The sequence below is a fragment of the Microtus oregoni genome, unplaced genomic scaffold (assembly GCF_018167655.1).
Source record: "Microtus oregoni isolate MIOR12 unplaced genomic scaffold, Mior012 000012F_ref0000307, whole genome shotgun sequence".
NCBI lineage: Eukaryota > Metazoa > Chordata > Mammalia > Rodentia > Cricetidae > Microtus > Microtus oregoni.
Window position 1 is genome coordinate 20,247,808 of NW_024543071.1, and position 110,736 is coordinate 20,358,543.

A 110,736-nucleotide genomic window follows, 5' to 3' on the forward strand; every position below is an offset into this window, starting at 1 on the left:
AGTCCTGCCCACAAGAAACGTATTCAAACACCGGCAACCAAACTGCAAAGTCACCACTGAGACTTTGCTGCAATTCAGAATTGCTTAAGAGAAAATCTCAATGTGATCTGCCGGGTAGGAAACTGTGGAGGAGAGACAGACACTAGGGACTACAACTTCTCAACGTCTGTTGCAGCTGGGAAGCAGAGAGAGGAAGAGGCCAGGGGTCCCAACGTCCCCTTCAAGGGCACACAATGACCTTAACTTCCTTCCACAGGTTCCATCTCATAAGAGTTCCATCACCTCTTGGTAGCATCAGCAGCAAGGAATCAAGACTTTAACAGGACCTTGGGGAGACGTTTGTGATTGGAATTACAAGAAGGAAAAACTAACAAAATCTTGGGGTGGGGCTTAATCAGTGAAATACTTGCTGTGCAAGCATGCAGAGCTGAGTTCAGTCCCTCAGCACAAATGCTAATAAAGGAGAGAGAGAGAGAGAGAGAGAGAGAGAGAGAGAGAGACTGTGAGATGGCTGAGTGGATAAAGGGCTAGTTGTGTGATTCTGGATCCGCAGCATCACTGATGGTAGCCTGACGACAGTCCCAACACTCTCGGAGACATAGCATCACTGATGGTAGCCTGACGACAGTCCCAGCACTCTCGGAGACATACAGGATCCTTGGTTCACGGTGGTTAGCTAACTGAATTGGCGAGCACATGTTCCTGTAGAAACCCTTCTTCTGTAAAGTGTACAGTGATTGAGCAAGACAGTTGATGTCAACTTCTGGTCTATACATGCATGCATACACATGTGCCCCCCTCACCACATATTAATTTATAAAAAAAAAAGAAAGGAAGAATGGAAGGAAGAAAGGTAGGAAGGAAGGCAGGCAGGCAGGCAAGCTGGACACAACAAAGCAAGCCTATAATCCCAGCACTAGAGGTTAGGGACAGAATTCTTGGAGCTGCTAGCTAGCTGGTCTAGTCAATGAGCTAAAGAAAATGGAACAGAACAGTTGAAGAAGACACCTGACATAAGCCTCTGGCCTCCACACATAGATACACATGAACATGTGAACATGTACACATAAAATCTGACTAAAGACTTCCGATAACGTGCCACTTGGTTCATTGTGAGAAAAGTAACATACAATGTAAAATGAGTAAGAGGAGAAACTGGGTGTGGGATACAAGGGACTCCTGTTAGGCTATTAAACAGGAAAAGGAGCACATCCTACTAGAGGAAGGTTAGCAAGTCAACCAGATGCACACAGCACTGTGGGATATCTTTAAACCACATCTCTCTGAAGACAAAACTCTAGGGAGAGGATATCGTCTCTAAACTGCAAACCGAGCCAGAGGCCCATGACTCAAGGTTAAGAACTCCTTGAATTTAGGGTGGCAATGAGGATCTGGCAGTGTCTCCAGATAGCTGGGGATGAGGGCAGCACATACCCGCCCCCAGAGGCATGACTTCTGTCTCCACGCTATCACCTGACTGTACTTGCTACTTTTAGAACAGGAAACGAGGACTTTCAGAATGAATGTACAGTGATTCCTAAACCACCACAATTATTAAACAAGAGTCCCAGATTCTACATCTAATTGTTTCTAGTGTGCCAGCCATATTTATGGAGGCAGATGTGAGCCGCTTGTGGGTGGTGGGTGGTGTCTTAACCACCTGCTTCCAAAGCAGCTGTTCAGCTGGGTTAGAGTCAGAGGGCAAAGCTTAGGCCCTGTTCAGAACACTTGCTGCTTTTTCCTGCTTCCTAAATTCAGCCCTAAAGAACCACATACTAAGTCTTGGGAGAGCGGGTGCTAATGCTGCATCAAAACATGCTAAGGCTTCAGCTGAATTCAGTGACAAATGGCATTTACACTTGGTGAACACAGGCTTACTCCTGGTTGACACTCAGGTGACTGGTGTTTTTCGAGACAGGGTTTTGCTGTAGTTTAAGAGCCTGTCCTGGCTCGTGTAGACCAGGCTGGCCTCGAACTCACAGATGCGTGTGCCTCTGCCTCCTGAGTGCTGGGATTAAAGGCTTGCACCACCACCACCTGGCTGTTCTGATTTGTCTTAAGAGCTCAGACTGCAGGTTTCCTGAAGCACCAGCTTCTAAGATACTACTAGAATTCACAGCTACGCATGACTGGATTTAAGGCCTACTCCAGGAGATGGAGTCCACACCCAGCACTCAGGCTAAGAACCCGGGGCTAGAGAGGCCATGGATCTACGGGGAACCAAATACTATTGTTCTGCTAAAGAAATGTACCAATGCCAGGTGGCGGTGGTGGCGCACGCCTTTAATCCCAGCACGCAGGCGACAGAGGCAGGTGGATCTTTGTGAGTCAGAGGCCAGCTTGGTCTAAATGAGCTTAGGACAGGCTCTGAAGCCACAGAGAAACCTGTCTTGGGGGGGGGAGGGGAAGCAAGAAATATAGCAACAAAATGAATCCTAGTAACATTCTGCTAACCAATAGATCAGTGTCTTGCTCAGCTATCATCAGAGAAGTTCCCACCTGTAGTAGATGGAAACAGACTAACAGACAATGGCAGTGAGAGCTGGAAATGCTCAGTCTTCAATGGGCTATCTCCATCAAACCTCTCCTCTCAGGACTCAGGGAACCTTGCAGGAGGTAGAAAGATTCTAAGAGCCAGTGGGGATGGAAGAGGCCAAGGAAACAAGGGCTTCCAGACACACCAGGACTGATGAAGGTATGAACGCAGAGTAGGTAGCAGCATGCATAGGGGCTACACAGGCCCAAGTCAGATTGGGTCCCAGAACTGAGTGGGGAAGTAGACACACCCTCCATCTCTAAACAAGAAACTGCTTCTAATAGACAACAGCTCACAGAGGAAAATTTACTTCAATGGAGTTTCACTGAGTATACAAGCCACATTGAAGAGCAGGGCTGACTCACAATGAACTCAATGATTCTCTGGGAATATTTTTCTCTCATGCTCTGTCTGGGCATTTTCCCCCCTTATTGGCCTTTGCTTATGTATTTTGGCTTCTAATTTTGTGTTTACGGTTTGTGTGTGCACACATATCTCTGCATGTCAAGTGCTTCTTTTTTTTCCGGCTTTGTTCTGCCCTCTCTCATTTCTTTTCTAAAGACTGAGAGAAAGAGGCATAGAATGGAATGAGTGGGAAAGATCTGGAAGACGAGGGAGGGACACTGATCAAAACGTATTGTAAGCAAAAAAAATATCTTCAGTAAAAAAATTTACAGTTACTAACACACAAGACATTTTAAGGTTAAAAGGCACAGTGGTCTGATATACTCTAATGGGTTTTAATGCTCAGGATGTAATACATAAAGGGACAAATGTTTCCTGTCACTGTGATAATGTTCTCTATCTGGAAGCCTCTTAGTAAATCCGTTTGTGACTGCAAGTCTGACATGCATGTCAACATGGCTCAGAGGTCACACTTGACAAGCCTGTACTTAAAACAAAACCAGCAAGACCATTTTCATGAAAACTACTTTTATTTAAAATCAAGTGCATAGCACTCATCTAACCCTGCTGTGTAGACTTAGCACCATACTCCTGTTTGTGGTCAGTCAGAGCACAGATATTTTGGTTTGCAGTTTGTACGCGAATAGTGTTTATTTAAGGACTCTCGTTAAGTCCTTTGTACACATCATTAATCTTTTCACAGTAGACATTTAATGATGGTCCAGTAATCTCAAAACAAAACAACTTTTAAGACTAATTAATAAATTAAACAAAACAAAACCCCCACAGCCCCCACCCCCAAGCTAACTGCTGTTGCGTTCCATTTATATCGAATTCTAAGGTTTTAAAATAGTCATGATTTTCCGGCCTCCCGCACTGGGTATACAGCAATAGTCATCAATTACTTGACTACCCCCAAAAGGATTAATCCAGTGTTCTTCAGCTTTTTAAATATAAACTGGAAAAAGTGTTAATAAGCTTTTTAAAAAGGCAAATAGTCTTCGACAATAAGAATGACACAGAACCAATCACTAAAAGCATTTGACAAGACATTAAATTACCACAGGCACTGGCTGTTGTTTCAAGTTAGGATTTCTATCCCAATAGCTTACATTCATAGCATTACTGAGGTAGTTACAATACTGAAAACTGGACTCCATGTTGCTGGGCTCTGTCTGTGAATGTGAAAGACACATTATCATCTTTTGAACCTACTTTCTCCTAATAATTCAAGTTTTCCTAAGGTAAGAATTGTAAAACCCAATGAGCAGCCTTTTCAAAGAGGAAAGGGGGTAACCGTTTTCATGCTTGAGAGCTGCCATGCGTGCTCCTCTGCGTGCTCTTCAGCACCAGACTAGTAAGTCCACACTACGCGTTCTGCATTCTAAATACAAAAGTTAGCTTCATTTAAGGAAAGGACATTTCCCTAAAACTTCCTGCTGGCAGCAGCCACCCACTGGCACTCACCCACCGGAGCTGCCTCTACCAATCCATCACGCTGCGGAGCCCTTCCCTTCCCAACAGACGCCACCGGCTAGTTACTAGACTCCTGCCACACACCCCATCTTTAGACCGAGTCCTCATCAACACACACTGCTGGTCTCACTCACATCTGCCAGTTTCCCTTTTACTCAAGTGCTATCTTATAAAAACACAGACACGCCTTACTCATTTTAAACCACAAAGTTTCCCTCCACCAATTCTTCCTTCTTCCATGGATAAAGAGCACAATGTATACAGTTTATCAGTAATTTTTTACTTTTTAAGTTTATCTGCCCCCTCCCCCAATATTTTATGGCCAGGTTGCCCTTGCTGTGATGACTATTATTGCTGTTTTTACTCACTACCAACATAATGAATTGTCCCAGGGCAGCTGCACAGCCAATCTAATGAAAATAGTTACTGAAATTTTAAATCAGTACCCCTGCTTGCTTAGCTTGGCTTGCTGGATTCCAAGTTTGCTTACAGAACTGCCCTCCCCATAACAAAGTGCCGCATTAGCCCAACCTGAGTACTACCCTGGCCACCCTCAACTCCAGACTCTAGTACTGACACCATTCAGTATTCCTTTTCCTGAAAACTGGACGACAGAACTGATTATCAACCTCTGATTGCATGGGGGTGACGCACAACCTGTCCCCGCGTGAGCACCAAAGGACCCACTTTAGATTCTCATCCCAGCAGGAGCATTGTAGCCTATGTTACACAGGTAGTTCACACAAACACTGCAAGGCATGTTGGTTACAGCTAAGTGTTTCCAAGTACTACAAGTTCCCTGAGTTAAATGTACTTAATCCTGAAGAATCGGGGCTGATCACTTAGGGGGAAAACTACCAGAGTAAAACAAAAATTATGATCATGATTTCAAAGTATGTATCTGTTTCACCCCTAATTTTAGTATATAAATCCAGACATGTATATTATTTATGATAGGAAGTGATATAAAATCATCTGTGTTTTCTTAACTGCACAGATTAGTATACTGAGCAACTGGTGAGCTTGAAACCCACCACTAGGCCAAAAAGACTGAGCTGAAAGATTAAAACAATTTTTCAAAAATTAATACTGTTAACTTTCCTTCATAAAAGATGGTTTGGCAAATCCACAGACAAACAGTAAGTCTTTGATGTATGTGCCAGCATAAGACCCCAAAGCCTACCACAGCTCAAATCTCAGAATGGCAAATTTTCAGCTGCATTAAACATTTTGAAATGTTTGGACCATCAGCCAAGGCTGGAACATTTCTGTCACAGCCTTACACAGACTGACACTGTTAGTGTCTGCCGAGTCCTCCTAGGTATTCAAGGCAGTGAACAGTCTCCTGGTGCTGGTGCCTGCTGCACTGATACTATCTGTTTTCCTTTCCTTTTGAAGAGGAAAATAAAAAGCTTGCCCCAGAGCTATCCATCTCAGAGCAGTCTGGGTCAGTTATGATCTATGATATATACGTCATCACCTCTCAAAGCAGGGAGTAATACATGGGAAATGTTCATTTATCTGGTAACTCCGGTTATAGGAAACACTGAGACAGGGTTTAACTTCCACTGGTATGGCCAGGGACATCCCAACACCAGTCTGCATGTGGCCCAGGCCCTGAACACTAGTTTGGAAGCCCGCAGGACAAGGCTGCAGGGTGTAAGACGAGGTGTGTGTGGCGGACACGATCTGCTGACGGCCTGGCTGCTCTGACACAGGGTGTCGACACTGCACCGAGGTCTGATGACGATACTGAGGCTGCTGGAAGTGAACTGGTCGCGAGGGCTGAGCTGTCTGGAACACACCCAGCTGTGCTGTCGGAGGAGCTGACTGTCCCCTCTGTTTGTTCGCTTCTTTCACATCATTGTCGTGAGCACTGAGACAAGAGAAAGGAAACAATAACATTACCTGGCAAGAATGCTGCCAAGTCCCACGTCCCACCTGCGCCATAGCTCACGTCATAAGCAGTCACTACTGCTACCTAAGTAGCCGTCACTGTGCCACCATCCTAACAACAGTGATGTCTTGCTGATAGCTTTCTCAAGTGATTCATCTCAGTAGAAACATTGCTGGGAGTTTTGAGGATTTTTTCCAACTGGGAATTTGAAGTCACATCCTGACGACCCTTAAAATCCAGTGGTATGGAGATAGGAGTGGGGTGAGGTCTCCCTGGACTGACCTCAGTGCTGTGGACCTCCACATATGCAACAGCTCCCTTTCCAGCCAACTACGTAGAGTCTTACAGCACGGAGCTTTTACCTGGTTCATAGTCAAAGAACACTCCTTTGCTGCAAGGCACTATTTGTTCTCAGCAGTGAGCAACTAACAGAAGTACCCTCAGAGCCTTAGGCCTTTGAGAAGTAGTTTCTAGGGTACATTATACACAAACGAAAATGTTAACTAGACACTACAAATGCTAGAGCAAAAAGGCTTACACCAATAGTCGTTCAATACACTGTACTAAGAAATCCCAGGAGTAAGCAGTAAGACGATGCAGTCTCGTAGGCCATGTTGGAGAAAGACGAAGGATAATCCTCGAAGAAGCCACACATGCAGCAGCTACTAAAGAAGGTGCATAATTTAGAAAGGCATAATCTGTGGAGACACCAAAAATGAACTTAAGCAACAGAATACATGCGTTATCAGTGCACAGCCACATGAAGGTATTCTAATAACTCACCTTGCAGAGATACTTCCAGGAAGTAATCTGCATATTTGGCCATGTAGAGTTTAGTCTTTTCCAGGCAAATCATTGGCCAGCCGTCATGAAGATCCGTCTCATGCACTGCTTCAGAGAGGTAATACTCAATGAAGTGGGCAGCTGTGGGAAGGCAGAGGTTCCACTGAAAGGTCTCTAATAGCAACAGTTCCATATGCAGCAGATTCTGCTTCGTTAGCACCAGATTCATGTTAGTCATACAGCCCAGGCTGTTGAGCTGCTCCAGCTTAGGCACACTGTCTTCTTTCTCTTCAAATTTACCTTGTAAGAAGGGGGAAGGGGTGGAGAAAATGTTAGAAAAGTGATCTTTGGAGGTCTTACCAGTTAAATGGGACCTCGTGTCTTGCTAGTAGGACACACAAAGATTTAAGGATATTGTCTCCATCTCATCAGAACAATCTTCATGTTTGCACATTGTCTTTCCTAGTACTTCCCCACCCTTTACATTTAACCATTCTCTGAAAAAAATGTGTACAGATTTGAACAGTGTCCTATGGCATAAAGAAAACAGTCATACAGGCTAATGAGGCAGTAACTACCTACTTGATTCTCCACCCCACAAAGTGTCCTTTTTGTGTGCAGTAGCTGGTTAAAGAAAATCATTTTAGAGCATCAAGAATTTAACATCAGAACTTTATTTGGTGAGTGCTTCACACTGAGTCACACTCCCCAGGAATTCCTAACTTTTTCTGGAAACTAGTCAGCATCACATATGTAATTTTGGCAGATTTTCAGCATAATCTCAATAGCAGAGAGAAAGGAAATATGAAAGAAAAACTGAGTAAATAACTAATACAGGCACTGTTATTTCAAAAACAAACACACAAAGAACAAGCCTACCTCTCTCGCTCCCCTTCTGTAAGTTTATTTTTCAAAAAAGGGAAGGGGGGGCTAGGTATGGTAGTGGTGTAGGAGGTTCTATCTATGTGTTGCTTTCCATTGGTTAATTAATAAAGAGAACTGCTTGGCCTGACAGGTCAGAACATAGGTAGGCAGGGTAGACAGAACTGAATTCTGGGAGGAAGAAAGCAGGGTCAGAGATTGCTGCCATAGAGCCATCATCACCATCTTCCCTAAAGATGAAAAATACATAGAGAATCTGGATACTGTATGTTATTATGCTCTCTTTGAATTGTTTGAATGCTGAGGAAGGAGCAACAGCTTATAAATGCTGCAGAATTAATCCAAGGTAGGTATTTTGAAAATACCTCGACTTCAAAATTGTAGTTAAAAAATGTTACTTTGGAGAAGAGATTTTGCTTTTGTTTCCACAGGAAATGAAAGGCTATAGATTCATTCTGAGTTAAGAAAAATCAGGTTTGATCAAGGAAGACCAACTGAGAAATCTCCAGCAGAAACAGATGACCCAGATGTCTGAGTTCTTCATCCAGAACAGGTTCAAAACTGCTGCCTGAGATGACCAAGACTCACAGGATATTCCAATCAGGACTTGATCACAATTCTAAATTTTCTTTAGGTGCCCTTAAGATTATCAGCGCCCCCAACCAGCCAGAAGTAGCCTGGAATACTATGCCCACATTCCCAAAAAATGGACTATGGATATTTTCCTTTGTTTTTTTGTTTGTTTGTTTGTTTTTAAAAAAAGAGGGGGAAATGGTGTGGGAGAATTGTCTGTATCCTGTCAATCATATTTTAAATAAACACTGATTGGCCAGGCAGGAAGTATAAGCAGGTCAACCAGACAGGAAGTAGAGGCGGGGTGATGAGAACAGGTGAATTCTGGGAAGGAAGCCCATTCCTCACAGTCCTGCCCAGACCACCGAAGAAGCAGGATGTGACCTGCCCTGCTGAAAAAGGTACTGAGCCATGTGGCTAACATAGATAAGAATAATGGGTTAATACAAGATATAAGGGATAATAAGAAGCCTGAGCTAATGGGCCAATTAGTTTATAACCTAATATAGACACTCTGTGTGATTTTCTTTGGGACCTAATGACTGTGGGACCTGGTGGGAGGACATAAACCCCAACAAGCCTGACCCTCATGTTACATGGTAGATCATGAAGCATGACAACATGTGCCTGTAATCATTAGGAAGGCAAAGGCAGGACAGTAAGTGCGAGGCTATATACACAGGCCATATTGTGAGAACCTGTCTCAAAAAGCTCAAAAGCTGGGCCAATGAGGTGGCTCAGTAGGTGAAGGTGCTGGAAACCTGAGTGCAATCCCCAGAAGGGTGGAAGAAGAGATCAAACTTCACAAAGTTGTCCTCCTAGCTCCACACAGTATGCACACCTAAGTGCATGTTTCCCTTCCCTCCAAGAATAAAGCTTTAAAGCAATGGGGGTGGTGGGGGAGAGGGGAAGATTCTTATCTTCTTTTAAATCCCCTTACTCAAGGCAGAGCAGGAGCAAAGGTGACATGGTAAAGTTCATAATCTGAAGCATCAACTTCTGAGACGCTTCCAGACTACTCACTGAATGAGATTATCTTTCCACCTAAGAAAACTGTTTCTACAGATTATGAAGCAACTTACATTTAAATTTTCTAACAAGCATTACTACACATAAAGCATGCATTCAGGTATTTCTGTAACCCATGCCTGTCTCTGGGACATTACCATGTCCACGGAAGAACAGAGATTAGGGCTAACGCACTCTACCTCTCAGTACTGTGTTCTACTTTACACTGATGTTTAAGTTATAATTATAGACTTCTCACACGGGAGTTTACATTAGTTCTTTTTTTTGTTTTTTGTTTTTTTTTTCGAGATAGGATTTGTGTCACTTTGTTGCCTGCCCTGGAACTAGCTCTTGCAGACCAGGCTGGCCTCGAACTTACAGAGATCCTCCTGCCTCTGCCTCCCAAATGCTGGGATAAAAGGTGTGCACCACTACTGTTAAAAAGTTATTCCTCAAAAGTACATATTATATATAAAAATTGTTTCAATATCTTTATAATGATTTCAGTATCTATTTTCCTTAGAAATCTAATTTTATTCTACCCATTTATAAACAATTTATAGGGAAAGGTAAGAAAGACTGCCAAAGCAGGGAAACTATATTTCTTGAAGGGGTGGATTTGTAACAGACTAAAGACGGCAAAGGCCAAGGCCAGTCAGCTGACCAGGGTGCTGCAGTGGGTGGTGGGGGGGCGCTTTGCTAACACTGGCTCATCTGAGGGCTGGAAAAAGTACTGCTGCCTACCTAGGAGTTTGCTTAGGAAACAGAATTGGGAGAGAAGGTTTTGTCCTTGATGTCAGGAGACTCTAAACTCCTATCCTTAGGCTACTCCAGCTCTAGAGAGTCTGTGAACTTCTTTAAAACTAACCACTTGTTGACGTACTGGGTCCTGTGAAAGCTTTATACATGCTAGGCAGCTGCTATACAACTGAGCTATACTATCAACCCTTTTCAATTTTAATTTCAAAATGCTGATTTAAGTTGCCCAGACTGGTCGCAGACTTGACATCTTCCTGGTCCAGCCTCCTGAGGATCTGGAATTACAGACGTACCGCATCCCCAGGTTAAAACTGCTCTTTAAAGACTACTGCAGAGAGAAGCAAAACCTGCATAATTTGAGACTGTGAGACTCTAGAGCCTTTCCCAATTCAAGTCATGGAAGAACGGCCTTTATACCACAATGCTCTTCATGACCGTGATCAGCATCGCCACTGAAGAGGAAAACAAGTCATTGTTCTCAGAGTAATGATATGAACTTATGCAGAAGGAAAATGATGCAGGCAATTGTTCAGTCCCTCCAGATGAAATCATCAGGGCTTTCAAGCACCTTGCCATTTATGTACAGCAGTACTAGCTACATACTTCAAAGGAATGTTATAAAAATTAATGAGTTTATTTATACCATGCTTTAAGTTCCTTTGAAGAAATTAATATGCCATAATTCACTGTAATTCAAGGATCAAGGGTATTTCATATTCTCCCCTTGAAACTTTCATCATAAAAAAAATAAAACTGTTTATGGTCAATTTTGCAGTTCAAGAAACCAAGATGTTACATGAGGTCAGCCAGAGCACCCAGGGTCAAAAAGTTGAGTGAACCAAAAATGGGAGCCAGAAGGAAGACATTTATATCCTCCAATCTGCACTTCTAAAGGAAAACACCATGCCAGATTAGATGGGGGCAGCTGTCAGGATGCCAGACTTCTGTAGCTGTGCTTATAAAAATATTTAAGGCCGGGCGGTGGTGGCGCACGCCTTTAATCCCAGCACTCGGGAGGCAGAGGCAGGTGGATCTCTGGGAGTTCGAGGCCAGCCTGGTCTACAAGAGCTAGTTCCGGGACAGGCACCAAAGCTACAGAGAAACCCTATCTCGAAAAACAAAAACAAAAAAAATTAAGTAAATGTCAAGGAATTTGTATTCTGATTTTCTTTCATATGCTGATTTCCAAAGTTAAAAATAAATTGCATGGGGGGCTGGAGAGATGGCTCAGGGGTTAAAAGCATTGCCTGCTCTTCCAAAGGTTCTGAGTTCAATTCCCAGCAACCACATGGTGGCTCACAACCATCTGTAATGAGGTCTGGTGCCCTCTTCTGGCCTGCAGACATACACACAGACAGAATATTGTACACATAATAAATAAATAAAATGTTTTTTAAATAAATAAATAAATAAATCGCATGGGGCTAGAGAGACAGCTCTGCCATTAAGAGCAGTGGCTCTTCCAGAGGACCCAGGCTCAATTCTCTACACCCACATGGTGGCTCACATCTGTCTGCAACTCTAGTTCCAAGGGATCCATTACACAGACATGCATGCAGGCAAACCACCAATGCATATAAAGTAAAAGTAATTCATTTTAAAATATAATGAAATGCATGCCAGGCGTGGTGGCACAGATCTTTAATCCCAGCACTTGGGAAGCAGAGCAGGTGGATCTCTATGTATTCAAGACCAGACTGGTCTACATAAGAAGTTTCAGGCCAGCCAACTACATAGTAAGATCCTGTCTAAAAAAATAAATAAAACAACATGCTGCATAAATCACCACATTTGGGATTCTAATTCAGTTTTCAGTTTTTGAGAACCTTTTTGTCATACATAGTGGTATATACTCAACAAATGGACAAGAACTTCTATAAGTGTGATAACATCATTGAGTTACATGCATTCACATCTATCATTATTGTGTTAACTGCTATGCATAGTTTAAATTTACTTGTTCATACACACAGACCAAAGATCAGGGCTTTTTTTCACTTGAAAGGAAATACCAGAAGCCATATGATTATATTGATAAAGGACCCAAACAGGAAACGAAGATAAAGGCAATTCATACTGCTTCCCAGAAAAATAAAGAATTAGAGGCCAAAAACAAAATACCAGGCCGTCTTTCCCTTATGGGAAATGTACAGACCAGCCATGGAAACCTCTTTCTAAACACAATAGCAAATGGTCACTTTGTGGCAGAGAAGATCGATACAATGATTAGAATGGATGATCCCATCTGGAGCTCAGCCAACATTCTATTCTTTTACTACCAAATAGAAAAGTCATCTATACTAATATACAAAGAATTCTCACAAATAACTAAGACCATAAATTTAATAGAGAAATAGGGAAAGAACAGGAAAGGCAACCAATGGGGACAGGGAGGCTAAACTCATTAAAAATTAAAATGTAAATCAAAACGACTGTGCGATTTAATTTTTCTAATAGACCTAATAAAAAATAAAGTAAAAAAAAAAAGCAACTTAATACTGGGGAGCCAAAAAAAAAAACCAAACACTTGTTACAAATTATAAGCACTAAGAGCCTATATCAGAAGCCTCATCTCCAAGGCTGCTTCCAAATTGCCCGTAAGCCTAATGCTGCTCAAATAAGCTGAAGCAAGCCAGGGAAAACAGCTAAAATATAAGAACAGTTACTTTCATGGACAAACACAGCCATTTTAGAAGAAGCCAGACCCTTTAAGAGAAAAAAAGCGAAGCTAGAAATTCAAGAACAGCATACTGGCAGAATTGGGTTATCCAATGCTCAACTTTCTATACTGCAATTTTCCTATGTTGCCCTACTTGCTCCACACAACAACTTTTATAAGCTAGACATTTTTATTTCCATTTTATAGAGAATTAACTGAGAACCAAGGGTTACTGAAATTTGTAGTTAGTGATTCAAACCTAAAAAAAAAAAAAAAACCCATCACTATAATCTGACTCCTAAATACTACAAAGCACTTTCAAATCAGATAATGTGCAGGCCCTTTCTTCACAATTCCAGTAATGTAGCTACCCAGGTAGGTGGATAAGCATTAGCTCCAAGAACATACAAACTGTGATCTGTCTTTGGCCAAATTATATACAGCATCCAATTATTATATAAATGTAGACTCTGCCAAGTGGTGCTAGCACACACCTTTAATCCCAATACTTGGAAGGCAGAGGTCAGTGAATCTCTGAGTTCAAGACAAGTTCTAGGACAGCCAGGGCTACACAGAGATACCCTGTCTCAGAAAACAAACAAAAACATCAACCAAAAAGAGAGAAAAAGAAAAGAAAAAAAGAATATAAGAAATACTAGATTGTGATGGTAGAGATGGCTCAGTGGTTAAGAGCATTGCCTGCTCTTCCAGAGGACCTGAGTTCAATTCCCAGCCACCACATGGTGGCTCACAACCATCTGTATGTAATGAGATCTGGTGCCCTCTTCTGGCCTGCAGACATACACACAGACAGAATATTGTATACATAATAAAATAAATATTAACAAAAAAAGACTGTAGTAAAAATAGGTGTCTACTTTGGAGAGTAAACAAATAAACTAGATCAAATATACTGACCAATCTATTAAAAAAAATACTAGATTCCACAAGTTTGTAACACATATCAAACACTGAAAACAGACTATCAGTTTATAAACATCCTAAACTTTTTGGATGTATTAGAGATGGAGAGGAGGATAAACTGTTGTAATCTAAGTTCCAATGTCTTCAATTCTGACCAAGCGGAGGGCAGCTGCTCCAACTCTTACCTATCACTTACTTAGGAGGGCTGAGGCTAATTCTGTAACCTAACATTCTAGGGGATAAAAACAGACAAATATATTACTTGTGGATTTTCATACACCTGACATGTCAAGCAGGGGTTTTTCCAATCTTATGCAGATAAAACTCTAAAGGGTTTCATAGCCAGTGATGAAACACATGTAGCATTTTATATATGATTTCCTATGAGCATAAAACTTTAATTAAAGTTAATTACAAATGTGTAAGTACTACTTCTCTGGCTTTAAGATGGGGAGGGGGAACTATGTGTCTGGATCTTAGAGGAAAACAGATTCCAAAGGGAAATAAAGATATTCTGGAAGTAAACAGCATTCTACTAAAAATTTGGCTCAGGAGGCACATACTGGATGATCTGTAAGGATGCTAACTGCTTCATGAAGCAGTTCTCACCCAGACCCACAGGCAGTGGGAGCCATCACTACAGCTGTATTTTATTTACTCATCTGGTTTCACGAAGGATCTGAAATAATTTAAAAAGTCATTTAGGTAGTAGTCTTGGAGCAAGTAAATAAAATTTAAGAGGCTCAGATCTGGAAATGATACTACCTAATAATGCACTGAGTTTTATGGGTTTATTAGTGTCTAAGCAAAAAGGTATTTTAGAAAGATTACTAGCTTCACAGCCTAATGGGAATGTGCTTACCACAGCAGCCATATTGGATGCCAACCTTCCAGTGAGATCAGAGGTCAAGGCCGACAATAACAACTATATACTACTTTGAAATAAGGCTTAATGATATGGATAATACAAAAACAATATCAAATACAACTATCAATTTGACTTATATCAAATGTGATCTTTTTACTTTGTTGAATGAAGAAAAACTCGATTTCCATTCTTTTATATGCCCTCTCTCATCAGTGTAGATACTAGCAAACAAGGTGAGTGAGTTTCAGCACTAAGAGCCTAGCAGCACATTCTGTATGGGTAATAAATAAGAGTCTATCAGATTATATACCAAAGCCACTTAATTTCAGCTGTAGCAAACCCGACTGAGTTCATTTAACTTACACCATGAATGACAAACAGTGCAGCACCTTTAAGACAGTTTTCAACTCCAGCTACACTGATGTTTGAGTCAGAGATGTTTGGTTCTAGGGACTTGTTCTTTGAATCCAGGGGGTTTAGTAGTATCCAAAGCGTCTACACATTAGATACTGTAGTGTTCCCTAAGTTGCTTCTGGCTGTCAATCACTGATCAAGAACAAAGGTTCTCAACCAAAATTACCTTTGGAATTTTTAAAGTGTTAAAAATAAAAACATCCAGTCCCTATTATTCAAATTCTGGCACAGTATATTAGTGACTTCTCTCATATCTGACCACAGTAGGCTAAAGGAGAAGGATTTACTTTGGCTCACAGTCCAGAGGGAGGCAGTCTGTCATGGTGGGAAAGACACAGTGGCAGCAGGGGCTGCATCTGTAGTGCTGACTGGGAAGCAGAGACAAGGGAATGTAAGGGAATGTAAGCTGGCTTTCTCCTTTCCCCTTTTTATTTAGTCTAGGCCCCAACTTATGGGATGGTGCTACCTGCATCTGAGGTAGGTCTCTCCTCAGTTAAACTTCTCTGGAAACTCCACACAGATGAGTAGAGGTATCTCCTAGGTGATTCAAATTGTGTCGACAATGGAGATTAACCAGTATATCTGTGCTGCTTAGAATTTGTATTTGTATCAATCTTCAGGATGTAGGGCTTGGGCATGTATTTTCTAAAAAATGCCAGAACTATTTTTTAATATCTAGCTAATAAGCACAGTATATAATTCCTAAAAGCAATAAATTGAAATGACTGGGATTTGAAAATACTTCACTGGGTTCGCTATAGCTCTATCATATAAACATGTAGATTCTGAGTCATGTAAATCAGATTTATACTCACTTGCTAGAAGCAGACAGGAAAGTGCAACTAAATGCAGCTGCTGAATAGAGATGTCATAGCGGTCCATGAACAGGTCCAGCAAATAGACGGCAAGGTGGCGGGCAGAAGGGCACAGAGTGAAGCGATTGCTCACAATGGCAATCAAATCAGCAAAATATCGCCTGAGACTCAGTTGAGGGGACTGGCCCTTGTAAGAAGGCAACTTCAGCTCCTAAATGAAAAGGAAGAACATTTAATCTATAGAAAGATCTTCATAATGTAGACTTAACGTTGTTTTTCTAAAATATTCTGTTGTAAGAGCTTAAAGACATGCTTGGCTTCAAAGGAATGTAGAAATAAAGTTGAGTGGGAAGAGGGTATATGGCTTTAACAAAAACAAACGCAAAGCCAACCACAACCCAAATACACCCTTCCTAGGTTGAGAGGGAACAGACTGGTGAGTACGCTCCTCAACTGTGTAGACAATACACTTCATACAGAGACCAGGACTTATCCATCACTGTCTTTTAACTTTACTTCCCTCCTGTCATTTAGGATCTTTACCTTGCCACCTTTCATATACACAAAAATTTTTAAATCACCAGTATTCACTCTTAGGACAATGTTATACAATTTGTTTCTAAACTCTGTAGTATTAAGAGATTCTGGGACTGGAAATTTAGCTTAGTGGTACAGCATATTCTTATCATGTGGAATGCCCTGAATTCAGTGTTCAGTTCTCAGCAACATTCAACACCACAAACACACACACACACACACACACACACACACACACACACACACACACGGGGGGGGGGTCCAAATATGTATCAAGATGGGAAGCTTTCAAATTCATTTTATGAATATAAGACCAAGAATAAATTTGACAGGTAATCACAACAGAATAAAGAACCATAAATACCAAAATCACACAGAAGTAAAACTAAAAAAAAAAAAAAAGAGTAAGTACACTGAATTCATAAACAAACTGTATCTTGAAAAATAACATCAAGTGAAAAAAGCAGTCCACAGGATGAGAGAAAACGTTTAAGATCATGTATCTGATAAGAGGTTAGTAGCCAAAATATTTTTTAAGCTTTTTCTTTTTTCTTGTTCTAGAGTGCTAGGAATTGAACCCATGGCCTTGCATAGACTGGACACACTGTTACTTATCTATATCCCTAATCCTTCACAAATTACAAAAAAATTTCCTATAACTCAAAAGTAATAAAACAACCAATTTTAAAGTGGAAAAATAAACAGACATTTTCCTTAAGAAAACAGGCAAGTGGGCTAGGGAGGTGGCTGAAAGGTAGGAGAACTTTCTATGAAAGCATGAAGACCCAAACTCAAATCCCTAGGACTTATATAAAAAGTTGGGTACGGCTGCACAGGTCTCTAACTTCAACATCAGGGAAGGCAAAGGCAGGCAGACTTCCAGGGCTTGCTGGCCAGACAGTCTAGCCAAAACAAGTTCCAGTTTCGTGGGAGATCCTTTCTCAGAGCAATCTGAAAGAATGGTAGAGGACGAAATCCAGAGCATCAATCATAGACATGTACCATACGTACAAAAATAACACAAAGAGACATACAGAGAAAAAACATAAAGTAACCAACAAGTACAGAGATGCTCAATACCATTAATCACTACAAAAAATGCAAACCGAAACCACAAGCTACCATTTCATACTCATCTAGATTGCTATTATCAAAACCCCACCCCCAAAAATGCCTCAAAGAGAAAATAACAAGTATTGACAAGGCTATGAAGAAACTAAACTCCTTACCCATTACTAATGGTAACATAAGTGATGCAACTGCTGTAGAGAAAAGTGGGGCAGCTTTCAAAAACTTAAATATAGAATCACCCCAGGACTCTGCATTTCTACTTTTAATTATATATCCCAAATATTTGAGAGTAGAAAGACAGGTAGGTATTTGTACACTCATGTCCATAATACCATCACCCACAATGAGCAAAATGAGATGGATGAACGAACACACACACACACAATTCAGCTTTAAAAAGGAAATTGCAAAGCCGGATGGTGGCGGCGCACACCTTTAATCCCTGCACTCAGGAGGCAGAGGCAGGCGGATCTCTGTGAGTTTGAGGCGAGCCTGGTCTACAAGAGCTAGTTCCAAGACAGGCTCAACAGCTACTGAAAAATCCCGTATCAAGAAAGAAAAAAGTGACATATGCTGCACGGATGAACCGTAAAGATAATATGCCAAGTCACACAAATGGACAATTATTATATTACTATGATTTCATTTATACCAAGTATTTGGTCAAAGTCACAGAGCAGCGAAGAATAGTGGTTATCAGGGTCAGGTGGCAGAGGAACTGGAAAGAGTACAGAGTTTTAGTTTAGAAAGAGGAAAACTTATAATTTATAGTCCTGGGAATAAACAATGGAAATTGTCTCAAGTCTCTTCCTAGCAGGTGAATTAAAAGGCAGAGATTATTACAATACACTGTTGACATCACAAGGTATTAAAAACACCAAAGATCTAGCTTGGCCCACGGGATAAGGAGTTGGGGGGGGGAGGGCTGAATATTACATTAGAAGACTAGGAATCATACCTGGAAAATATTGGTGGGCTTTATTTTTAACGATATTAGTTTTACCAACATTAGTAAAAACAGCCCAGGACCCTAGGGCCATCAATGAGGTTTTACTCATTCGCTGTTACTACCCTGTGAGCACATGGTGTTTGTGGGCTGACACACATGCCATGCTGGGCATATTGAGACAAGAGGACAGCTTTGTAGAGTTGGTTCTCTCCATCCCTCAAACCACAAGCACCCACTGCACCATCCCATAATATCTCACATAACCTGTTGAGCTACCTGACCTGTCCCAGAGATTTTAATAATATGTCCAATGAAATCCCCTTGCCGTTTTCAGTGGGAAGGACACGAGCGCTGCGGATGACTGCTAGAGCCAGTCCTCTTTACGCAGGACTACAGATGTGCAGGCACGGAAAAAGGACTGTACCTTCCTCAGCCACAGTTTCTTCTGCTATCTTTTCTTAGTCCCTTAGAACAGAACTCTTATCTTGATTTGCTTCTCAGGAACGTAAAGGACCAAAGCACAGGAAAGCCAAATGCACCCCCTTGAGTCTTAAGTCCTCACCAGCTAAGCACTTCAAATGCCATCCCTACCCAGAACGGTGCATCTCTAGCCTACAGGAAACTCCAATATAACTGCAACTCCTGGGGACCAATATTTTCTTAATGTTTCTCACAAGACCGTTGTCTCCATTTGTCTTTATAGCTCCTCAATCACCTTACACCACCAGAGCAGAATGACTCAAGACACGCACTTACGAACAGGCCTGCGAAGTCGGTTTTGGCGGGAAGCTGTTATTTACAAAAGTAGTACAGCTGGCGTTCCACGCACTTCACTTTCCCAGTAAATACAATGCTGGTCACATCAACTACCTCTTTACTGGGACTAAATAGAGACTGTCTTTCACAGCAAATGAATGGCAACTGCCCCAGGGAAGAGCTACCTTCAGATGCCTTTGACTTATAAAACAGATTGGAGTCTACATAGGCAAGGGCCATGCCTGTGGCACTAAGGCACTGCTCAAACACCTTGCATATACTAAGAACTAACATGTTCCATAAACAAATGACTAAATCTCTGGTTAAGAGCTGATATTGACAATTTATGAGGAAAGTTTAACTTCCTTGACTCCAGTGAACTACAAATAGGGACCTCTTCGGTTGTAAAGTTCAAGTCCTACTAATTAGTGCAAATCCTTTATAAAATGTTACCATTCCCTGAAATCAGGACCATGGTCTACACTGAGCTTAAAGGCAAGCCTGAGCAGTTTGCAACAGGTGGCCTGAGACAGGCTTCAGAAGAAATTCTTCACGTTCACCTGTCTTATTCTAGGAAAATTCTACTTCTAAGATCACCTGCAAAAGTAATCCAGATAACTACTCAGGGTTAAAACCACCTACACATAATATATTAGAAGGTAAAGACCATGGGGATCACCATGGGAAAAAAGTCTTTAAACTTCCACATCCACACAAAAAGGTATCATTATACCAACTAACTAGTTTGCTACACACTGGAGAGATCAAGAGACTGACACTTAGAAAATCCATCTCTCTCTCCCACAAATCACAAGTGAATGGGGACAACTTTCCCCTAACATGCCAAAGAATCAGTGCACAGCTGGAACACTTATGTCTCACATGGGTCTGGGGTGGCTGTGGGGGAATTGGAGACTGAATGTCAGGATTAGTAAAGAGCAGTTAGAAATTTCACGCTTTGGGGAGAAGGGTGCAAGTTTAACAACTTAAGCCAGGACTTGATGTCCCAACCTCCTGCATGTGGTCAGACACACAAGATACAGACCCATTAACCTGGGACCCTTCAGCCTCAAGCTACAGGAGCTTCCTAATGAAGAGTCAGCTGTTCTGATTGTTAGTTTTCTACACTTAAGAACCAAGGTGAAACAGAATTAGAGATCTTTCTAATCTCTCCTCTGGCTGTCAGGGAAACAGGGCTATCCTATAAGTCTGACAACACTTACAACAACAAATCGTTCCTGAACAAGCAACAATACAAAGACTTTGGTCCAAAAGAGTGCATTTTTTTTAGTGCTTATTAAGTATACTGCATCTACTTTCTACACATGCTATTACCAAAGAGTAGCTCTTTCCTTCCACCTCAAGGCTTTTCAACAGCCTCAAATCTGAAGGACCAGGTAACAGTAAGTTAAGTTAGCGCATAGCTCTTACTATAGGTTGGGCACTGTTCTAAGTCCCCTTACAGTACAGACATCAGATTTCACAATCAGCTCGTAAGAGGCGCTCCAGCGTTGCTATTTCTCCTCTTACAGAGGAAACAGAGAAACAGAAACAAAGTAGTCTGAAGTCTCACACCAAGTTTGAGGAAAGGCGGTGGAGCTGAGTTATGCCCAACTGTGGCTTAGAACAGCTGCATGCAGCAGCGAGCAAAGACGGCTGTTCACTCGATACAAAGTCAGAGTGTATGTATTTATGTGTGTGTGTGTGTGTGTGTATAAAATCAAATCCATGCTCCACCTGGCAACATGGGAACATCGTTTTCCACCTTCCTTCTCCCAACTACCACGCCCCACTCCTCTCCACAGTTACAGGTTCTTCTGATGCAGCCCAGGGAAGGAAGAGGTTAATTAACCCTGTCAAGTAAGCGCACTCGCCTTCTTTGCCCTGTAGAGTCAAGAACCCAATTTGCCTTTCCAGGGAGCACAAGAGCCGGGATGGGAAGGTCGGGCCTCGGGGTTACCTTGTACCGAAGAGCCTGGTGAATATCCGCAGCCAGCTGTCCTCGCCACCACTGCCCCTCCAGCTCCATGGAAGCCGGCGGCGCGCCCGGCCAGACGCCTCAGCTTCAGTCTGGAAGACACGCCCCAGACGCGGTCACCGCCAGCACCCCCCCCCCCCCACGACCCTCCGCGTCCCCATCACCAGCGCCGTGACCTCAGGTCACCCCGCGCGGCTGCTCATCTTCACCTGGCCCGACCCCAAGCAGCCATCCTCCAAGGCCAGCAAGGCCCGATCTCCCCAGCCAGAGGCGCAGGCTTAGCCTGCGACCGCCAGCCGGAGGAGCCGCGGGAAGGTGCAAGCTTGGGGAGCTCGGGGCGGCACGGCCGGGTTCGGGCTCTCCGAGTCCCGGGTTCGAACGCCGCCGTCCTGCACAGTCCGGACGCGGCAGGAATGAAGGGTGAGCCGCGCTCGGCCAGGTCCGCGCGGGCAGCCCGGGCGCGCTCCACCACCCCGGGGTCTGAGGCACAGCCAGCCGCCGCGCCGCGTCCCCCGAGCGGCGAACAAAAGGCCGACCGGTCGGCCGTGCCAGGCGCCTCGCCTCCCCTCGCGACGCTGCCCACCCGGCCAAGCCTGCCCGGCTCGCGCGGCTTCTTACCGGGACCCGCGGCCCTCACAGCCCCAGCCCGGCCGGTGTTCGCGGGGCGCGGGCAGCGCTCATGCCGCGGACGGTCGGCCGCGGAGCCCCCGTCTCAGCTCGGGCCCAACACCGGGCCGCTCGCGCCGCCCATTGTTAAAGGACCGGCAGGCGGCTAGGCGTACAAAGCCAGCGCGAGGGCACGGGCCGCCCCGCGCTGCCAATCTCGTCTCGCGATACAGCGGGGTCGCCCGGCGCCGGCCAATCGGCGGCCGGGCCGCGCCAGGTGCGACTCCAGCTCTGCGGACCCCGCCCGGCAGGCGCGGAGAGCCCGGGCTGCTCGGCTCTGCGGCCCCTGGCGTCTGGCGGCCCCCGCGGCCACTCACCTGCAGCGAGCCTTCCTCAATGGGTCCCGGGCGCGGGCAAAGAAAGTTGCGTCGCCTCGGCCCTGTGCTTAACCTTGGCAGCGGGGACCTGGCCCGCTGCCTCTCTCTTAGAGGGACTGCTCTCCCGCCCCCCCCCCCGCCCCCTTTCAAATAGACTTTAGCTGTTCCCACAGTCCCTAAGCCGCTTGGCTTGACAAACTCTGCTCCAGTTCCTACTCTCAACCCCGTATTCTTTTAGCGCTCTAATTCAGTTCTTCTCGTTGCTTTTGCTTCGGCGATTCTCAAAGAGTTGTGAGTGGAATTAACATCTTTAGTAACGTGGCTTGTCAAATCCATAATGAATGTAATTGGCCATCTGCGGTGGTCAATGAAGAAACCCCAAACTCTGGAAACACTCCAGCAGCGATTAAGGTGTTGATGGAGCTGGAATGTGAGTAACAGAAACCCCATCAATTGTATTTGGAAGTGTTTGGTGGACCGCCACAAAGTAGGTGGTCAGCTGGGACAGTAGTCCCCCAACTTTCCAAAGCCTATAGAGTGACTTCAGTATTTAAACAGAAGTCATGAGACCGCACCCCTTCCTTTGAATGTTTTGTTTAGAAAGAGGAAGGGTGATAAGGGGCTTCTACAAAATGAGAAGCACGCACGCGTCGCGGGAGCGGGCTTATCGCACGGGCATTTGCATACATCCCGGAGGGACGCAGCGACCGGTGGGTGGCAATGCTAATGCCCGGGGAAAGCAGGGGTTCAGGAACTGCTGGCAAGAAGAGGAAAACAGACAAATGAAAGCTGGCAGGGCCCAGCCTAGCCCAGTGCAGTTCAGGAAGAGGCTACCCGCAGAGGAGAAGAACACATCAGGCTAAAATTTCCATGTATTTATGGTATTTAAATAGTACCCACATTCCCCGTTTCCAGTTCATGACTACTGAGCAGGTTTATGGCGATAATTTGGCTTCCAAATGATTTAGAGTCTAGGCCTTTCTTAACCTTTTCAGAAAAGTGGGCCACAGACGGTAACCGCCTGTGTGATGCTGTAATGAACCGGTTGTCCTGTAGTCTCTACTTTGAAGACGTTGTTTACAGGGAGATATGGTTGGAAATCATGTATTATTTTCTAGACTTCAAGAGCCTGTCATAAGATGGCAATATCCATTCTTGTTAATGCCTGTGTATGTCTCTGGTGGTCTTCCATTCCTAAGAGGCAAATTTCAGTCCTACTATTTCTTTATTCCTTTAGAGTGAGCTGAGTACGAAGCAGTTACTTAACTGAACTCTGTTTTCTCATAGTTTACTCACAATAAATGAATGATAAATCCATACCCCATGGTAACAGGAGCTGTGAGGGAAACAAGGGTAGAAAGGTGGACCTTGTCTTCTGATCCGGGAGCCATGCAAAGGCCTGAGGGGAAGTAAGTGACCGGTATCTGTGTGGATGTGCCCAACAGAGCGGGGACAGCAAATGTGGAAGGGCTCTCGGGAGAAAACACACCTGAAAGGGAAATGGAGGACAAACCTAGGAAGTGACCAGCAAAGGTATAAAACTTAAAAGGGCAAGGGAGAGGGAACTACAGGTGGGTTGCAGCCTAAGGCGCAAAAGGCTGGCTTGGCCGGAGATGAGGGTGAGACCAGATTCTCAGCAGATTTCCTAAGTCTGGGAACTTTGGGCAGTAGGAAGCCGCCATGCTCTGGCAGCATAGACACTAACATCCGAACGCACAGAGATTATTCATGAAGCTTTCTATACTTGATGCTTGTGTTTATCAAATGCTGTCAAATGGTTTCAAGCTGTAGTACCACAAAAACAAAACTTTGTAAATCACATACCTACAGTGTATTTAAAAGTTAAAAAAGTAAATTTAATTGAACAATTAAATTGCTTTTAAAAGAAAAAAACTTTTAAATCAATGCATGCAAAAGACAAAACATTCAACCAATATGAAGTAGTGAGTAAGAACCAGCAGATTCCTTCCTCTGGGGACCCACTTCTTCCCAGAGGCACCGTTACTGCTGTGCCTTTTGTTGTACCTTCCCAGAAACACACAGGCCTTTATAGCAATGCACAGATGTAACCCTTGCCTCATTCTGTGTGTACAATGGTACCTGACTCCATGGTATATTGTGCACCTTGTTTTTGTCTTACATTCTAGTCTACTATGCATTCAGGATTCTTCCGGGCTCTATCAGATTCTTTTGGATACCAAACGCTGGAGGCCAGAAACCCTTGTTTCCTTGGTACAGATTTACACCTGTGTACTATTTAAGTCACTGCGACCACGATTCACACCCAGGATCTTTGCCTACAGCACTATCATCTCCCATTTAGATTTGGGGAAGCTCATTAACTGGACTCAGTGCGTTGACACCTGTCATCCTTCGCTAAATACCTGACCCTCGGCAGTTGGAGAGGTTGAGGAGCGGCAGATCACACCTGCAGTGAACTTGCTATGGAAGATCCCAATGCTATTGCCGAGCCACTATGCTGCAGGGTGTTAGGGAGAGTCTTTGCTCTCAAAAATAGGGCCCAAACATTTGCAGTATTTAGAATATGCAGTTTACCAGTAAGTACTTCAAAATTAAAAATTTACATACATTTTTACCTCTGGTTAGAATGGACATAGACTGATATTATCCATCTGATGGGGCCACAGGATTCCCCCGTGATCAAGCATCCTAGATACACACGTGAAGGCAGCGCTGGATTGGCAAATCTGTGACTTGTTAAACCAAGTAAAGCAGACTGCCTTCCTGAGTGTGGGCAGCCCTCATGCAGCTGGCTGGAGGGTTGAGTAGGATAACAAGATTGCCCTCCCCCAGTCCAGTAAGAGGGATTTCCTCTTGCTTAATTTCTTTAAGCTGGGACATAGGTGTTTTGTGGCTTTTCTTACATCTGGAGCCTGCTGGCTTTCAGACTGGAGCATGACCCCAGGGTTCCCTCTGGGGAATTTCTACCTGGAATTGTTCCAGAATGAGCACCAAATGTGCCCACGTCTTGTTAGTACTGATAACACTCTGCAAGGTCAGGCTTCCACACAACAAGGGATCACAGTAGCCTGGGAGCTTGTTGAAATACTGTTCTCTCAGCGGTTCCGATTTGAGAAGTCCTGGGTGATCGGGGAATCTTCATTCTTAATAAGACTTTCAGGATGGCTCTGATGGAGACGGCGTGACCTCCATGACTGAGCAGGCCAGAACTGCTTCCTTTCCAGAATGAGATCTATCGTAGACTTTGGTACACAAAGTAGCCAGACTGCCCGAGGAGCTCCCAGAAGAGGTGGGTTGATAAGGAGATATCTAAACTTACCCTCAAAGCCTGGAGAAGGGATACTGATGTGGTTTTCCTAGTTCCCAGCTCTATTCAGGAATCCTAATTATGTCCAGCATTGGTGATCTTGAAAATAAACAGCAAAATCTCAAGGTGACAAGACAGCTTGGATCTAGGAACCAAAGTGCTTTGCATTCCCCTTCTTCCCGCTCACTGATAGCGGACTAAGGACGCCAGATAAACCCACACGGATAATATGTTGTTTGGATATGGATGAATGTACACAGCTAAAGCAAATTCCGTCTGGGGAAATTCAGAAGAGTGAATTCCAGTCTGGTAGACGGCATCAATGACTGACTGGACATCTGTGTAGGGCATCTGGATGGGAAATCCTGTGACCTGGATGAGGTTAGAACAACACAATGGCACGTTACAGTCTAGAGGAAGTCAGAATCACCATCTGCAGAGAGATCTCAGAAGCCTTACTGATGTGGCGGTATGAACAATAACTGGCGTTCGTGAGTGCCTCTGACACTGTAGATACCGTGTTAAGTAAGTCACAGATAACGTTAGAAAGTAAGTTCTGTCATCACCCCGCTCTACAGACTGCCTAGAGAACAGCCAGGGCTGTTTGACGCCAGAATCCGTACAGCTGACACAGACCAAATTTGGAACTGCCAACACAGAAATGGGGGTCCTACACAGGAGGATTTAAGTGGAGCTTTTGAGGGGTTTATTCAACAGTCGTGTTTCTATCGAGTCACTACTGTGTGATAGACTATTAAAGGAATGTGGTCTCGGTAATATTACTTAATAGCACACAGGTAACAGCCATGAACCCTTTCTTCAGCCTTGCGTTGCTTCCCTCAGGTGGGTTTTTCTCATCCTTAGATCTGCTCACATCGTGTGCTTTTCCTGTGGGCACTGCCCTTTCTCCAGCTCACCTAACATTTTATCCTTTGTGTTTTCTGGTCTCCTCTAGCCCGTCCCCTCTGTGAAGGCACTCAACTGTATCTTTACTGTTTCCTGCCATAATTCCAATGCTTAGCCTGGGACCTAGCACAGAACGGAAAATGATGTTTAGCATTTTCTAAACACTAGACTTTGAGTGAAATATTAAGTAAAAACTCAATCCTCACCATGACCACAAAACAGACAACTATTTTTACTCCCGTTACCAATGGGACAAAAGGTATGGCTGGGTTAAATGACTTCATCTATGCTGAGACCTGTGGGTGACTGAAATAGGATCTGACTACAGCTGCGGGACTCAGTGCTGACCCAGTTATTGTCAACTATTTATTATTAGTCTGATATTTTCACATAGGAACTCCAAGCTTTAAACCCTAGCTTATATTTAACTGTATTGTATTTATCTCTTTAATCCCAAATTCTATTAAAAACAAAAGAACAACTTCCTCCTTATTCTTGAATGGATGGTACCCTCCCTAACTGCTGAGGTACTCATCTCTCTCTCTCTCTCTCTCTCTCTCTCTCTCTCTCTCTCTCTGAATTCTCCTGGGAAACATCTAGCTAGAGGGGAAGCTTCTCACCCTTGGAAACTGGAGTTTCTAAAGCCCAGTGGACTAGTTCCTAGAGACTAGGTGGGTGTGTGAGGGACCACCACTGCTGGATGAAGGGAAGAAGACTAACAAATGTCCACCTTATCTGTTTATGGACTTGCTGAGCTTGAGATGCCTTCACTCTCCAGGGAGATGTCAGTGCACTGATGATGGTAAAAGGTGAGGCTGGGTGTCAAGGTCCAAGCTGGACATAAAATTGGCAGAAATTTGCATACAGAGGTAACTGAAGTTTCCTGGACTTCTCTTGCCCAGAAACAATGATACAGAACCCAGCAGGTTACTGTAGATCATTTCTCAGTTTCCTAGCTTCAGAGAAGACTTCTTCAGAGTTCACCATTTATGTGTCGTAAAACACACAGTTTGTTCTAAGAAAATGCCATGCATGTAATGTTGAGTTTTGAATTTTTGTTCTCTAAGTAAATAGAATCCAGGCTGAAGTTTTCAGTCTTGACCTAATTATTGTCTGTTATGCATTATTAGTTTGATTTTTTTTTTTTGGTTTTTCGAGACAGGGTTTCTCTGTAGCTTTGGAGCCTGTCCTGGAACTCCCTTTGTAGACCAGGCTGGCCTCGAACTCACAGAGATCCACCTGCCTCTGCCTCCCGAGTGCTGGGATTAAAGGCGTGCGCCACCACCGGAAACGCTAAGCTTTAAACTTTGGTTTAAATTTAACTATATTTTATTAATTTCTTTAATCCCAAATTCTGTTAAAATAGAGAAAAATAAGAACAACTTCCTCCTTATTCCTGAATGGATGGTGCCCTCCCTGACTGCTAAGGTACTCAACTCCCAAGATCCTTCTTTCTCACAGGGAGTTCTCCTGGGAGACATCTAGCCCCCTGGGTACTAGAGGGAGAGATTTATTCTTTGGATTTCCAACTCACCTGTCTTTGGTGAGCAAGAAAAGAGGCATTTCAGTGATAATTCAGATTGCTACTATTTGCCAGTTAACAATAGGATAAAACCAAATGCCATTTACACATTAAATCATATACAAACCCAGTAAAACTGTAGGAGCCTTTCTAACTCGCTGTCTTCAAATGAGGCAAAACTTCCCCTGTAAAACTCTAGTTTAGGAAGGATTTGTCGCAGGACAGACGTGCACTGTCGATTCCAGCGTGTGGGGTGCTTAGGCCGCCATTCCATCATTTTACACTTCAGTGCCCTTTCCAGCCTGCGGTAAGAAGGCAGAGATAACTCCGTGACTAATTGTGACTCATTAATAAGTGTCACAAGAACTTTGTCACTTCATGAATGAGAAGGAAACTTTTGAGATTTACAGGAAGGGGTGCCAGCTATGATTGACACTGATCCATTAGGTAGGGAAAGGCAGGCTCTTGTTGGTTCAGAAAGGCCGGAAGCCTCCATGCATAGCCAGAAATTAAGTCTGCTAAGTGTATCTCTTCCTGAAATCCAAGTATAGCAGTTGCTACTTGATAGCACCTGTCATGTGATTACTGGCTGATATTTTACCTGTCCCTTGCAAAGGGCATAGCGTTTCCAGGAAATAGCCTTTTAAAAAATTAGATATCTGGTATGGGATATTAGCCAGAGTGGAATTATTAGTGCAGTTAATTCAGGGTGTGGACTTGGGAGGAAAGGAGACAAGGGACTAAATATGGCGGTCACATCCACCCACCTACCCTAGAATGTCATTCCACAGGAACAGAGATTTAGACCAGCCCTGTAATAGTACCTGGTGGAACCATGTTAGGAAAAGGGAGAAGGGTGTAAGTTGGTTCACGGGGTCCTGTGAGTGAGATGACCTTGGGGTGTTGAATCTGTAGGTTGTTATAGAGAAGCTACTAAAAGCCTCTTCTCAATTGAGTTTATAGTGCAACTCCCGAGTTTATAGTATGTTGGCTAAAGTGTTAGGTGGGCCTCAATGGGGCTGACATCTGAATGCTTCACCTTCTGATAGTGATGCAAGTGGAGTCTGGGCCCCTAGAGCCTGTAGTGTAAGTAGTTCTGGAAGCAATTCTAATGCACACTAGTTGGGAACCCTTTCCCTACTGCGTTTATCCCTTGTTTTCTTTCCTGGGAAATGGGGGCTGGAGAAATGGCTCAACAGTTAAGAGCACTGGCTGTTCTTCCAGAGGGCCCAGTTTCAATTCCCAGCTCCTGTGTGGCAGCTCACAACCATCTGTAACTCCAGTTTCAGAGGTGCTGAAGTCCTCTTTTGGCCTCTGTAACTCCAGTTTCAGAGGTGCTGAAGTCCTCTTTTGGCCTCTGTGGGCACCACACATGCATGTGGTAAATACCCATACACACTGAACATTAATAATAGTTTTTTTTTTTAATCTCACAAAGGGGATAGTAATGGCTGGGGATGGGAGTGAACTTGTATGCCATCAAGGAAAGGAAGTGATAAGATGATTTGGGTCACACTGTTTTGATTGGCTGACAGTAGGTTACATTCCACCCTGCTGTGTGAGTGTGAGACACTGCAGGAAGTCAGATTCAGAAGCTGCTGATATATGTGGAATAGGAATGGGGCCTACTATAGTCTATGACCCATCTGGGGCTTGATCAAGGCTCTCCAAAAGGCAATGAATGTATATGTTTGGGGACCATCCAGGATCGACAGTGCTGTCGAGTGTTTGCATTGTCCAACTGAGATGTTTTCACCACAACCAGGGTCATGGCCATTCGCCTTCATATCTTTCTAGAAGGTGTTGGCTTTTGCATTGCCTTTACTATAGGCTTATCAACTATATACCCTGAGAATGTTTCAACCATGGCCGATGATGCCCAGAGTTAACATCGACCGTCCTTTCAAGGGATTCTTTAGTTGGTAAAGGGACCATTTATCAAAGCTAACACCAAGAGACTGTGGGTCAACAGGACTAGCCGTTGTCATCTCCCTTTCATGCTTCTGTTGCTGAGTCTAATGAGCGCTTTGAGAGGCTGGGCTAGGAGGTGGCGGACAAGAGATGAGCCGGAGGACACAGTACCTGCTCTTCAGATCTTCCACCATGCTTTTATTAGTGTCAGAATAAACTATTTCTTCAGGCTGAAATGTAGACAGCTCAAAGTTAGGAACATTCTGGAGATCACCTTTAGATTCCAGTCATCCCTGAAGTCCTGGGGCTGGGAAGGCTGGACCCAAACTAGTCTCTCAAGGTAAAAGCAATCTCAAATTCCAACAAAGACCACACATTTTGATTTCCACACTACTTACTCATCATGGGGGCAGGGTTATGAAAGGAAAACTTTTCATCTTTTTTTTGTTGTTGTTGTTGAAAAAATTTCCACCTCTTCCCCGCCTCCCATTTCCCTCCCACTCCTCTCCCCTCATGCTTATTTTATTAAGATTTATTTATTTATTATGCATACAATGTTATGCCTACATGCCAGAAGAGGGCACCAGATCTTGTTATAGATGGTTGTGAGCCACCATGTGGTTGCTGGGAATTGAACTCAGGTCCTCTGGAAGAGTAGCCAGTGCTCTTAACCTCTAAGCCATCTCTCCAGCCCCCTCTGGCATGCTTATTGATACTACCAAATGATCTCATGACACTGGTCTCTTACACTTCTGGAGACTTTGACAAGTACAACTCTGTTTACCTCTCAGTTCCTGCTAGCCCAGCTCTACCTTCCTTGTGAGATTTACAAGAGTTGTTTTAAGGGGCTGGGTTTTGGCAGTTGCTTCTTTGGGTATCCTGAACTGGAAATAGAGGCAGCTGGAGGGATAGAGACAGGTGATCCCCAGAGTGGGATGAAAGTTGTGCAAAAAGGAAACAGCGCTTGTTAGGTCTCTGTGTTCCCAAACTGTCCCCAGAGCCAACCCCAGACAGGACCTTGTTAAAACTGTGAACTCCCAGTTCTGCCTTCATGCCCACTGAATCAGAAACTCTGTGGTTTGACAAGTCTCCCAGATGAATCTGGCGCTTTCTGTGGCTGGACAGCTACTACAGTAAAGAGCAGACTCAGGCCCACTGAACACAGCTGAGCAAGTCCAAGTCTGAACTCCAGAGACACCTTGAGGGGGCTGCAGCTACTCCGCACAGAGCAGGGGGACTGATTCCCTGACCTGAAAACCATTATCTACCCTGGAGCAAGTCCTGTGGATTAGTGAATCCCTTCAGTCTGTTGACTTGGTAAATCGTGGGATAGGGGTTTTGTGGGCCTTCCAGTTTTGCCAAAGGTACCTTTCTTTGCAGGAACTTGTGCTCCTCAGAACTACTAAAAGGTTGCCTGTTTATCTGGGCTCTGGGTGTCTGGATGTGCTTGTATTACACAGAAAGGTGTGTTCTTGATCATGTAAAATAGTGGTCAGAGAGAGGCTTATTCTGGGATGGATGTGGTAGGGCAGGAGACTGACTGGAGAGAGCCACAGCTCAATGGTAGTGCTTGCCTTGCATGCACAAAGCCCTGGGTTCAGTTCCAAGCACCATAAAAATCCACAGATACAAGCCCAACAATCACAGAAGCTTTTGAGAGTCTGCATGGGATCATGGCCTCCTGTGGTGATGTTGGCTTCTGACTTCCCTGAAGATTAAGGCTCAAGTCCCTATCAGCATTTTGCTCATCCCTCAACCCATCTGTTTATGCAGCAACCAAGATGTTCTGGAAGCTCCTGGAAAGATACTTCCTGGCCACTGTGAGCTATCCCTTGGAGGCTATTCTTTTCCCTGAAATCCAAGGAGGCAAGTTCTGCTCGCTTAGCTTGTCAGACACTTTGCTGAAGCCTTGGAACTTTCCTCCCTCCTCCTGCTATGAGCTCCCAAAGAACAAACAAACAAAAACGCTCCCTCATATTCATGCCTTCTGCAGCAGCACTCCCCTATAGCACGGGCTAGTGCTGGGGGCCAGATTAGTTTTTTTTTTTAATTATTTATTATTTTTTATTTTTATTTATTTTTCCTCCTTGAAAATGTAAGGTCAAAGAATAGGGATGTGTTTTTTACCTTGTGGCAGCTACGTGTAAAACAACACCAAGAGAAAACCACTGAATACCTCCTGACTGGACAAGAAATTACTAAACAGACAAAAACAAAACACAAAGCTCTCTCTAGGAGGCAGCAGCGCAGCTAGAGGTTAGTAGAGGAAGCGTGGACTGTACAGGCTGTATGTGTGGTTGCTCAAGAAAGATAAGCACATTTCCTTTTTTAAAAATGGCACTTCAAACAGGAAATACGAAAATACACACATATGCTTGATCTGCGTGGGGAATGTTTAGGAGAACGCACAAGGAGCTGGTGGACAGCGGCTGTTTCTTAGGAGATGGGGAAATACTCTGAAGGTGGGAAAATTCTATACTCCTTGGTATTCTTGACTTTGGCCCCTGGAACTATGCATTCTTTTTGATACTATGAGTTGCCTTGAACTGACAGACACTCATGAAGAATGACATATGAATACATACCCAACATATGGCCACATGGCCATGAATAAACATTAGGTTCCTCTAGATTTGTTTAGATTTTTTCTCAATTTTTTTTTAAATTTATCTATTTATTTTACAGTACTGAAATCTGAACCCAGGGCCTCAAGTTTGATAGGCAAGTGCTCTACCTCTGAGCTCCTTTTCTGGTCCTTACTTTAGATATTTTTTTTAAAGAACAAAGATAAGACAGCACTTTATGAATATACAGTTCTGAGCTATTGCTCCAGTGTCTGCTTGAATATTGCAATACTCCCTGTCATGATGATAATGGACTAAACCTCTGAAAGTGTAAGCCAGCCCCCAATTAAATGCATTCTCTTATAATAGTTGCCTTGGTCATGGTGTCTCTTGAAAGCAATAGAACAGTGACTAAGACAGAAATTGGTACCAGGATAGTGGGTGTTGCTTTGGGAGACCTGACCATGTTGTTTTGGGGAGTTGATTGTGGAAGGACTTTGGAACTTTGGGCTAGACAAGGATTGAGTGTTGAGAGCTCAGTGGGCTGTTCTGTACGAGTTTAGAAGATACAACTGTTGTATGAAAAGACCCTGAGAGGGAAGCAAAGACTACCCGGCCATTTGTGTGAAGACTCTGTGGTGTCTGGTCAGCTGGAGCTGGAGACTGGGAAGAGGCCAGCATCACTGAGGAGATGTCTTCTGGGAAGTGTTTCCCTGTCTTCAGCACACATGTGCACTCTGCTCACTCTCTGTCCTTCTATGTTTACTGCTCTCTGACGTGCTCTTCCCCGCCCCTCCGCCAGTCTAAAGGTGACCTCTAACCTGAATTTGTTATTTAGCATTTCCATCAATGCCTTTCCAAATCTAGTGTACATAAAAGTGTATATCTGGAGACCACTTCCTAAATAGAACCCCAGTAGAGAATCACTGAGAGAATCAATTAATTAATGGGACCTCCTGAAACTGAAAAGCAAAGGACATGGTCAACAAGACAAAATGACAGCCTACAGAATGGGAAAAGATCTTCACCAACCCCACATCAGACAGAGGTCTGATCTCCAAAATATACAAAGAACTCAAGAAATTGGTCATCAAAAGAACAAATAATCCAATAAAAACAATGGAGTACAGACCTAAACCAGAGAACTCTCAACAGAGGAATCTAAAATGGCTGAAAGACACTTAAGGAAATGCTCAACATCATTAGTCATCAGAGAAATGCAAATCAAAACAACACTGAGATTCCATCTTATACCTGTCAGAATGGCCAAGATCAAAAACACTGATGACAACTTATGCTGGAGAGAATGTGGGGTAAAGGGAACACTCCTGCATTGTTGGTGGGAGTTCAAGCTGGTATAGCCCCTTTGGATATCAGTATGGCAATTTCTCAGAAAATTAGGAAACAACCTTCCTCAAGACCCAGCAATACCACTTTTGGGTATATATCCAAAGGATGCTCAATCATGCCACAAGGACATGTGCTCAACTATGTTCATAGCAGCATTGTTTGTCATAGTCAGAACCTGGAAACAACCTAAATGCCCCTCGACTAAAGAATGGATAAGGGAAATGTGGTACATTTACACAAGGGAGTACTACACAGCAGAAAAAAATAATAAAATTTGAAGTTTGCAGGCAAATGGATGGATCTAGAAAGCATCATATTGAGTGAGGTAACCCAGATCCAGAAAGACAATTAGCATATGTACTCACTCATAAGTGTTTTTTAAACATAAAGCAAAGAAAACCAGCCTACAAATCACAATCCCAGATAATCTAGACAATCACGAGGACCTTAAGAGAGACATACATGGATCTAATCTACATGAGAAATAGAAAGTAGAAAAAGATAAGATCTCCTGAGTAAATTGGGAGCATGGGGACCATGGGAGTGGGATGAAGGGGAGGGGAGAGAGGAAAAGAGGGGAGCAGAGAAAAATGTATCGCTCAATAAAATCAATTTAAAAAAAGAAAAAATGGAAGTGTATATATGTACATATGCACACAATGTAGTTTTCAAACTTAAGGAGTTTGTACTTTGTGCCTTATTTCACATTTTTCTTTACATTACACCTGTTCTATCCACTCTGTTGATGAGCATAGTTCTAGGCCAGCATTTCTCAACCTTGGCTGGGAATTGGAATTGGAATTGGGGAGCTAGAAGAGCTACTGATATGCAGATCCACCCTTATACTCTAAGGTAATACACACACTGATGAGAACTTGTGCAAGCTGGTTCAGACATTTCCCAGGGCCATGGGAGAATTCGTTGTATGATATTCCACAATCCACAGACCAGGTTAGAAGTTGTAACTGTTTCTAATTCCTTGCTGTTTCATTCTGTTCATCCATTTGATTCTCTGCTGACCGCTGTGTTTTTCTCCATGTGCAGGTTCTCCAGGACACAGAGCTAGATGGTTAAACTGGCGGATGTTCGACTTTATCATGGCATCAGGCAGCTTGCACTTGCCCTAGTCTCTGCTTTTTAACACTTGGTATGATCACACATCTTTTTTCTTGTCATATTTCCCTGCTTATAAGTGAGGCTGCACATGTGAATTTCTGCTTCTATGATTAATCTTTTGCCTATTATCCTATTTTCTCGCCTTCTCTCCTCCTCACTGTCGTCTCCTTCCCCTTTCTCTTGGCTCACATAGCTCCTAGTTTGTGGACTCTGTAACTGCCTTGACTCTGGCACTCCATAGCCCTCAATCCGGACAGTGCTAGCAATCACAGTGCAGATCTGCTGGCCAAAACATTTAGATCCTGGGTCTGTTCTGAACACCAGGCTTTTTCTTTCCATCTTATTTCAGGAGTAAGGAGAAGGAGCATTCCATCCTCGTCCTTGGTTTCAGGGGGGATGCCTGCTCTAGCTCCTTCTCTTGCTGAAGTGGTCTTAGACCTTGCTGCCATCCTTGCTTCAGCCACACTCACTGGTACTATTTATGTCCTGTTTTCAGTCCACAAGATAACTTCTATGGTTTGGAGTTCAGAGAAGCACTTTTATTTATAAATTTTTTATATTTGATCATCACCAGACATAAAAACCTACTATGCCATGTTGAACATTACAAAGGTTATAAGATCTATATAACACTCAAGATGACATTTTCTTTTCTCAAATTCTTTTTTTCTGCAGATACATAAAAAGGGGTCAAAGTAGAACAAACATAAGCTGGATGGCAGAGGATTCATCTTTGGTGAACATTGCCAAGCAATTCAACACCCATGGGCTGCCACAACTGACAAAGATTAGAAGCACTAGTAACTTTCCTGCAGGTGCACTTGAAAGAGTATTTACCTGTACACTTTGGGCTTTTGTCCCCGGGAAGTCCTTTGGCAGCAACTGTTTCCAGAAGCTTTCTTTTGAGTAGTCAAAATGCACAGCCATCGGTGTATTATTTTGTTGAATATTAAACCAGACCTATAAATAAATACATAAACAAAATGTCGGTGTAAACCCACAGGAACACAAAACCCATGGCGGCTAAGAATGGTGCAGATGTCAGAGCCTGGTACTCAACAAAGTGGAGGAAGCCAAGGGAGGCCTGGGGAGAAGCAGGTTCCAGGGCGCGCTGCAAGGGCAGCATTAGCTTGGTAGTGCCATCCTTGGAAGCTCTACAGACTGGCTTTAAGGGTAAAGGGTGGCCTGATCTCTGACCCCACAGACTTCTGAGAACCACCACTTCTAAGTTCCTGGGTGATTCTATTGCATGCTCAGAATGGTGTGAAGAAATAACTCAAAATATTTCCTTCATACACTTACATTCTTATCATTGAACAAACAATCCACACTTTGCAAGGGACAAAATGGGTCAAACTGCTTATGACACTGCCCTGTTGATGGATTCCAAAGCAAAGACTCTCCAGTTTCTTGGGTTAATACAAAAGCCACATGGCCCTGCATAAGGAAAAAGATTCATCATATTTGCTGTATTTTTTACTACCTTCTATAATTATTATATAATAATTATTCTGAACTTTAAAAGTTTCCTTGGGGGTTTAAAAACCTAGCAGCAAAAACAAAACAAATAAACAAGCAATACCTCTAACAAAACAAAAATACCCAAAACAAGAAAGTTCCAGAAATCCTCAGACCCAGGTAGTATGACGATTTACATTCAGAGAACCTGTGACCCAGTACCACCCTTGGGAGTTCTGTAGAGTACACTGATGGCAATAAAATTTATTACTCTAACAAAATCAATACACTTTGATGACTCTCTAACAGACTACGGTCTAGTAAATTGTCCTACAGCAATCTGTGACGGGATCACTTTTGTCTGATTCACACAAAAGAGCTGTGGGGCCTCACTTTGGTTAGAATATACCAGAGACTCAATACCAGGCAGAGTAAGGGACGATAAACTGGCCTAAGACTAAGAGGGAATCCTTAAAGGAGTTTAAAATGCACTAAACTGAAAGCAAGGCTGGGAACTAGAAGCTAAAGTATACGGGAAGGCAACCTAATGAATTAGAAGCCCAGGGCTGGGGAGCCGGCTCAGCAGGTGAAGACACTTGCCCAGCAAGGCTAGTGATCTGAGTTCCATCCTGGGAGCTCACGTAGATGTTCAGGGACAAGCCCATGGAGTTCTCCTCTGACCTCCACGTGTGCACCTTGGCATGCTGTTCCCCCATAACTACACTAATAATAACAAATATTTATTTAGGAATGATACTAAGAACTAGTTATGGGACCTGTTTGAAGGCGGAAGGAGAAAGCACTCCACAGTTTCCCCACGTGTCCCACGTGTGCTAGGCCGTGCACCTTCTCGATAGTAAATACAATTTGAAAGGTTTTCACAATAGTCATTTTGCTCTACGTGTATCTTTTTAGTGTTGACACTTTCTTAGTGAAAAATAAATACTTCAAGTAATGTTAATAATATTTAACATTTATTGTTTAAGCTAAGATTCACACTGACTTTCCTTTTAATCCGCTCTCAATTCTGGGAGGTAGGAACATTTGTTTTGCCCCTCTTTAGTGGGAAGTCGGAGTTTAAGGAGGAACAGTGGCCGCAAGAGGCAGTATTCCACTTCTGGGCAGAGGTTAGGATCTGAGAGGTGAACAAAGCTGAGCTCTTACCTAAGGGAAGCTACTGGGTGCTAACACTTGTCCTGAACCCAGCCACCCTCAAAACTGCTCTGTGTGCCCTGAAGTCCCCAGTGTCTGACCCAGAGCTCTTGTTCTTCTCTATATCTCTCCATAGTGAGAGGAGGCGTCACCCAAACCACAGAACTCAGGTGAAACTAGCCTCCTATGGTGTTCCTTCCTGAATACAAGTAATTGTATTTCTTGAGATCGAGTGTGTTTACTGCCACCTAGTGGTACTTACAGCTACAGCAGGGGACCAATGGACTGTTAACAAATTTGACAAATGATGAGCCATGGCAAGGGATATTGGGAAGTAAGACACGTGGCAAAACAACAGCAACAAGACATAAGGCAAGACTGGAAATGCTGACATGTGATAGACAGCCATGCAGGAACAGAAGCAGCTACAAAGGACAGCTTCTGGAAGGGTATATATTCTGAATATACAGAAGTATCTAAACTGAGTTGTAGAATGTTTCCCATCGGTAAGGATGTATTTTGATCAGTTCTCGTAAGGTTAAACCCTGGAAGACACTATTGGTGTGTTTGTTCAAGGACGTCCAATGTGGTATCTGAAACCCTGAATGATGGCGGTGGATGAGGGCAGCCGCAGCTCCGTGCAACTGATGCTACATAACCCTCATATGCCATAAACAGCTGCTGTTGAATGATGTAATAGAATAGTGCCAGGGGCCTTATCAAGCAGCACTGTTTCACAAGGAGAAAAAAAAAGACCCTATTCTTTGCCCTGCAGGACTTTTGGTGAACCACCATTATCCCCAAGTCACAAATGTTTGCCCATGAAACTCTCTAGTTCACCCCAATTCTATCGAATACACAGTTTAAATCTGGTTTATTCACATTTTACCATCACTTACTTCTAGGACTGAGGTCCCCAGGAGCACCAACGCCTTCTTTCCGAAGTACAGAAAGAAATTACAGAGAAGTATGGCATGTTCTTCCTTATTTCCAATAGCCAAACTGATGCAGCACTGGGCAAAAGAAAAGGAACAAACATAATGCAATATATTCCGAAAGGAGGAGAGGAGGAGGAAGGAAGAAGGAAGCCAAGTAGAGCAAGGAACACATTTAGAGCCTTACCCTTCCTTCCTTCCATCTAAGTGTCCTGACTTTATCAGCTGCTATTAATATGAAAACAAAACAGTGCTTTGGCTCCAATGAGATGTGAGAAGAGAACAGGAACTTGAAAAACCAGGCTACTCTGATAATAAGACAGTTAATATGAATAGCTAGACAATATACATCTAAAATGGGGCATTTTTGTTGAGAACAAGCACTATACTGCCCTGAGCTCCAAGGAAGCATATCTGACAAGGAATCACACAGGATCTGTGGAAAAGCAATGTTTGGGGCCATGGGGCTACCAACTGTCCTGTACCAATAAAGGATTTGACTCAAAAAAAAAAAAGGAAGAAATATGGGGCTGGAGAGATGACTCAGTGGTTAAGAGTATTGCCTGCTCTTCCAAAGGTCCTGAGTTCAATTCCCAGCAACCACATGGTGGCTCACAACCATCTGTAATGAGGTCTGGTGCCCTCTTCTGGCCTGCAGGCATACATGTAGACAGAATATTGTAGACATAAAAATAAATAAATAAATAAGGAAGAAATATGAGTTAGATAATGCCAAATAAGGAAGCATAATAGAAACATCTTTACCCTAAAGAGCTGAACAGCTGAGCTGGAGGTAAGAGATCAGATGTAGGAGAACAGGTAAGACTGTATAGCAAGAAGCAATGGGGGACAGCGGGAAAGGCAGTCTGGTGGTCTACAACTCACCGTCATAAGTACATTTTGTTTGGTCCCTAGAATCTTTTTGTTTGCTTTAATTTTTTGAGGCAGGGTTTCTTTGTATAGCTCTGGCTGTCCTGGAACTTGCCATGTGGACCAGGCTGGCTTCAAACTCACAGAGATACGGCTACCTCTGCCTCTGGAGTGCTGGGATTAAAGGTATGTGCCACCATGGCCTTAGTCCCTAGAATTATTTTAAAAGGAAAAGTTTGTGTAAAACTCTGGATTTCTACCTTCTGTTGATGTGGCTTAATTGTTCAAACGAGAGCTAGCTGTTGGTCTCTCGGGCTGTCCAAATACAGAGAGCTCAAATTGGACTTCAGGACTTCTGGTGCTTAGATAAAAGCCAGCAGTCTTCAGGCACTTGAGGGACCATTTGCAGAAGGACTCATTTCCCTTACCTCTGGGAAGGGACATATGGCTGCTGTGCTGTCTACCACTATGTCAGAGCACATGCTAGCCTCCAGCTTCCCTCAGTGCCACAGGTGCCTGTTTCACATTACCAGCATCCTAGCCCTTCCCACCTCCTCCCTACCCTAAGCCCCCTCCAGCTTATGGGCTTCCCTCCCCTCAGCTATTCATCTTTCTTATCTGACTAGTCCTACTATTTTCTCTCTTATGTATATATTCTCTCTATATCTCTTGCTATGCTCTTACTCTCTTTCTCTAACTCCCACTAACTCTCTCTTATCTTCACTATTTTCTCTCCTACTCTCTATCTCCTGCTGGCCATTTTCAGTTTACCTCTTTTCCTCTCTGCCCCGAACACCTTCAGATGACTCTGGATGTTCTTTCTCTCATATCTACAACAAAGGCCTTAGCCATATCATGGAGTGATCATGTCAGCAGTTTCTTTACTGTGCACCCTGAGATACAGTAGCAATCTGCAGTTGAGTAGCAGTAACTACATGCTGATGAGACACACAGTCCCCAGGTCATTCCAGCCCCAGAGAGGCCAGGCAGATGGGGTGGGATGAGGATGCCGGCAAGCTCCAGGTATCAACTGTTTATTCAACAGTGTGGGAACATTTTATGGAAGCCGAACAAGAGATGTGTCCCGGCTGCATCTGACACTAGATGACAGGGTTAGGAGAGAGAGAGTAAGGAGAGACACTAGCCAGGAGGAGTCTCAAACACGTAGTAACACCTTAGTTATGGGCACTGATGTGGTCAGGGAGGTCATGCTCAGGGCAGGACTGAATGCTTGTTTTCAGCCAGCTTCTTAAATGTTCAACATGACCATCATGCCCTTGAGCATGTTTTGATTAGATAGTCTCAAAGGAATCTAGATTAAAAAACAGCATTTCTGCCTGGTCTCAATTGTTTGGCTGGAACCTCCAGCTCACTTCTGCTTGATCCAGAAAGCCTCATTCTTCTCTCTCCAAGCCCCACCCTCTCAGAGAATCTCCAACAAAGAAAAGGCACAGAAAGCCCAGTTCTGCATTCTTGGTAGCCACCGTAGCTCTTCTCCAAGACCCTGCCTAAAGTATACCATACTTGGGCACAAACCCAGTTCATGGAGGATACATCATCACCCCTTGTCTACATGATATTTAAGCTTCCTCCTTTAGTTCAGGGACGTGATGTCTTCTGCTCCTTCTCCTGCCTCAATCTCTGGCGCCTGGAGGACTCACCTGGGAGTTACTTTGCTCAAAATAAACCTTGCCAGAGACCAGCTTCGACAAGTATACCACTTACCAGGGTAAGGGCATGGAGATTAGAAAAAAAAGTAAAGAGAATGAAGATGCAAATGAAAATAATAAAACAGAAACAGAATAGTACCTAGAGGGAGTTCCAGTGAACACTGAAATCCCTGTGTTTAATTTTCCATATACTTTTACACCCCAATACAACAGGGGGCAGAAGACAAAAGACTGCTTTAACATGATACAGAAAACAGCTTGAACAATTATTTGTTCCAAAACTTTAGACATCAAGGCATTAATTCTTGAGAAAAGCATTCTGTTGTTTATATAGTGAACCTACCCTAGATCAAGTATCCTGAAGGCAGCCATCCCTAAGTCAAACTTCCTAATTCAAAAGAAGGAGCAGAAGTATGCTAGAATTCTCTGATCAAGGTGGAGTGGACCTACCTGCATGGACCATCCTAATGTCCCAAACACTAAGCAACCACACCCTAGGTCAGGGTGCGTAGCCACACTTCTTGTCAACAACTCTGAGCAAGCTAAAACTCTCTGACCTTCAGACAAGGTGGAAATAGGTTCACATTTTTGGGCCTCCACAAAACCTGTTCTTTTACTTTTTCAACTCAGCTCGATCTGGTTTACTATGTCAGTGGAGATCTACTATCAAAGTACAGAAAACCTATTACCAATCTTTGGATCCTGGAGCAAAACTATCTGCATACATCCACTTCAGTCCCACCTAGTGGAAGGCAGGGAAGTAAACTATTAAGTTAGTTCTATATGTCTTAGTTCATTTTAGCCCAAATCCAAGCCCTTCAGGAAGTCCAAGCAGATGCTAGCAGAGCCGTCAGGTCAGCTCCAGGTCATCCGTTCTCTCCCAGGGCTTTTCTTTTTTGTCAGTCTCACTACATCTCTCCAGCTGTGCTGGAACTCATTCTGTAGACCAGGCTGGCCTTGGACTCACAGAGTTCCGCCTGCCTCTGCCTCCTCAGTGCTGGGATTAAAGGTGTGCACCACCACCACACCAGCTCTCTCTTATATTTGTACTATCCAACTGAAAATACATATTAGATGTTTAACGCTAAATTTAAGTATGAGAGGAAATAAAAAACAAGTGTCCCCCTGCTTCAAAGAGAGTATAACTGAGACATATGTTTATACAGCGTAAGTGCAGGTCAATTTAAAAGCCACTCAATAAAAGCTAAGGTAGGAAGGAAGGTTTCCAGGTTTGGAAAAAATATAGAATCCCAGTTAAATGTAAATTCCAGATAATATTAAGTGTGTGTCAAATATTGCATGGGTCCTGTATTCCACTTGGCAATCTGTCTGCAAAGAACCAAAAATGGATGGTAAGGAAGAGCGCAGCTGCAGGAGCTCTCCATTCAGAGGAGGGGACCAGGGACACATTTGAGAAGTGACATGCTTGCTGTAGACATTAGTCTGACCGTTTCCACAGAGACAATCCACACTGCTCTGGAGGATGTCTTAATTCTGCACTGCTAAAATTCCCACGGAATAAAAATATTCATGAGGAATTACTCTGAATTTTGAAAACAAATCATCTTAATGATTTATTTCCATAAATCATTAGGGAGCTGGAAAGCCTTCACGAGTTATCAAATACTTCCACATCTCACAAGGCAGAAACCGCATAAGAAGTGCTACTTTAAGAGGAAAGGCAAGTGAGGAGCATTTCACATTTTAACTCTACGATGTCATTTCTTACCTCTGATGTCATCCATATGTCAAAACCATCATTCTCATCCAATGTTTCTGTTGTAAAAGGAATCAAAGATACAAATCGAGCGATGAGGTCCTGGAATAATATTAACCGACGTCACTGAGTATGTCCGTTGTCCAGCCCAGTGCTTTACACACGTTCTCCCTCAGAGCACACGGCAGGCCTCTCAGGGGACCAAGGAACAGGCTCAGAGTGATGAAGTAACTTGTTCAGACTCACAAAAGTAATATTCTACATGAGGCTATGGGGATTGGGCCCAGATGGCCTGACCCAGAGAGCACTTGCTAGGCACTACATTATATTGTAATAAATTATTAGAATTTAAAATACTGTAACACTGTATCAACAGGTCAACATTTTTAAAAGGTGCAAAACAGCGGAGGTTTGACTTGCTTTGCTTCAGAATTTTTCTGAGTTTCTTTCCTTATAAACTTACATGGAGCTGCTGCAGCTGAGGAAGGGGATGTGTCCTGCTTCCTCGACAACACAAGCCACACGGAGGAATTCCCCTCCCCACCAGCATTCGGCAGACTGAGACCCAAAGGTAAAAAAGGAGCACACAGAAACCCCTTTAACATTCAGTGATGTGTGACAGATCCCCTTCCTGCACAGCCTTGACTCTGCACTGACGACCTCATGCACGCCCACAGTGCTCCACAGATGCTGGAGAATACCTTAGCTTCATGCAATAAAGTCACATGCCCCCGGTACTCCACGAGCACCCTAGAATACTGTTAGTTCCAGGGCAGTGGGTATTAAGAGGCACCGGCATGAAGAAATCACAATGGAAAAGCAGAGTACTGTAAAAAGCAACCTAAACCCAGGCTTTGATTTTTAGCTCTCAGGATCCTGTGAGGAGAGCTCTGTAACTCACAAATGACAAATTGTCTGAAGAGAACGAATCACCTAGGTTAACCCCCAAATAAAAGATACACCTGATTCTTCACACGTGCGCTATAATCTCCATGAAGCTGCTAAAAACAGTAACTGAAAGAAAAAAAATGTCACTCACAAGGGTAGCATTCGAGTCCTGAAGAAATATATCCAGAAGCTGCTGCGGTGGATTCAGTGCCTTGATGTATCTTGTTACAAAGACCTGCATTCCTTCAGCATTAAACACAGTGGTCACGACTCTTCGGTTGGGAAACATGGCCTTACAGTTCCTGGTAAAAGTCTGTGCTCGCTGCAAAATGTCCATTTGATCTGAAAACTAGAATCAGATTTAAAATAGTTTGACACGGTGCTGCTCCCCCGATCCCCCCAGAAAACAAGAGAAAAACCACTGCTTACTTACAACTTTGAAATTACAACTGGTTTTTAAAAACAGTTTCCACTCTTTTGATGATTTGTCTCAGAACAATTCGGGGTGGAACCTACCTCATCTAGTTTCGGATTGAACATGATATATGATATCTGAGGTTCAATTGTAGCAAAAATATTTAGGAAGGTACATTCTTTTGGATTCTGCCCACTGCAGTCTTCTCTAGGAGGGACGTAAGTGTTACTCCAGGTGTACCCAAGCAAAACGGGCGGGATGTTCACTTGAAATGTCCCGCTAATCTGAAAGAACACGTGATGAGAATCAATATCAGCTAAACCTATATCCCAGATCAGTCTTCTCCCCAGGAGAGACGTGGCTTCCAGGAACATGGGCTCCTGCTGGGGATAACCAGGCTTTCTGGGGTGATCCATGGGCACCCTTGACACTTTGGACCCCTAACCCTAACCCTAACCCTAACCCTAACCCTCTCACCACTTGGATCTCTTTATCGGTAACATGTTCCATTATGGCTTCTATAACATCTAGAACATCTTCCTATCTTCCAGCTATTATCTATGATCTGCTTCTCTAAAAACAAAACGAAAAAGTCAGCAGTTTCGGTTGGTGCCATGACAGAAGGGCTGTGGTCACATAAGCAAAATGTAGGCAGAAATCTGGATGGCTGAGGAACTCCTTCCCTGAAATGGGGACGATCGCCTTGTTCTTTCTCCCTGCCTCTGGTAACAACACAGCTATGAAGCTGGAGTTGAAGGGAAGAGTTTGCCCTTCTGAGAATAAAGGACACATAGTAAGAACAGTGGAGTAGAAGGATAAAGACAGCTTGGGTTCATGACAATCCTTGAGCAGCTGCCCCGGCATCTTTACTAGGGAGGTAAATAGACCCCCAACTTACATAGCCATGCTTGATTTCTTGTTGTACCTGACCTAATCAAGTCCTAACTAATATACACATGATTAATTCTCACTTAAATGCCCTCAAGTACTTGTGAATTTATTGAAATATTTACTTCAATGAGTCAAGTAAGAAAAACTGTGATTGAACTTTTCTTTGGGCTGCCAGCTCACAAATAAAGACATGGACCTATTATTATTTATGAAAGCTTGGCCTTAGCTTAGGCTTGTCCCACTAGCTCTTATAACTTAGATTAACCTGGTTTTATTAATTTATGTTTTACCATGTAGCTTTTTACCTTTCTTTCATTCTGTACGTCCAACTCCTCCTTGTGTCTCCTCAGTGTTTGATTATCTCTTCCTACTTCCTCTCTCTGCCTGGGAGTCCCGCCCATACCTCCTGCCCAGCTATTGGCCATTCAGCTTTTTATTAAACCAATCACAGCAATATATCTTCACACAGTGTACAAACATCCCACAACAACAACAAAACAAACAAGTTACTGAAACATTCTTTTTCTGTTACCCTACACCTCCATTGTCCTAGTGGCCCAGGAAGAGAGAAGTTCTACTGCTACTCTTTACACTCACAGGACCCAATTCCATATACCACCAAAACACCATATACCACCGAAACACTATGGCATACCACACTGCACTAAAATGTTAACCCCGATCCCATATACCACCAAAACACTATGGCCATACCACACTGCACTAAAATGTTAACCCCCCCATCCCATATACCACCAAAACACTATGGCCATACCACACTGCACCAAGATGTTAATCCCCCACCCCATTACATATACCACCGAAATACTATGGCATACCACATTGCACCAAAATGTTAACCCCCCATCCTATCCCATATACCACCGAAATACTATGGCATACCATGACGCACCAAAATGTTAAATCCCCTGCCCACCAGACAATGGCCTTGAGGTAGGAAACTCACTTCTGACTTTTCAAATCCTCCGTGTCTGACATAGCTTCTGGGATTTTAGATACCGTGCTTAAGATCTTTCAATAGGGAAGCAACTGAGCCTAAATTGGAGCCTAGACTGGAGTTTCACACTTGCTGGTCATGCAGGCTCATTGCTGCTATTGAACTTAAACAGTGAAGGCCCCAGGGTCTTGCAGAGGCCAGAGCTCATAATTACCTGACATAGTTGATAAACAAGGCAGGTGAGGCAAAAGTCTTGGCATCCGGGTCTGGCGTTAGAAAGGCCTTTATGCAAATACGAATTTTGCTTTCTAACTTAGGACTAGCTGCTTTATTTCCGGTCTTAATTAACACTTTTAAAATGCAAGAAATAAGTTTACAAGTATCCCCTAGAGATAGTTACACCCTGTAAGTACTCTAAACCTCATGACACTTGGTAATATAGGGTCATTTTAATAACCTTCCAACCTGTCAATCACAGACTCTGACTTGATGACATCAGAAAGTGCTTTTATTAGACAGAAACAAATCTTGGAATAATTAGCAAAGAACTTTTCTGTTACCTCAGACTGTTGTAGAAGAGCTGAGAAGGGGAAGCTGACAGAGCCCAGCCAGTTCTTTTGTATGTAGGAGTGAGCACTGCAGCTATTAAGACAATGGTCCTGTTAAAGCAAATTGAAGTCAAACTCAAAAAATGGCCCCATAAGATGGATACTTTTACAAACTCATAGAGAGCTATAACAATTCATTTTTTGTTTCTCTCTCTGTGTGTCTCTGTCTGTCTGTCTGTCTGTGTGTGTGTGTGTGTGTGTGTGTGTGTGTTTGTGTGGTGTCTTTGGGTGCAGTTTGCATCCCTATCTTATTGGGTATCTTTCTCTCTCTGTCTTATTCCTTTGAGGCAAGGTCTCTCCATGAACTCATGTATGTAGTTGAGACTAATTTTGAACCTATACCTCCCAAGTGCAGCCCTGAACCACACACAGCTAAGAAATTTATTTTCAAGATCACCAGTTTGGGAGCCTCTTGTACCTGCTAGGGCAGTCAGCAGGAGGCAGATCTTCAAAGAGGCAGTTTAACACTTTCAGTGCCGCCATTTCAGCACCTAGGCCTTGCAAATCAAAAGTGACACTTTCCTTTTGTCTTAGGCTGTGACTGACTTCTTTGTAACCTAGCCTGCCTGGCAGGGCCTGCTCGTTTTATTAGCCAATGTTAAAGGGCAGCCCTAGAGTGGGACCAGTGATTCCACAAAACTTGGAAACAAGAAAATAAATGAGAGCTCAGTCCAGTGCTCCTGTGTGGGTCTCTGTCTCTATCTCTATCCATCACCAGATGAAGATTCTATGATGATATGCAAGATATTCGTCAGTATTGCTCTAGGATAGGGTCATTTCAGGTTCCCAATCCTCAGCTGCCCAAGAAACTAACTGGGAACCTCATCTTGGGCACTAGGGAGCCCCTCTGGGGTCAAGTCTCTTGCCCACCCTAAAGTGGCTCCCTTAACTAAGAATTGTGGTTCCATGCTCCCCTATCCACCTTTCCTTTATCCCAATTCTCATGTTTCCCAGGTCCCCCCTCCTTCCCTTCTACCTTTTCTCTCCCCGTCTCCCCTTACCCCCATCCCACCCCCCCCCAAGATCCCATTTTCTCCCCAGAAATTTGGTCTACTTCCCTTAGCCAAGAGGACAACTATATGTTTTTCCTTGGGTTCACCTTCTTCCTTAGCTTCTTTAGGTTCACCTATTGTAGACTCCGTGGTCCTTATTTATGGCTAGAAACCAATTATGAGTGAGTACATCCCATATTCATCTTTTTGGGTCTGGGACACCTCACTCAGGATAGTGTTTTCTATTTCCATCCATTTGCATGCAAAATTCGAGAAGTCATTGTTTTTTACTGCAGCGTAGTACTCCCAAGGTCCCAAGGAGGAGCAGAAGGAGGGAGAACATGAGCAAAGAATTCGGGACCACGAGGCGTGCATCCACCCACTGAGACAGTGGAGCTGATCTACGGGGAGCTCACCAAGGCCAGCTGGACTGTGACCGAAAAAACATGGGATAAAACCGGACTCTCTGAACATGGAGAACAATGAGGGCTGATGAGACACCAAGGACAATGGCAGGGGGTTTTGATCCTACTTAATGTGCTGGCTTTGTGGGAGCCTAGCCAGTTTGGATGTTCACCTTCCTAGATATGGACGGAGGGGGGAGGACCTAGGACTTACCACAGGGCAGGGAACCAGGACTGCTCTGTGGACTGGAGAGGGAGGGGGAGAGGAGTGGGGGGAGGGGGAGAAGGGTGGGAGGAGGGGGAGAAGGGTGGGAGGAGGGGGAGAATTGTGGGAGGAGGGGAAGGGAAATGGGAGGCTGGGAGGAGGTGGAAACTTGTTTTTTGTTTATGTTTTTTTTTCTTCTTTTCGCAATAAAAAAAAAGAAAATAAATGATATGATTGCTCACGCAAGTAAATGATGCAGCTAAAATGTAAAACTGAAAGTTTGCACTAAAATCTCTCAAACATTTGAGAATGTAAACATGTAATATACAAAAATTGTAGACTAAGGAAGAATACATCATAAAACATAGAAAATAATATAAATTAAAAATAGTAGGTAAGTCAGGTAGAAAATATTCAGTCCAAGATAGTTTAAAGATGAGGACAGAGGTTTAGAGGGCTTCTATTATTTAGGATTGAGTCAGAGACCAAACAGACAGATATTGAACACATTTGCCCAAATAAATTCAGAAGTCATGGTCACAAAGACATTAGATGAATGTAATAAAACTCCAAGCAGAAATAAATAAGACGGAAAACACAGAATGAAGTATAAAACTTCAAATAATTTTTTTCAAAAAAGCTGAGAAATCTGGTAGAAGTTCTGTGAAGTTCTAAATTTTAGCACAAGGGCCAGAGGAGGAGGGAAAACAGGGAACATTGATCAGTTAACAAGACACAAGCTGAACAGAACCAAGGCCATTAGCGCCACGTGTTGCACAGCCTGCTGACCAGGGCAACTGAACAGAAGCAAGTCTCTCTAGTTATAGACTCTCCTCCTGTCCCAGCTTTTCCTACCCTTCTTGTGTCCAGCCAGTGTAAGTTCAACGAGAGTGATTTATGCTCTCCTAACCCCCACTTTCACTATTAAAATGTCCTGGCTTTTGGGTCCTTTTGACTTACTTGCAAGTGCTGTTAGGCTTTGTCGCAGGACCTTGCCCAAGGACCCCTTGAGAGGAGGAGCTGTGATAGCTAAATAAGCCCCACCCCCTTTTATTTCAGAAACCCCTGATCTTAAAGAATTTGAGTGTGCTGATGCATACCTGTAACCCCTCCCTTTGGGGGACTAAGGAAGAAGAATCATGAGTTCTAGGCCAATCTGAACAATATTTTAAGATCTTGTCTTAGAAACAGACACAAGGGGCTAGAGAGACAGTTCAGTAGTCAAAAGCACTTGCTGCTCTTCCAAGGGACCTGAGTTGAGTTCCCAGCACCCACATCAGGCTGCTTTCAATCACCAGTAACTAACTCCAGTTCCAGGGGATCTGACATCCCTCTGGCCTGTGCATACACATATACATAAACACACATGGACACATAAATAAATAGTAACATAAATCTTTTTAAGGAACAGACACAAATAGTAAAATCAGAACAAAAGAATAGAAGTACTTGGATAAAGTCAGGAATGATAAGAGGCTAACAGTATATTAAAGATTGGAAGACCACTGATAATGATATGCTAGTGTTGTGAACTCTTTAAAAAGAACCCTTTCTCCTCCTTTGTCGTTTCTTCCCATCCTTCACTCCCCTCCCTCCTCCCCTGTACTTTCTCCATACACACTCCCCGACCACACTTTCCTTTCCTAAGCATTTAAACCATCATCTGAACACTGGGCTCATTTAAGTTCTTTCTGTAGCTATCACGTTGATGTTATCTTTTAGTTAACCCAGGCTCCAAGCCTGGAGTGCTCAGCCCAGCTACAAATGCAGTTCACAACAGCTCTGTCATCTCTAGTGCTGAAAATCTGTGACATATTTATTTATGTGTCCATGTGTGTTTATGTATATATGTATGTAATGAAGGGGAGATCCATGGGTAGTAAAAAAGATTTGATAGTAGGAAGAAAAAACATAGGAGAAAAGAGAAAAAGAGACATTTACAAACAGAATAGTGATCAATAATCAACCCAGACTCTCTCTCAAATGGACGCTGATCTCGTCACTTGTTCTAATTCTTTGTGGGAAAACGGAATGCTTCGTCTATAGTTACCTACAACACAGTCTTGAGGAAAGGCTGATACAGTTTCCTCTTCTAAACAGAGTGCCAATAATGTCGCAAGCACATCTTAACACCTGACGTGTGCAGACTGACCCAGAACAATGCAACACATTATTACAATGGAATTCAATGTCAGTCGGCTTATTCCCATCTGTCAAACCAGCCACTGAGACAGAACCAGAAAAGTATTCACAGTAAATCCTTGGATGCAAGCTGTCAACAAATGGCCATTTAATACCTAACCTTTGGCTTTTACTAAGAATTCATGTACAGTTTTGATGTGAATGTTTGTACATTCTTGGGAAACTGGCTTGAAGGCGCTGCAGCTAAGAGTTTGTCTGACAATCTAATCTTGAGCTCTGCACTGCAGGGTCTCATCCATCCTCTACAACCTAGAGCCTCCACTCCCTCAGAATCATCTGCCTTCAACCAACTGCCATAAGAGGGCCAGTTCTCCAGGGCCTTGTCCCCAGCAGAGCGATTCCACTTTCCCTTCCCTTCCTATTGTCCTTTTCACAAGTTGGTTGCACGCCCCATGTCAATTCTTTGGCAAGGTCTGTCCTTTTCCCTGGCATTCTAAGTCCTAATGTATGAGTGTCTAATTTTTTGATGTCATGTATGATGTCATGTGCAAGTGGGTTGGGGCTCATCATAGCTATTCCAGGAAGCATGTGGCCTGTGGGCCACAGGTTGGACATATCCAGAAGAGAAGGCTCATCTAAATGGCTAAGATATTAAATATTACTTCTTTCAATTTAGATTAACACTGGGTGATGGTGGAGCACACCTTTAATCCCAGCACTCAGGAGGCAGAAGCAGGTGGATCTCTGTGAGTTCAAGGCTGGCCTGGTTCAAAGACCAAGTTCTAGGGCAGCCAGGGCAGCATAGAGAAATTCCGTCTCAAAAAAACAAAAAACAAACTAACAAAAATGGACGTGAGTGCGATCTTTCTACAACATTAGCCACCTCACTGATCACCATGCTGGCTAGGTGGTGTCCCCTTCCTCCCTCGCCAAGAGTAGAACCTTCCAACAAGCTCTCGGTTTAGATTCACATAACCCAGAACATCTGTTGACTTTTTATAACTCCCCTTCCTTCTGTTCATCAGAGAACACACACATGTAAACTGCTGAACATTTAACTTGGGGGGTGTTGGTTAGTAAGACGTCCATCTAAACAGAACTACAGGAGATAACACCAGGTGGCTGAGAACCATGGCAATGTTTCAGAGAAGAAAAAAAGAGATACTTGGGATGACAAAGACATGACAAAGCGTGTAGTCTGACGGTCGTCATTTCACTAAGTATCCTTTCCCTCCTGATAAAGCCCTCCGCACATCCGAGCTCTTCAAGACTGAACTCCGAGCTGAGGAAGGCTCTTGAGTGAGTCTAATTCCTTTCTACCACCTGCCATCTGGAATACTGGCTTGAAGGCAGTGAGCAGGGTGGACCTTACCACTAGTAACTGTTCCAATGGTTTTAAAGCAACGTATACGAAAGTATTTAACTTACTTACCTGGAAACAGCAGCTATTATATTTTTCATGCCACACTAACTGGAAGGAAGCTAACACTTACTACAGAGCTTGCTATGGTACTAGGCATTGGGTTGGGACTTTTCACTAATGTACAGGAAGGCAGTCATTCGTTTTGAAATTAAAGCAAACACAACAAAATTCTGGTCCTAAAATAACTTGGTGTCTTGTGTAGAGTGGTATGCTTTCTTTGATCAGATCATGAAAAATTTGTGAGGTTTTCTGCCTGTCTTTCTGTCTTTACTACTAAAAAGCTCATATTTAAATGTAAAGGTCAGTCTTCAGCATCTGCTTCTCTCACGTTCTGGCTCGTTCACCATCCTATCTCCTTTATAGGTTGCTATGATTTGTTACATTTGGAGTAGATTGTCATGTGTCTGACTTTATTGCACACTGACTCAAACCTTTTTAAGAAAATATTACACATATCACATTAAAGCAAGTTATACGGGACCTGGTGGCATATTCTCATAATAAAAGGGCTAGAAGTTCAAGACCAGCCAGGGCCACACAGTGACTTTAGGCCAACCTGGGCTGCACAGTGAGTTCCTGTCTCAGAAACAGACAACAAAATAAGTTCACAAATATGTTCCAAGATTTCATTCAGTTTGACCTCACAATTATTTCAACATTAACCCGACATTTTCCCTACATTACCTCATGTTTCTCAATTACCACTTCATCAAAAATGTTGATGTGTATATTATCTTTTATTTTCGATAAACTAGAGAAGCTGTAATCATGTCCTGGTGAGCTGAAAACAAGAAAAGGACACTTGAATATTGTAGCTTTTTTTTTTCCAAAATCCACTTATATTTTTAAGCACGTCATTAATAAAGTATAATAAATTACATATGATCTTTTCCTTTGTAAAGTTTAAACTTAGAAAAAGCTGTACATCTTGAAGCCTGGCTTCTACTGTACATTAGAACTAATACTGTGTGTACTGTAATTTACCTTATATTCTTCTTAAGATGAAAATAAAAATAGATAACAACATGGGTTCAGCTGGAGATTATGTTAAACAAAATGAGCCAGGCAGAGAAAGACAATGCTTGGCACAAGAGAAGATGCATCAAAACGACCGAGACTCCAGACATCTTTGGACTTACAGTTCCCAGGCCAGCCGGTGACCACTACATTACATCAGAGTGTGTAACTCTCTTCTTTACTCTTTAGTTCTGTGCAACAACTAATACAAAACATGGACATTGTTGGGGTCTTAATTTGCAGAAAAGTAGCCTCACTGAACAAAATTTAGGAATTACTACCAGGAGGTCAGGTCAACTGAGATGTGCTGGCAGCAGATAAAAAGGAAATGCTTGCCTGGGTCGGTGATGGCTCAGCCCAGCCTGTAGCCTTCCTGCTCTTGGACTCACTCCACTTCTTTCCCTACCATTAAGAGCCCTTTGTGCCCCTGAGTTTCCTAAGATAGAGCTTTGGGAATGGCAGCTCCCTGATCCCAGGATGCCCACAACCCTGAGGTTCCAACTTTTGGCTGCTAAGTGGCAAGCAGCCCAGCCCTTGCCTGGCAATATTTTCACTTTTTACCACACAATTGCTACTGCTACTGATGTTGTTAAAGTTGTTTTTTTTTAAGCAAGTACTACTTCAAGGAATCTCCAATAACCTATACTTTTCTGACAACGGTGCTGGCAGCAACCACCAAAAAACACTCGTTATGTTCCTTGACAATTTTAAATTGAATGTTTTTTATATTTTCAAGAAATAAAACAAGCCAATTCTCCTACTTTGTTCCTCTGGGATTTCATTACATGGTTGGAATGCCCAGGCCAAGACAGGGGAGGCTATGTGTATTTATAGCACTCTGCTAGCACAAGAAAGGACAAGAATCACTTCAAGACACTTCTCAGTTTGTCCATTTGGTATACCTTAACTTACCAAGTCCTCTGCATTATCTCATGTTATATAGTCTATTCAAACTTCCTCAAATTCTGCCACAATTCATCCTCCACACTAGACCTCACTAATTAGTCTTTATTTACTGTAACCATTTTTTACATTTGCATGTAGGCTTTTTCCCCCTCCTTTTCTAGTGCTAGGAATTGAACCCAGAGCCTCATGCATGCTAGAGAAATATCACACCACTCTACAGTCCTGCATATAGTTTTTAATCACTGGAATGTCACAGGGAACAAGGAGTTAGAACAGAATCTTCTATTACAGACAACAAAAAGTAATAGTTGGATCCTTAGGTGACTTTCTGGTTCCCACTGCAGTTTTGGCTTATCTAACTGTTAGAAGCACAAATTATCAGTATTCAATATTAGTAGATTATTCTATTGAGTTTACTTAAAAATTTATATTTCTTACTGATCCTTTTATGTTTTCTTTATCAAATTAATGTAGTGTATCTATCTGGACATACTGGCAAATGACTATAATCCAAGCACCCAGAATGCTCAGGCAGAAGGAACAAGTGTTCTAGGCCAGCCTCATCTGTATAGTAAAGTCTAGGCCAGTTTGGGGACATGGCAAGACCTTATCTTAACAAACAAACCACCCCAAAGAATAAACTCCAAACTATAATATTTAAATTAATAATCTAAGTATTTCCAAACACACATGATCATCTACCTTACTTTACAAACTTTTCCAGCAAATATATTTTCTTTTCATTTTTTTTCTCCCTACTCATCCTGTTCCTTCTCCCTCCCTTCCTCTCCCTCTCTCCCTTTCTCTCAAACATCCTGGTCAGTGTCTGGTAGTTTTCATTTTGAGAGAGGAATCTTGGATAAAAAAAGCCCATACAGTCTGTGCCATGTTACGATAGAGAACATGTGGATAGTTACGTCAGTTCTTCTGTGTTTCCTTAGCATTTGTCGGGAGTGGCTATATGTTAATATGTGAACCAGGTAAAACATAAGAATGAAAACATTATATGCATGGGCAGCCCATCTGTTGAACTTGTCCATACTGGGTTTCATGGTCCAAGTTGAGGAGGACAACTGACCAGGTCTCTGCCTCAAGAGGGCACCAGACCTCATTACAGATGGTTGTGAGCCACCATGTGGTTGCTGGGAATTGAACTCAGGACCTTTGGAAGAGCAGGCAGTGCTCTTAACCGCTGAGCCATCTCTCCAGCCCACAGATATAACATAAGTAATGTCAAATCGCATACAATGATTATGATGCCATATGGACTATGAAATAATGTAAAATATTCACATAAAATGATCTTATATATAGGAATAAAAGTTTAATTTTCCCATTCCTCGAAATAAAATTATATTATTTGAAAAATGTTTAGGTTTTTAGCAGCTATGGATACTTGATCATGAAGTAGACAGTAAATGTGTACCCAGCTGTAAAGCACAGTGACATCGGGGAAAATGATATGGAGTGGCGTGCTTCTAAACACAGTTACGGGGTTAGTCACGCCCATATTTATCTTTCTTTTCTTCTTTGAAGCCAGTGGAAACTTGGAGACATGTTTCTTCTGGAAGATGAAATCCAATTTATTAACTTTCATTAAAATGTCTTTTACATAAAGAAATTTTGTTAGAAATTTGGTTTTGCTCTTTCTTGACAAAATGTAAATAATCTAAAATATTAATATAAGTAGATACAAGTTTTAAGAAAATAAAGCAAAGGAAATACACTGCTGATTAAGCACATATATGTTGTACAATCTTGATCGATGTGGAATCACTGGGTCCGACAGTAAACCTACAAACTTAGAAACTAAGGAGGTAGGTCCATATATCTATGTTTAAGAATCTGTCTAGAGGACTGTGATGTTTGAGAGCCACTAACTTAAAACAATGTGCTTTAGACGACAAGTGCAGGAATGTACAGATCAGCACTGTTTGTGCAGGGGAGTAAGACAAGAAAGGGTTAAGTAATCAGGGTGTTTTCACTCAATAGTGGACTATACAGAAGTTCAGATAAGGGATGAACGTGTCTTAGTCTATTTAATGTTGCAACCACAGAACACCTGAGACAAGGTAACCTGTAAAGAACAGACATTTATTTCTCACAGTTCTGGAAGCTGGGAATACAGAGGTACGCAGTATCTGGTGTGGGTCTCCTTGCTGGCTCTTCACATAGCTCAAGAGAGAAACCCACTCTTGCAAGCCCACCCCCTTTCTCTCACAGTACCAATATATTGATAAAGGCTGGTGAGTACTAGGACAATGAGATACTGTGTGTGCTATAGTGATAGTCTTGGAACTGAGACACTTCTATGCTAGAGGGAGACTGTTTAAGACTCCTGAAGTAAACAACTCACAAATCTCAGGAAGTCCCTGAAACATACTAGATTCACAAGTCCCACCTCTGAGGTTATATAAGCAGTTAGGATTGCTGAGGAGTGCAGACTCTGACCCAGCACCCCAAGACTTTAGTTTTCCTGATGTCACATCCAGGCTGGGGTGGCTTTTCTGGTGATGCAGCTACCTTGAGTCATTCACACTTCTATAAGTAAGCCCTCACCTATACTCATGTCAGTAGCTACAATATACTCATTCTTTTTTTTTTTTTTTTGGTTTTTCAAGACAGGGTTTCTCTGTGGCTTTGGAGCCTGTCCTGGAACTAGCTCTGTAGACCAGGCTGGTCTCGAACTCACAGAGATCCACCTGCCTCTGCCTCCCGAGTGCTGGGATTAAAGGCGTGCGCCACCATCGCCCGGCGACTCATTCTTTTCCAAATTGGATTTTGTAGAATTATATCTTTGGCCCTCCACTGATTCCCTATCTGGGGTGAACAGACATTTGTTTGTACCTCTCTACAAGGAGTCTCACATTAATACCCCCTTCCCAAGAAAAAAGGTGGATGTTACTTACCTTTACATGCACACTCACCCAAGCATACATGAACATGCTCCCTCACTGCAGAATTAATCTGACTAGAGACTGCAGTAAAATGGACTCCAACTTACATAAAATCTACTTTGATTTCTTCATTCCAGCATGGATGAGATCCGCTTGCAGTATTGGTTTGATATACAGTGTGTTGAAAAGAAACTTCTATGAAAGGGTGCACAGTACCCTGAAACGCAGAGTAAACACTGACTGGATTTTTTAAATATCTTACATGACAGAGGAAAACAAAAAGTTACATCACCAGGCATCTTGTTTCCTTAGTTTCTATAGTTCTTCTAATAGCCATTGTTTAGTCATCGGCTTAGCGAACATCTATTGCTCTTATTCTAAGTCAGGCACTCTTCAAAGATCCAAAGACAAATAGAGTTTTTCCTTAAAGGTTTTAAAGTTTTTCATGGAAAACTAAATAGACAAGTTAATAAGTACCATGAAATGGAAGCAACAAAGCAAGAGAACCAGTTTGCACCTGGGGGTTTCAGGAAAGCATAAGGGTGTGTTTTTGAGGCGAGGCCAAGATGAACATCACAGAGGAAATCCTGTTTGAGCTCAGGCATTGAAACACTGCTGTGCTTAGCTGGTTAAGAGCTTGGAGATGGGTGGAGGCCATTTCCAGCAGAGGGAACAACTACAGGAAGCCAAGACAACATAGCTGTGCAGTAGACAGACATGAAAACAGATGGCAGAAAAAGAGCTAGACTATCAAAGATTCTGTGTGTGAGCTTATACCTTGTTCTGTGGGGCCTGAGAGCAGAAAGTGAGATGATGTGAATTATATTAATCAACAATACCTTTCTTTTGTTAAAGGAAAATAACTGAAATCTGAAGATAGATATGAAGAAACCAGTCAGAAGCCAGGTGCAACTGAGAGCAGTCAGCCAATATTGTACATAAGATGTTAGGTACCTCATTTAAGAAGTCATTCGAGACTATAGATTTGATTGCTTCTTGATGTCTATGGCGAGACATGGATGACCTCAAGTAAGTAGACGTACACCAAGTTCTTCAGGAAAAACAACATCGAGACATAGTTTTAACAGTAGGTTGGTAAGCATGAGGATTACCCTGGGTCTTACTGAGGTATCTATCTATCTATCTATCTATCTATCTATCTATCTATCCATTTATTATCATATCACATTGGTGAACATCACTAGTCTGGAATGTGGTTCCTGACCACTGAAGTACAAGATGGATCTAGTGCTAACATGCTCACTGGTTTTCAGCACCAAGAGGAAAATGTGATATTTGGGGAATACAGTCTTCCTACCTTTTTTTTTGGTGTTAGAATAGTTTCTTCTGTAGAATGATGGCTATAGAAAGAGACAGCAATTTTATGTCCTTTCTTCACAAACAGCCATTGAGATGCGCATTGGTTGTAAAAACAGTTAGTTGTGTCAAGAAATAAGGTTGTAGTTTGTAAAACAAAGTCAAAATCTTTAAAAGGCTTTACCTATAAATGAATAGCCAGTAAGAAAAGTGTCTGTTTTTCACAGATAGAATCCATGGATTGTACTAAGCTTATCAAAGCAAGCAGAGCACATATGTGGTAAACATGGAAGAGGAAATGCCTGATGTTCCTGGGGCATTTGGGTAGTAATATTCATATTTATCAATAATCTTTGCCCCTAAATATTCAGGATATGTTTTATGAAATAGGTACTAATATTCACAGGACCTTAATTTGATTAGCCTTTGGTAGGTAAAGTCTATTTTGATCCAAGAAATACAAATAAAACATAATTGGTGCATACAGGAAAGATAGGTGATGCCCCACTTTGGTAGAGTTACCTACGGGTCCTAGGCAGAACAGGCTGTAGTTGCAGGGACGGTGGCCACAATGAGCCTTTCCACACTGGAAGACCTCCTGAAACACAATGCGTGTCCCACCTGCTTTTTTAACTGCTCTGCTTCCGACAGGGAGGGTATACCACCATGACAGTGAATGAAGTGGTTGGCCACAGAAAACCTCAGAAACTCACAGTAGGAAACAGGACCAAGAAGAATTCACTTGGTGACACGGAGGATGCTCATGTGACAAGTACCCCCAAAGAACACACTAAGGCTACTTTGGGAATCCTATACCTCTGCAACATTTTTGCTTGGTTTGGGCAGTTTGTTTTGGAACAGGACTTTGAGCACGCTATGCGAACACTCTATCTCTGAGCTACTCCAGAAACTTTTCAAGCGTGACATCGTGAATAGGTTTGACTAGCCAAATGAGGGATTAAAAGCTTACCTAAGTATGTGTGTGGGTGGACATTCAACTCATAACATTCCATGTGCTGGGCAGGAGCTCTGTCTCTGAGCCACATCTCCAGGCATTATGCATTGAAACATTAATGAAACACAAAGTTTCACAGATGAAGCAGTGAGGATGTTTAGCACCATTAAGAGAGACCTTCTGCAACTTCATACATTGGAGCCCATCACCTTACCTATGAGTTATTTTTTTTCTGGTAGGAATGTTGTAGGCCCTCAGGATCCTGATCAAAATCTTTATATCCCCATCAGAGACAGTCTGTGCTGTGACTTTTCTTCTTTCTTTCCTCTGAGGCTTTAACTTCCTTTGTGGTTCAATGAACTTACAAATTGCATCTGTCAACTGGCTAAAGAGTAAAAACTGATCATCTTCATATACACAAAATAACAGTTTTAAATATGCTAGTGTTTATGATAATTGCTAATAAGGCCATTATTCTGAACCATATTGTGTCCGTTACAGAAGAGCTTTGAAAAGAGGCAGTGCTAGAACCCCTTAGACTGGGAGGGCATATAGTTGCACCAGCTCTTTGGTTACACACTCCAAAGAGAAGCCAAAAGCAGCAAGATAAAGCTATAGAACATTAACCTTTCACCACAATTATTATTTTTCTTAAAGCAAGCACTTTCTCAAAAAATGACAGAATATCCCAGTATTCTCCACTGCTCTGAATCAGTTATTTGCTCATGATAACAACTTAAATCCATAGTCACAGCAGTTTCTGCTCCAGGTCTGAAAATACAAGGCAGTGGATTTCAGTATCACACAGCAGTCAGAACCTTACAGGGGATGCTCAGAATTTGCATGTAGTCTCTAGAGGGGATCAGACCCACTCCTGACTCTCCCCTTGGGCTTCATAATGGGCTCTGGAGAATGGAGATAACCCAGCAAAGGCTCTGGGTTACCCCTGTGCAGCTTAGTGCCCTGGCACCACTGAGATGTTGCAGGATATTTAATTGCACTGTGAAACCCCAAGAAGGTGCTAATACAAAATCAACCTTAGATAAGGGGCTAGTTGACAGAAATTAGCCATAGAGAGTATGGAAGAACCAAGAAGATGGCCAGAGAGACACACAGGAAGAAGAAGGGAAGTGCTTGGAGTTTTGCCTTATCTTTAGTATGGGATAACTGGAAAGAAACTCTCTTGCTTGATCAAAAAGGAGGGCCACCTGGTTGTTTCTTGCCCCTGAGCTAGCAGGTTTTCACCCCAACATCTGACACCTGAGTCTTTATTGGTCAACATAACAATAGGGACTTAATTACTAACTACATTTGGTGGTGCCAGCAGGTAATCCTTTGCCATCAGGAAATGCCCTGAGGGCCTCCCAGAGGCCCCCATATCAAATTTGGTTCAATTGTTCCATCTGAACAGGGGTCAGTATTGGAGAGATTCATCCACAGAGCATTGAAATAACTTCATGTCTGTTGTTAAAAAGCCACACTGCTCTGGATGACAGAACAGCTTCATTAGATAAAACAAAAAATTCAGGAGCAACTATAAAACAAGTATTTTGGCAAACTTCTATAAATGATCAAAGACCAAAACTAAAAATATGAATAAATGGCATTATAACTGAAGGCTTGATAAACACAGGTGCTTTGTAACTATAATTTCACCAAAATTTTGGTGTCCAGATTGGCCTCTTCAGGAGGTAAATAGAGAGTGGAACTTTATCTCGGGTAAAACAAGTACAGAGTGGGTTGAGTGTTTAAAACCAAAAAGAAAGAAATGAAAATTAAAGCCATATGTGGCTAACATAGCAATTAATTTATGGGAACATGATTTGTTACAGCACTGGGAAACACAGATTAACATTCCCCCAACCTCAGAAACAAACCATAAAATAATGATTCTGAAAGAAATATTAAAAGGTATTATCAAGAATAGTCACCAACCATTCGGGTTGTACATATAAACAGGGCACAACAGCTGTTGGTCTTTCAAAGGTACCAACAGACCCACCTTTAAAATGGCTAACTGACAAACCTATGTGGGTGGAACAATGACTTTTGCCATCAGAAAAATTACACTCACTAGAAAAGCTGGTCCAGGAGCATCTAAATGCTCAACATATCAAAGAATCGGCCTGTTCTTGGAATTCTCCTATATCTGCCATTAAAAAAAAATCTGGAAAATGGAGAATGGTAATGGATCTGAGAGCTATAAATAAGGTGATCCAACCAATGGTCTCTTTACAGCCTGGAATTCCCTTGCCTTCCTTATTACATAAGGAATGGTCTATTAGAGTGATTGATTTAAAAGACTGCTTTTTTTGTACACCTATACAAGAACAGGATAGAGAAAAATTTTCCCACTTATAATAATTCTCAACTTGTTAGAAAATACCAATGGAAGATCTTGCCACAAGTAATGTCAAACAGCCCTACATTGTGTCAATATTTTGTACAATAGCTGTTAAAATAATTCACAAACAGGTTCCTCAATCTATAATTTACCATTGCATATATGGTTATCTTACTGGCTGACTCAGACACAGATACCCTAGAAAAAAAGTTCGCTAAAATAAAGAGATTTTTGCCTTGTTGGGGATTACAAATTGTTCCTGAAAATACACAAAGAGGAGAGTCTATTAATTACCCAGGATATAATATAGGTTTACAGAAAGTTTAACCACAGAAAGTACAAATCAGGAGAGATCAATTATGAACTCTTCATTTTCAAAATTTGCTGGGAGATATAAACTGGCTATGGCTCACAATTGGATTAACAACTCAAGATAAGTAATTTATTTCAAAACTTACATGGTGATAAGGACTTAAATAGTCCAAGAAAATTATCAGCTGAGGCTGAGATAGAATAGGCTCTGGTAGAAAAGAAATTACAGGATGCACATATGTCAAAGACCAGCCTTGATGAAATTTATGCATTCATCATGAGGATTAGAATTTTAAAGCAAAAGAAACAGAGATATGAGAGAAATAAGAGGCTGAAACACAGAATAGCATCAGGAGGGACATTCAGTGAATTTTTCCTTTTTGTTTAGTCAATACCTGATAATTGTCCTTATTGCATATAGTTTTATTGTGTTAGAGTTAAAACTTTTCCTTTTTCTTTAAATTGAAAGGGGGAAATGTTGTAGGATATTTGATCCTACTGTGATACTCTGAGACCGTGGAAATAAAGTTAACCGAATCAGGGGGCAGAGACAGCAACTAGCTGACTGGAATGAGCCATAAGGAAGACAGAATATGGGCAGAGAGGATGCACAAGAAGGAGTAGGGAGGGACTTAGAGATTTTGTGGTCTCTGATCTGGGAAGTGCAGAGAGAGAAGGTCAACTGGTGGCCCCTCTGCTGCTCTTTGGATCTGTTAGGTTTTCACCCCTGTATTTGACTTCCAAGTCTTTATTGGTAATAGAACAACTTAGACAAACACATCACTGCAGTTCTGACATGTGACATAATATTTTTAAAATACAGAGAACCCAGAAGGTTATGATGACAGTAGCTTAAGGGTTTACTGGTACATTTTATAATTCTAAAGTACCTTGTAGATACAATTTCTTCATAGTCAGCCACAATATCTGATAAGTTAAATTTGCTGACTTTGATGATTCTTTTCATTATCAACCTTCTCACCTAAAGAAAAATCCATAAGTTAAAAAGAAAGGGAGTGTTTCTGGTTTAAGGCTATGTATTTTCTAGAATATCAAATTCAGGAGGTCAGGACTCATAGCAGATATTCAGTAATGGCCACTGAATAAACACATTGAGGAAATGCACTAGCTTCTTAGATGCTATCATTTCAGCAAAACATTATCTAGTGATCCTTGAGCCAGCTGGGACTGCACACCTTACTCCAGCCTTGGCTACCCATGATGCCAATTCAACAGCAAAAAATCTAGTGTACACAACTTATTCCCATGGCACTGGTATAAAGCTCAACAGCACACAGCAAACACTGACAGACACTCCAGTGAGACCACGGGTTGAGAATCTATAACCTAATAGGTCTCCAGGGTAAACATTTTCCACTATTTGTGATTCTAGTATTATTATGTGAACCTGCCAACCTTGCAGGTCTAGACTAACCTCAGATCACAGTCTTTACACAAGTTTACACAGCTTTCTGAGTGCTCCTTCCTAGGATTTGTTCATGCCTATCAGGCATGCTCAGCAATTACTCCCTTAGCCCTCAGTAGAGCCAGCTCACCTCCTTCTTGGATGTCCCACAAGGTGTAAAATGATATGAGTTCTCTACTTACCCATATGGCAAACTCATTATTAGAGCATATCCTAAGCCTTGCTTTTATAGAGCAGTGTTAATTAGAATGAGGTAAGAGGAAGACACTGTAACTTTCTTGCTTCGACAGAAGCTAGGTCTGTGTTCTCACAGTGAGTCTCTGTGGAGACTATCTACCGTGCACCCAGCAGATGGGCGCTCACCCAAGTAAACCAGCTACATTGACAATACCATGCTCTCATTACCTTTCTCAGGAAATTGACAGAATTAATCCTTTGGGCGGTGATAGAGTTCACATCTGAGATGGGCATATCCTTCTGTGCCTGACTTTCATATTCCTAAAGAGAGAATGAGGTTAGTTTTGCTTGAATGTAATATGGGGATCAAATCTGATGTGTTCCAACAAAAATACTGTAATTTGTTTCTGTCCATGAACAGGGACGGTGGCAAACATTCCTCAGAAGGAACTTCCTCTTTTGATTCTCTTACTGAGAACTGGCCCAAACCAGTTTATAACTATATCCTGTTTTCTTCTGGCGTGAAGTCGATCAATCTTTTACTTGTATTAATGTATTTAGTATAAGCACCTGCACGTGGAGGGCAGTTCGCAGGAGTGGGCTCTCTCAGGGATCGAACTCAGACTGTCAAGCTTGGCAGCAGATGCCTTTATCCTCTGAGTTGACAGGCCCACCGATCTTTTTTTTTTTTTTAATTTTCGAGACAGGGTTTCTCTGTAGCTTTTTGGTTCCTGTCCTGGAACTAGCTCTTGTAGACCAGGCTGGCCTCGAACTCACAAAGATCCGCCTGCCTCTGCCTCCCAAGTGCTGGGATTAAAGGCGTGCGCCACCACCGCCCGGCCCCACCGATCTTCTAAATTGTAGTGATGACCAAGAGAAGTTGTCATTTTGAAAATGAGGAGATGAGGAAAATTCATTGCTTTGCCTCTCTTCTTTCCCTCTGAGCCACGCCTAAGGAACACCCACCACATGCCTGACTGGGCGGGGACATGCTCCCACTACAGCTTAAGTTTTAAATATGATGAGAGGAGCCCTGCATAATGTTGCCTGTGTAGCTTCCAGCTGACCGAGAGGACATCAGAATCTGGCCTTTTTCCTCAAGCTGGCTGTCCTCACCCTGCAGCGGCAATTCCACTGGACAGGAGTTTCCCGGCAGTGGGAAACAGTTGTCTTTGAACTCGCTCTCTGAAAAGCTCCGGTGTGGGGTTATTACAGTGGCTACTTTCCCAGCCGTCCTCTCTTACAGTCCCCTACTCTGAGACTGGTAGGAGCTGGTAAAGTGTTTAAAAGTGGGTCCTTTTACTCCCCCAACTGCTGACTGATGGCAGCCACCAGGAACTCCTGGTCGGTGCGGCCTGGACAGCACAGGTGTAATGGTCCATCCCTGGCTGAACTCAGTGGGCTGCAGCATACAACTCAACGAGACCAGCACTTCTCTTGTCTCTTTTTTGGATTCTAGATCTGAATTGAGATATGTCCTACAACTAATATCTGTATTCACTGTGGTAGTATTCCTTTCCTGACTCCTCCCTGGAACCGCAATAAATTGGTGATATATTTTATGAAAACAAAAATACATCAGTCCCATTAATCTGGATGACAGTGAAAGAATTTGGGCTGTGAAATAGATTGGATAATATTACATTGGAAAGTCAAGCTAAGGCCATGATGGGACTTAGGTGATCTGTACGTTTTTAATATCTAAAGAGAAGGGAAGGGTCTGAGTGTTGATTATTAATTACCAAAATGAATAGAGCTGAAGACAGGTTTAAAGCAGCAGGCTACTGACTCTCATACAATGAGCTGTGTCTGAATGGGCCAGTACCTGGAAGACTATGTCTGGAATCTCCTTGTCGTAGAGAGGCATCTGCTGCAGAAGGAAGAGATCTAGCTGGCCGGCGTTTCTCAGCTGCAGCAGCTGGAAGCGTTTGCTCCTTTTTATTTCTTCCTCAGACACAAAGTTAAATTCATCTTGCAACTGCTCGAGACGGAAATATTTTGGGATTTCCTGCCCTTTATGTCTCAAATACTGTAAAACACAAACACGCAAAAGTCTTTACTTAGGAAATTATTTTTAATTCAAGAATTATTTCAGAATCTATTTTTGCTCTATTAGCAGTGAGGTCTGTTGCAGTCTGATTAGGCGGAGCAATTGGACCTGGGGAGGCATGCGACCTGAGGAAATACAGACTCTGGCTGGCATGCTTTCTAACGTGACAGATCAGGATGCACACAGAAAGAGAAAATGCCGATGTTGTATATGAACAAAAGGCAGAAAGGGGCATGTGGATGAACTAGGAACCAGAGCTGGAGGGTGGATATGATAGCCACTGTCAGTGTGACATGGACGAAGGGAGGTCAAAATAAAGCATGATGGGAACCAGAACAGTTCAACTGCCTGTAGGGATGAGCACAAGTGACCAGATAAGGATGTCTGCGTGCAAGAGAACATTTTTAAGTCCTCTTGATATATCACTTTTAGTATCTAATAATAATAATAATAATAGCATCTGGTGTGTAACAGATGCTAGCCTAAAGGTCAGCCTGCCAACCACCAGGTCTAAAGCAATCATACCAGCTGATGCACTCCAGGACTCAGACTGAAAATCATATGTGCCCCCAATTCTACCTCCACATGCACCCTAAGCGTCTAGAAAAATATACAGCAAATAATGAAAGAGGAAATAAAATATGTTTATAGTATTGACAGTTTCTAAAACTTACCATAATAAGCTCTGTTATATCCGAATACTCTGGATTATTTGGATCGATCCTGATGTCATCTGCCCAGTCAGAAAGCTTTTGTGAGTTCACGGGCCACGGGAGTCCAGGAACACCTCTGGCATTAACGTTCCTCAGCACACTAATGTGGAGAAGATATTCTGTGACTCTACCTACAACATACAGGTTACACATTGCACAGGCTAAAGCCCACCCATGGTGGAAACCTAGAGGCGAACCTACCCACATCCTGTATTTAAGGACAGAAGAGAACCTATCTTTATGAGACATGGACTGGTACTCCTCACTTTCTAGCCTCACTACAGTTTTCTGGTAAATGGTAAGTGACAATAATCTTGCTAAGGACAGAACTCTACAGGTATTTCATCTGTGCTGTCTCCAGTTTGCAGAGGAGCTGGAATGCAGTAGATACTTATGTGGCTAGTACTCTTTGGTTGTATCCTATAAATTCTAAACATAATAATGGGCTAAATATTTCATATGATGCATAATACTAAACTTTAATCCAAATAATTGTTTGTGTAAAATCAAGAAAGCACACAATGGAACAAAATGAACCTAAAGGGCTGGCAGCATGGTTCAGTGGGTCAAGGTGCCTACTACCAACCCTGATAACCTTAGTTCTATCCCTGGAGCCCACACAGTAGAAGGAGAGGACTCTTCTAAGTTGTCCTCTGACCTCCGTGGGCACTGCAGCATGCGTGTGTAAGTAAATGTGAAAATAAAGTAAATACACAAAACAACTGTAAAAAATTTAAAACATTGTCTTTAGGTTGTATTGTCATCGTTGAACTATAACGAAAAATAATGTGACAAAGTAGGCAGTTTAGGCCAGAAGAGTCAAACACTGCGACAGCTAGATTCATTATATATCCCTATTAACTATGGACCAAGAGCAGAAAGAAGGCAACCTTAGAGTATGTAGCTGGAGTTCTCAAGTAACTCGATGTTTTCATAGATATGTTTTTACATCTCTGATGGCTGTTATCAAGCTGTGGCTGACCCACCCCAGGACATGATGACCACAAATGAAGTCACAGCCATGACAGCTGGAGTTCGGGTCAGTCTTTCAGTCTTCCTTTTATTTCCTGTTTCTGAACTTGAATTCTCTTTCTATCTTTGTTACAAAAGATATCTAAGACCTGACATCCTTGATATCTTGCAACACGTTTTCCTTCCTCTTGGGACAGTGTTAGCTCACATGCCCCAGAACACAAGGGTTGAGGCAAAACTTGCATGTTCACAAGTAGGCTGGATAGAGAAACTTACACAAGATACCTTCTAAGGAAATAATGTCCTTGGATTTCCCAGAGTCCCATGACACCTGCCTCATAAACTATCACGAACCTCAGAATCATGTTGCAGTGAGTTCCCTGGATACCCCACTGGCATTCAACTATGGGTTGAGCCAAAATCCCCATCAGCAGTGAACCATTTCTACCAACAAACACCAAGTCGGCTGCACTGCCTCTTGACTCAAGGCTGGTTGGAGAGCTGATGACCGCACTGTGTGGATTAAGATGGAGTACTGCAAGAACATTCTAGAAGTCTAGGACTTTCCTTCCACCACGCGATCCGGAATGACTGGGAAAATGTAAACCCTCAGTAATGAACTCTTTTTGAGTGTCTGAGCCTTTGCAAGTTGAGGACTATGGATGGGAATCCCTCTCTAGCTGTGCATGTGACTGTAAACCTAAGCAGGCAAGAAACACGTCCTCCTACACAGAAAACAGTGCCACAGTGTGAAGAGTCAACCAAGTTAGCAGCCTACTGCTAACTTTGCTGAAAAGCTTCCGTACCCCCAATGAGCCTCTCTGCTGACGCAATAATCCAAATCAGACCAAATCAAACCAAGTTTTTTTTTTTTTTTAAAGCCAAGGTTTAATGGATACAAATGCTCCTGGATGGCTTTCCAGGCCACCCTCACCCTCAGAGGAGATGGGAAAGGAAGACCAGAAAATCATGTGTTTGTTTCCTGGGGGGCATTTTAAATACCCTATAAGAGTGGTCTTGAGCATCTCTGGGGAGGGTTCATTCGTTGGCGGACTTCCTCAGGGGCAGAGTCTGGACTGAGGCAGCTCCAGGGGAGGGGGCTTGGGATGGAGCTTCCATCAGAACATTCCAGACTCTTTGGGTATATGGATACGAGGTGCTGGAGGGAAGCCTTCACCCAAACATTTACACGCACATTTGCTGGGATGTAGAACAATGTTTCAAACATGAAAAGTTTGTTACCTGCTGTATGCAGATCGCAATGACTGCGATACGGGTGTCAAAGGGATTCCATTTTCATCTAAAGCCCATGAGAGGGAATAGCTAAGTTTTCCCGAGGTTAAGAGACAAAGTTCTTCATTCTCACTTCCCTCGAGATTAAAAGGCACATCTGTTTACAAAAGACATTTAGAACACATCACTGGTTTAGAAATCCTCAAGTTGAGGGATGGGGAAGATGATTCGGTGTGCAAAATGCCTCTTGTGGGAGCATAAAGATGAGTTTGGATCCCTAGAACCTATAAGAAAGCTTTCTGTGACCCCAGAGCTGAGAAGGCAGAGACAGGTGGATCCTTGGAGCTCAACTGTTTAGTCAGCTGCTAGCCTCGCCAGAGTGATGGCCATCTGTTTCATGGAGAAACTCAATAAAAAAAAACAAACAAACAAACAAAAAACAGGGTGGAAAGCAATGGTGGAAGTCACCCGTGGCAGCCTCTGGCCTCCATCTTGTATCCTTCGTCTCCCCTCTAAGGTACTACAAGGAGGATTGTCTCAGACTGCAAATGAGAGGAAAATGTTGAGCCAAACACAGAGGTGAGCATCTCTCCATATCTTATGTCTGGGATTCTGTAACCATTTTTCCTGGGACTTCTTCCAGTAAGAAAGGATCATTGGCCAAAAAAAAAAAAATCAGACAGGGTGGGGGGATTGGGAGCCGGGTGGTTCAGTGGTTAAGAGCACTTGCCGCTCAATCATGAGGACCAGAGTTAGGATCCCAGAACACACACTGACCATCTCACAAATGCCAGTGATTCTAGCTCAAGGGACACAGCACCTCCTTCTATGAGTGAGTATGAGGGCACGTGTAGGGGAGACCCAGCCAATCACCTTGCTTGCAGGGGGCTGGGTCCCCTGAGAATATTTTTTACTTATAAAGATTGCGGGTGTACTCCCCGCCTGCCTTTCTGTTTTCCTGTTCTCCGCTGGAACTTTTGGTTCTGTAAGTCTATTTCCCAATTAAAGCTGTATATATTATTACAATTTTTGTCTGTTAAGCCACTACAGGCACATGCACACAGACACACAGACACACACACCTTACACATACACACACCATACACACACACAGCCAGACTTCCCTTTCTTTAGGTCCCTGTATATTCTTTTTTTTTTTTAAGATTTTATTTATGTATACAGTGTTCTGCAGAAGAAGGCACCAGATTTCATTCTAGTCAGTTGTGAGCCACCATGTGGTTGCTGGAACTGAACTCAGAACCTCTGGAAGAGCAACCAGTGCTCTTAACCACTGAACCAACTCTCCAGCCCACGTCCCTGCGTCTTCTATCCCCCACCTCATTTACCACCACCATGTTCAACTATTGCCACGCTCCCTTATGTTTGGTGCCCTTAGTCTTCCCTCCAGGGCTTCTGTAGGAGAAAACAATGTTCTGGGTTCTCTATGGACCCAAGAAAACTGTGCTCTTCAGCCTGTCCTTCCCAGTTTTGTTTGTTTTGGGCTCACATTTTCTTTGGCTTCCTTCTTGCTCATTTGTTCATACCTTTTCTTTTCACCTGATGGGCACAAATAGATGCAAAACCCCTAAAAGATGAAAGAAAGGAATGGGGTGGGGGGAGGCTTTGGTCTGTGTTCTCCGAGATGTGATAACTAATCTACTTGCATGAGAAGAGTGAGGTAATCCAATAACAAGGGGGTAGAAACGATCTCCTTTCCTTCATCCCTTTTCTGAGTCCCTCTTTTCCTCCTTTTTCCCTTACCTTCTCACTGATTCAAGGATAGCAGACACATCCTGTAGCATTGTTACAGTCATTAAAAGAGAGGAAATCAGAAGCAAAGTTCCTGGACTAGGGAGGCCTGTGGCACACCTACGCAGTCCCAGACTGGGAAAACAGGAGTAGACAGATTCTTGGAGCTCACTGGCCAGCCTGACTATGTTCATTCAGCAAGAGACTCTGTCTCAAAATAAGGTAAACAATGACTGACAAAAAGATATCTACCTACACACACAAGCACAAACACACACACCACACAAATACATAACACACACACCTACACAGACACACACCACATAAATAAATACACACCACATAATTACACACATACACACACTTATACCCCCACATCCAACACAAATGCACACATACCCCACACAAAAACACACCCATACAGACAATACCACACGCTTACACCTGCACAGACACACAAACCCCGCACAAACACATGTACACATCCCAGAGCTCACACTCCAGAACCCACACTGCTCCTGCTCTGTAGGACGAGGAAAAACATAGGCATTCTTGGCAATGTTTAAGTTTCCCAAAGACCTGATTCAAGACAAACTCTTAAACAATCTAGTTTGACACCTGGATAATTTTTTTGATAACCAAATATTTGTAATGTAAGTGAGATTTTTTTTTTTTAAAGACTCGCTTTGGATCCCAGGCTGACCTAGACCTCATTATCCTCCTGGGTCTTCTGAGAGCTGGGATCAGGTACTACCATAGCTAGTGTTGTGTAAATTTCCTCCAGACTGAAGCATTCTACTTTGCAGGGAAACAACTCAAAATAGCTTCAGGAAGTCCCCGAAACTGACCAGATTCACTAGTAGCCCCCCCCCCCACTCCCACCCCTGGCAAAAAAATGAGCAATCAAAGTTGAGAAGCCCTCTGAGAGGAAGGGAAGTGTATAGGTGGTGTGTGAGTAGATGTGCACGCTGCATCTCCCCCGGAAAAGCTGTGTCGCAGAACACCCAGCTAAGATTCTTTACTCATGAGTGTGATCCAGGCTCATTTAGGACTTGGTGCCCATGAAGAAAGCCGAGGAGAGGAGATGGTCAACACTCACTGCTCCCTACGCCTCCATCCAGCGGTGCGACCAGTTTATCGGAGCTAAATTCTGTATATTCCAGGGTAGTCTTGTCTTTCAGCTCCGTCTTGTTAGGTAAAGGCAGATAGAGTTTAACCAGTAAACTTGCCCTTTTGCTTATTTCATAAACCTAAATATAAAATAGAGAATTTAGAAATCAACAAAATAAACAGGAGCAACAGAAAAACTCTCAATAACACATCAGTATCATTTTTGAAAAATACTATATAAAAATAGCACTGTTCTATGACATTTTCCTCACACAGTCAAGGTATGAACAGGAAGCTGGCAGGTCACATGGCGACGGGCTCACAAAGCAGCAAGAACAGGAGGTGGGGACAAGCTAGAAAACCTCAGTTTTGTTTTCACATTGACTCACTTCCACCAGCAAGGTTCTGCCCCACAAAGGTCCAACAGCCTTCCCAGACAGTGCCATCAGCTGAGGACTAAGTAGTCAAACACATGCACCCATGAGATCAGGGGCCTGCCGTGTGTTCATCTGCCCGCTTTCCTAAAGGGATCCAAGATAACAACAACAAGGAAGGACGAAAGAAAATAGGAGGAATAACAGGCATGGCAAGAGACTGAAGCCACCGGGCCTGGGCTGGGAAAACGTGCAGCGATTGTTTAACCAGGTCGCTGCACGTGCAGGGCTGAGAGGAGCACTACTGAAACAGAAAGATCTGAGGATCAAAAACAGACAATTCTGTGCTTAAGACATGAAAGACCACAGCAGAGGGAGATTATGAATTTATTACTAGCTATAGACATAAGGCATTCCGTAATATAAAAGAAATAACCTACTATATATACCAGGCATTAACAAGAAAAATGACACATTTGTCATAAAATAAGACACAAACATAAATGAAAATGGCATACCTCCAAGCAAATTGTTTCGGGCCAGTATAACAGTTGAATGTTAAAAATCTGTTGAAACATGACTTTAAAATCAAGCTGTAGGGGAGACACAGAAGTGCAAGAAACCTGCTTATCATTGTAAAATATTTTGATAAAATATTTGAGCTTCTGAATTTTGGCTCTCCTTTTTTGCTCATATCTAAAAAAAAAATCAAACAAGTCATTAGATGACCCACAAAATCTGAAACAATGTAAGATGCTATTTTTTTTCCCCTCAAAATTACCTTAGGAAGTTAAAAAAAAAGAATGACTATTTCAAATGTTAAATACTATCTTTAAGTCAAATGGCACCTGCCTGTGTGTGATAGAAATGTTCTCTTTATAGTCAATCGTTTTTGAAGAAAGATAGATGTATATTCAAAAATAGAAAGGAAGTAAAAGCAAGGTTTGGCTGTTAATTCTGCCAAGCCATATCTCAAAGAAACTATTAACACCCACCAGATGTCTTACAAGAGAGGGAAGGGGAGGCTATGGTGAGGGGTGGAGGAGTTGCATAAACAACAGAAACACACACACACACACACACACACACACACACACACACACACACAAAACTGTAAATCCCTTAGGCTCCAGGCTGTGTGCCCCTTTCCTGCAGGGGCAAACACCATAATAGGAGGGAAATGGGTCACTTTCTCTATGGAAACACTTGTTGGTCATAAAATCACCTAACCCATGAGGTTAGGCCCAGTGAGGAGTAAGGCTTGATTTTAGAACTGTTCTTTGGAGCTAAGCCCTAGACCTAGGCCTGAAACCGCCTGCTCCCCATTGCCATAATCAATTTATGGGCCAGGGTCTCTTCCCATTGTTTGTCTACTCTTGGTACCCCTCTCAGGAGGTCAGGGGACAAATGATGCTTATTGTGTCTCCCTTTCTCTTCCATCTTCCCAGTTACCCCTGAGACAGCCACCCTGTGTGGTGTTCTCAACAACATACACACAGATTGTGCACTAGGAACGTAAGTATAAAACCACTTGGTACAACTCAAAAGTCATATCGTGTGACCTGAAAAACAATGCCTAAGCTCGCCGCCAAAAGAGGTAGGCCTCAGGAGCAAACCCCTTGCAAGCAACCCCACAGCTCAGATACAGCCTAGCCCAGTACAGGCCTTGATATGCTGAGAACGAACCCTAGGGTGGCGATGCTAAGCTGGTGAACCAGTCCCCAGAGGAGAGCCCTGATAGCCCGATAACCGCACAATGGCCTGATACAAGAATTGGACCTCTGGGAATGGTTTCTAGGATCACACTGCTGTGCTTCCAAGACATGGCTTCTCTAGCTTCCATGTTGATACCCCTCAGCAAGGAGTCTTTGAGACTCTGTGTGGCTCTGGCTTCAGCAGCCACTGACCTTCCGGCACCACTGGGTTCACGCAGGCTACTGGCCAGCATCCTTGACAATTTCCTGGACCTCCATCAGTGCCATCCACAGCTGAAGGGCTTCACAACAGATGTGGGCTGAGCCCCCAAAGGTCAGAAGTGATCTCACCAGAGATTTCCCCAGGGAAAACCGACAGCAGCATTTCTGCCCAAATGACTGTTCCCTGCTCAGTGAGACAGCTGCTTTAACTTTTTCTATTAGCCTGACAGTATAAGGAATGCTTGTTTGAATACACTGAGCATATTTGAAAGTCAAGTCTTGTGTGGACATCCTAATTGCTGTGGGCCTTATAGATCACAGACCTTGCTCTCTATGTTATGAAAATTTATCAACTCAAGATTACATTATCTTCAGGAAGCCATGCCTGCTTTCTTCCATTGTGAACCATCTTTAATCCTCCCCAATTCTCTTTGCTCTCATTTCTGGCCTTGGCTCAGCATTTACTTCTTTCTAAAGAATCGATTCTGTTCCATTGTGAACGGCAGCCACCCATACCATCTCACGGCCATGGCTGTATTTCCTTTTGCCTTAACCACGCCAACCCTTTTTTAGGTTCTCTGATATGTAGGTCTTCTTTCCTTTCTCCTCTTTCCTCTTTCAGGTCTCAGGCTCCTCATATGTCTAGAAATGAGCTCGAGCTGAACTACAGAAGGATTTCTGGCAGTTAGACAGAAGCCAGCATTTCTCAGGAACTTATAAAATGGGTTTTTCCATGCCCCCAAAGAGTCCTTCCTCCCAGCTAACCTCCATATAATATAATATAATATAATATAATATAATATAATATAATATAATATAATATAATTAATATAATTTAATACAACACAATACAATCAGCTTCTTATAATCCACATGGTTTGTCCACCCCTGCTCTCTGGTGTGCTCCTCCCCTCTCATGGATAGCCCTGGCCAGGTCCCGGTCTACTCCCCTTTCTCTCTGCTCTGGACTCTTTCATATGTCTTTGGATATTTTCTCTCCCTTATTTACAATAAAACCTTCCCCTAAATGAAGCGGTCATGTTGACCATTCCTTTACTGATTTCTTTTCATGGTTTGTTTCCCTTCCTTCTGCTTTTTTGCTGTACCTCTCTGCTCAGAAAGAGGTTGTGGTGCTAATTGTGCTCTCTGTCTGCTAGTCTTTGTGTTTTCTTTTCAATCCATTTGCTTATAAATGTGCATATTTACTGAAATATTGTCCATGTTCCAGCTCTGGGCTAAATGATACATTCACAATGCTCAACAATGAACTCATCTGCCTCCTCTGGGAGAGAGAAGTAGAAAACTAGATACAGTTCGGTGCCCTAAGCTGCAATATCCTGTTTATGGGAGATGGAATCTGTAAGCTTAGTGGATGGGAGAAATAGTCTATTTATTTACACATAACGTCTTAGGCAAGGACAAGGAAGAAATCTGGGAAAGAATGAAATTTGTACTGTCAAAGAAAGGAACTGTCCAAGGGGCCCTCTTGCTATGAAGCAGTTTTCATAAGTGCTCTATAATAAGGCAGGTGACAATATAATAACAGTGACTTTATATCCCCACTCCTACCTGAATAAAAATTACTACCATGACAAAGTATAAAACTTACTAATATATCGTGCTTGCTAGTAAAAACAGTACAGGCTTCCCTCAGGAATGTATTTGATATGTGGCCTAGAGCAACTTAACCTTCCATTAGAATAAACTCTAAAGAAGATGAGGATAGCATCACACTCCATAGAGCAATGGGGACAACGGAACATAAAAATGCATAAATGCAAATGTAGCAGTGTCAAACAAATGGTACTCAAGAAATCCGACATTGTTATTCGAAACAACAGGCAACTGATGAGAACGAAACAGTTTGCTGAGGTGCTTACAATGAACACTTGGATACGTTGGTTAGCTCTGCTGAGAAAGAAAGCCACGGCACCAGCGTAATTGGCTTCATTCTATCCATTTCCATTCCTTCCAGCTCTGAAGCTGGATGGGGGAATCTCTAGAAACCAAAAGAGGAGGAGAGATAATTTAGCATGGGAGCTGTTTACACTTGGATTTGTCTGCTATGTTGCAAGTTCCAAGAAGCATGTACCAAGCCATGGAAGACTCCAGCAGGTTAAGATGGCCGGTGTCATCACGCACGTTACATACCTCCCGTGTGTCTTCATTCTGAAGTGGCATTTCTTCACTTTCTTCCCCAGACACTCCTGACATTTCTGCTTGGTTCTGCCCATTCCATGTGTTCGTTTTTATCCTAATAAACAATAAATAAAATTCTTTAGAACAGAAGTAATGTAGGTATTTGGGAGTTGTTAGAGAAAATTTTGAAAAAAAAAAAAAACCTTCCTAAGCTTTTCTGCAGTTTTCACGGGTTTCTTCTTCGTGGGTAAATCTGCCACCAGCATTTGCAGGCTTTTCGAAGGCCACCTCTCCTCAGGTGAGAAAAGTAGCCAGAAGAAGGGGGATAATGGAACTGAAGGTCATGCATCTAAAATCCCATTTTTCTCTCTTGTGGTTTAAGGCATGCAAACAAGACCTGGTGTAGAGGTAGAACAAGGTCACCAGAGGGATAGCGCGGGCCTGCTCCACCTGTTCTCTGGGGCTGATGCACTAACAGTAAGAAGGTCACAGTGCTAGGACTGTTTCTGCTACTGTTGGCATTGGCTAGCTCTCAGCACTTACTGAGCACGTGTGCCCTAAGTGCTTGATACACATTGACTTAAGTCTCACAGCTGCGTGCAGTGGGCCCTACTACAATTCAACAATTCACTCATCTGGAACACTTTTTCTTCATTGGGGGGTTTTGTGCTTTTCAGTTCCAAGTTTCAGTTTTTATTTTGATGTTTTCAGAAGAGAGTCGTTTGGGACAATGCATGCTTTGTTCAGAGTGTAAAAGGGCACAGCTACTCTGCAAAGCGGTTGGGAGGGTCCTCAGAGTGCCAACCAGATTACCATGTGATCCAGCAATTCCTCAGCGAGGCGCAGTCACCGAGAAATGAAACCTCTCCAGGCATGCGAGGACTGATTACAAACAGGAAGGTGGTTTCTCTTCCAGGTGATATAATTGCTCTACCACTCCGGAATATATTTAAAAGTCGACAAACTGTCAAGCATATCCTAGTAGAGCTGTTTAAGAGATGATATCCTTTGCCTTTCTGAAACGGAACACAGGGAGGCTATTGTGCGTAATACCTGTACAGGCTTGAGACCAGAGCATGTGTGCTGAAAACCCAGCCTCACCCACAGCCCTGCAGAACGCAGACAAATGACTGCTCGCATCTGAAAGTCAGGCTGATGCGAAGGCCGACTGCAGTCGGTGCTTTATGTGAAGTGCACAGCCAAACATTTGCAGAAAGACCAAGGATAGCCATTATTGCCTTTCTCTGATTCACAGCCGTCAATATGCAATCAGCTGACTTACTGTACTTTAACGTAATCGCCCAAATGTTATGGCATATTAAATCACTTAGGGAGATTCAGTTTTAAGACTCTTGGACTCAGACCATGCGCCACACCAATTAAACAGGAACAGTGGTTGTTACAAGTCCCAGGTGAGTCCAATGGATAGTTATTTGGAGAACAAGTGGTATTAGTAAGTTCTGAGGCTTTTATGTCTAGAATCCCTTTGGGATCGTTACTGAGGTAGAGGCATCTCGGGTTTGTGGACTCCTTTTTATTCTGAACCATTTGGAAATGCCAAGATTTTGGTTAGTCTAGTAAGGGTGGGGTCTCCCCTTGTGTGACCTCCGTTCATCTTCTCACGCCTTCAAATCTTAAGCACTTCTTAGTGATCTGAATCCCCTCTAGGTAGTGGTGGTCAACAGAGAACATAAATGGAGCCAATATCTACGTGAACCTGAGCTCTGTGTATTCATCAGTGGTGTGGTTTGGAGTCAGGAACTGGTAGCAACCGGCTCAGACAGTTTCTCTACCTTTTAAAAAGTGTGTGTGTGTGTGTGTGTGTGTGTGTGTGTGTATGAAATATACATTTATTTCCATCTATTTATTTATTTAGGTAGGGGTGGGTGGCTCATGCATGTCAACACCATGGCACGCATGTAGAAGCCAGAGGACAACTTGGAGGACTCACTTCTCCTCCTACCGTGTGGATCCTGCAGACTGAACTCTGGTTGTCACACTTGGCAGCACATGCTGTCACCCACTGAGCCATCTCGCCAGCCCAGGTCTCTCGAAGCTTAAGGAAGTGGTGCTCACACTTGACAAGGTGAGTTTCCAGCCTGAATGAGATGAGCAGCTTTATCTTCAGCTTCCTGCTAGTTCCCATCAGCCATTGCCACCTTATAAAACATGCATTAGCTGAGACTCCCTTTTCCTCCATGTCAGAGATCCAATCCGTCTCTCAGAAGCATGAAGTGTGGTTAGACATTCTTTCCTGCTGTATATACAGTGCCCCCCCCATGCACACCCCTGCACCTCTGACTGTGGTAAAGTGCCCCCTGGTGCTCCTCTGTCTTCTGTTTGGGTCTCTCCTCCTCTTTGAAGCCACTTAAAGCCATTTCTCAAGTATCTGTTCCTGAACCTCTCCTAATCTCACTGTCTCCCCTTTCCTTAAGGAGTATCATGGACACTGGTGCCATCAGCTGTTAATATAAGCTACCACCTTCCACGTGCGTCTAGCTGTTCACTCTGCTGCCTCACTGAGGGTATTATTAGGGAATGTCAGATTCTGTGCTTCAAGCCAAACATGAGAAGGAGGCAGCATATCGGTGCCAAGCATTCTTGTCACAAGTCCTCTTCTCTGGAGAGATGGCTACAACCTTGTTGAGTTAGGATCGACCAGGACCAGGCTGGTTGGTAGAACAGGAACGGTGAAGTTGTCCAGGACAGAGAGGTCTCAGGAGCATTAAACACGCTGCTTTCCTGGTTCATCTGAAGGGTACTTTAGGATCACTGGGGCTAAGTCCTGCTAGGATCAACCAAGTCACTGACACTCCGGGATTTAGTGCAGGCGTTTCTAAGGGGGAAAAAAAAGCACCATGGCAAATCCCAGCCCAAATCTGTCTAATGCTAGGAAAAGTCAACAGTGAGGACTGCAGTTCAAAGCAGTGGGAATAAGACTTGGGGACACATTCTATGTGCTCAAGGTCTCGATTCTGAATAGCCTCGTGGTGTCTGTGGCTGTCCTCTGGAGCTCATGGCGCATGGGTGTGTTGAGTGGTTTAAAAGATTAGAAGCAAGTTCAAGTTCATATTGAATTGGGAGTTTAAGATGAAATCCCATGCCGGGTTTGGGTTCAGGTACTGTCAGAAATACTTTTGTTAAAAGCTACGGCACAGTAGAGGAATGACAGAAAACATGCCTCCCCCACTTGCCTGAAACGACACTCAGCCTTAGCAGTTTTGAAAAAGATAGATGCAGGACAAAGACTTGTCAGGAGGGAACTTACATGATTGAGAATTCCCATATTATAGTAGATACACTTTTATGACTCAATCTAACTTTTTCAAATGTGTTTCACTAATTTTTATGTATGGAGTATGATTGCCGGATCCATGGTCAACTTTGTGAGAAAGTGCCACGCTGCCTCTGTGCCCATCGGCGATGCGTGGAGACTTTTGCTGCTGGGCATCCTTGGTGGCGTTTGCTTGACTTCCTGTTTTTAGCCATTTGGACAGGTTTGCTAACACTGTGTCACTGTGGCTTTAACTTGCACGTCTCTCTGGCATGCTGCTACTCGTGTGCTCGTGTGTTCGTTTCTCGTCCACTTACCTCCCGGTGTGCATTGGTCCAAACCCTTCGCCCACTTTCCAACCAAGCTGCCTTCCAGATGGTTCGTAAGATTTGTTGAGATCTTCAAGACACAGGACTTTACACATAAAATCACTGTGCTCCTTCGACGTCTTTTCTCAGTGAGTGTGAATTCTCCATGTCCGCAGGCAACTTCCTTGAGGACTAATGAGCACAGAGTGGCCACTTACCTATGGAACTGCAGCTTCACTGGGGTGCTTGTAAATCCTTGCTTTTGCCGGAGTGATTTCATCTGTTTCCAAGTCTGCAAAACACTGTGCAGTAGGGCGTGGTCCTTTTCCCTTTCTGCGTCGTACAGTCGCTTTGTGTCTCTGTGGAAAGAATTGCAGACCGAGAGTGGGCTGCTAGGCTAGAGCTGCGGGTCGCTTGGAGCATCGTAGAAGCACATACTGGACTGAACCTATCTGCTCCCCCTACTTGACGCACATCTGGAACCTCTATCTTAGGATGCTTTTCTTTTGTCCACTGAAAACGCAGTGGAAATGGACTCTGCAAAGGTTTTTTTTTTTTTAAATCATTATTCAAAAGTGCTCTGCTAAAAAGTGAGCTTTCTGGAAAAGGGAAAACCTCCTAACTGAGGAGTCAGAGACATCCCAAAGAAATGGGCAGAAGATGCCGTAAGAAAGGAACCATAAAGAAAGGGGCTGGGAGCCCTGACATTTTGGTGATGTTTCTTGCTATGTGACATTGAGATCATTTGTAGTTGGTACTCTGCTATTTATGACCAAAAGTGTAAACCAGTCAGTGCTTTTATTTGCACTAATACAAACTTAAAATACATAAGTTTTAGGTTCTATTTGGGCAGCCCTGCAGCCACTAATTTAGGAAGAGTTCAGACATGCTCAGGTTTCAGGCTCTCAAGAGATTTCGATGAGAAGTAATGATGAGGATGATCCTGAATATCGGTCACTCTAGGAAGGGGCTGGGGAAAGACTGTGGTTATTTAAAATACGTGGGGGTAGAGAAATACCATTCAATATTCAACCTGTATCTCTTTCTTGATGGGCAGAGCCTGCTCTCCAAAGTCCTTTTATTAAGACATTAAAAACCATTGCCATGACCATGGACCCCTAATTAACTTTAAAGACCCCACCTCCAAATACTGTTATTAACAAACCATTTGGAAACTCCACTGATGATACTGCTGAGTGACTAGATCACGAGGATTCTAACTAACTAAACTAAAATCTGGTTGTACCACTAGTTGGTGGTGGGGCCTCGCTGGAGGAAGCAGGTCACTTGAGCATGACTTTAATGGATGCATCTTGCACCTAGACCTTCTCCTTTCCCTTCCTCTCTTTCTGCTTCCTGTCTGCATGCTATCAGCTCAGTATCCTCCTCTCCTGCCATGGCTTCAAGCCTCCTCAGGCCTGTCACATCCTTTTGGAGCTCCTATGATGAGTGTCAGTCTAGGTAACGGCTCTCAGGCCACCTAGGGTGATTTTCTGTTTCACAGACTTCTCTGTCTGCTCAATCCTGCTTTTAAACCCAGTCAATTACTCTACTTTCTAGCTGCAGACTTTCTCCTCAGGAATTCTGCAAAGATTTTCATCAAGAAATCTTTCATTGGTAGATACTAAACCTACCAGTGTTTTCTCAGGGTAGTTCTATGAAATATTTCTACACAAACACAAGCCTTAAGGAAAGACTGGCGACATCTCTGCAATCTCCTAAAGAGTAGGAAGTTCTTCTTTTTGAATTTTATATATCCCAGAGCCAAGCACAGCTTATCATCCAATCTACTTAATAAATGTTTGATGCATGCAGGACTCACTCAAAACCTACCTTATCTGCCAGTAATAATCTTGAAATGTTTCCCCGGTAAACCGGTTTATTTCTGTGTTTTTGCTAGCACGTTTGGTAGTCTCTGTCAGTGCTTTGAGCTGCAATCAAGAAAAGAGGTTTTTTGCTATATTTCATATACATGTGACTGCTGCTCTAACTCATCTGTAGAAACCTAAATCCAGATGTGTGCAATGGAAGCACACAAAAAAGTGTAAATTTTATCCTACCTTACATAATTTAATAATTGTTTAGTAATAAAAACAAGGTAAGACTAGACCAATACATGAGTAGAAGAGATGGACCTTATGCACATAACAGTACATAAATATATTCATCAGACTACAGTAAAGACAGCTCTTCAAGTCAATACAAAAATGATGCTGGTAGCCCCCAGGCTCAACTTTGGAGACAAAGCATCAAGTTGGAGCTCAATTTTATCCAAGACACATGTAGGATAAAAGGCTAGAGTTATATACACATATCATAGTAATACATGGAAGAGTATTTAGAATTTGGCCTGTCAGATTCCAGACACTATCAGCTGCAATCAAATGATCATTTTTCTTGGTTAACAGAATAAGAATTGATTTGGAAGACTACAATGTGGAAATATGTGACGAACTATTAGCGAGCAAATAGCTTATTTTATGTATAGAGCCATGAGCATAGACAGTAAAGATAAAGCCACTCTGTAAATATATTCGTAGATAGTACTCTATGGAGATAAAAATTATTGTTGCTATGGTTTTAAGGATGAGATAATTTCCCAGGTTTTCTAGCCACAGCCTGTGAGAGGGCTCCCGCAACACCTCGGCACCAACCAGGAACCTGGCACCAGGCGGTTGGGCACTACTATGATCTCTTTGTGATGAGGAAGCATGGTCCTGCCCAAGATCATGACATACTAAGCAGGACAACAAGTCCCATACACAGGCCTGGTGCAGACCGCCTCAGGCTTCTAGGAGAAAACATGAGCCCACTCAGAAGCTTACAGTGCCAGGCAGACGGACACTACCATGGCGAGCAAATGTATGGTGTGGTATGGAAGAGAGAGAGAAACAGAATGGGTCATGTCCCGTGGACAGGGGCATATCTGAAGAGCTGAAATAGGTGAGGAGCAGGTTGAGGTGGGTAGCTTGATTGCCACCCAGAGCCGTGGTGATGTCTGGACCCGAACTGTTGCCAGGGCCCGCGTCTGGGTTCATGGCTCTGATGCAGCCTCAGTTTCTGTTGCTGTCCATGGCTCCTGATACCATCAAAGGCTGAGAGGATAGGGTTGTACAGAGTTTAGTCCAGCCCCTCACTGGCTGTAACACTAGGGAGAGCTGGGTCTGCCCCTCACTGGCTCAGCAGAGCACTCAGGAGAGACCTACACCTCACCTGGGCAGCCAGCACAATAGAGCTGACCCTGAGGGCATGTAAGCAGAAAAACTGGCCCCTCTCCTTGGTTATTGTTGCAAGGGACAATGCAGGAGAGGTCACCCTGGTGGGGAGGATGAGGGAGAGCTGGTGGGCTGACCAACCCTGCAACTACCCAGGCCCAGAACTAGGGTTATGAGTTGGCCCACTCCAACATCCACCTCATCCATGATCTACAGGTGCGCGTGAAGGGGCCAGTCCTGCAGATCCAAAGCTGCAGGATCTCCACAATGCAGGATATCTAAGAGGAGTACCAGTGATGGCCCAGCACTGATAGTGTAGCAGAAACCAGAGGCTTCGAACCAGACCAATGAGTCTGCAACGAACACTTACTCGTAAAGACATATGGATAAAAGGGCTCATTGTGTGACTCACTGTGTCACACTGCAACATCCATGACAAGATTTTTTCTTTTTTTCCTTTCTTTTCTTTTTTTCCCTTAAATTTTATTTTATTGGGGGGGCATTGCAAGGGCAGAGGGCAGATATGAAAGGACAGGAAATGAATGGGATCAAGGTACACAATGTAAAAGACACAAAGAATAGATAAAAATTTAAAAAGAGATAAAAATTTGTTAGGCACATCATATAGAGCAGAAATCTGTAAATAAAATTACTCTCAAGGGCCCATATCAACTTCAGAATCAGCTCCTCTGTGTGTGAACCACACTACACTAAAACCTAGAATTTTTGGTATTCATAGGGACTATTCTCATGTTACTACTCTATTTCCTCCTCCTATTAAATTCTATCACACAATCAATAACATTTAATTCAAGCAGATGAACCAAGTTCTGTTATTTCTGCACTATCATCATCATTATTATTATTATTATTATTATTAGTGAAGGTTTCACTATTTATCCCAGGCTGGTCTCAAACTGAAAGCAATCTTCCTCAGCCTCCCTGAGCTGGAATTACAGGTGTCTACTACCGTAGTAGGCTACGCCTGTAACTAACCACCAAACAGTCATTGAAGTGCAGTTCATATACAAGTGCAGTTCTGAGATACCTGGTGGCTCTGTCAACATTGCACAGTTAGTGAAATACTGTAGTATTTAATTTCAAGCAAACTCAGTTGACTGAGACCTACAATTTTTTTTTTCTCTGAGAGAACATTAGTTAACAAAATGCTTGGGTGCCAGGAACCCAAAGAAAACTTAAATGAGAGGCAGCACAATAATCAATGGATACATCTCTAATGTTTCTCTAGAATGTATGACTCTCTTCATGATGTCCATTAGATGACTACTTCAATTAGTCATCCTCAGAAGAAGACTGTTCAATTTCACAGGAGGTTCAAGACTGTTACAAATGCTAAATTGCAAGACGTTAAAGTGGTGCCTCTTAAAGCCATTTGTGGTGGTTTGAAAGAAAATGGTCCCTAAGGGGAGGGCACTAATAGGAGGTGTGGCCTTGTTGGAGTAGGTGTGGTCTTGTTGGAGGAAGTATGTCACTGTGAGGGTGGGCTTTGAGGTTTCATATATGCTCAAGCCATGCACTGTAATACAGACCACTTCCTGTTGCCTGTGAGTCAAGATGTAAGAACTTTCAGCTCCTTGTCTAGCATCATGTCTGCCTGCATGCTGCCTTGCTTCCCTCCATGACAATAATGAACTAAAACTCTGAATGCTAAGTGAACCACCACAATTCAATGTTTTCCTTTTTAAGAAAACATTTCCATAGTCATGGTGTCTCTTCAGAGCAACAGAAACCCTAACTAAGACACCATTATAATTTCAAATGTTCTTGCATCATAGAGCCAAGAGTAGCACGAACTAGTGGATGCTTTATCTGCGGAAAACATCCTATGGGGCAGGTTTGAGGCCATCTCCTCAATAAGTCAAACCTTCCCATTTGTTCTTGGATCACTGTTCTAGTGGGTTGAATCTTTAGGCATTAAATAAAGAGAGAAGGTTCTCTGTTAATTGTTCTATTCCAAGAGCATCCTCTTCCAGTTTTAAAAGTTGGGCCCTAGAAAGTCACTGGGAGCCCCCTCACCTTCTCATAGAGCAGCTGAGATAAGCTCTGCTTCTGCCTGTCCTGGAAAGACTCACAGAGCTGGAGCAGCCTGGCACATAGGACTTGTTCTTGATTGAAGAGCGGGTGATGGCTGAACTGCAAGCCCACGATGTTAAGATCTAATTGGTACATTTCCCTTTGACCATCCATTCTGTTCCTAAAGCAGCATCCCAGGTCAAATTTCACTGCCTTTTAAAGAAAAATATGTCCAAGTTTATTTGATTCTGTTGCCTTCGAAACCACAAGTAACTTTTTCTTATAAAATAACATGCCAGGCATATTTAAATTCCAGAGCTTCAGAATTATAAAGCCAACAAGTGGTTCATCTTTGAAATTTATTTGCACTCTTAATTTAATAAAATAGTTTTATATTACATTTTTCTTTTTTATTACAATACCTTATTTTAGCGCAGAATCTTAATCATCTTGCTATAAATTATTGTCATCTACATCATTACTGTTTACGTGGATGTTGGACTTTCAATTTACAAGACCCAAAATAATTTTTATAGGAACACCATGGCAAATTGTGCTACAACTTTTGCATTAAGAGTTTTTTCTTGTGAGTCAGAGTTAAATGGAATTATCTATTAAAATTATTTATGAGTGAGTATACTAGTAATTGTCTGAAGAGTCCCTTGAAGGAAGCCAGGCTCTCTAAGTGGTCTAAGGACACCATCCCTCTCTCTACAAAAGATGCCTCCATTTGGACACTAGATTTCACTTCTGATGTGGGATTCCCCTCTGTATGCTATGAATATGTTTTATTACCATTGATTAATAAAAAAGCTATTTTGGCTCATGGCAGGGCAAAATATAGGTAGGCAAGAAAACTAAACGAATGCAGGGAGAAAGAAGGCAGAGTCAGGAAGACATTATGTAGCTACTAAAGGAGAAAGATTCCAGAACCTTACTGGCAGGCTATAGCCTCATGGTGATACACAGATTAATAGAAATGGGTTAATTTAAGATATAAGAACTAGGCCGGGCGGTGGTGGCACACACCTTTAATCCCAGCACTAGGGAGGCAGAGGCAGGTGGATCTCTGTGAGTTCGAGACCAGCCTGATCTACAAGAGCTAGTTCCAGTACAGGCTCCAAAACCACAGAGAAACCCTGTCTCGAAAAACCAAAAAAAATAAATAAATAAATAAAAAGGATATAAGAACTAGCTAAAAATAAGTCTGAGCTATATTAGCCAAACAGTGTTGTAATTAATATAGTTTCTGTGCAAATGAGCAATCTCCATTTATACACCTCCATTATAATTGTTTCAGTCTGGAGGTCTTAGATTATATGCAAAATGGTTCATCTTTGACTTAATCTGCTATCTTCAATTTAAGCATGTGTCTAAACTTGTGTGCGGCTGAATTTTAGTGACGTTATTTGAGAGAAATGATGAGTTACTGAGCATCTGATTCCCAGGACTGGATCCACCTCAAAAGGACAGCCCTGAGTCCTCTCTCTGGATCATTATGGTGTGAACCCACCTCAGAAGGACAGCCCTGAGGCCTCTCTCTAGATCATTCTGGTGTGAACCCACCTCAGAAGGACAGCTCTGAGTCCTCTCTCTAGATCATGCTGGTGTGAACCCACATCAGAAGGACAGCCCTGAGGCCTCTCTCTGGGTCAGTCTGGTATAAAAGGCCTACTGCTGGAGTTGAATGGGGATTTTTTCTTCTGAAGTTCACACTGAAACTATTGCTAACAGTTATTTAGGAGTAGCACCAAGTGGGACTTTTAGAAGGTTATCAGCTCTCTTTTCTCACTAGTCACATGATTAGTAGCTGCGTTTGATTAATGGCTCCTTAGTCTGCTTTCTATTGCCATTAATAAAGACCAGGGTCAACAACAACTGGGAGAGGAAAGGGTTTACTTGGCCCACATGCTCTATAGACTTGGCCTGCAAGTGGAGACATTTTCTCAGTTAGGGTTCCTTATCCCAGAATAACTCCAGCTTGTGTCAAGTTAACAAAATCCTAACCAGGACAAATGGAAGAAATAGTTCCCTCAAAAGTGGGTCATCAGCTGTAAAAGTCTATTTTGCCAAGTCTCTCATGTGCCCTGCCTCTTGCCAGGACATGCTGCACTGTCTTGGGACTCTGCCAGTGCTGTAGGAAATCCTTCATCCAGTAGACTTTAAGTTACCCGCCCACTTGAGCATGGCCTCTTTTACTATAAATGATGATATAAAGCGTGCCCATTCTCTCTTCCTGTTGTTGGACTCAGCTGCTGTTTTCCCATTCGAGCAGAGGACTGTGATCTGTGAGTCTACCCCTAAATAAATAACCCTGTATTGTACTCAATTCTGAGCTAGTGTGGGTTTTCTTTTTAGCGCCAGTAGCTGTCAGAGATGACTTACCCACGGTTTTAGCTTCCTACCCTGTAATCTACTCTGACAAAGCATTGAGTTCTAAATACCCAAAAGGTGATGGAGGTGTTGCTTTCTATGTGTTGCTTTCATTGGTTAATTAATAAAGAAACTGCCTTGGCCTTTGATAGGCCAGCCCTTAGGTGGGTGGAGTAGACAGAACAGAATGCTGGGAGAAAGAAGCCGAGTCAGGCAGTCGTCATGATTCTCCCACCCAAGATGGATGCAGGTTAAGATCTTCTTGGTAAGCCACCTTGTGGTGCTACACAGATTACTAAATATGGGTTAAAGCAAGATGTGAGAATTAGCCAATAAGAGGCTAGAACTAATGGGCCAGGCAGCGTCTAAAAGAATACAATTTGTGTGTTGTTATTTTGGGTATAAAGCTAGCCATGCTGGAGCCGGGGCCGCAGCCCACCGCTCTTTCTACAAAAAGGATCCAAAGAAGGTAGATGGATACCTATAGGAATGGATGATCTAAAAAAAATTAAGCAATCTGTTGTAATTTATGGCTTCCATTCCACATTTGTTAGGGAGATAATAAAGACATGGGCTTCTAGCAATAAGGCTGCCCCACATGACTGGCTTCAATTAGTTTCAGCAGTCCTGAATGATGGGCCCTCACAGCTGTGGAAATATTATTTGAGAGAAGAGGCAAAAAATTTAGTACAACAGGGAAAAGCAAAAGGACTTGAGACTTCACAAGACCAAATTCTTGGTGAGGGCACATATGCTGTCCCACAGGCTCAAGCTCTTTACAATGAACAAATCTTGTCCCTATGCCACAAAGCAGCCTTAAATGCTTGGAACAGGATTCAAGAACTAGTAAAAAAAATGAATCATATATCAGGGTTAAACAGGGCCATTTAGTGACATTTTACAATGATTAACTAAGGCTATACAAATAGGAGTAACAGACCCAGAAGCTAGATGAGTACTTACTGAATCTCTGGCTTTTGAAAATGCCAACTTAGAATGGATCCTGCATACAATGAACATTGAGACATTTGACTATAATACTGAACCTTGAGTAGGAGAAGCAATTTCCAAAGGTATGAGGAGACATCAAAATGCCAAATGTTTTGATTGTGGTAGAATAGGACATCTGAGAAGGGATTGTAGACAATGAATTCCTAGAAATAATGTCTCCTCTGGGAATGGCAAAAATAAAAGTTATCAACCTTCTGGATTATGTAGAAGGTGTGGCAAACAAAAGCCCGACATTTGACCAATGAATGCAGATCAACAAAAGACAAACAAGGCAACCCAATACCATCAGGAAACTCCTTGGGGGCCTCTCATAGGCCCCCAAGTCAAAAGTGGTCCTGTCATTCCCAGTCACTATGAGGGTATGTCTCACTAGAAAAATTTAAAAAATCCAGAGCCTTCTATAAAAAACTATCTGTTCTGGATGATGGAACAAACATGGAAAAGGAATCAAAAATCCCAATAGGATATAGGAAACATATATTCTGGCAGACTCCTATAGATGATCAAAGCCCAAAGCTGAGTATGCATATAAATGGCATTGTAATTGTTTGATAGACACAGGTGTGGATGTGAGTATCATTACTCCAGAATCTTGGCATCCAAATTGGCCTCTTCAAGAGGCAGACGGGAAAAAGAAGGGCGGAGTCAGGGAGAAACCATAGAGCTGCTGCCAGGAACAGAATTTCTAAAACTTTGCTGGTTGGCCATGACCTCATGATCATGCACAAATTAATAGAAATGGGTTAAATTAATATGTAAGAGTTAGCTAATAAGAAGCTAGAGCTAATGGGCCAAGCAGTAGTTTAAATAATATGGTTTCTGTGTGATTATTTCGGGGCTGAGCAGTTGGGAAACAAACAAGCGGCCCTCCTCCAACACAATACTTACTGGCTGTGGTCCTCAGAAGCTAAAACAGTAACTAAGCTGATGGAATGTCTAATAACAATCTTAGGACATGAGTTTATACTATAAGCAAAAGCTGAAGGAGGGAGTGACTACAGACTTCAAATAGTTCAGCTGTCACAGGGGTAAGGTGCTTTATGAGTTCTCTGTAGCCAGAAATGGTCAAATAAGTAGAGCATTCAGGAGGCAGATTTTAATTTGACAGTAGGAAACAATTAGAACTATGGGGCACAGGAATGAATTATCTTTTGAGTTACTAAGTTAGAACTTCCACTTCCAAAAAGTCTCCATCTTGGCATACAGGACCAAAGTTCATCCATGCAACCCATAAACCAAGGAATTTCCCTTTCTCTTATTAACCACTGTCTTCATCACTGTTCTACTGTGCGAAGAGACACCATGACTATGGCAAGTCTTATAAAAGAAAGCATTAACTGGGGCTGGCTTACAGTTTCAGAGGTTTAGTCCATTATCATCATGGTGGCATGGACGGTACTGGAGCAGTAGCTGAGAGCCACATCCTGGTCTTAAGGCAGCAGGGAAAAAGAGAGAGGGACAGAGAGACAGAGAGAGACACAGAAGGAGATATAGAGAGAAAGACAGAGAGACAAAACTAAACACACACAAAGAGAGACAGAGAGAGGTAGAAAGAGAGACAGAGAGGGAAAGAGAGTTGGAGAGCAGGAAAGAAATGGAAAGCGAGGAGAAGGAGGAAGAAAGAAAGACTGGGCCTGGCCAGCTTGGACTTTTGAAACCTCAGAGTCCACCCCCAGTGGCATGCTTCCTCCAACAAGGCCATGCTTCCTGGTCATTCTCAAATAGAATCACTCCCTGATGACTAAGCATTCAGATATATGCGCCCATAGAGGTCAGTCCTATGCAAACCACCACAGAGGCTCTTTGCCATTATATAGCAAAACTGAATGCATATAAACATAAAACCAGCATTTCTATTCTGTGGTATTTACCCAGCAGAAAGTACACACACCTGTCTCGTCAGAACACGAGTGCGGACCTTTCTCAGAACTGTTGCTACCATGACAAACAACTGGATACGCCAGACATCCATCAGTAGAAGGACAGATAAATAAAATGTTGTCTTCATACAACTGATTTCCATACAGGAAAAAACAAGCAAACTATTGCATCATACAAATAGCAGTTTTCTATGATTCCATTTATGTAAAAGAGACAAAGCTAACAGGGGAGAGTAATGTGCAGTACCAGGACCTATGGCCGCTGCTCCCCTGGATGCCATTCGATGGGGTTTCTTCTCACAAAGTCAGAATCATACACATTTTGTATTGTGGTTTTCGCTTCACATTGTATTTGAGTATTTCCCATCATTAAACAGACCTCAATAATCTTAAAGATTACTTAATATTTTTATCCAAGGTTAGCTATTCTATGACTAGGCTCAGTATATTTAGGAGGTAAAATAAAACCATAAAACATGTGATAACTGATATTATAAGAGCCGATATCCAAGCACAATTACAGATTACTGCCGCTTACCTTCCTGTGTACAGTCTTCAGTGCTGGATTCAAAGATTCCTTGCTCGTGCTGATCCTAAAGTTCCAAGATTGTCTAATAGGTGAAGGCAATGACATTATCTCTCCACTTTCTTCAAACCAACATTTTCCCTATCAGAAATATGCACAAAATCTAGTCATTGAATAGTTCACTAAAAACAAATGTCACATATTAGCTGCTACTGGTCTAACACATTAGCTGGTACACTTGCCTCCTGGAGGCTGAGAAGGCGGTTTTCCATCTTGTTGCAGATCTTTTTACACATCACTGGCTTTTTTGTAGTGTAGAATCCTTCGTCTTCTAAGATGCGCGGCATCATGCCTTTTGGCAGTTTACGCTGGTTGGCCACTTAATGATAAAACTCAGATAAGCACTTTAAAGTTCACAGTGGGATAACTAATACATATAAGGTCAGTATCTTTCACCGCTCCAACATGCACATAAATCAGCACCCTGTAACATGGCACATGCATGACTTGTGTATTTCGGGGGAGTGTATTACCTGGAGAACTACTTGGCAAAAAAATATTTGCCTCCTGTTTTTGTCTCTGCTCTTGATCATCTTCATATTCCGCTGCTTTTACTTCAAATAAATCCATTAAAGTGACTTCTTCCGCAAAATCCTCGTCTCGGCCCTCAGCAACATTTTGTGAACTATCACCAAATGCAGAGGGTTTGAAGTAACTATCACTGACTGATTTCTGTTGGATATCAAAAAGGAAAGATCAGTCTGCAAGCTTTCCCCCATGACCAGTATGCAGACACATTATGTTTCCCTACTGTGGCCTTCCAGTTCATCTAGCTCAGATCAAGTGCTTGCTGAAACTATAAAATATGTTGTTGATAAAATAAGTTTTGCTGAATATAAAGGAACTCGTTTAAGGTTACTGTTATATATTTTTATTGCTCAGTGTTCAATTCCCCAGTGACTGTTGCTGAAACAGAATAATACCTTAGGCCCCGTTCTGCCCTAGGGAAATGGTTCAGACACAGGACCCATACGGACCTACAGAGATACAAGACCTATGTACAAGTCTTCATCAGACTTCCTCAGTTGTAAGATCTTTGATTGCACAGTGACACCTGAGACTGTGTCAATAAAGTTAACCTTGAATCAGGGGGCAGAGCCAGCAACTGGCTGACTGGAATTAGCCATGGGGAAGCCAGGAATACGGATAGAGAAGATGCACAGGAAGGAGCAGGGAGGAGCCTAAGAGATTTCCTGTGCTTTCTTTGATCTGGGAAGTATGGAGAGAGGATCAGCTGGTCACTCCTCCTCTGCCACTTCTTTGATCTATCAGGTTTTCACCCCCGATACCTGACTCCTGAGTCTTTATTGATCATAGAGCGACAGATGAGCATCCAATGTGTGGCGTGAGATCATGCTGTGGCTTCTGAAGCCAGCACCCCTCCACCGGTGCTCAGGCTGCTTCTCCTGCCATCCCCCACACCCTTCCTTGCTGTGGCTCCCCCCACACAGTCAGGCCCCCAGGCCAGCCACAGACACCTGCTGCAGGGACTACAGACACCTGGACACCCTCTGGTGCTAGTGCTAATCCTCTACAGAGGCACAGAGGACACTCCATTCCCACAGGCTTCTGCAGACACAGATCTAATCTCACTTTAAAAGATGTGCTTCAGGCCGGGCGGTGGTGGCTCACCCCTTTAATCCCAGCACTCGGGAGGCAGAGGCAGGTGGATCTCAGTGAATTTGAGGCCAGCCTGATCTACAAGAGCTAGTTCCAGCACAGGCTCCAAAGCAACACGGAGAAACAAACAAACAAACAAACAAAAAGAAAAACAAAGAAAAAAGATGTGCTTAATAAACAGGAAAGGGCAATAGAGACCCCAGAGATAAATTACACAGTGCTTCCTTCACTTCAGAGGTTTTAAATGCTGATGAGAAAGGAAGAACAGCTGTGCAGAGACACTGGGTAGTAGAAAAAAATGGCTGGATTAAGTCAGCCTGTATATTCTAAAGATGTGTTGACTTAGAATGGAAGCCAGGACATGTGTTACTTTGGGGACTAAGTTTTGCTTTTTTTTTTTTTTCCAGAGGAGAAGAAATGCCATCAAAATTGACAAAGATTAGACTCGAACAGGAAAGACCTCTAATTAAGAGAGGTGTTCATCAAACACCTTGGTCATTCTATCTAAACTAACTTATAAGACAAACAAATACCTTTCATTTGTTCAGGTATAAAAAAAGAAAAAGAAAAAAATTATTACTAAAAGATAATACTTTTTCTGTTGCCAAAAATCTTTTTGCCTTAACAAAGATATAATTTGCCAAAAAGGGAAATTCCCCAGAGTTAGGGTGGAAACAGGGCTTTATTTTTGTCTTCCCAGGAGAATAAAGGAATCCAGCTAAGGAATCTGAAGATCACTGGACAAATGAGACATCAGAAGAAGGAAGATGAGTCATCATGAGAAAATGTCCCAATAAAAAAAGTAAACTGGCCTAGTGGTGTAGCACATTTCCATCAGGGTAGAATTTCATAAGTTTTCCCAAACACTGTTTTTGCTGCTCTGTACAAACATAAAAGGCAAATGGTTTCTTTGTGGTCCCAATTCAATTAAAAATTAACGCTGGCTTTGGAGTTGGAACATGGCTCTCTCCTTCTCTAAAACCAAGAGTGCTTATTAAAGAAAAATCTAAAATCTCTGTCTCACGTCTGAAGAGCTACCTGGTATTAGACAGGAGAAAAACCAAAATTAAGAGACTATCCTATTGCCACTAATCTCATAATCTTTGGTTTTTATTTGATTCTTTAAAACTTTTCTTAAGGTATAAATATTACCTCAAAAAATTAATTCTAGAAATAAGCTCAATCTAACTTCCTTTACATGTGTCCGGGCTTGAGTCTGAAGCAGGTAACTAGGAATTAAGCTTGTGTACCCCAGATGTATTTAACAGATTATGGTGCTCTAACCTCTTGGAAAGAGGTCAGCTGGTTATCCCTCCCCGACTACTTCTTTGGTCTATCATGTTTTCACCCCCAAAATCTGACTTCCAAGTCTTTATTGGTAATAGAACAACTTAGGAAAAACAACACTCTTCCCTTTTGGTTTTCTCCACTCCCAAGACACATTACTTAAAAAGATGTGGCATAGATAGACTATTTTCTATAACGTATTCAAGAGAAAACAATAGAGGAAAGGAAGAAATTCATGGCAAAGTGGTTACTGTGAAATTATAAAATAGGATTATTTATAAAAGTTGTTTAAAATCTGAGCATAGGAAGAAATAGATATATTATTTTGATAAACATCTTTCTATCATGGTCATAAGTACGGGTCTACTCACAAAAAATTAATAATTCACTTGTTTCAGGTGACTATGTAATGTAAAATCTTTACATATTGAAGAAAATACCATCCAATTAAAAAACTTTCAATTCTGAAAATGTACATTTAGGGTAAGTAATAAAATAGAACCACAGAATCATTTTTTATTTTTGTTTGCTTGTTTTTTGAGATAGAGATTCAGGATGTTGCTCTGGTAGTCCAGAACTCACTGTGTAGTTCACACTGGCCTAAAATAAAACATGATATCTCTGCTTTGGTCCTTCCAACAGCTGCTGAGCTGCATATGCATCCAAAGTGTGGTCTAGCACCCCTGGCTCACGGAAGTCTTGTGACTACAGACCCTTACCTGGTCTTTGATCAACCCTAACAAATTTTTGAAAGTATGTTGGAGTTGGGGACTCAGCAACTTCTCTTTTCATTAACGATGAACTGGGTTTCTGATGACATCTTTCAGTCACAGTTTTGTTGTTTTTCTCTCAACTTTATACCTCATTTCCCCTCCCAGCATCAACATGAAGGACAGTTAACCATCACCCAGGCTTGTCTACCATCATTCCCCACTTCCTACCTTTTTTTTTGAAATCACAGAAATATTTTATATCTGGATATCTTTGAGGAAGGTCTTTAGAATTCAAACAAGGTATGATACCAACAAGCAGAAGCAAGATTTTTTTTTTTTTTTTTTTTTTTTGCCGAGGATCTCCACACAGAGGAGCTCCTTAAATATTCTTACCACCAGCTAAGAAGGGTTCTCTGCCCCAGCTGGTGTTTCCATGCCAGTGTTCCTCTGCACCACTGGGGGCACAGCCAGCGTTCTCAATCCTGATGTCTGAGTACAGTGGGCTCTCCAGTGTGGACCCTGATGATGGCCCCTGGTCTACAGGCATCTTCGAGAGTCTCATATAACCTGTCTTTGTTTTCAGCTTGGGTCAGGCTACAATCTTAACTCAATAAGCCCTATATTTCTAACTCTTTCTCACTTAGTCCAATCCACCTGCTGTCCCAGATCATCACCTCCCTGGTCTTCAGTGTGCCGCTCATAGCAGAACACTCCTCGTGATGTCAGCTGCTGGGTGACAGGGAGTCTAAGCTCAGAAGATCCAAACGTAGATGGACATGTGAGCACTGTGTGACAAGAGGAGACGCTGTCCTTGACTGTCTCCAAGGAGCATCCCTCCCTGGCTGTGGAGAGATGAACAGAACCCTCTGAGAGCCCGTCCCTGGCTGTGGGGTAATGAACAGAACCCGCTGAGAGCATCCACAGACTTCACCCTGAGAGCATGGATTAGGTTGGACCACCCACCTTTCTCTCAGCAGGAAGGGGTCATACTCAAATTTGGCCTCCTGAAAAGTAGATTTCTTCTCTGACAGGAATGGTGGCTTCCCACGGCCTTCCATCAGGTTTCCAAGATAACCCCATTCTTCTAACCTGGACGCCAGCATGCCCAGCCAGGCCCATGGCCCCACCCTTTGCTGGCTTCTTTCATACTTGCTCTATGAGAAGAAAAGTGCACCTGGCTCCTGTACTCTGCTGAATGAGATGAGCAGGGACAGAAGTTTCTCCTTTCCCAGAAAATACTACCCCTTAGCCTATATCTTAAGATGCTGGAAGGTCAGCTGGCTTAGTATTTAAGATCTTGGAAGGACTGAAAAATATCTTTTTTATATTCAAATATTGGTTGAGTACCTAATATGTTCCAGGAAGCAAATAAATAGATGACAACATCTACATTGGGCAGTACTAAGACTTATGGAGAAAAACAAATCGGGGGAAGGGCTGGGTGGGCTGGGACTATTATTTTAGATACGACTTTCAGGCTCAGTATCTTCCATCAGACACCCAAAGGTAGTGAAGGATACAACATGAAGAAAAGACAGGACCTTCCAAGGTGAGGGTGCATGCCTGCAATCTTAACACTCAGGAGGCTAAGTAGGAGGGTTCAGAGCTCCAGGCCAACCTGGGTTACAGGGAAAGACCCTGTCCCAAAACAAAACACAGTACACACACACACACACACACACACACACACACACACACACACACACACGAGAGGGGTGGGGGATGTTGTGAGATATTTGATTACACTGTGTAAAGATGCCACTGTGATTGGTTTAACAAAAAGCTAAATGGCCAATAGCTAGGCAGGAGATATAGGTGGGAATTCCAGACAAAAAGAGCTCTGGGAAGAAGAAAAGGGGAGTTGCCAGCTGGACGCAGAGGAAGCAGGGCATGAGGAATGAGAAGTAAAAGCCATGGGCCACATGGAAGCACATAGATTAATAGAAATGATTTAAGTTATAATAAATAAATATAAATATATAATAAATATGAATAAATATTATAAATATAATATAAATAAATATAAATAATAAATAAATAAAGTTAGAAACAAGCCTAAACTAAGACTGAGCTTTCATAACTAATAAGAAATCTCTGTGTTGTTATTTGGAAGCTGGCTGGTGGGACAGAGAAAGACTCATTATAAATGGATCCATCTCCTGTCCAGCTCTGTCATCCTATGCCTTTAATAAATTGCTGGTTTGGGGGAGAGTAAGGATGTAAAATAGAAAAACAAATTTAACCTGCTGAGCAGATCGCCTCACGACTGAGTCTTCTTCCCCACTCAGGATAAAAAATGAGAGACCTTCATCCAGCAAGACTTCAGTCTGGGGGTTAAACAGCATCAGACAAGTGTTTAGTGAAATGGATACATGCATTGTCTACATTCAAGGTGAGAAACACTTCCCTAATAGGGCAGATGGCAGCTTAGTATATAAATAGAGACTGCTCCTATGTTCCCAGCCACCCAGACCTGAATAATCACACAGGAACTCTACTGATTACAACACTGCTTGGCCAATGGTTCGGGCTTCTTAATAACTAACTCTTACAACTTAAATTAACCCATTTTTATTAATCTGTGTATCGCCACGAGGCTGTGGCTTACCTAAGGTTCTGGTGTCTGTTTCTTTCAGCAGCTACATGGCGTCTCTTTGACTCTGCCTACTCTATGTATCTCTTCCAGCCTGCCATAGGCCGGAGCAGCTTTATGCATTAACCCATAAAAACAACACATATATAAAAGGATATCCCGCATCATTAGTAGAAAACATGGACCAACAGAGCAGCTATTTTATCGGTTCACACCACTTAGCTGTGATTCATAACTTACCTTTACCTCTTTGCTTTTTTAAGTGTTTTGGTAACTATAGTAAGAACCAAAATAGGTTAAAGCCAAAATCCCCTTCTCTACCCTCTCATGCTGACCCGAATAGTTAGAGGATTATTTCACAGTTTAATCGAAAGGCTGCTCCATGTCAATGCTCCAATTTTCACGTGTTCTAATGACATATGCTCACACACCCACATGCCATCCTATTCCGACAATATTGAGTGGCATATCCTTAGTTACAGACCTAATTCATAAATAAATCCTCTTTTGTCCATGCTCCAAATTCAGATCCTTTGGAATACAAATCATACCACTTCTTTCTCATGCATATTTATTGCCTTAAGAGAAGGTTAGACTCTGTTGTAGTAAGAGCAGCGGGGCTGCGTCCCCGGCACCCGGCCGCCCCCACGGCTAGCTTTACCCGAAATAATTACACGGAAACTGTATTCTTTTAAACACTGCTTGGCCCATTTCTATCTAGCCTCTTCTAGGCTAATTCTCACCTATTAATTTAGCCCATCTCTAATCATCTGTGTTGCACCCCAAGGTGCGCTTACCGAGAAGATTCTAGCCTACGTCCATCCTGGGTCAGAGCTGAATCGCCTCTGTCCAGGAGAGCGGAGCATGGCGTCTCTGTCTGAGGCGTCTTACCTCACTTCCTCTTCCTTCCAGCATTCTGTTCTGTTTACTCCACCCACCTATGTTCTAAGCTACGAGCCCAAGCAGTTTGTTTATTACTTAACCAATGAAATCAACAGATTGATATATGACACTCCCACATCAGTTAGAGGGACTCAATTCCATGAAAAAAGTCACACTAGAAATCAAAGAATTTAAAAGCACATGAAATGCGGAAATTTACCTTGTATTTTGTTTATATCTAGAATTTATTTATTTTTTTATTTTTATTTTTTATTTTTTTTAATATTTTATTTTTTTATTTTTCGAGACAGGGTTTCTCTGTAGCTTTTGGTTCCTGTCCTGGAACTAGCTCTTGTAGACCAGGCTGGCCTCAAACTCACAGAGATCCGCCTGCCTCTGCCTACCGAGTGCTGGGATTAAAGGCGTGCGCCACCACCGCCCGGCTTCTATCTAGAATTTAGCCTCCACTTGCTCCCACAAACTGTCCCATTGTCTCTGCTTATCACCAGTTTCCTGAACACATAAACTTGTATTGAGTGTGGAAATTCTTATTTTATTATATTTTTATTTTATTATTATTGAAGCATGATTAATAAAAACTCAGAGACAGATATTGGGGTTTAACCTGAAGTCCAGAAAGGCAAGGCAGCCAGCTACTGGCTCTTTAATATCTATCTCTGGGTTTTTATTAATCGTGCTTTACTTGGTGCCCAATGTGGGGGTATGAATTCACAAAAAATAAAATAAAATAAAAACCGTTTTCTTGAGGTTTTTAGCCACTGCCACAGGCCAGAGCCAGCTCTAACCCTAGCCAGCTGGGTCAGAGAAAAACTGAACCCATCTCCCATCTATCCCATCTTAGCTTCCTCATCTGAACAGGCTTCACACGCCACAGGGTTGTAACAAAAAATATGGCTCCCACCAGCACCTCCAACATGAAGCTAGACTCAAAAAATTAAGGAACAGGGTGGACCCAGCTGCCAAAGATGTAGATTTAATCCCAAAACTTGGTAAGCAGAGGTAGAGGCAGAAGCAGGCAGATCTCTGTGAGTTCAAGGCCAGTCTGATCTACAGAGTGAGTTCCAGGACAGCCAAAGATACAAAGAGAAATCCTGTCTTTAAAAAAAAGTAAAAAAAAAAAAACCCTGTCTCGAAAAACAAAACAAAAAAAAAAAGTAAAAAAAAAAATAAAATAAATAAGAGGTTTTTTTTTTTAAAAGCCATGTAAAGATGGAAAATACACAGAAAGTCTGGATACTGTATGTTATTGTGTTGTCTTTGAGTTGTTTGACCACTGAGGAAGGAGCAACAGCTGCTAAAAGACATTTGATTATAAATGCTGTTGGATTGATCCAACCTATATATTTTGAAAATGCCTTGACTTTAAAATTTAAGTCAAAATATATGTTACTTTGGAGAAGAGGGTTTACTTTTGTCCCCTCAGGAAATGAGAGGCTGTGGATTCATTCTGGGTTAAGAAAAACAGGGGTTAATCAAGAAAGACCCCTGAAAAATATCCAATAGGAGCAGATGGCCTAGGTGATCCAAAGTTTTAGAGAACCTCTGTTGCAGTTTCCTCTGAGTTCTACATCCAGAACAGCTTCAAGACTGCTGGCTGAGATGATCCAGGCTCACAGAATACTCCAGTCAGGACTTGATCATAACCCTAAATTTTCTTTGGGTTCCCATAAGATTATCAACACCCCCAATCAGCAGGAAGTATCCTAGAAAACTATGCCCACATTCCCATTAAATGATTATGATGCATGTCTTTGTTTAGTGTGTCGGTTACAAGTTGTTATGGATAATGGTCATGAAAAAAGCTAAACGAAGGAAATTAGATTCAAGGTTCTTGTTTTGAAAAGAAAAGGGGGGATATAGATATGACAGGATAAAACGATAGATTATTGAATCTGCTCTGAAAAGCTTAGTTTTCAGTCACAAGCTGACAGCTGAGTGGTTACCAGGGACATTACAGTCACTGCCCTGTTGTAATAGGAGCAGCGGGGCTGCGTCCCCGCACCCGGCTGCCCACATGGCTAGTTCTAGCTTATGCCCCGAAATAATTACACACAAATTGTATTCATTTAAACACTGCTTGACCCATTTCTATCTAGCCTCTTCTAGGCTAACTCTCGCACCTGGACTAGCCCATTTCTAATAATCTATGTAGCCCACAAGGTGGCTTACCAGGGAGATTCTAGCCTACGTCCATCCTGGGTCGGAGCTTCATCATGTGTGTCTCAGAGAGCAGAGCTATTGCATCTGGAGAGGGGAGCATGGTGTCTCTGCTCCAGAGAGCAGAGCTGTCGAGTCTCTGAGCTCACTTCCTCTTCCTCCCAGCGTTCTGTTCTGTTTACTCCTCCCACCTATCCTCTAACCAATAAAATGGGCCAGGGCAGTGCCTTTATTAGCCAATGACCTTCCTCCATCATTTCCCCTTTTTCGGTTTAAACAAAAAAAAAGGCTTTAACATAGCAAAATTACATATAACAAAACAGTTATCAAGTAAAAGTTACAATAATCTTTATCATAACTAAGGAAAACTATAACTAACTATTCTTAACTCCATCAAAGACTCCAGAAAGATATATTACCTAAGTAAACAAGAACTAAGAAACTTCAAACTCTAGAAATGATAAAGACATCTCGCTGCCTGGACAGTCACCCAAAGTTCCTCTGTACGTTGGGGCATCCATCATCAGCCTTCAGGCCCATGGTATCCAGCAGACATTTCCATAAAGTAGGAAAATTCAAAGTCAGTTCAGTCACTATCTGTTGTGTCCTGCAGAATGTCTCGCAGACTCTTTCAAAATGAATCAGGAACCCCGAAAGATCATCTCACCTTAGGCAAGTTCAGTGGTCCTCTCTCTGTGGGTTCTCTGTGTCCAGTTTATGCAATAGTCCAGGCAAGAGCAGTTTCTTGCCCAAATGGCTATCAAAACTCCATAACGAGCCTCTTCGATGCCCATCTTCCTCTTGAAGTAGATTGGTGCTGCCAGGAGCAGAGTGTCTCATTGTCATGAAAAGTCCTCAGTTATTAAAACATTAAATGTCCTATTCTGTAATCTTTGAAAGACATGAAGAATGTCTATCTAAAATATATCTACGCACATCTAGAAAATCTAACTAATATGACTACAAGCTTTACTATTATCGATGATTATCCATTAACAACCTATATTTCCTAATTATACAGTACATATTTAAATGAACTACACAATCACAATACCTTAATCAAAATCAGAAACACTTATATATATAACAAAATTGACCTTAAATCTCTATCAATAAAGCAAAATCTATACTAATGTAAATTATTCATATCTATATCATATCCCCCTTTAAATGTAAAAGAACATTTATAAACCATATTTGGGAACATGGGCGCAGTTTTTTCTCTCCAAACTGCTTCCTGCTGAATGGGGGCGTCGTTAATTAGGTCTTTCACGGTATAACCTGTGTGCTAGTTTCATCTCAGTTGGCAGTTGAGCGAAGCAATTTTCTGAAGATGTTCACAGCAACCCTTCAGGAGGGCATGGTCCATCATACCATATCGGAATAGAAGAAATGAACAGGGTCTCATCCTCTGTGAAAACAAAATAAGAAACTCCTTTCCAAAGCATCATGTCCTTAGATCCAAATTTCAAAGTCAAGGCATTTTCAAAATATCTATGTTGGATTAGTTCAGCAGCATTTATAAACAAATATCTTTTAGCAGCTGTTGCTCCTTCCTCAGCATTCAAACAATTCAAACAGAGCATAATAGCATACAGTATCAAGATTCTCTGTGTATTTTCCATCTTTGTGCACTTTATTTTAACCTCTATTTCATTTATTTTTACTTTTAACTTTTTGCTTTTTGAGCGTATATCTTTGACCTGGAATAACTCTGTAGACCAGGCTGTCCTTGAACTCTCAGAGATCCTTCTGTCTCTGCCTTCTAGGCAGTGGGATTAAAGGCGTGAGCCATCACACCTTGAAGTCACAGAGGTCAATCTCCCTCTGCCTCCCAAGTGTTGGGATTAAAGGTGTGTACTACCACACCCAACTACTCTCTTTCTTTTATTTTTTACTTTTAAGAACTTTAACTTTTAGTTTGTATATATTTTTAACACACTGTAAAGCACTTAGAAATTTTCCTTGAATCTCTCTTTACTGTATATCTCTCTTTTTCTGACCACATGAGTCTTGAATATACCAAGCAATATCAGTAGGATTAAAGGCGTGGCTTTGCCGGCTGGATCCAGCCCATTCCTTAGCTTTCCAGCCTCATGGCTGAGGTACTGGCTGTAGCCAGCAAGCGAGCTTCAGCAGCCTGTGTTTGCAAACCGCACAAACCGCCTGCGTAAGAGTCAGAGTTTGTCCTGGCAGGACAGCCCAGAAAGCCGGCATTTTTAAACGGCGCAGCTTTTTTCCTGCTAAGGCTGAAAACTGAAAAGCATGCGTTCAGCTTCTCTTCAACACCGTTTAAGTGTTTCGTGGCAGGACCTCTTAATGAGCTGCAGGCTTTTGCAGCTAAAGCTGAGTCAGGAAGCCTCTCTTAGATGAGGCGCTTGCTTGCCTCTAACAAGCAGAGCAGACCTGAGAACACAGCGAGTCTAGTTGCCATCAAACAAATCGTAGCACTTTATTCCAAATGCTCTATTCAAAAGCTCTGTCTCACGCAGGAGCCAGACAGAGATCGCAATGGCGGCACAGCCCCAGGAAGTCGCTCTTTAAAATGACACAGCATTTTTTCTGCTACTGTTGCCGAATCAGGAAATCTCTCTACAGCACACCACCAACAAACAACAAAAATCTGTGTTAAACTCTCGCTCCCTTATTTTTAAGCCTTCTCAGGTTTTTTAAGTGGGTTTAGGCTGTCCACACGTCTGGGCGCCACTGCCCCCCTTTCTGCCTTGCTTCTTCAGGCTTCCCATGACCACTTTCCCTTCATGTGCCCCCAGTGGGTCCCTAACCCCTTGCCATCTGGAGCTGCCCAGTTCATGAGTTGCCATCTGCTCAAGAAAATTCTGTGAAATGTTAACGTGCTTACGTTTATCTTTTAATAACATCTTATATAATGGATCAGGACAAGAAGTAATGCCATTTGGGAAGAGTGATTGCAGGTGGGCATGGGGGTTCTTTTATGGGACAATACAGATGGCCTAAAACTGGGTTGTGGTGTTGATCACACAGGTCTATAGTTTAACTAAAAGATTTTGCATTGCATGCTAAAAACGGACAATTTTTTTGTTGTGTAAAATACACCTCCATAAAGACGTTTTTGTTTTTTTTTTTTTTTAAAAAGCATTTTTCAAAAACAGTTATTCACCTTAGACCATTGATGAATCTTTGTATCAGTGAACAGCTGAGCTGAGGACTTTTCACCTTGACTGATCTGAAACACAAAATTTTACAAAAAATAAGCATAGGAGACCATGTAAGTCTTCGGCCCAAAATGAATAAAAATAAGAATCCCTCACTGTTTTTCTAAAGTGTGTTTATGTATATATACATGTAAACATTTATTTACTGAAATGTCATATGTAATTACTATGACCAGAATGACTTCTCTTGGTTTAGGTTTAAAAATCACAGTGGGTGTGTGCTGACTGGTCTTATGTTAACTCAACATAAGCTAGAGTTATCTGAAAGGAGGGAACCGCAACTGAGAAAATGCCTCCATATGATCCAGCTGTAAGGCATTTTCTTAATTAGTGAGGGCGGGGGGAGTCCAGTGTGGGGGATGCTATCCCTGGATCTGTGGTCCTGTGTTCTATAAGAAAGCAGGCTGAGCAAGCCATGGAGAGCAGGACAATAAGCAGAACCCCTTTATGGCCTCTGCATTAGCTCCTGCCTCCAGGTTCCTGCCCTGCTTGAGTTCATATCCTGACTTCCTTAGATGAGGAACAGTGATGTGGATGTGTAAGCCAAATAAACTCCTTCTTCCCAAACTTGCTTTTTGTTCATGGCGTTTTTGTCACAGCAATAGAAACCCTAACTAAGACATTAAAAATAAGGTTTATTATAACCCATGTTCCCCTAAAAACGGTCATTCTAAAAACAGGAGAAAGCAATTAAAAGCATTACCTTAGCATTTTTTAGTTTTTCTCTTACTTTGCCTCTCAGTGTCTCTGTTATGTTTCGATTTACTTCTGCATCTAAATCAAGACACGAATGTTACATAGAGTTCACATGATTTTATTACAATTAATCAGTGGTAAGAGCAAAAGTACTCATTGCACATCTTTGCACCTGTGCCTAACCATCCTGATGAGCAGGAAGAAAAGGCCAGGGTCCCACAAGCACTCAGAACCCTGTGTCTCTTGCCCTTTCTCACGGGGAACAGTTTTATCTGTGGTAGATTGTATTTTTTGGTAACTTTCCCTTCGTCACCTTCTTTTGCTTCTTCACATATCAGCCAGAGTCCTTTTTTGTATACAAGCAAAACATAAAACAGCTCAGACAAAGAACCTTTGGGGTTTCCTTGATAGAAAAAAAAAATCCCTTGAGAACACTTCTATTCCATATAGAATGCTCTGAGGTATGAACCAATGTTGAAGATACATAAGGTTATTATTATTATTATCATCATCATTATTATGGAAGAATGGATTCTGAAAGGAAGTGTATGCACACCAAGCCATTTGTTACTTTCTACTGCTAATAGGATATTCTGAGAAAGACAATGGTGTACACTTCTGAATACAATGTAAAGAAAAAGGGAAGATGAATTGGTCATGTTCCCTTGCAGTTCACTTTTCCTCCCCTTCCTCTTGAGCACTTGTAAGCTGTGCAAGTAGGAATGGGGGTAGGAATAGAGCTAAGTCACAGGAGGTCTTCTGCACCCACACATATTAAGATCTAACCCAGCCTCAGACACCAGCAAATCCTCCACGTATACAGCTAACGATGTATGGATGAATGGAGCATGGAGTTCAGTTTCTAGCTAGTTCCTTGAGCTAGAAGTCTAGTTTATGTTTACACTCTAGAATCCTGAAGCTCTAGAGTGGGAACGATCATTTATGTCTTTAAAACTAAAAGTCAAGGCTGTTAGAGTGTGGCACGCTTATGGAGAACCTTTTGAGAGATGCCTGTCCATCATTTCTTCTGTACCGCTGTACGCTGCTCCTGACATCTGCTGGGGAAAGCAGGGAAGGTTAGACGGCATCTGGCAGTTATTGAACAGCTTTCTTATGATGTCAATCAACCTTCCAGACATCATCTCCTGTAAGATAATCAATTCATATTCTTCATCTACTCAAACTTGAATCTTTTTTAGTAACCTATATGAGTTCTTTATATATGATTGATCCTAAAATTAAGTAACCATTACCTGTAATATCAGAAAAACTTTAAATGATAAAATCTGACAGAGACTTAGCTCTTTGTGCTTACATACTGCCAGCCTCATGTTTCTTCTGTAAAAGTCTGATTAAATTACACACATACAAAAGTACTTAAAAAACCCAGCGTTACACCAGTGTCACGGCTTGAGGATTTCTCCATAGTGTCTGACACACACACATCTTCCTTCTGAAAACTACGTTGCCTTCTATTCTTAACTACTTTCTCCCTAGTATCTTCAGTGGCCACAATGTTCCCCGTTGCAGAAAGTGTACTAGAGGCTTAGGTGGTATACTCCATGGCCTCTCAAATATGTGTCCTTAGCTCTAACTTCCCTCCCAAACATCAGAAACCATTCCAGCTGCCTAACGGTAGGAGAAACTGAGTGTCATCATTCAAAGTTCAGTGTGTTAAGATTTGTAGTTTCTCAAAGTTCAATCTCCTAAAGCAACTGTTCTCACACTGTGGTGGTACGGAGTGAGAGCTGGCTTTAAACTTTAATTTTGAGATATATTATTATATATCTTATAATTTATTACATACTCTTGAAAAAGCAGTTGTACCTGCTGACCAAAACAGTGTGAAGCTGGAGTGGGGAAAAGTAAAAAGATGTTTATTAGCTTCACAATTACATGACATTAAAAACACGAATTCGGGAGCTGGTGAGATGGCTCAGTGGGTGAAGGTGCTGGTCACCAGTGCTGGCGACCTGAATTCTATCCCTGGGACCCACATGATAGAACGAGAGCTCTAATACCCACAATTGTCCTCCAACCTCCACAGGTGTTCTATGGCATGAGTATGTATGCATCGATACACACACACACACACACACACACACACACGTAAACGTAATAAAAAAATTAAGATTGGACTCATGTTGAAAATCAAAGGAGGCTATCAACATGATCGTGGTTTGAAAAAATTAATATAACAAGAATCTAATCAATGGACTTTTCAAAATCTGCCAGTGATTCCTGTATCACAGTTAAAACTCCTGGATGATGTCACCATGAGCTGATATGTCCGTTCTCACTAGCCACCAACGCCATCGTCACGACAGCTAAAGACACCACTATAGTGACCTGGAAGTGACGCCAGAACACCGACCTTGGCAAGAGATTGGTCGAGGGAGATCTAGCTTTAATTTCCAACAATTTTGTCAAACATTCCTCAGCGGGGAGGGCGTTCTGACCTAACTTGTTTGGATTAAGGAGACCGGCACCCCTCCTCCCATCTACAAAGCTAGCATTAACAGACAGCCGAGGGAAGGAGGGAGCAGCATGCATCCCGACTAGAGGAAATGCTGTCAGGAATATCTTCTACTTTGTTGCTTGTTTTTACCTTATATTTGGAGTTTTAATTACTGCTTTTGATTTTCAGCCATTTAGTTGTTTTTAGCTCGATAAAGCCTTAGCAGATTCAAAAGGATCAAAGTGATTTCTTGTATCAAGTCATAGAATGAAACTTGAGATTGACAGCAGCTGAAATCCTAGAAATTACAAACTCTTGGAGACTGAACTGTCTCTCGAAGAAATAGTGCATCCTTGAATAAATCGAGGAAGAAACGTAAAAGTTCCAAAAGTCAAAGGAAAATAAAAGTGCAACTTATCCAAAGCCCTAGGCAGAGGTTCTCAACCTTCCTAGTGCTGCGACCCTTTAATACAATTCCTCCTGTTATGGTGACCAGAACCATAAAATTACTTGTGTTGCTACTTCATCACTGTAATTTTGCTACTGTTATGAATTATAATATAAATATCTATGGTTTCTGATGGCCTTAGGAGACCCCTGTGAAGGGTCCATTTGACCCTAAGGGGTCATGACCCACAGGTCGAGAACCATTGCTCTAGGAGATGACTAAGAAAGAGTTACAGGTACAAAGGCTTTTACAACGAGAATTCCCAAATAAAAAATATGATGACTTACTTCAAGGTCTTAGGGAAACAAGCCAGAAATTAATAAAATGAAGACTAAAAGAACAACATGTAGAATCAATCACAAAAGGAGTTGATTCTTTGGAAAAATAAGCCAGCCTGATAAGCCCTCCCCAGTGGTTAATCTTGGCTGTCAACTTGAAGGAAACTGAGATTAAGAAGGAGACACACCTGTTGGGCACGTCTTTGAGGGTGTTTTCCGGAAGGATTAACTGAGGGGAAGAATCTTCTCAAAAGTGAGTGGTACCTCCCAGCAGCAGCCCAGGAACAAGATGAGATGGTCCAAAGTCACAGCTTTTGCTTCTCTCCTTGCTGGTGACGTCTGCCCTGGCTGCTGTCACAACTGCTACTACCTTGGCTGACGTCAGAACCCAGTCTCCTTAGTCTCCCTGTGTGGACTCAGGACTCACGTATAAACCCATACAGCTAGAGTTGCCCAATTTTTGAAAAAGGTGTCAAAACATACATTGCAAGAAAGACATCTTCAACCAATGATGCTGGGAAAACTATGTCCATGTATAGGACAATTCACATCTCCTCTCTTGTACAAAAATCAACCCCGAGTGGATCAAAGACTTTAATGTAACTTTTAAACTGCTAGACACGCACACCTTTAATCCCAGCACTCGGGAGGCAGAGGCAGGTGGATCTCTGTGAGTTCGAGACCAGCCTGGTCTACAAGAGCTAGTTCCAGGACAGGCTCCAAAGCTGCAAAGAAACCCTATCTCGAAAAACCAAAATAAATAAATAAATAAATAATAAAAAAATAAACTGCTAGACAAATTGATTGGCTTTTTGAAAAAACATGAACAAACATTTCAAGATGTGAGCATAGGCAGAGACTCTGAAAAGGACTCCGTCAGGAAAGAAAAGGATCATAATTGGCAAATGGGATTGTGTTAAATGCAAAAGCTGCTATACTGCAAAGAAAACAACTGGCAGGAGAAGGAGACAGCTTAGAGGCTGTGAAGAACTGCAAAAAAGAAACACCACCCCCAGTCATCCCACCAAGAGGCTTAGTGCCTGTGGAGACGTGAAGGAAAATGGCCCTCCAAAGGGAGTGGCACTATTAAGAGGTGTGGCCTTGTTGGAGGAAGTGTGTCACTGTGGGAGCGGGCTGTGAGGTCTCTTTTGCTCAAGCTTCCCTCAGTGATAGTCAACTTCCTGTTACCTCTGGAGTCAAGACTTAGGACTCTAAGCTCCTGCACCATGTCTGCCTGCATGCTGCCATGCTCCCCATCCTGATGATAATGGACTGAATATAATGAGCTGTTCTGTCCCTTTAAGAGATAAGCCACGCCCACTCCCCCTCCTGTGCACTGAGGCAGGCAGATCTTCCTTCCTGTTTGCAGCCTGAGTCTCTTCCTTTTCTGTCTCCCTCTCGAAGAGGCAGCTTCTGCTTCTCTCCACTTCTCCCCCCCCCCCCCCCCCCCCGCTTCTCTCTTTTCTCCCATTTTCTTCCATAACCCACTAAATAAATACATAGCCTCACTCTGCATGGCGTGCCTATCCATGTCTCTGACTCTCACCTGCTGCCTGGGACAGAGACCTGTGGCATGGTCTTATGGTGTTCCCATCTGTCTGTCTGTTTTTCCTTGTGGCCTCCTGCAGTCACTCGGGGAACTGTACCAGTACCTGCCTAGGACTGGGTGCTCTCGGGACCCACAGCCCAATGTTGCCACTCGGGGACCTGCAGCGTTTCTGCTGCTGTAGCCGTCCGAGATCCACAGCATTTTAACTAATCCATTACACTGAACCTCTAAAACTGTAAACGAGCCACCTCAACTAAATGTTTTCTTTATAAGATTTGACATGGTCATGCTGTCTCGTCACAGCAATAAGAAACCTAACCAAGACAGTGTACTAAACAGCTCTCAAAAGAAGCAACGTGAGTGGCCTATCAATATCTGGAAAGGTGCTCAAAACTCTCAGCCACCAGGGAAATGTAAATTAAAACTGGTGTGAGATTCTATCTCATTCCTGTCAGAATGGCCATCATGAAGAGAACAAACATGAATTTGGGCTGTGAGCATGTGAAGAAAGAGGAACTCATACATGCACTGGTGGGAATCTAAACTGGGGCTGTCACTAGGAAAACAGTATGCAGCCTCTTCAGAAAAACTGAAGCTGCAACGATAATACAATTCAGCTATACTATTCCTAGGCATAGACTCAAGTCAACATATCAAGGGTATTTGCAGCCAGCCATGGTGGCACACACTTATAATCACAACACTCAGGAGGCAGAGGCAGGGGGATCTCTGTAAATTCAAGGCCAACCTGTTCTACAAAAGAGAGTTCCAGAACATCAGGGTGACAAACACCTTGTCTCAAAACACAAAACCAAAACCAAAGATTCTTGCACATTTATGCTTATTGCTGTACATTATACATGATAGGTAAGAAATGACCCCCAGTAGATGAACTCATAAGATGAATTCCACTGCCTGGGAGGAAGCAGGAGATGCTTTTAATGACCTCTATAAACCCATTTTCTCTCCAGTGCTATTATATTCAAACTGTTTGCAAACTATTTAAGGATCATAATGTATAACAAGATACCACAAAAGCAACTGAATGCAAATGAACACTGTTTTTAGGAAAACATTCCTCTTGGTAAAATGCTACAAAACTTGTTTTTTAAAAAGCCCTCAAAATCCCATTAATACTTTACCTTTTTAAAAATCTCTTCTCTTCTCTTTGAGATCTTTTTCATGATGACTCTTTTATTTTCACTTTCTAAATAAGTAAGAATGAGAAACTATGTTATTAAAACCAGACTATTGTGACAGGATTGAAAACACGCTGGAGAGATGGCTCAATGGTCAAGAGTACTAGCTGTTCTTCCACAGGACCAAGGTTTGATTTCCCAGCACCCACACGGCAGCTCACAACTGCCTATAACTCCAGTCTCAGGGCATCCAGGACCCCGTTCTATCCTCCCTGGCAATGTATGCACATGGTCCATAAGACACACATGCAAGCAACATGCACATACACATTAAAAACAAAAGAAATGGCATTTGAAAGTACAAAAAGACACAAAAAACAAGATGAAAAATATTGTCATTTTTCTCTCAATATATGTAATACTTAACATTATATATATGTAACATATATAGTATATATTATATATGTAATACTTAACATTTTTTTATTCTTTAGTAGAAATTTCAGTAAATGCCTGACGTGTAGCAATATTCTCTGATAAAACTTTATATCTTGGAAGGAAGCCCCTTAAAGCACACAATGTTTTAAAGGGAAGTTAAATACTCCACCTTGCATGGAAGCTCATTAAAACTTTGGATTTAGGCAACTGGAAAACTTTAGGAAGTCCCTGAAACTTAGCAGAAGCACTAGCTCCCTGACACCTTTCAGGCTTATGTAAGTATAAGGACTGCAGAGAGGTACCCTCCAACTTGTCTAACAAGTTGTACAGTATGCTCCAGGTTTCCAGCTTTCATGAGATGTTACCCATTTGGGGGTGAACTTTTGGTGATGCACCTGCATTCGAGTCATTTTGAGCCTGTAAGTACCCCAGAAATTCATTGGCTCACTAAGTTAGATATTGCTGGTATCCTTACTTTGGTCTGTCATCAATTCCCTATCTGAGATAAAAATCACATTTCACCAGGAAGAGTGTCACACAAAAAGGCCACTCTTGGGTTGTGTCCAAAGGAATATAAGCTGGCATATTAACAGAGATATGTTCACATCCATTTACTGTAGCACTATTCACAATACCCAACATATGGACCATCAATGTCCATCAACAGATGGATAAATAATGTGACATATCTCTGTATCCATCTATCCATCCAACCATCCAATAGAATTTTATGTAGTCATAAAGAAAAATAAAATTATCTCTCTCAGGGGAAAAATTACTGGAACTGAAGATTATGATACTAAGCAAAATAACCCAGACTCTGAAAGATATGTTCTCTCATATGCAGAATCAATCTACTTATGATATGAAAATGAACAGGGATATTGAGGGAGAAGAAAGCTATCAAATGAAAACTGTCAGGATCAAGAGAGAATAATGAAGGGAAAAAGAAAGACAAATGACACATTTTCTAACACACGCACATGCACATGTGTGCACACACGCACGCGCACACACAGAGAAAGACATTGCATGAAAGTAGAAAGGGTAGGGCATGGTGCTGTAGGTCTTTAACATCAGTGCTCTGGAGACAGAAGACTGTGAATCTCTATGTACTTAAGGTCAGTCCTGTCTACATGGCAAATTACAGCCAGTCAAGACAACACAATGAAACTCGGCCTCAAAAATCTAAGAAATGTTTAAAAAGCAGAAAAGGGAAGGAAGGAGACTCTTTGGGGCGAGGGGGCGGGGTCAGACAATGGGGTAATGGTAGTAATGGGGTAGGTATGTGAAAATACAAGGATGTGTGTATGAAA

The 110,736-nt window shown here is 42.5% G+C and overlaps 2 protein-coding genes across 2 annotated transcripts; both read right to left on the minus strand.

The window, feature by feature from the left end:
• Nucleotides 1-3,489: 3,489 nt before the first annotated feature.
• Ccnj (cyclin J) lies at nucleotides 3,490-22,048 on the minus strand. Its single transcript, XM_041661449.1, has 6 exons — nucleotides 21,909-22,048; nucleotides 21,273-21,382; nucleotides 16,000-16,210; nucleotides 7,098-7,397; nucleotides 6,853-7,012; nucleotides 3,490-6,293 (listed from the first exon to the last, which is right to left on the minus strand). Exons 2-6 carry the CDS (start codon nucleotides 21,339-21,341, stop codon nucleotides 5,894-5,896), a joined length of 1,140 nt encoding a protein of 379 aa, XP_041517383.1. The 5' UTR covers nucleotides 21,342-21,382; nucleotides 21,909-22,048; the 3' UTR covers nucleotides 3,490-5,893.
• A 3,697-nt stretch (nucleotides 22,049-25,745) lies between these two features.
• On the minus strand, nucleotides 25,746-109,027 carry Cc2d2b (coiled-coil and C2 domain containing 2B). The gene is made up of 34 exons (XM_041662077.1): nucleotides 108,986-109,027; nucleotides 104,108-104,165; nucleotides 103,118-103,182; nucleotides 102,360-102,425; nucleotides 95,811-95,894; nucleotides 90,421-90,619; nucleotides 90,130-90,266; nucleotides 89,900-90,028; nucleotides 84,101-84,310; nucleotides 80,682-80,779; nucleotides 79,067-79,207; nucleotides 75,279-75,381; nucleotides 75,008-75,126; nucleotides 71,730-71,907; nucleotides 70,827-70,977; nucleotides 67,988-68,135; nucleotides 65,735-65,873; nucleotides 64,836-65,039; nucleotides 63,239-63,331; nucleotides 62,298-62,389; nucleotides 58,966-59,136; nucleotides 57,434-57,530; nucleotides 56,587-56,696; nucleotides 52,344-52,440; nucleotides 46,446-46,544; nucleotides 44,138-44,320; nucleotides 43,773-43,970; nucleotides 42,746-42,835; nucleotides 38,441-38,554; nucleotides 36,234-36,368; nucleotides 35,769-35,891; nucleotides 30,073-30,131; nucleotides 28,118-28,292; nucleotides 25,746-25,934 (listed from the first exon to the last, which is right to left on the minus strand). The coding sequence occupies exons 1-34, from the start codon at nucleotides 109,025-109,027 to the stop codon at nucleotides 25,746-25,748; spliced, it is 4,296 nt and encodes a 1,431-aa protein (XP_041518011.1).
• Nucleotides 109,028-110,736: the final 1,709 nt, after the last annotated feature.

What these genes read in the sequence shown, in the direction of transcription:
- Ccnj (XM_041661449.1), bottom strand. Translation starts at nt 21,341, where the DNA reads ATGGAGCTGGAGGGGCAGTGGTGGCGAGGACAGCTGGCTGCGGATATT. An exon ending in ACCAGGCTCTTCGGTACAAG is followed by an intron (nt 16,211 to 21,272) that starts GTAACCCCGAGG and finishes CTTTTCATTTAG; the next exon opens with GAGCTGAAGTTGCCTTCTTA. An exon ending in TGTATTGAACGACTATTGGT is followed by an intron (nt 6,294 to 6,852) that starts GTAAGCCTTTTT and finishes CTCTTGTCTCAG; the next exon opens with TGCTCACGACAATGATGTGA.
- Cc2d2b (XM_041662077.1), bottom strand. Translation starts at nt 109,027, where the DNA reads ATGAAAAAGATCTCAAAGAGAAGAGAAGAGATTTTTAAAAAG. An exon ending in AGAAAAAAAATAACTCATAG is followed by an intron (nt 57,531 to 58,965) that starts GTAAGGTGATGG and finishes TTTTTCCTGAAG; the next exon opens with AACTTGGTGTACGTCTACTT. An exon ending in GTGGAAGATCTGAAGAGCAG is followed by an intron (nt 28,293 to 30,072) that starts GTACTGTGTCCT and finishes TTCTTACCGCAG; the next exon opens with GCTGGAAAGGGCACTGAAGT.